The following is a 144179-nucleotide window of genomic DNA, read 5'->3' as shown; positions in this document are numbered from 1 at the left end:
AGATTTTTAACGACGGTTTAAAAATGAACGAGATTTACAATTAGTTTGTTTCATCAGAACAAATATATTTTATTCACTTTCAAAAATCAAGAGAAACTGTACTAAACAGATTTATTAATTTTATTGTGAGACAATGTGTACATTGTTGTGTGCTCTGTACAAACATCTGTAAACCTAATGTAACAAATTTGACGGTTATAATGAATAATAGCTTAGCCTGTAATTCACAAATGGGCTTTTTAAAAATATATATCATAGTTTTGATAGTTACTTCAAAACCTCAAACAAGCATTTTAAAATATATTCGTCCTGTAAAGGACACAATCCAAAAATCCATAAGTGGAAGTCTGTGAGGGCGAGTGCTCATACACTTGGCTGTCCAGTCTAGCCTCTGTGATACACAGTTGGACTTATGCCTGTGAGGGCGAGTGCGCATACACTTGGCTGTCCAGTCTAGCCTCTGTGATACACAGTTGGACTTATGCCTGTGAGGGCTAGTGCTCATGCACTTTGCTTTCCAGTCTAGCCTCTGTGATACACATTTGGACTTATGCCTGTGAGGGCTAGTGCTCATGCACTTTGCTTTCCAGTCTAGCCTCTGTGATACAAAGTTGGACTTATGCCTGTGAGGGCGAGTGCTCATGCACTTTGCTTTCCAGTCTAGCCTCTGTGATACAAAGTTGGACCTATGCCTGTGAGGGCGAGTGCTCATGCACTTGGCTGTCCAGTTTAGCCTCTGTGATACACAGTTTGACTTATGCCTGTGAGGGCGAGTGCTCATACACTTGGCTGTCCAGTCTTGCCTCTGTGATACACAGTTGGACTTATGCCTGTGAGGGCGAGTGCTCATACACTTGGCTGTCCAGTTTAGCCTCTGTGATACACAGTTTGACTTGTGTCTGTGAGGGCGAGTGCTCATGCACTTTGCTGTCCAGTCTATCCACTGAGATACACAGTTAGTTTTATTTCTATGAGGGCGAGTGCTTATACAATTTTCTGTCCAGTCTATCCACTGTGATACACAGTTAGTTTTATTTCTATGAGGGCGAGTGCTTATACAATTTTCTGTCCAGTCTATCCACTGTGATACACAGTTGGACTTATGCCTGTGAGGGCGAGTGCTCATACAATTTGCTGTGCAGTCTAGTCTCTGTGATACACAGTTGGACTTATGTCTGTGAGGGCTAGTGCTTATACAATTTGCTAATATAATGTCACTATCCAGATTAGGTGGAACATTTTTAGCAACACGTGAGCGCAAACATAAATTAATTAAGTGTGATGTGGAGGAGTTAGTTTTCAGATTTTAGTTATTCAAATACTGAATGCATTAATTAAAATATAGTAAGCTCTGGACTTTCACATTGTTCTTTGAATTTAAATGAAGCAGAGAGCTGTCGTATCTTTATTTATCGTATCTATTTCACGACAGGCATTAGTTATACTGATGAGCCAAGGTCGTTCAATAAATAACAAACAAATAGTTAAAAGGCAGTGGCGGGACTGATGGTAGAAGTAACCACTTCTAACAATTGACCGTGAAGTAATATGTTGAAAAGTACATTTTCTAATTAATAATTTTAATTAATATTAAAAAATTAATTAAAATTAATTATTGTTTTCTGGTGGTCTGGCTGGTCTGAGTGGTTTAGAGGATGGGTCTCTAAACTGGCTCAGTAATTTGGATTTAGCTTTGTGACGGGAGATCATAATATATATATATATATATATATATATATATATATATATATATATATTCTGAAACCCTCAGATGTTGCGGTTGGCGAAATACTAAGTAAAGTATTATAATGCTAGACTCTGTTTTCACATGTAAAAACTATATTTTTTATTTTTACAACTGGCCACACTACTGGTTAAAGTGGCCAGTATATTTCTCGCCTTTTTCATGCATGTATTTATGTAATAATTTATGGGAAATAAAATTCATTTATTCATATTTATTCTTTTATTCATATTATTTTTAATTTATGACTCAAGAACTTTGTTCTTACGTACTTTTTAATAATTGTAATTTTTAATTTATTTATTTATAAATAGCTGCCTTGTCTCCCATACGATATATATATATATATATAATTATTAATAGTTTGTTTATTATTTTAAAATAATATAAAACACAAAAGACATGGAAATATTTTACATTCTGTATTAGTTTCATACATATTGTTGTAATATTTTTACATTCCACATATCGCAGACTTATAATATTAAATTAATACATTTTTTAATTTTTTACCAAATAATTAATTTATTTTCATTGTCATTATATTCCAAAAATGAAATTATGAGTTCATGAAAACTGAAATAAGAAATAAAAATTCGGGAATAAAATTTTCTAAATATCTTATAAACACAACATCTATTGTTGTTGTTGTTCGATATCTCGTTGTACTTATGTTTTTTATCGTTTTTATATTTATACTTTTAAAAATAAAATTAATTTTTTTGAAGTTTTCACCTAAATTTGTATTAAAATCTGTTCTTACGTAATTTCTTTTTTAAGTGATTGTAAAGTAAGATCCAATGTAATTGAGTAAGTTTTATAATTATAATCAACAGAAAGCCTCATTTTCTTCAAGGATTAATTTAAACTACGGCTTTGTTAAGACAAGAAAAGATCTGATACATTTATTTTTAATGCCGACAGGACAAAACTAGTAGTGAAATAGAATAGGATTAATATTAAACGTGCTGAAAATCAATTTAGAACCCGATGAGCTATAATGCTGTTATTAAATGATGCAGTGAGTTAATACATTTTACGTTGGATTCACTAATAAATAAATTATTAGTTTGTAAATTTATTCAAACCAGTATTCAAAGCCTTTCTCCATTTTCGTTATAATATATGGTGTCGTATGTTATTCTGCTTTATATACTCTATTTTCTTAGTTCAGATCAGATGTTCATATAACAGTTTGGTTACGTTTCGGTAAAGCTGTCATTCTACTTTGAAACCATGTAGAAAAAATAAACATGTGTGACGCAAAGCGTTAGTTTTTTCCCGTGCAAAACATGCATCCATAGCCCGCTAAAAGAAGTAGTTACTTCAAAAAGGAGTGACAGTAACCTCTCACTTTCCACCCTGCATAACCACTAAACGTAGAAACGCATCAACATCAAAATGGTCGCATAATTCCGCCCCTAGCGGCTTCAGAGCGAACATACGTGGTTGCGTGACGTTCCGTGAGTATTTCCCTCGTGCAAAACATACATCAATAGCTTACCAAAACAATTGTACACATTTAACAAGAAAAGAACTAAATATGGGTTGCTGAAGATGTAAGATGTGAGCCAGGATAAAGAGATTCCTCATACATTTGAGAGCCGAACGTCTTTTTCGATCATTAAAAATATTCGCTAATCCGCAGACAAGATCCATGTAGTCTAGTGATGTGTGCAATTATCGAATACAGTGTTACCTGTATAAAAAAAATTAGGCGCAATGTATAATTTCTATATAAGTATATAGCTCAGATAGCTTTCGAGATATTATGGGACCAGACAAAAAGAAAGCTAGAAAGACAGACAGATATAATTAGAATTTTTCCATCCCCTTGAGTGAAAGGCCCCTTGCGTGGAGTCAGTACTCAGCCAATAAAAACTTAAACATTCCACGCAATATGGACTTCCTGTCATAACATTTTTTTATTGTATTGTATTGTTAAATATCCTTTCTAACATCACATTTAGAATATGAAATGAAAGTTTCAATTCATTAGCACTATTCTTGTTTAAATTTACAATTACATGGACTCATACATGTTCCACACACGAATATGGTATGCTTGTGACGAGGTGTTGTATTACCTTATGACGTCACAAAATAGTCCTAAAAACTTTCAAGTGTATTGGCTATAATACACATAAAAAATATGGCATTATAAGAGCCACTTTGTGCAGTGGTTATTTTGGTGTGTTGTTTAATGGAGAGAATAATGGCATCACAATTGTTAATAGATCAACAGTCATGTTCAGATTACTAATAAATGAACCACTTTGTTTAAAAGCGTGATGAATAAATTGTTGCCACTTCATTAATATCCATAAGCAGAATTTTCGTTTGAAAGCTAAATTGGATTCTGTACATGGAAGATTAATTTTTGTACTATTATTATAAGTTTTTCTTTAATTAAATCTGTATACACGGAAAAGTAAATACTTTTTTTTGGTAACATTTTAGTTTGTGTTCGATAAAAGAATTTTTAGAAAATAACGCAAAATACTTAAATTGATATTTAATATAAACTAACATTATTTTCTCATGGTGGATTCAATACTCATTATTATTTTATTTTTTTTATAATGACAAGTACTTTGTTTCTATGCATTTTAATTAATTTGCTATCATGAACAGAGGTTTCCAGACAAAAGTATACATTATTGTTTATTTATTTTTCATGTAAGAGGAAGAGGTCATGAAAATTCATAAATCTTTAACTTACGCATTTAAAATGTAAAGTAAGTATTTAATTTTCTTACTTTTATGGTTTTTGATGATTGTCAATCTTAACATAAAAAATATAATTTTCTGATAATTGAAAAAGTCTTAATAAAAATAGGTTTTAATACATATATTGCAGCATACAACTTTTTTGTTAAAATATATATAATTCAAATATATTAGGTTTACAAATAGATATAATAAAACGCTTCTCATCATAACAGGCAGTAATTTTACTTTTCACTCTCAACAATTTTCTTTATTTATATTCTTTTCCGATTGTTTATTTTTTTCACAAACATTAGCGTATTTGTGTTTATTTAATAGCTCAGTTTGAGTGTGACAAAGGATATATTTAATTAATTCTCGTATAATGTTAATGATTCACTAGCACCACACGCCACATTCTCGTTTCTCTCAGATTTTTCTCTTCTTTAAACTGTGCAAATTATAGATAATTTATTTGTAGAACATTTTGTCGATATCTATAACTTCTTTAATGTCTTAGACTATTTCAATTGCTTTAATTCATTGCTAAGCTATTTTACACCTACGCCTTACAGTACTAAAGCCATTATGAAACCTTGTTATAAATACTAATGACACCAAAATTTACTTATTTGCCAATGGCGCAGTGTAGTGGGTACGGCGGTTATCGCAAGATAACCAAATCAAGCAACGCCGAGCGTGGCTGCTGCTTGGACAGGTGACCGCTGAGCGATCCTGTCCTTGCAAGCGGCCCGCCTGCACGGCCATTGGTGGTGGTTCGGAAGTCACCTTTAAGCCGTTGGTCCCCAAGTTAAGTGTTAGAGAGGGCTTCTTAGCCCTAACTTCGCCTGGTAAAATAAGACATTCTTTACCTTACTTTATGTTTACTTTTTATTTAACATAAAAAAATGCTCGGCCTGCTTTTGATGCAAGCGAGTCTTATATTTTTTTCGAAACAGTGATATGGAAAATATGTTCATAGCTTAATTAGTTATTTTTAATAGCCTTTGGGAACATTTACAATGAAATGAAATGTTTATTTCCACATACATGCAAACAAAAACAATGATGCTGAAGATGGTGCAGTGAAATGAAAAGTAAACATTTGAAGGATATATAAACGATCAAACTAAATGAATGCATTGTAAAAAATAGCCTGTATATTAAAATAGCTAGATTAAAATTATTTGGTGATAAAGCATTTTTCCAGTTAAAATAAAACTAAATGTCAAGCGAACATTATAATAGTAAGCTTTTAAATTACTCACAAAACAACGTTTTCCAGTTAAAATATGTATTATATTCCAAGACATTATAATATCAATTAGTAATAAATATAATAAATACACATCCAAAATAATTTAAAAAAATACTACATACATGAATACGCTTTACCTATACCATAAAACCCGTCTACAAAAGATAAAAACATGATTACGTCATAGAAAAGGAATGCATATGAACATTAGCAACATTTTACTTAGCTAATATCGTACTAAAACTTCATATAATTTAGCAAATATGATTAATAATCTATTCCTTAAAATATAATTCTTAAATAAAGTATTATTAAAACGTCAACGAAGAATTTAACAAAAGCGGTGGTATAACATGAGTATTTATCTACTCGGCTTCTAGCCAGACCTATTTAGTATGCCAGCATTTTCCAATTAAACTCTTATAAATAGTAGAACGGATGGATAACGTATCCATGTTTTCATTAAGCCAGTACGTAATACGTGCAGTTCCATTTACATCGGAAATGCGCCGCAGTGCCATTCCACATGCTCTGGACTCTATTAACGTTTTTTAATTGCATCATCTAAACATAAAATAAATCAAAAGAGATTTGTGTCACTTATTTAATACCTATTACCTAATATATTCATTATGTAAATAAATGTGACCGTTAATGGATTTAAGATTTTATTATCTAAATAACTCTTGTATCTACACAGCAGTTCTCAGTAGCAATGTTTTTCTATAGTACCTTCCTTTTCATACATTCTTTTTAAATCATATTTAAATATAAAAGAACCAAAAAATCTATAATAAAACTTTTTTGTACTAGAGCACACAATTATCTTCAAACATAAGAGGGTATTTTATGAAGTTAGTTATATTTGTCGCATAAACGTAGTTTATTAGCCCGGGAAAGTGGATATTATTACTGGTAACCAAAGGTCTAAAATTTACAGATCTCTCAAGTAGCTTTATAAATTCATCATTAGAAAGCCATGCCGTCATCAGTCTACTATCATTTAGAATCGTCCATCCATTTCTTCATTTAGATTTCTACAGTAAATCATTTAAATAGAGGGGGTATCCAAATATATACATTTCAGCTTATACCTTCTGGCTTCTATCCTATGGTAGCTTAATAAATAAAATTCAATATTTTTATATAATTGCCTACTCGAATACTAAATGCTTAGGAATATAGTTCCCTCATCCTAGTCCCAGCAAGCAAAATTCTAATATATCAGAGTTTCAGAGTTTTTAATTGTTATAGAGTATTGTAAAGTTGGGTTATTTATTTTTTTAATATGTATACTGTTTGTATCATAATATGAAATTACAATTTTTTTCACTATCCATAACACCTTGTTTGACGAATGATGTAATAATGTATTGCAAATTTTAAAGGAAAGGCAAGAAAGGATTTTCTTAATAACAAATAAAATAATAATAATAATAATAAAAATAATAAATAATAATAATAAAATCACATTTAATCGTACTATTTCACACTTTGGAGCACAACATTATAAAATAAATATGGCTCATACACATTCTTCCTTCCCTCAACTTTTTTCTGTAGCCAGTTACTTTGCTATAAATATTAATTTTAAAATACGTGAACAGAAATGGATGTTAAATCCGTTTATGAATAAAAATTGCTGTGTGGTAAAAAAAAGTAATTGTCCTTTGTCTAAAGAGAACTTTAAATTATTTCTTCGGCATGCAAGCCATTACGTACGGGTCAGTTACAAAATTCGTAGGCAGTAATTTGTATGAGATGTGTGTAGCTAGTGATAAATGACCGTTACAGCTGTGTTGGATACTTGAATCCTAATGGTCTGATTTTACAGAGCAGCAAGGCCGCTGTTAAATTAATACTGTGGTGTTGGTTTCATTTACATGGTAATTACAGATTCCATTTTGCAGCAAGGGGTCGTTTGAAGTAAATGAGTCAAGTAGGAAAAGGTGCATGTTTGAATTCAAAATTTGTAATGAGATGAAATATTACTAGTAACTAAAACTAATTTTGCATTATGAGTATTATTTTTAGAATAATTACTGAATATAGTTTTTTTATCGTTGTAAATTCAGTTTAATAAAAGTTCAGTTTTAATAATTATAAAATTTAATTGTGTGTAATGCTTTTACTACCGACATTAATAATAATTTAATGGAATGGATATAATCGAAAGTGTCTTAAACTTAAACTTGTATTTATGAAATATTACGGTAATTGATGTATATATTTGTACGTATAATATACATGGTGTAATTTTTTTAATGTTTTGAAAAACTTGGAGTCGTGAAAGATGTGTAAAATATTAACTATCAGTCCTCAATATGCCATTTTGATGCCCATTTTTGTCAGTAAAGAACTGTGCTATTTAAAAAACGTCGAATGTTTTTTTAATCTTTTTAATTCGCTATAATTTGTATGATTTCTGTCATATAATTTTCAGCAACAAGCTATTTTAGAAACCTATAATTTTATTGAACTTTAACATCTTCCTTTAAAGGATTATTGCATTGTAAAACGTAAGAAGAAATACTGTTATGTGTTGTATGTTTATGGGCATCTACATTAATCATGTACAAAATGTGGCAATTGTAAAAGATTTGTCTCAACCACTTCATCTTGTTGTTGGACAAATATAAGCCCAGTGTATTCTGACTAACGCGCATCACATAGTCTTACAGAAAGTTTAGTGTACTCTCTTAAATGTAACTAATTTTTTTAGAAAAAACATTTTATTTGATTTAAAAACACTTTTTCCCTATGTTAGCCGAAATATATAAGTTGCCATTGAATCTTCCTGGATATGCCTATGCCCACAAATTTTATAGTATACGATAAAAAAACTACAAAGTTTCATCCTAGAAACCAAAAAAAGTCTTCAATCCATTTTTTAATTTCTATATAAATGTCACGGGGAACCTTTACAAGAAAAAAAAAACACTCCGATCCTTGACAATTTTTACTCTCCCTAGTGGGAAATGACCCCGTATCAAGCTTCTCTTATCATTACTTCTAGTTCATGAGAGACCTAAAATAATAGTTAAGGCTCTATTTTAAAACTACAAGTTATTAGGTGCAAATTGTTTACGTTATTCATAGTACTTCTGGCATTAGATCAGGACATAAGGACAGCTACACATAAAAAAATACCACTATAAAAAATTTGTACATGGAACGGTGGATTACATTGAGTTAATATTACACTACTTTTGAGACCAAGACAGAATTTTTAGTTAACTTAAAGACCAGTGGGGCGTAGACAGAATGGATTTTTGAAATAAGAATAGGTCTATATTCATCCCAGTAACAGCAAGCAGGTCCATGTAAAATTTCAGTAAAATCAGTTGATTAGTTTACGCGTGAAAAGAAAATAAACAAGCAACGGCACTTTCATATTTAGAAAATTATTAATATTAGGATTTTAAATACTTTGCCAAATTAAGCTTTGAATGCCCCTATAAACTTATAACAGTTTACTATCTTATATTCTGTCATGGAGTGATGGGATATGTTACATTTAAACTGTGTAATCAATAACTGTCCAAGAACTTTTGTGACATCAATTCCCCTTCAATTCTATAATAAAAAAATAAGGGATTAAAACTGTTTGAAATTGGCATTGTCCTTATGGGATAAAAAGTTTAGCAGTGTTTCACAGCAGCCGGATTATGTTTACCTGCAATCCCTAGAGGACCAACGTCAGATTATAAGTATTAAAGCACAAGTAAAAAATGTTTATATTGTGGGACGTTTCTATGAAATATACCTGTATTTCAAATAATTAGATATTCCCAATGGTCACGTAATAATTGTTCAACAAAGAAACTAACCGAAACAAAGTTTTCACATGTAAAAAACATTAAAATCGAAAAATTTAAACCCGTTTTAGATGATATCTAATGAATTTTTGACTTAGTACTTGTACTTCAAAGATATTCGATTCTACTCCTACTTTTCTTAGACATTCATTATCTCCAGATATTACATGTTTATAATATAATATGTATTAAAATATAATGCAACACATGTATAATATGTAGAGGCTAGTGACTGAACGGTCTGAAGATGGGAAACAAAAAACTTCCTTGCAGATAAATCATGAGAAATCGTCATCTTCAAAAATTTCTGAGAAAAAGTAAAACGTTTATTTGAATTATTCCTAAATTTTAATAGCAAGTAGATAACAGTAAAATGTATTGAAAATTTTCCACCGGTGTGGCGGAATCTTCTCTTTATTAGAAGCCAGCTATGGCACCGGAAATGTTGATTTTCGCTCCAATGATCGGATCTCAAACATATTTCCGGCCTTATTTATACTCTTAGAGAGATATGAGAGATTTCTCATTTGAAATATATACATGATAGGGATATTAAGGTTTTTTTTATATACGAATTTTACGTCTGTACTCAGACAAAACTTCATACAAACTAAATAAAACAATTCCTATGAGACTAGAATGTTCCAAACATTTTTGCCGGAAGTACAGACACGCTTGTGAGACATGTTAACACTTTCACTGCCGACAAACGTAATTTGACGTCGCGCAAGGAGTTCTATAGACTGCCGACAACGTCATTTGACGGCGCCGACTTTTACAGTAATAAAAACTCATTTAAACGACTATGAAATTCGGCATTGATAGTCATTCGCTAATTCGATGTTTTTGTTTCTTACTCTATGTATTATAATCTATGAAATGTTGTTGGCAGTCATCTGTAACATCGGAAAAAAAAGTGGTTTGTTTACCGCTTCGCGTCGGGCGTCGGCTATTTGTTGTCGTTCTGCTACCGTAGTTCGTCGTCTGCGTCGTTATTGTTTTGCTTGCTATTACGTTTGTTTATGATTGTTTTGTGAGTAAATACAATGAATCGTAACAGTATTGAAGACAATCAAGTTCTAGAAGAGTTACTCAGATGTTCAAGTGACAGTGAAAGTGATGATTTATTCCAAGATGACACAGATAATGATCCCGATTTTACTACTGATGGACTTCTTGGAGATGCAAGTAAGTTTGTTGACATTGTATTTTTTACTCAAATAACAAATATAAGCAAATTAGTAATAAAAACATTTATTCTTGTGTTTTGTAAATAATTGGTTTATTACAGAATTTTACAGTTTATTGTTTATTTTATTTTATTTATTTTTTATTTTTTATTTTTTATTATTCAAGACTTTCCACACTAAAAAAAATATTTCAGCATAAGTAAATTTTAATTGTAAACATGTGTAGCTATAGTGTTAGTAATGACAATTCTAAATACAGAAAAAAATAATAAAAAATATATTATGCTACAGACTAGTACATGGTGATGTTTTTTTGGTCAACTTTTTATTTTTTACAAAAAAACGTTATGTTTTTAAGTTTTCAACCAAGACTTTCTGTTTGAAAATATTTATGCATGAGCATCTGTGTAGAAAGAGGAAGAACTTAGCTTTAAAAAAATGTAAGTCCTATGGTTTTCTTATAATTAGTTAAAAAATTATATATATTTAAAAATCGTTAAAAATGGGCGGCAGTGTAAGAAAGTTGTCAAAATTAGGAGGCGGCAGTGAAAGTGTTAACATGGCGCTCACGTGCACAGTTACTTCCGTTCAGCTGTTCTTCTCTTTGTGTTGTATTGTCAAAGCCAAAACATATTGTTATGTTAGTTCTGAACATTTTAATATCATAGAATATACTACCATTTATACATAAAATTAGACCTTAATATTACAATTATTTAGAACCATATACAACCAGTTTAAAATGTTATAAATGTTCAAATAATTTATTTATAGAACATTATAAAAATCTTGCTTAATACCTAAAAATTAGAGAGAAAACTAAGAAAAAGTTACTAATATTCTTTTTAGTTGTGAGATTATTACTAATTATCGTATACGCTATTAAAAAATCAAACAAAGCATATAAATAAATACAAAAAAAAATATTGTATATAAAACTTAAAATGAATTGATGAGAAATAGCTCATCAGAGGGTGCTACAAACTAAACATCCTGATGGTATAAAATTTTGGGGTGGATAGTTGTAGATATAAATTATCTTTACAATTTTAATTTGTTTTATTTTATAACATTACACATTTAACTACAAATTGAATTTATAAATTTATATTCCTGGTATTATTCTAAATTATTTACTCTTCGTACCTAATTCTAAATTAGTTTTTATTAACATATGATGTATCTTTTGTTTATTATTTTTTGTTAATACGTTTACCTATTTACCTAAATTTCTAGAAAATATCTTGTTTAGACGAAATATTGAGAATTATTATGTTTTATATTTCTGTTTTTATTAAAAAAAAAGAATATATACAGTATATACATTAAAAAAACGAACACTCTAATAATATAATTTTTATTTATGTGAGGCCTTTTGTGCTCAAGGATCACATCATCAGTCCCACTTAACTGAATTAAAATTTGTATTTAAATAAAAACACATGTCATTAAAATACAAGGAGATAATAATTTATCAAAGGAATCCTGTCTATGTTTGCACAAAAATTTAAGTTCATATTTAATTATATCAAATAAAGTCACGATAAGCCTCAAAAACATTAAAAGTATATTATTGAAGTGTTTGTTTTTAAATTTATTAATAATTCCAATAATAAAAGAGCTTCTAGAATGTAAAGCATGTAAATTAAAAACATATTTCAACCACCGATTTTGTCAATACTACTATAATACTGCTCAAAAAATTTTCTGCAAAACAGACTTTTCTTTTAACAAATAAATATTACAGCAAAAATAACGTCAACCGCTGTCATATAACTTTTGTTAGCAGGTTTAATTATTTTCCAAGTTCCACAATGTTCTCAATGTTTTATTTAAACTTCGTAGACATCTGCCATGTTCATTGATAAAACAGTATAGCAGTTGGTTATAAATTATACACTAATATTGTAAAAGAAACCATGAATGGACTGTGTGAACACACATCACTGCTTCATTCCTCCTGTCCAGTTTTCTGTATATCAGAAGTAATTCTTGGTCCCTGACGGTTATCGACCTTTTACAATACACAGTGGTTTCACTGGAACACCTCCTTGTTCTTTTTGTATTTAACCAAAGAAAAAACACAATACATTAGCAAATATAGTTATTTAATTTACGTTTAAAACTATTTATTTTCTCTTCACACTTAATTTTCTTACAGTAAAATGCAGTGCTCCTCGGTAAAATCGAATAATAACTCTTTTTGATGATGGTATATACTGTATGAAATATCAAGAGTTTGTGCCTTAATTTGTTAAAACAAAACATTCTTTCGACGTAAGTGCAAGAAGGCAACTCTTGTGGTTATGCAACAATAAACGGTACTAAACTTTAGGATTTATTTTCAGAAAGTCTGGAGACAGAAGGCGTATTGAACTACGAGGCAGTACCGAAAAAAATGAACTTATTTTTAAAAGCTGTATGTTTTTTTACAAAAGAAAACCTTATTTCCCTCAAACTGCTTCCTATTAAAAAATAATAATTTTTTTTAAAGGTTTCTTTTCCCGATGTTCCTTTTGATTATCAGTCAGAACCAGAGGAACAAACTTGACAGGAACCATTTTCCAGTCTAGTGGATTTAGACATCCATTGCTTCATTTAGATTTTTACAGTAAATAATTTAAATATAAGGTCCTCCAAATATATACATTTTCAGCTTATACCTTCCGGCTTCTGTCCTATGGTAGCTTAATAAATGAATTTAATATTTTTATATAATTGCCTATCTGAATACTAAATGCTTAGGAATTTAGGTCCCTCTCATAGTTCCAGTAAGCATAATGTGAATAAATCAGATTTTTTAATTGTTACAGAGTAGTGTAAAGGTGGATTATTGGTTTTTTTTTTAACATGTATACTGTTTGTATCATAATATGAAATTACAATTTTCTTCCACTATCCACATCACCTGGTTTGACGAATGATGTAATCATTTATTAGAAGTTTTAAAGTAAAGGCAAAAAAGATTTTTATTGGAATAACAAATAAAATATTATAAAAGCACATTTACTCGTACTATTTCACACTTTGGGGCACAACATTTTAAAATAAATATGGCTCATACACATACTTCCTTCCCTCAACGTATTGGCTAGCCAGTACTTTGCTATACATATTAATTTAAAAATACGTGAACAGAAATTGATGTTAAATCCGTTTATGAATAAAAATTGCTGTGTAATAAAAAAGTAATTGTCCTTTGTCTAAATAGAACTTTAAATTATTTCTTTTCTGGAGGTCTGGAGACAGAATTCGTATTGAACTACGAGGGAGTACCCAAAAAAACTTAAATTAGTATTAAAAGCCATATATTTTTTAATTTTTTGCAAAAGAAAACCTTATTTCCTATAAAATGCTACCTATTAAAAATAATACATTTGTTCAAAAAGGTTTCTTTTCCCGATGTTCCTTTTGATTAAAAGTCAGAACCAGAGGATCAAACTTGACAGGAACCATTTTCACTCCCAAATCTTCCATTAAAATTCGCTGAACCGAGGTTAAGAAAACTAACTAATCTCTGACAGTTGATCAATTGTCTTTAGAAGGTCTGTGAGCTATAACTGTCAAATTGTTTTAATATTTTCATCGAACGTAGTTGAAGGACGTCCAGAACGAGGTTTGTCAACAATGGACATATCGTCATTTTTAAATTGAGTAAACCACTCGTACACTTGAGTTTTCACGTAGCGTAATCTGGGAAAACTGTTTTCAACATTAAAACAGTTTCAGAAGCATTTTTACTGAATAGAAAACAAAATGTTACAGCTGCACGTAGTTCACTTAAACTTGTTATCATAAAAAAACGTAACAATAGAAAAATATAAAAATGAAAATATGCTAGAGAAAAATATACAGCACTAGCAAAAACAATCACTGTAGATGAACGGAACAAGCCACATTGACAATACAGGCGGCAAATAACTGGCTATGAGTTGTGTTATACTAGCAAAATCAATCACTGTAGATGAACGGAACAAGCCACATTGACAATACAGGCGGCACTGAACTGGCTATGAGTTGTGTTATACTAGAAAAATCAATCCCTGTAGATGAACGGAACAAGCCACATTGACAATACAGGCAGCACTGAACTGGCTATAAGTTGTGTTATACTAGCAAAATAAATCACTGTAGATGAACGGAACAGGCCACATTGACAATCCAGGCGGCACTGAACTGTCTATGAGTTGTGTTATACTAGCAAAATTAATCACTGTAGATGAACGGAACAGGCCACATTGACAATCCAGGCGGCACTGAACTGGCTATGAGTTATGAACGGAACAGGCCACATTGACAATACAGGCGGCACTGAACTGGCTATGAGTTATGAACGGAACAGGCCACATTGTGAAACCGTACATCGCCGCTCGCACACCACAGCAAAACCATCAGGGGAAGCGCGGCTCAATTGACAATACAGGCAGCACTGAACTGGCTATGAGTTGTGTTATACTAGCAAAATAAATCACTGTAGATGAACGGAACAAGCCACATTGACAATACAGGCAGCACTGAATCAGACGAAGCCACCAGTTGTGAAATCAACTTACAAGCAAGGAGAGTATCTTTGTGCGGTCGGGGACGTGGAATGTTTACGCAGGTTTTAACTCAGTACAACAAATGCAATATTCACAATATTTATTAATGTGGCTTTCTTCGTTATCACATTCGCTGCTGCGTAAAACTAACGATTTTCGGCTTGCCATGGATAAAAGACAGAGCACTATTTTGGTTTTGTTCAATTATTCAAAGGCTTTCGATTCATTTGTCACACCCTGTTGATATGAAAATTACTCATTTAGGTTTTTATGAGAAGGTTAATTATTGGATGAGATCTTATCTTGTTGGTAGACGGCAGTGTATCCGTACTGAGGGTGCCATATCTGATTGGAAAACTGTTTCTTGTAGACTACCACTAGGATCAATACTTGGACCGTTACTATTTGGTTTATGTGTGAACTACATAAGTACTGCACTGACTACTACTAGATTTCACATATAGGCCGACGACTTTGAAGCGAAATGAACCGTTGATGGTATTAATTAAGCTTTGAAAAAGGACAAAACGAAAACTATAATAATACTCACTCTCGACAACTGAAAAAAATTGACTTTAACAATGAACAGAAACATTACAGTAAACGGATCGCTGTTAAAGAACTGTAATAGTATTTGAAATTTAGAACTTATTCTTAACCCTTCGATGGATTGGTCTGACCATATAGCAAGTACTTAAAAAAAATAGGTCTCATAATTAACTAATTGAATAAAAACAATTTTTATCCGTTCCATTTGAAACTTTTACTTTTAAAAGCACTTTATTGTCTATACTTTAACTATTATAACTCAGCAACTAATAACATGACTGCGGTTTTGAGCAACAAACTCGAAACTAATCCAAAATAATTGCATTAGATTTTTGTTTGATTTGAACACAAATTGCCATGTTACCTGCTACTATATTCCAATATCAATATTTAAGATAAATGATTTGATTGTGTCATATTTCATTCTTAAAAGTGGATTTCCACAACATTTTTTATCAGCGATTTCAAATTTATGTATAACAATGGAAGCGCTTGAAATTCCCACGCTGGATCATCTGTGTTGTGGATATCATGCCATAGAATATTAATATTTAATAAATCGTTCATTATTACCGTATGCAGACATGGAATTTCATTTCAGACAGTATTAAAAAGCTGGAAATCCGGGCACGGTTCAATTGAGCTTTGAAACAACAAAGATCGGACGACCGCGACTGCCGAGACCGATGGCGTGGGTGTGGTGGAAAGCGGGCGGAATGAATGAATAAGTGAATGGTTTTGAAAATATTTTCTTTGTAATTTAATATATGTTATTATGCAGAGTAATATTATTTTTAGATTTTTGAAATAATTAAAAATTTATAGACATATTTAAGTTAATACATTTTTCTAATAGAGTTATGGATTTGTTAAGGTAAAATGTAATAAAGGTCCAAGTGGCCATAATTTTGTATCTGCACTCATGTACTACTAAAGAAATTATGACTATGACTACGTATATGCGATTTACTTCATGAGTAATGTAAAATTGACATTACAACAGATTACCAACACTAATCGATAGTTCGTATTGAACACTGTGTTAATAAAACACGATAAACTATACAGCTTCCAAGTTGAAAGATGGGCTATCATTGAAAAATCACGTATATAGGTCATTCGGATTAACTTATATTAGATGGGAAATTATTTCCTTTGGTTATTTGACTGATATTACGAAAATTAATTTAGGAAAACGATAAAGGGAATAATAAAATGTAAAAATCTTTACTACTACTAACTGAAATCGACATCAGACATCATGCACTTCCTTCGCTAACTAACCTAACTCCATTACAAAATAACCTTAATTTATATTTAGTTGGAACACTATATCATTAACCTTTAAATTTTATATTTCCACATTGCAAACTATAATTTATAGCAAATTAATTAAGTGCATAATGATACGTGATAAAGAACAACCCATACTACTAACTAATTCCTGTAAGATTTTTACACATCAAGAAACAAAGAAGACTAAAAGAAAGTATACATCTAGGTGGACCTCTCTCTCAGGTTTATACCAGTGGTGACGCATTTACAAGATCGTGTGTGAAACACACAAAGTTAGAACCTAATGAGGGGACTACAAGCAAGTAAACATCTGAGTGGAACTCTGTCCCAGGTTTATTTCACTGGTGAAGCAATTACAAGATCGTGTTTGAAAACACACAAAGTTAGAACCTAATGAGAGGGCTACAAGCAAATACACATTTGAGTGGAACTCTGTCCCAGGTTTATTGCACTTCGTTGAAAAAAGTTACTCACTAGTTTGTTAAAAAAATATTGTGTGAAAAAGCAGTTTTTCATTTTTTTTTCAAATTATACTTTTCAACCACGCGTATGTTTATGAAGTTTTTTTAATGTTCCCTGAGTTGTATGTTTTTACAATGATAAAAAGGTAAAAAACCTTATTATCCAGCGTTAATTTTTCTTTAAAATTTTAACTTTTACTTTATTACAATACACGCTAGCTTGGCTATCAGATATCAAGATATCCGAAGATTCAATCACAATATTTAACATTAATTACTTTAGCTATATAAAAATGAAAATATGGAGTACTGGATTGTAATTTTTGATATTTTTGTTACTGACTTTTGTACATAGTTAACTTATTATACATGTTTTTAAAAAGAAACACCTGGAGAAACAAATTTCGCTTGGTCCTTTTACCAGTATTCTCCTATCCCAGAAACTGTATTTCCTGAATAGATTAACGATAATGATACATTACCAGTGTGAATCCTGCCATAGTGCGCAGTCAGGTGCTGCAAACGACACGGCAATATAATGCAGGCCCGTATCTCACCATTATTCCTGATATTTATTAGGTCTAATAACTGCTTATCGTTTTAAACAGAAAGAAAGAATAAGGTAAAATGATTGTGATATTTTATGTAGAGCGTTTTAGATGTGTTTATCCCAAAAAAATATTTTCCATTAAAGTAAAGTACTTAATGTTGCAATTACCTTGTTCATATAATTGAGTGTTATGGAGTTTTCCTATGATTAGAATAATTAAGAAAGTGTTATGATGGTATACATTTTAAAACGATTTCGAAACGTACCCACATTAGTAAAAAAAAACTAAAAAATTACATTTCTCTCCGTCTATCTGTTTCCATTGTAAACAAGGTGCGAAGTGATATATAAACTTTGCAAATTGCTCATCATGATGCTTTACTTCTATATAGGTTACATTGAGTTTAAGGACACAGCATGTTGTCACTCCATGCGGCATGACTGATGTTAACAAAAATCTTGACATTGCTTATACCATATTACATGTTACATCTTTATATGATTTATTCATTTTATATCAGATTTTTTTATCTTTGTATTTTCTCGTTGACGTCAGGGTTGCTACAATACCAATGTATGTTTGGTGACGCTGTTCAACCCTAAGGGTGAAGCCTGACTATAACCATGGTATCTGGAAAAATATTTCATCTGCAGACTTGTACATGGACAAAATTTAGTTCCATGATGGTGCATGTATATCCGTGGGAGTTCGCCTATCCCTGGGTAGCCCGACATAATTTCTCTTATAGTATGTAAAAACTTATTTTCTGTTGATTGTATGTTGCTCCGTCTATCCCACAGGATCCTTGCATGTCAAGAATGAAATGGTATAAAAATTTAGACTTTTGCGTTCAACCTCAGCAATGACTGTTCCCTGATAGGTGTTGTGTCGTAGTCCTATCTTCTGTTAAAAGGCAATACCATCTGCGATCGTGGTCATCGTACCGTTAAACATGTATAAATAAATACTATGCTATTCTTCACAGATTTGACATCAACTAAAATTATGTTGCAAGGAAAAGCATTCGAGTTTTGCAAAAAGAAGAATGCTTTGTACAAAGCAGACGAATCTGTTGTCAATATAATTCTGTAAATGCCGTCAATGTCCGGATATCTCTTCTGCTCTTCCATCTTTAACGATGGCAGAAAAATCAGAGCCACAATAAATACGATGTGTTATCATACGTCCTATTTTATTTCTTCCTGACTAAAACATTATCGTTTCTAATGAAGGAGGAGGAGCTCTTCTTATTGGAATATAAATTTTCTATTATTTCACAAAAGAAAACTCACAATTATCCAATAATTAGTGTATTTTTCACGAGGCCTTTCGACATCGAAGATGCCATCATCAGGTGTCTATATGATGATAGCATCTTCGATGTCGAAAGGCCTCGTGAAAAATACACTAATTATTGGATAATTGTGAGTTTTCTTTTGTGAAATAATAGAAAATTATCGTTTCTGTTTCATTATTGTACCCAAATATTGAAGCATTGAACTATATAGCTTTTCCACATTGTCGTATCATAATAAAGTGTTAAAAACATACAACTTGGTAGACCTGTACGTACGATAAAAGTATATGAATATGAGAGTATCTATAACATAACAGCCTGACAAGTGATATAGTCAATCAACCGAAGTGTCTTAAATGACCTGAGAGAAGTATCAGAATGGGACAGGAGCTGGAAGGAAATGGAACAGGAGGAAATGTCCACTTCTACGATAAGGGTTGATAGATATTGAGATCTCTGCTACTCGACACTACCCTTCTCTAATGTATAGCAAGAGAGCTACATTTAGGGTCTTACCTACTGCAATCCTTACATTGAGATGTTAAAATTTGTATGTAACCCTCTGAATATTACTCAGCAATGTGATATGTATGTAGAATAATTCACACAATAACTGAACTACGAGCCTTGAGAAAACTATATCATTAAAACCAATTCTTACTGCTTGTGTTCTACGCAATGTTTACCTATGTTGACTGTTTAAAATGTAACACATTCTCTAATTGTCGGTGATAGTTTCAATATAAAGGATTTATTTATACATTTAGGGTGTCTAATGTTGTCTCATTAGTTGGATGAACAATCAATATTCTATTTATAAGTAGTTTCTTATCTCTAGATTGTTATTATTAATATATACTGTATCCTTATTCAAACCAAAGTGTTATTAAACTTTCAATTACAGTTATGCTTAGCTGTAATTGTTTAAATAGCTGAAATAATTACTATAAAATTGTTGGTTTTATAATTTGAAGGAATTTTTAAATTAATTTTGAATGCGTACACAACGTGTCAAAAAAATATTTAGAAAAAGGTTTTTAAAAGACTTTGTAATACAAATGTTTTTTAAAGAATTATACCTAGGCTGAGAGCCTGCATCATTTGGCTTGTAAGACATATGTATTATTAGTAAAATAAAATTCATAGAATAGATGTACAGATAGTTGCTGGAAAGGAAGTCTCGTATTGCAATTCGAGACAAACATCCTCCGGATGTAAGTAGATACGCACATCCGCCCAGACGCCGATGGTGAACAAACAGGAAATGCTTATTTGTAAAAACCGTGCGACAATGTAAGGGACAGCCATGCTGATATGGAAAATTGTTACTCACCAATTATGATGGAGAGATTTGGCAGAGGCGTGGCCAATGAGCTGGCGGGGGAAGAACATCAAAAACTGAAGAACAAGGAGGAGAGGGGAAAGTGGAGGCCGGGAATTCGAAAAGTGAAGTTCGGGAGTGTTTGTGTTCGTGTGCGGAAAAATATCTCTAGGCGTAATAAGTGTGATGTGAAATAAAATGTAAGTAATTTTAAGAACTTAGTATATTTTAGGGTTCATTAATCATTTTCAATTCCATATCTATTTAAATGTTCACAATTTCGAAAATATAAATTCATGTAAATGTTTAGCTATTTTAAAGAAAGTTTCTCATGTTAGTCCATGAACTCATTATTATTGCAACACTACAAAATTACTAGTAAATGTTATAATGAATTAAATTCAAAATAAATTGTAATGAATAATTTAATATTAAATATGTCTTCAAAGTATTAAGACATTAAGTTTTGTGCTTAATATGTCGATTGACGCAATCAGTTAATCAATTTAATGAAATGTTGTCACAAATAAATGTGTTGGTTCATTTGAGGGTATTTGTACTGCCAATCTAACCTATTATTAAATCCTCTCACAGCAACCCTTGCTCAAAATATGTCACAACCTTAATCTTAAACTAAACCAACCTTACAGGCTGTTGTAACTAACTCAGGTTTAACAAAAGTATAGTAACTATCCTCTACGGTTTAGTTTTTCATTAAATACAATAACTTAGCAATACGTGTAAACAAATAATCTAGAAATTTAAGTACAGAAATGCAACACATAAAGCAACATTATAGAGAAGCTATAATAGCGTTCTCTAAGAAGACTCTAAATTATCGGGTTTTGTAATATTATTGTAGCGTTTTTAAAGCTATATTGATTTATTTTTTTTATTCAAACTTAAATTAAATAAAAATTTTGGGATCGAAATATTGGGACTTAATTTTAGATTAGATTGTGAAATGTCAGGGTAAAATCGAACATGTAATCCTTTGGCAAGTTAGCACTGGTAGTTTTAAATTGTTAGGAAGGCAGGTTGACTGCCTTGAATTGATTAGAACTTGTCTTATTGTGAGTATTGTTCTCCTGGTTTGATACAGCTGGACCAATGAGAGAGCTCCACTTTCAGGGTATAGCACTTTCTTGGGTATTGAGCAACCACACTAAACTAGGGAAACTTGGTAGATGGGTGGAAACAATTTTATCAATTCCTTTCACTGTAAAGCACATTAAGGGGAGTGATAATGTGACTGCAGACTGTTTGTCACGGCTGTTTGATGACAATGATGAGGTTAATGGAGAGGTGTTAAAAGAACTGTCAAATAATTCTGCTGTAAATGTGTGTACAAATAGTGTAGTAAATGTAACTTGTAATGTAAATAACTTCTATCCTTTCTTACCCAAAGATTTAGAATTGGAACAGAATAAGGACAACTTTGTGCAAGAACAGTTAAAAAACATTAGTAGTGATGATGAGCGCAAAGGGTTTTGGGTAGAAAAAAGAATGTTATTTTATACAAATTCGAGATCTAAATCCCCTAAAATAGTTCTCCCCGAATCTATGTTTAAGGCGGTCTTTGATTATTATCATGATAGCCCAAGTGGGGGGCATTTTGGAGTTAATAAAACATTAAGGAAAATTACAGCGGTGTTTTACCATCCTAATCTGAATGAGTTTGTGAAGTCCAATGTAAAAAGGTGTTCTATTTGTCTTAGCAGTAAACCTACTAACTGGAGGGACCGTGGTGAACTACATGTAAACATTTCGACACGTCCACTACAGAAAATCTACATGGATGTATTTGGACCTCTACCTAGATCTTCAAGACAGAATGAATACATCTTAATCATGGGTGGACAACTTCACAAAGTACAATTGGATCGTACCTCTCAAGAAAGTAAATTCAGGTATGGTGTTTGCAAGCTTTAGAGAGTAATATTTTTAAAAACTTTGGTTTGCCGGAAATTATTGTGAGCGACAACGCTACTTACTTCACCAGCGAGGAGTTAAGAGCAAATCTTTTCAAATGGGGTGTGAAATTAATCACTACAATCCCGTACAACCCCCAGGGTAACAAATCTGAAAGATATTTAAGAAACTTAAATTCAATTTTGACTTGCTTGTATAGCGATTGCAAAAGGAACTGGGACTCTGATTTAAGTAAAATTCAACAAGCAGTTAACTCGTGTGTGAATGACAGTACTGGGTATAGCGCATATTCTTTAATGTTTAATTTTAAAACCTAACAATGAGTTGGATTTAAAGTGGAACTTGAAATCAATTTTTGAAAATTTAGTGCCAAAGGAAAAATGTCAAAAATATGCGGAGGCGTTGGAAAATTTAAATAAACAGTTTATTAAAAATTCGAAGTTAAGGCCCTATAATAGAAACCACCGAAAGTTTAAAATTAATGATGAAGTGTTTTGTAAAATACCTGGACACAGAAATAAATTGGATAGGAAATTTGACGGACCATACAAGATTGTGATTATTATCTCAGAGAACAGTTATATAATACAGCACACCAAGGACTTAAAAATTTTGAAAAGAGTGCATTTACAAGATTTGAGACCCGCTTAAGTGAAATTTTATTAGAACACTTGGACAGTTAAGAACAATTGGACAATTTTTTTCTTTCAGCATAAAATAAAAAAAAAAATCCCCATATTAAAATGTCATAATTGAGTAAACCATAGGCCAAGTCAAGGTTTTTTTTGTTTTTCTTTCAGGTATTAAAGGAAAAAGGGGATTTTTATGACATATAAATAAATATTTACATGAAGAGGATAATTTACATGGCCTCAGGACTTTAAAATTAAGAAATGTAGTATTTAATAATAGTGTCTACAACCATTATACTGTCTGATATTAGTATAAAGGCATTATATTATTGATGTACTAACATTCCTTCTTGTGTGTCCAATTTCATGTTGTTATTTGTTTATAGTGAATGAATGAGAGAAAGAAATTCAGGTCAACCCCCCCTCCCCCCTTGTAATCCAATGTAAATAACGTGTTAGTAATTTAAAAAAAGGGTCTTAAATATTTTAATAAAGTTTATGAAGGAAAGAAGGAGCAATCTTTGAGTTGGATAAAAATTAAAATTTTTTGAAAACGAAACGAGACAAGCTCTGAAATTCCGACATAAATGGTGACAAAGGGGACTTATGTCATTGTAAGAGAGAATGTTCTGTTTATATGTGAAATGCTGTGGAGATGAGAAACGGAACAGCACTGACACTCCACTAACACTGGTCACACGCTGCGGACCACGCGCGCGTCCCACCGGCGGTTCCAACAACGGGGATGGTGACCTACACTACACGACGGATCCAAGGGACGATACATACGACCGTGAAGACGAGCACTCACTGACTGAGGGAGCTGCTGTCCATACCTAGACGTCGACAGGAGGAGACCGGAAAGGACAAAATTCCTTGGACTGGAAAAGACTGACCTGTTGTAGATAGTAAAATTAGGGGAATAGGCTTCGCTATCTCGAGTTATTGACCTACATTCCTTTTATAACGGTCAATCTCTATTTGTTTAACTGTTCTGTCTGTTCTAAAAACATTGGTGGGTAACTAAATGATGTACGTTTTAAAAACAATTTTTTTAAATTGCTATAATTGGTGTTAAATTTCTTTTATCAACTTCAGGGCCGTATTTAGAAGTAAAGGAGGGGGAGTAATGTAGCGTTTTTAAAGCTACATTGATTTATTTTTTTTATTAAAACTTAAATTAAATAAAAATTTTGGGATCGAAATATTGGGACTTAATTTTAGATTAGATTGTTGAAATGTCAGGGTAAAATCGAACATGTAATCCTTTGGCAAGTTAGCACTGGTAGTTTTAAATTGTTAGGAAGGCAGGTTGACTGCCTTGAATTGATTACAACTTGTCTTATTGTGAGTATTGTTCTCCTGGTTTGATACAGCTGGACCAATGAGAGAGCTTCACGGATGTCTTGGAAAGGGAAGTATTTAAGCGCCCGCTCATAATTTTCGCCCTTCAAATAGTGTAAAGAGAAGTTGAAATTTTATTTTGTATTTTGAGTGAACTTAGAAGTGAACATTTTTATTTTAATTATTTCCAAGTGGTATTTCATTTTATTTTAAAACTTCATTATTTTATTTTAGAAGAGAGCTCTGATTTTTAGTTTGTTAATTTGATTAATATTTTTATTTCTTGCCAAAGGAATTTTTAAATTTTACTAAAAGGTTTGTCAATTCTTTGTGGAAAATAGAGTGATAAAAATTCTGAAACGTTGAACTTATTAATTTGCCAGTTAAAAATAAATCCATTGTTTTCATTTAGAACTGTGATTTTTATTTTAGACAAACCAGATAATATTTAATAGTTAACAATTTTAGTAATACATTGTACTTAATGTTCACTAGGATCTTTACTAATCAAAAAATATTTTATATCGTCTTGGATGTATTATTGATGATTTATATATTTAATACTCTGGAATATTAAGATCAACAATCCAAGTCGTTACAATTATCTTTGAATATTTTAAATTAATGTAAATTAATACCCGTAAGCCTAAAAAATAAAATGATTAATTTTGTGTTTTTAATAAATTTAGTTAAATTACACTAAACTTTTATCTAAAAGTGTATGAATCACCGTGTTTCATTAGAAATATGTTTGGGTGTTACATAGTTGTAATACATCAATATCTTGGTGTTATCTCTCACAATGCAACTAATGAATGAATAATCTCTCAGAATCACATAGTCACGTACGCTCAGATACGGTACAGTCTCTTACTCTCGTAAATGTCCTCGGAACCCTATTGAGGTACCAACTACGTGACTGTAGAAGTCAATTTCATAAAGTTTCGTTTCTTGTTATTATCTAATACAGTGTAGTTGGTGACTTACAACACACTTAGCTGTTCGTATTCTAAGAAACAAATAGTTTAATTAAGGAATAATACTGAAAGTTTTAATTCATTTAAATAAGGTCTAAGATTACTAATGGTGTTTTGATTTGAAAATATGATTTATACGTACCTAAATAGGAGTATTTCTAAGGTAACTGTTAAAATGTTCTACAAATATTTCAGATATCAGATATTTTAAACAAAATTGATTAAGAATTCCTACATTGTTTAAGACGGGTATTGCTTGTTCAAAGCAACATCTAGGTTTTCAGACATTCCATGCTTGTAAACCTAGCATTAGGTAAGCCTTATTATCTGAGAATTTAGATTTAACCAAATCTGCGTTTATAAGCAAAATTATATTCCATAAAGTAATATTTGTAGGGTATTACTTTTAAATAACTACGTTAGTGGACATTAAAAAAAGTTCTAAAAATATTGCGTATAAATAACTATAAATCAGTGTTGATCAAGATTTTTTTAAAATTATATATTGATTAATTTAAACAAAATATAACATTTTTGGATAATATACCTCATTATGCCTTTTAAAATATAAAGAACGATACCAATTACTGACACTGGGTGTGGAATTTCAAGTGCTAGACTACGTGTAAAATCCTAATGGCCATATTAATATTCCTATGAAAAAATTTTTCATCATACATTAAATAAGAAAAGTTAGATACAACGCAACACCTTACATGTGAGCGATAACTAACCTAGTAATAAGATAAACTTTTATAAAAATAGTTTTTCTTATTTTCATTAACTAAATGTTTTTCAAACTCTATCATAAGTTTTATACATTTTAAATAACTTTGCAATGCGGGAAATAATATTTTTTTTCTTATTTTTCGATGTAACCTAAAGGACGTTTTTACATAGTTTTCGTATTTAAAACAGTTATTTCAAGAATAATAAAGAGAACTTTTTTAATGGAATGGAAACAAAGCAGACAACGAGCAATTAATGAACTACGTGTTTCAAAGCTCAAAATAATTATCAGACTTCACAAGCGCCGGCATACTGGACAGAATCCAAGCACACAATTCATTATATAAAATTATATTTTGAGATTTGGAATTAAAGTCCACTATTTCTTCAAAGTTCTGTATCCCAGGTATTGATATGAGGCTGATTATAACTTCTTTTCATACCACAAATTCAGTCATAGAAATCCACCTAACTGTACAGATTACTTAACCGATGAATTAAATTTATAAGAATAAATGTTGAACTCAAGATTTAATACTAAATAAATTTGATTAAAATGATTTACATTTTTAAATTGATCCTTTGAAAAGATCCAAATTCTGCCTTATGTTACATTTTTTTGTTTGCACGCAAAAAGGTCTTGATAACATTCATATTTAAAGACTATAATTTGAAATTTTATACATAATAAGAAAATTTACTCTCAACTAGAAACAAGACAAATAACAGGAGAGTATACAGTTTGTTTTATTGTTATAAAAACTTATTCAATTTATGGATTAGTTTTATAATTAATGAAATTTGCAACATGATATAATGAAGGTTTAGATTGGAAATCATAAAAAAGAACTCCAGGTATGAGTATTGTGCGTGAAATATGATATTACCATGTTAATTCATGGACATATTATATGTCGTTGAATGACTACCTATTATTATTATTATTGGTACTCCCTTGTTGTATTATAAATTTTACAATCACATAACTTTAAATATTCATTGGTTTATATTATTTTTAAAACAAAATTGCAATAGCTATAAAATAAGTTTATATTGGAAAAATTATATACCATATCTTTGTATTAGCATTATTATTTTAACTATATTTATCCATCTCAGAGTTTTAACTTAATAGAGATAATATGAAGAAGAAGAATAAAATATAGACAGGCTGGAAAAAAATTACTCAATTAGATCATGATTTAAATGGAATAAATTATTGACAACAATTATTCTTTATTAACGATCCATCACTCCCAGTTTTGGATTATATTCTTAGAACCTGAAATTGAAATAGATATTTTAAACTCTTTACTTGGCATTATACTTTGAGTGTGTCACACAGCTGATAACACACACGGTCAGGATGGTGCAACTACTCGCGTATGAATACTTGCTGAGTAAAACGTTTGCTATTGTAATACTAAGTAATAAATATAGTGATTCATCTGTAGTAACGAACATTTTTCGAGGCTGCAATAGTAAATTTAAGAAGATTTAAAGAACGATATCATTAGGGCAGAGAAAGGGTAATAATTTAGTAAAGGTAATAATTCAATGAAGTCTTATCTACTTACAAGAATACAGCAGGGGTGGTGAAAGCTTTCTGTAAGCTGCAAAGAAAATGAATAATATTCCTTATTGTCCTTTTCACAAGGAAATATTTAACAAAAAAATACGGACTCTGAAGACATAACGACAGTGAAAGTTGCACGCACTTCCAATAATCGACTTGTCAAAGTTCCTTTGTAAGCAAAACTGGATGTTCTCTGCTGACAAAAGCCATATTCACTTTTGAGATGTAAAGCAACTGAGTGCACGTTTCATCTCAACATTAACTGTATTAAATTTTAATGTGCAACTTTATCAGTTTTATTTGATAGTTTGTAGAAAAATTACTCCATTGTAAATTAAAATGTTGAAATCTAAAAAAAAATTATAATACATTTTCATGCAAATGAAATATTTTATAGTAAAAACATTATAAGAAAAAGTAAATAAAAATAACTTCAGTAATAACCATAGTTTACATCTCAATGTCGGGTATGAGTAGGAGTTTGCACTTGTTTATACTCTTCGCACTAATTTTCGTCTCATCCTCTTAAGAATCGTAGCAGAATATCAGCCGTGGTTTACGCTCCCTCGATTGCTCTGTTGGAATCTTCCTCTGTACGTAATGAGAGAAAGTAGTTTTAAACCAGAGAACTCCTTTTCTCCGAAACCTTTTCTTCTCTTTGCTGAAAGGAAATACCTTGCTCATTAGTTTATATGTTTATAAACTAACCAAGCAAGGTTTGTTGTCATTTGAGTATCTCCCCTAAAATCAAACAGCCAAAAGAAAATTTTAGGTGAAAAGACAGGTAAACCCCAATCTAGACTATATTTAAAGTGAAATATTGGTTGGAGTAACTTTAAAAACTAACTTTTAAGTTTGGTTGGCTTACAAATTTTAAGTTAGTAAATTAATTATCACTTACATCATGTAGCTCAGATTTAAAATTATTTTTCCTTTGATGTATTTGTAATGACTTGGATTGGAAACAGTATATTTTTCTCACGTTCAATCGATTTTGAGGTACGGGTTTATGTTCTGGGGTCCATTCAGCGTGGTTAAATTTCAATAGAGTATTTATCCTCCAGAAATGGTGTTTGCGAATCATCTCAGGACGTAGGAGACTTGTAAACCTCTTTTCGGTGAATTAAAAATACTTACTCCGGCGGGTCTGGTGGGGTATGCTCTTTTGTTAAGGGCAATCCAAAGCTTTTTTGTAAGCAATTGATACTACCATCAGTATCCGACCAGATCAAGAGAGCTGATATCTGTTGCTGCACATAGTACCAGCGCATTTGATGCAAAAGCTTTCAATGCATTTGCCACTGAATATTAAAAAGTAGCAAAATCTACGTTTAATTAATCAAAAACTAAAGACACTTTCTTGGTAAATTTTTTTATTGTGTAAAAGATTTGTTAGGTTAGATATAGTTTTTAGTATTTTACGTGTAGCCCTAATGTAAAAATGTATTTTGCATTTACGAATAATGATCTTGAATCTTACTTCAAAATTCAAGGTAATGGACTATCTGACTAGGTTTATAAATTATACGTCTACAATAATTTTAATTTGAATGTATTGGATGAACTATATTATAAAATGTTATAATAATTATCATGGTACTAGGTGACACGCACGATTAACTAAAACCCATAGCTAACGTACACAGTTTAACGTATCATATAAATTAATTTAATCTTCAATTAATATAGAAAATATTATTCGGATAAAGTAAGTATATCGTATATTTTAACTCTTTTTAACAGGTCATAGTTTAATAACCAATTTGGTTTAATGACACCGTTACACATTTTTGCATTTGTCCCCTTTAAACAAACCATGATAATGCCTGCAAATAATGCCTGAAAGACGTTTTATGTAAAATTTAAATGACTTTTGATGTGGTTATATGTTTTTCATAACCTTGTAGCAAGTTTAAAGTTTGTGTTATTTGAAGTGGTTAATAGAACTTTGAAGTCAAGGCGGATAAGAAAAAAACTCCCAGACAGTAATGAAATTGTGAAGTAGACTATTTATACTTTTACATATATAATTATAGTTCAGTTTCGTTATGAAATAAATAACCATGTTTAGTTTAACAATATGTACTTCATAGCTTTATATTATAAACTTGCTGCAATAAAAGAACAATTATTTGAAATGTTTAATTATTTTTTAGTTACATAATGAATATAAAAAGAATTTTCCATTTAACAAAAATCATTAAAATATAGTATTGCTATAGTTTCTTTATGTAAAATTTTGGTGTGCCAACTACTAGGCATTTAGGATGACTGTGTGCCACTATACCATCCAGGCAGTTTGTTGTTTAATTTTTACATGTATACACATCCTTTGCACTCCAGTTACATATGTTTAAACATTTCAAGTTGTAACTAGTATTTAAAATATAAGACTACTAAACGCAATTCTCAAAACAAAATCACTATTACTCAGTATGTTATTCGTTTGAAAATGATACCGAATTAACATACATTAAAATGTAAATAGTTTTTAAAATGTGTTTGTATGTCGATGGAAAGAATATATATTACACTTTATAACTTTATAAATTTCCAATTGATATGAAACAATTCCATTGGAAATTTGAATATATAAATAAATTTGATAGTTAAACAAATCTAATTTTAAATTTACATATTTACTTGGAAAAGTTTTTCTAGGGTGTAAATCAAAATCCTGTATTATGGCTTGATATTTTTCAAACTCATTTATCTATCGATTTACAATCTTAACCTATTTTGAGGATTGATTGAAACATTCCTCCACCTCTTTGTAAAGGGGAGTAGATGGAGATTTGATTTAAATTTTCAAACAGCAACCCCTATCTTGTGACATGAAATTTTAAAGGGTCTATTTAATACAAAACACAATGACGTGTATAACACATCTCTACGATGGTCGTAGCTAAAGGTGATGGGCAATTACCCTTACTTGTTAAGGTGTGCATTAAAGACTTGATACGCCTGGATATATTCCAAAACAGATTGAGATATCGACGTACAACCTTCATCATACTTATTAAATTAATTTGTGAATTTTTCGGAGAGTAAAAATATCCCAACTCCTTTTCAAATGGTGTTAGAAAGAGGTAACTTTCAATTTTCAAAATTGCAACCTATATCATGAAATATATCGTCACTTTAAAGGACTTTTCAATAAAAAAAACGATTACACTAAGACAAAACAATCTCTAATCGACGTTTCTAACAAAAAGTTATGGTTTACTATATCGTTTTTAAAAGGGGTTTTACAGTGCATCCACAACAGTGGCTACTAAACGTTTAGGTAAGTATAAATAACATAATATACGTGTCCAATACATCAATAACATGCATTATCGCTCCATTGGGGTCGCATTTTATTTTGTACTAGTCTGTACCAAACAGTAACAGAGACACGAATGTAATACGCCCCAAACACACCCTTAAACACTTTTGGGGTTTAAAAGTTTTTTACATTTGAAAAAATCAGAACAGAATATAATTTTGCAATATTTAATTTATTAGATTGAAACAAAAATTAAATTATTTTTATTAATGTATTATTTATTATGACAGCCTTTTAAATTCCAATGGATGTTTTACCTATATTCCTTAATTAAAACATGCTAAAAAGATTACAAAATCATTGGAAACTAATATAGACGTAATATCTTTATTCAGCTCATATTCGTTATATAAGGCTGCAAACAACTCATTGAAGTGAGCAAGAACTATCTCATTATGCGATCTAACCCTATTATTACTAATGCGTTTTTAGAGTGGTTCTGTGATATTCATGAGAATATAACGACAGGTTGGAGATGACGTTCGGAAAAGCTGCCAAGATACCATCAGTTTCATGGATTAACAGCCGTATATTGATTATACATCATTCAGCACTTAAAACGTTGCTTAAACAGTATTGTCACGATATTAAAGGTATCAGAATATAAGCTGTCTTAGAAGTTTTATATTCTTTTGTAAAATATATTAATATTAAAACACACATATATTTCCATTCCTCCTATACAGTAAGAATAAAAATTATAGTTATTAATATCCAAATAGAACAAATATAGTGTTAATTTCTGAATAGTTAATTAGTTTTACAGTATGCGTAAAAATGTTAAGTAGACATGCAAACTCCCCAAATTATGAAACATATTGAGACCATAGACGTACGTTTTCCTAGTAATAGTGATTATCCTCACAACATTCACAGTACAATGAGAGCGTTTGCGCTAGTCCCACAGTTACAGGGCTGGGTCATTTCAGTCGCTACCCAATTTCCGGACTCGTGAGTACAACAGGACCATATCTATATTACATATGAACCGAGTCAAGTACTAACCTATATTTGGGGGGTGGGGGGGGGGGGGGGTGGGGGGGGGGGGGGGTGGGGGGGGGGGGGGGTGGGGGGGGGGGGGGGTGGGGGGGGGGGGGGGTGGGGGGGGGGGGGAAATGATAATAGTTATGGTAAAAGCAAAACACTTACTAAAACTGCTTTCTGGATTATAAACGCTATGACTCCCAATACAGCGTGCAATTTATCCGTTAGAATCTGCCTTAGCCTCTAAGAAAACCTTCCTGCGAGCTTCGTGTCTATGAAGAGTTTATTTAGCGTATCGTTAATAGTTAATAACTACGAAAAACTTCTTTTAAAATACTAATTAGTTGTTTTTAATAATTTAAAACTAATAGTGAAGTTCCAATTACACGGGCTTAAAACCATCACTCGGATCTAAGGCGTGGATTATTCTAATTTAGATTATTGTCTAAGTTTAAAGACAATTAGTTTGGGGCTCTATTGTTTCAGATGGGTTTTTAGATGGGTTTGTGATAAAATTTTTGTAATAGTTTCGTAGCAGAACATGTCTGGCCGACTCTTCTTAGTCAAAGACCACTATCTTTAATATATCAACTTTTTTATGGTCATAAACTATCCGTGGAGCCAAGAGGGGCCCCGCTATGGTCCATGATTAAAGGGAAGATTTTATACATGAATACCTATGATGGAAATATTTAACGATGGAGTTATTCCAGGATCACAGGATTTAACAAAAAGAATTATATATTTTTCACCTAACATTCGTTCCTGTCAGAGTTCTAGTTTTTAACAACAAAAGAATGTTATAGATATATTAAAGTTCATTACTATCCACTGCGTAAGGGCTCAAGATTTCTTAGTATTATGTTGCGGTCTCCGATTACAAGAAACCGCCACGACAATACGTCTACTAGCATTAGTTCCAGTGTTATGGTTTCAGAAAGTTATTTCTATAAGAACAATTAAACTCAATTCCAATCTTGAATATTCAAAAATCTAGTTTTTGGGCCCACTTCACACCTTTTGCCTTCTCAATCCCTATCTAGGTTAAATGAAACGCCAGTATAGAAAATGATAGAAGATTTGGATTGCCATCCTATCAAAAATAAAACCAGAAATTGTCAAATCCACAAAATTATTACAACACTTATGAAGTGGATTGTGGCGGTAAAAAGGGTCAGAGTGCATTATCTAAACAGTCACCTATCATTATCGTATTGAAGAAACAAAAGAGCGCTTCATTTATATCATGGTTTTCCAATGATTACTTTAACTAAGCAGAAAAAACCTGTGATAAAAAGCGAGGAGGGAAAGGTAGCATGTTCAAACAGTAGCCACATCTACTTAGTTTTATAAAAAATCCTTTCATCCTGTAAAAATAAAAATAAATGTTCTCTTCAAAAATTTTTTCTTTTTTGCTTGTAAACTAAAACCACTTGGAAGTGAAACAACATTATTAAAAAAATTAAGGTAATAAACACAGCTAGAAGGTTTACATCAAAATTATAAAAGGCCTAAATTCTCATTCGGGACTTGGAATCTCTTCTGGGGCTAAGATGTCATCAGAAATTAGAAATCAGTAGGTCTGGAACTTCTAGTGATCTGATGAAATACATATGATTATATTTCTAATCTTTGATTTTTTCAGAGGTACACAATATTAAAAGCTCTGAGACCTTAGACCATTGTATTCTCGGAAAAATATGGGGGACTAAGAGACCTGGATTGCTTATAGACAACCCTAGGTGACGATCTGATCAGCGAGCGGCCTCCTTGATTGTCGTAAGCGGAAGCAGATAACAAGGCGAATTCCAGTTTCCCGGACCCGATTGTCAATGACGAAGCTAAGAAAGGAATAGCTCAAAAGTTATTCTGGGAACCCCTGCATTGCATCGACATCTAGGATACACACCCCATACTAATAAAAAGTAGTGCGTATTTTTGTGTAGAAGACCCGGTTTTGCTCACAAGAGTGCATAGAGAACCGTGTCATTCAAACATCGAGTTAAGTGCAATTTCACTATGCGCCACTTTGAAAGATGTCAATGAGAATTACCATCTTCATCCTATTGAATCTGCAACTAATTTTTGTTAATCTGGGACGGCATATGGTGTCATAAAACGATGCGGGAGGTTCATTTTTGAGCAAACTTCAGTTCTTCGTCCACCGAGCTATATTATTGGGATCCATTCAGACGTATCAGGAACTCCAGATTTCATGAATGATCAAGTCTGCATTAGCATCAGATATCAGATGCTGCTCGTAAGAGGGAAGGTGATCATAGGAGCTAAAATTTAACATTCCACATTTCAGACTTTTAAAAATCCATCAGGTGAGAGCCTTAACTAGTACTATGTGTAGGAAAGTTTACTACTGATGCAATAAGCACCAAAGTCAAGAGCAAAGGAAATTCTCTGAGAACAAGAATAACTTCCTTGTTAACGGAGCCTTTCTTCAACCCACTTAGTTAACTACTTTTACGTGGTAAAATGGGTTCCAAGACTCTTTACTGTCAAGTTTGCCCTCGGGAATTTATCCCGTTTCAGTCCTGAGGTTTTCATATAAAGTTTTTTAATTTAACTTATTAAAGTTTTATTAATTAAGAATCAGTTTTAATCAATATCAATATAAAAATTTATATATTGTTTTGAACATAATTCAGTATTGTAAGAAAATTATCCTTTAAAATTTAAATATGTTAGTTTTTAGTCCTAGTTCCGTTTATTTCAAGCATAATTTTGAAAAAAATCATGTATAACTTACGGAAGATTTACTTCTGTTGATTAAAAATTCAATCAATGATTACGTAATATTATTTAATACATTTTAAGTAAATAATATGTCCGTTATACCCTAACGCTTACAAAACAACCTCCGAAATGGCTTCCATGCATTTCCAGGCCTAATCATACCGGTGTTATAAATTTCATAATTTGTAGTTACTTATTAAATGAAGTTTGTAACTTTAAAAATGCATGATAAAAACTGCCTTCTTTGTTTAAAAAATGCGTTTATTTGTAAAAGTGTTTGTTTAAACCCATCGTTCTTACTGTGTATCACAAATAGTTTTAAATATCCAAAAATTTCCCCATAAACCAAAAAATTATAAAACTGAAAAAAAGAAACATCAGAAATATATACGTGTAAAAAGGTGATGTTTGGTCGTAAAAATTGTTTTTGAGGAAATCTTAGCACAAGCTATTACTCAACATCTATATAGATTTGCACTGAATAAGACATTATAAGGTGATAAAACAAAAAACTTACGGTTAAAAATACGAGATATTGGACATCAAATCAGGTTATAATTACCCTGAATGTGACATGAATTTATTAAAGGGGAGATCTCTAAGAAGAAGGAGGGAGGTACGTATGACACAACCAGGGCTCATAAGAAAGGTGGAAGTAAAAATATAGCAAACACACTGTAGTTACTAAAATGGTATCAATATTAGTTGTTGATAAATAATTTTCTACTAAGAATTCAAATAATTGTGTTATGAAATTCATGACCCCTACTAGTTAATTGTAATGTAATGTACTAGTTAACGCATTTATTTTTTTCAGGAACTAAAATATGAACATTTTCACTTTCGAATGAATCTGTTAATTTTGTTACTACACCTTCAAAGAAAAGATAATTTCCTATAGATGCACGTAAAACAGGTAATTTTGAATGTCATACAAAAGAACTTGGCTCGTAGTAACCGAATGAATTGTATAGAGGTAACTTATTGAAATGTTAATAAAAAATCGAATAGCTTAAAAAGTATGAGACAATGAACAGAGGCTCGTAAGGAGTAAATTTTACGTAAATAATACTTGGCAAATATAAAAAAAGAGGGCTAGATTGGGGAGGGTTTTCATTATGAAAGTGGGTTTGGAGAGTCAATATAAGATTAATACTGTACTTATAGTAATTACGCCATCACCCTTCAATAGAACAGGACAGCACTAGTTTAGTCCACCAAACTGCCTCTGATTGGTATTGAACAATACTGAGAATAATGTTCACCACACCAGTACGACTGAGTAAACAACTCTAAGTACAGAGGAGGAATCGAAACAAGGATAGTCTCCTGTTAACACAGTTTAATGGGTCTCCTCCAACCGAGTAAATGCAATAAATAGGGGTTTTTTTGTGGTACGATAAATTCTAAGTATAAATATAAACGAAAACATTATTTTGTCGCTTATGACTTTACACACACACATATATGTATATAATTATTTTTTACAAGATTATTTTTTCGTAAAAAAACTATTTATGAAATACAGCGTTATTATAGTAGATAGACCAACAAATATATTACTTACATACTAGACATACATCGGATTATGATATAGAAGCTACGCAGTGAATCATGAGAGGATAATGTAAACTATGCACTATACGCTCAGATGTGCGCAAGTAATCATAACCCGTAACTGACCTTTCAGTAAATAGTTTACACTGGCGCACGTTCTGCAGACATACTTTATGTTATGTCCGTACATTCTGTACCAACGGTGCAGTAATCACAAACCGTAACTGACCTAACAGTAAATAGTTTACACTGGCGTACGTTCTGCAGACATAATCTGTGTTGTGTCCGCACATTCTGTACCACGGTGCAGTAATCACAAACCGTAACTGACCTTTCAGTAAATAGTTTACACTGCGCACGTTCTGCAGACATACTTTATGTTATGTCCGTACATTCTGTACCACGGTGCAGTAATCACAAACCGTAACTGACCTTTCAGTAAATAGTTTACACTGCGCACGTTTCTGCAGACATACTTTATGTTATGTCCGTACATTCTGTACCACGGTGCAGTAATCACAAACCGTAACTGACCTTTCAGTAAATAGTTTACACTTGCGCACGTTCTGCAGACATACTTTATGTAATGTCCGTACATTCTGTACCACGGTGCAGTAATCACAAAAAACCGTAAACTGACCTTTCAGTAAAATAGTTTACACTGCGCACGTTCTGCAGACATACTTTATGTTATGTCCGTAACATTCTGTACCACGGTGCAGTAATCACAAACCGTAACTGACCTTTCAGTAAATAGTTTATACTGCGCACGTTCTGCAGACATACTTTATGTTATGTCCGTACATTCTGTACCACGGTGCAGTAATCACAAAACCGTAACTGACCTTACAGTAAATAGTTTACACTGCGCACGTTCTGCAGACATACTTTATGTTATGTTCCGTACATTCTGTACCACGGTGCAGTAATCACAAACCGTAACTGACCTTACAGTTTATAGTTTATATGCGCAAGTTCTGCAGACATACTTTATGTTATGTCCGTACATTCTGTACCACGGTGCAGTAATCACAAAAACCGTAACTGACATTACAGTAAATAGTTTACACTGCGCACGTTCTGCAAACATTACTTTACTTTATGTTATGTCCATACATTCTGTACCACGTTGCAGTAATCGCAACCCGTAACTGACCTTACAGTAAATAGTTTACACTGCGCACGTTCTGCAGACATACTTTATGTTTTATGTCCGTACATTCTGTACCACGGTGCAGTAATCACAAACCGTAACTGTTTACACTGCGCACACGTTCTGCAGACATACTTTATGTTATGTCCGTACATTCTGTACCACGGTGCAGTAATCACAAACCGTAACTGACCTTACAGTAAATAGTTTACACTTGCGCACGTTCTGCAGACATACTTTATGTTATGTCCGTACATTCTGTACCACGGTGGCAGTAATCACAAACCGTAACTGACCTTACAGTTTTATAGTTTTATACTGCGCAAGTTTCTGACAGACATACTTTATGTTGTGTCCGCACATTCTGTACCACGGTGCAGTAATCACAAACCGTAACTGACCTTTCAGTAAATAGTTTACACTGCGCACGTTCTGCAGACATACTTTATGTTATGTCCGTTAACATTCTGTACCACGGGTGCAGTAATCACAAACCGTAACTGACCTTTCAGTAAATAGTTTACACTGCGCACGTTCTGCAGACATACTTTATGTTATGTCCGTACATTCTGTACCACGGTGCAGTAATCACAAAACCGTAACTGACCTTTCAGTAAATAGTTTACACTGCGCACGTTCTGCAGACATACTTTATGTTATGTCCGTACATTCTGTACCACGGTGCAGTAATCACAAACCCGTAACTTGACCTTTCAGTAAATAGTTTACACTGGCGCACGTTTCTGCAGACATTACTTTATGTTTATGTCCGTACATTCTGTACCACACGGTGCAGTAATCACAAAACCGTAACTGACCTTACAGTAAATAGTTTACACTGCGCACGTTCTGCAGACATACTTTATGTTATTGTCCGTACATTCTGTACCACGGTGCAGTAATCACAAACCGTAACTGACCTTACAGTTTATAGTTTATACTGCGCAAGTTCTGCAGACATACTTTATGTTATGTCCGTACATTCTGTACCACGGTGCAGTAATCACCAAACCGTAACTGACATTACAGTAAATAGTTTTACACTGCGCACGTTCTGCAAACATACTTTACTTTATGTTATGTCCATACATTCTGTACCACGTTGCAGTAATCGCAACCCGTAACTGACCTTACAGTAAATAGTTTACACTGCGCACGTTCTGCCAGGACATACTTTATGTTATGTCCGTACATTCTGTACCACGGTGCAGTAATCACAAACCGTAAACTGTTTACCACTGCGCACGTTCTGCAGACATACTTAATGTTATGTCCGTACATTCTGTACCACGGTGCAGTAATCCACAAACCCGTAACTGACCTTACAGTAAATAGTTTACACTGCGCACGTTCTGCAGACATACTTTATGTTATGTCCGTACATTCTGTACCACGGTGCAGGTAATCAACAAACCGTAACTGACCTTACAGTAAATAATTTACACTGCGCACGTTCTGCAGACATACTTTATGTTATGTCCGTACATTCTGTACCACGGTGCAGTAATCACAAAACCGTAACTGACCTTACAGTTTATAGTTTATACTGCGCAAGTTCTGCAGATATACTTTATGTTATGTCCGTACATTCTGTACCACGGTGCAGTAATCACAAACCGTAAACTGACCTTACAGTTTATAGTTTATACTGCGCAAGTTCTGCAGATATACTTTATGTTATGTCCGTTACATTCTGTACCACGGTGCAGTAATCACAAACCGGGCAGTTTGCCGATGATACGACTCTCTTTTTCAATGCAACATCAAGTGAAGTGTTGGAACAACAGGCTTATTGTTGATATCAACAACTGTGTCCAATACTTTCACAGCCTCAATCTTACAACAAACTCTTCAAAAAACCAACGTTTTGAATTTTGCCTTGCGCACCGCAGGCAACCAGTGTGGGCCTGCCATTTTGTTAGATGACTCCACACTGGAAGAAGTCAGCTCTTCAAAATTCCTAGGAATGCACCTTGGTCGCAGGGCTGACTTGGAATGAGCATATTGACTATGTTTGCGCCAAAGTCTGCTCTGGAATTTTGTGTTCTGAGATCGTTTAGCCAAATACTGCCCGAGTCAGGTACTGATTACGGCGTATTATGGACTGATTTACCCCCATCTGTCTTACGGTGTGGTCCTTTGGGGAGCTTGCGCAAACACACAGTTTCAAAGAGTATTCAGACTTCAAAAAAAAGCAATTCGAATAATCGCCAAAATCAAATTTAGAGGAGTCGTTGCAGGGAAGCTTTCAAGAAATTGCAGCTGTTGACTCTGCCGTGCCGTGCCTCTACATTTTGGAAACAACATTTTTTTGTGTGAGTAAATGTGCCTTAACCAGAGGCCGAGACATACACATGTATGAGACACGTGGGAGTGCTAACTACCGAAACTGGGAGACACAGAACGGTGGTTTATGAGCGCCTGCCCTCGCAGGCGGGTGTTCATTTCCTCAACAGGACTGCCCAATTCAATTAAAGATGCCCCAACGCCTAAGGCGTTAAAGACTCGCCTTAAACGCCTATTGGCTGTCACAAGCATTCTATAATGCAGGTGAGTTTTTGGCAATTCGACTGGGAGGACCGCCCAATTAGAAGACTGACTCCGCTGTACTAAGTGGGTAGCATTGGCGATGGATGAAAGAGGGCGTATAACTGCAAAATTGTATGTGTGAGTGTGTATTGTTGTATGAAATGTTAGAAATTTTAAAAAACCCCATGACGTTTGCCATACAATGTAAATATATTGTTCTTCGCAATAAAAAAGATTTGATTTTGATTTGACCTTACAGTAAATAGTTTACACTGCGCACGTTCTGCAGACATACTTTATGTTATGTCCGTAGACATTCTGTTACCACGGTGCAGTAATCACAAACCGTAACTGACCTTACAGTAAATAGTTTTAAAACTGCGTACGTTCTGCAGACATTACTTTATGTTATGTCCGTACATTACTGTACCACGGTTGCAGTAATCAGAAAACCGTAATCTGACCTTACAGTAAATTGTTTAAAACTGCGTACGTTCTGCAGACATACTTTATGTTGTGTCCGTACATTCTGTACCACGGTGCAGAAAATCATAACCCTGTAACCCACCTTACACTACATAGTTTATACTGCTTACGTTCTAAAGACATAATCTGTGTTTGTGTCCGCACATTCTATACCACGGTACAGTTAATTATTATAAATCGTAACTGACCTTACCTTACATAGTTTATTTAGCGTACGTTCTGCAGACGTACTGAATTGTGTCCGTACATTTTGTACCACTGTACAGTGATTATAAATCGTAACTGACCTTACCTTACATAGTTTCATGCTGCGTACGTTCTGGCAGGACGTACTGAATTGTGTCCGTACATTTTGTACCACGGTACAGTTATTATTAAATCGTAACTGACCTTACCTTACATAGTTCATTGCTGTGTACGTTCTGCAGACATACTCTGAGTTGTGTCCGCACATTCTATACCACGGTACAGTAATAATTATAAATCGTAACTGACCTTACCTTACATAGTTTATTCTGCGTACGTTCTGCAGACGTACTGAATTGTTGTCCGTACATTTTGTACCACGGTACAGTGATTATAAATCGTTAACTGACCTTACCTTACATTAGTTTATGCTGCGTACGTTCTGCAGACATACTGAGTTGTTGTCCGTACATTTTTTACCACGGTGCAGTTAACCATAACCAGTAACCGACCTTACATTACATAGTTTATTACTACTGCGCTTGTTCTGTTTGTCCATTTTGTATAACAGTTCATTTTCGAAAGATTCGTTATGTAATAAAATTTCTAATCATCTAGTTCTTTTTAATTTCCACTTTTAATATTTTCTTCCATTTTATTATTGACAAGTCCTTTGCTAAGTAGTAAACATATCTTGACACAATAAATGTATACAATGTAAGCCTATCAATGTACATGTTTATACTTCAACCTGTACGTAAGGCCTAATCAATTACAGTATACATGCTGTGTAAATCATTGAAACTGCCATTATTAATATGATTCCTGATAAATAAATACAGTATTCTTAGGAATAAGGTTATTACCACCCCTTTATCATGTTTCAAAGAAAGGAGGCGTCTTTAAACTGAAAGTTTGATCTACTTTAACATTTTATACCAAACCATTGAATTAATTTTCAAGTTGATTATTGAAGTTTAATACATTATAAACTGACTTTATAACGCAAAAGTGTGGGACGAAATGTCGGTGGATTAAATCTTTAACTTCGGCGTTTCTTGATGAATAAAACATATCTAGGGCTTTGAAAGAGTTGAAATGTTATTTTCCGCTCTATGAATAACATGTTTGATTCATAAGGCGTGTTTTCATTGAAAGTAAAAACATAGTGTAACATTTTATTGAATTCTCTTTCAGTTAGAAACAAGTGTTATGTAGTCTCAAAGTTGGAACACAATGTATCGTTTATTTTTATTGTACCACGAATTAAGATTTTTTTAAATTGCTACAACAACGATTTTTGCATTAGGCGATAAACGTACGGCTTGTTATCCAACAGCCACTCGAGGAGTCTTTCTGCTACGTTCAGGTAAAATTCAGAAACTACTGTATGCAAAAGTTTCGTGATTTATTCTACCCGTTTATATGAGGAGCATCCGTTTGATGTTCCATCAAAAATATATATTTGCTCGGGATCAAAATGAGCTTCTTAAAGGCTAAGTACATAGATTGGAACAACACTTGAAGGTTCGGTATATAAATTATTATTAATATGATTTTATATCAATATTATTGTTATATTTAAAATGTATTTTGTATTTATGATACAGTATGCCTCCTAACTTCACATGATAATATAAAAAAATATTTCGTTCATGCATTACTTATCATTCTGCAGCCTCCCATTTAAAAGCAGCTCTAAAAGCATCCAATATTTGTATTTAAGAAGAATATCTCCTTGGTTCATTGTGATGTCCTTGTATTCCTGGAATGAACGAAATCAATAGAGCTACCAATGTCCATATAAGGAGCATTTGTGTTTGAGTGGCTGGCTTTGCCCTAATACTATGCAAAGCGGCTTTGATAACTTAGTCTCAAAGTCTCAAGCGTTCTTTCTGGATGTCCTCTCTTAATTCATTCCATTAAATATTACTTCTTGAGAGTGATGCCTGAATTCTGCCTTGATGGGCTGCACCCTTCCGTGGTATCAAGTTAAATTTATGTAACTAAGGTTTATTCTCCTTCTGTGATTGTGGCATCTGAAACTATAATTTTGCAGAAGCATGCTCAGCACAAATCCGTCGTAGCTTCAATTAAATCGCTAAAGCTATCCGTCGTGCCCAAGATAGCATTTTACCCTTCATGATAAAGAACCGATAAGAAAGTTAGGAACATAATCTCGATTTCTTTTTCACGAGACCCATAAGTGTTCATAATCAGTAAAATACTCAATCATCTTCCAGCCTTAAATCCTGCGGAGAGAGGTTTCCAGTTGCAAGAACGATAGCAAGGATAATTAGGGAGAAATCCTACCTCACCTCATTAACACCAAGAGTGTCTTTAATGTTAATAACTACCAATACTACAGTTGCGACCATTTTCAGAATGAGGAAATCCATTTAATCCGCTGCCTATTATCGTAACTTTATCGCAATAAAATTTAAATGTTTATTCCCAAAGTAAAGAAACCCCTAGACATCATCCATCAGACTCTTAAAATACGCGTATGGGTAGGTATACAGAATCCTTGAACTACTAATCAAGTACTGCATAATATTTCCTCCAATTTACATTTAAAAATACACATCCAATTTTTGTTGTCTGGATAAACCTCTGTGGTCTACAGTGATTACAGTAAAGATAAAATAAATAAAGATGAAATAATTATAAAGGTAAAGAAATGGGCACGTATGGTGCGTTTACGTGTAAAAACGTTTAAAAAAACATTCTAAATGCACTCTAATTATACTGAGGCCAAAGTTTCTTCGGCACTGTAAGGGTTAAAATGGTAATTAAATTACAGAAAATATCATTGTGTTGTCAGATTAAAATAATAACAGTCTCCTTCAATTAGTAACATGTTTGCTGCAATACATTTCTTATGGGAGTGTTACATCTTTAGAGGCCAGTGGGATGGGTCTCTCATGTCAGAAAAAACATTTCTCTTATTGCAACTCAATGGTAATCGTATGTAAAACGTATTTAGATCTTCCTCCTGAACAAAAATTATGGGTTTTGGGGGTTGCAAATCCAATTAGTTTTGTTTTTACATAAGTGGTAAATGTAAATTCATATATCAAAACCAGGTAGTATCTGAAGTGTACGGTGAGAGATCTTATAGTAACGAACTATTTCTACTAACACAGTAAAACTATTTAAATAGTTAAATTTGTAGACTGCCTCTCGTAAAGCGGAAAACAAAGACAGGGAGATGTTGGAACAAGACATTCTTCAGTTTAAACTAACCAAACATAGCCATGTAAATGTAAATGATGACTTGAAAATTAAACCCAGAGTTTGAATAAACGGCTTGAGATCAAAGCTGAGCTAAAATTGTTTTCGGCGTTGACATTTCGGCAACCGTTGGAAGTATCTTTGTACGGCTTCCAGCGTCTGTATATACATTTATGTGTCCAATATCTCATGTCTCTCTGGTTATCGAAACTTATGTTGGATTTGGTTGAGGAAAATGTATTCAGTAATACTGTAAAATTATATTTTATTCATGCTTTTAAATTATTATAATGAGGAGGAAAAAATATATAAAGGAGGACAAAAAATAATTCTGCGTTAAAAACTTTGTAGTGTACTTATTGCTCAAACAAAAACTCATTCTCACTTTTACATTTTATAAACCTATGCACTTTGATAATTATATTAATATCAATTATTTATAAAACGCTTTTGAAACTAACATTGATATAGTATGATTAATATTTCCATACTTGACGAATTATATTTATTAATGGTTTGCAATAATAATACCAAGTATATATGAATGGTTGCAATAATAATACCAGGCCAGTTTGTTGAATTTTTAAACATATGATTTTAACGCACCTTATATTTTAGAGACATTTTATAACGGAAAGGTGGTTAGTAAGATATTATGCCACAAAATTTCCTCTTATATAAAATATGCATCTTAAATAAATAAAAAAACATTTACTTATTTTAGATAATTGTTCAATTTCCATGGTTACTAAATTTAAATAAAGGTTATAAGTTAAGATATAACGTTTTAATTTCTCCTGCTCATTTCTCCTTATAAGTTGTATAGCTTAATAAAAGTTTTAACTAATTAATAATTGTAATGGTCAGTACATTTTTTATCAAAGTTGTTTTCCGTTTACTAAGTTTCCGCTCCTAATATGTTGGTAAATTCTAGGAAATAACTTAAACGTAAGAATCCATCTGCCCGAGGAGCATCAACTTCCGACTGTTTCATTACTAGGTAGAGAAAACACCGATGTAGAACCGTAATCTTGGCAGCCCTAACGATGTCCAGGCGCGTCACACAACTAACCTCAAAATGTCGAGAATTTGGGGTAAAAAGAACTAGTTTGTAGGTCTAGTTCACTACAGAGAACGACTGTGTAAGGGTTGAAGGGTTGGGCTGCTCTGTCGCTAAAGACCTAAACATGACTGAGACAGTTCTTGCTATCCCTCCTTATGACAATAGGTAGTCACCGCCAATCATACAAATGTGAAGATCCCACTGCTCCGGATGCAGCTCAAATATCCTTTTATGAGTCAAATGAGAGGTTTCTTAATTCTATTGTTCTAAATAAGCAAAACAAAACTGATCGGATTGTATAGATCATAAAATTATCCATAATTAACCAATGAATCAATACATAATATAAATAAAAGTCGATTTTTGTGTTGTACATCGATATTTTCCTCAAACAAGATATGTATACGGTTTTCACTGTCGGCTTCGATATGACCTAAGGCAAGTTCTTAGGTATGATACACAGATATTTTGATCATGAAAAGTAGAGAAAGTTTGTATAATGTGAACATTGATATTTCCACACTTTAAGCTCCCATCTACTGAGATTTACTGTCCCCTGTCTGGTTCCTGAATTTGGGATTTCTCACGCCCCTAGAGCTCTCAGGCTTCAGGGGTATCAGACTACTGTCAGGTCCCTGCCTCTAACACGTCTCGGCCGCTGACACATTTCGGTTTCTGGGAGCTCCAACCTGTAAAAATTAGTGATCTCTTGTACGTTCTGTTCTTAGGCAGTTTCTAGGATTTAGGAGCTCTCAGCCTCCAGGTTCTACCAACCTCTGGAAAGCATAGGCCACTAGCACCTGCCAACCTAGAATGTCTGACCTGAATGTCTCTAGGGACTCCCAGCCCCTAGCAAACCACAGCCTTCGTAAGCTCCCAGACTAGTGTAGACCCCTGTCTCTACCATACCCTAACGTCTAGCACCTGTCAGCCTCTATGAACTGTCCAGGACCTTCTGACCGTCGGCAACCTCAGGCTTCAGGACCTCTTACACCTCTCGGCCTTTTAGGGCTCTCAACCTCTAGGAACTATCTATGGTCTAGAACTCCCCAGCATTTTGCAGCTCACGGGCTCTTATAGGCCCTCTTCTAGGAGTTAAGCCTCTTCTTGGAATCAAGCCTCTTCTAATATATACCAGTTTCTGGCTGCACCTGGTCTCTAGAAGCTCTTGCTCTCTAGAACCTGCCTCTGACAGATCCTGGTCTTCGACTGCTTCCAGACGTGTAAAGCTCTGGTCTGCTGTCTTTCGACGTATATAAATTCTGTATCATAATAAATTTCATAGGGTGTACATGCCAGTTGTGATTGAAATATATCACAGTGCATGTAGAATTCAATTTTGTACCATTTCTCTGTCTCTTTGACAAGTAGGGCACCTAAAATGCACGCTTGGTTGATATTCGTCTCATTGGACGAAAATATGGTTAAAATCGATTCAACCACAATGAATTCAGAGGAATTTTTCATATAATACACATCTTTTTAGGGCTCCTTCCACTTCTCAGAAGGTACTTGAAACCATCCTTTGTTGACATTTAAAACATAAAACGTCCGTGCCAATTTTAGATAATTAGCTCTAAAGTATGTTGTAAGCTATTTTTGTATATTATTTGTTTATAGAACATTTAAGTCAATTTTGGCTAAAACCCATCCTGCCACAATGTTTTCACAATTTATAATTATCTTATTGTGGAATTGATATTGGTGCTTATAGCCTTTGCCTCAGGGCGTCAAAGGCTCTGATAAATCATTCTTGGTTACGATGTATCGCATAGAACGTTCGTGCGAATTATGGTTACATCAAACCACAAGGCGTTTATAGAGCTTTCGTGATTTGTTACAAAAGAACATTTATGCAATATTTGTTTAAATCTGTCCATTTAAAAGGCATCTGGTGTAATTATTTTATAAAATGGTTTTAAACTTAGAACTCCTTATTAAATTGAAATTTTGATCAAACCAAGCTAAACTCAATGAGTCTATAATATAAGTTATGGGAAATCTTTTTATACACTACTTTATATAAAAAGATAAAATCCTGAAACTCCGCTCCCCTAGGTCGATTTTCCTTAACAATAAACTTAACCTTGAAACTCACTTGTAGAATGCTCATAAAAATGTCATACAGATCGTGACGATAGCTTTCTAGAGCATATTTACATATTGCGATAAGTAGGTTAGAAATGTACCTAAAATATATGTTGGTGTTATATTTCCATCCAAACATCTACTTTTTCTTGCGCAGGCAACTGTTCATATTTATTTCAACAATTTACTAAAAGTATTATATTTCTGTTTTAAGCAAATCTCTTCACTACACTGCAATTGTTTTCGTATTGGAAATGGTTGCAAAGCATAAAAAGGCACTTGAATTTTAAAACTTGCATTAAAACTATATGAATCAGAATGTGAGATACAGAATGAAAAATTCAAATATGTCCAACATTCAGCCACAGTGAAATAAAATACCGCTCGTCAATTTCCATGGTAACAGATACCACTCACTGGTATATTACTGGTAGCCGTTTCCTGTTACCTATTGATGTACCTCAATATACTCCCAGCACTGTACACGTGGCACTGTACAACAGGAATACCGAATTCCAAATTTTATTTGCAATTATCACTACTCTTCACATTATTATTGGTGGTTTGTGTTCTGATTCTTCTTCTGCTTCAGTAAAAGTTAAAAATTTAAGATTGACCGACAGTTTATAGTACCAAGACATTATCTTGTTCCTAGTAACTCTCGCAACATTGTAGTTGACAAGATATTATACAAATCAACCAGTATTTATGTAAATTGAAAAGGTCACCACTTAATGGTGATGAATTACTACACATATTAATTCTGGCTAACATAAGAATTGTGATACTGCACGGTTAGACATTAAAAATATTGAATTTGTAACAATATTAACAATGGTTAAGTTTTAAAACTCTGCCGGCATGTAATGCAATGATTACAGCCATTATAAACTAAAATCTATTCATTAAATTCCGTTACAAGAGCAGGGTTTCTCTGGTTTAAAGTACTGATTGAAATAATGCAGCCTAGGTGAAGTAAATAGAATTGTAGGGCTCGTATTTTGTTTGGGCAATCAAACATCGTATAAAAATGTAAACAAGATTGTTATGAATATTTAATCTGTATGAGGCCTTTATGTGCCTCTTTCTATAGTCAAAAGTGTTGTTATTGTGAGATATGACACTACATAAATAATGATAAAACATGTGAATTATCCCAGACATGTCCGAAACCATAACTAACAAGCGCATGATTCAGGTGTAATACCTGTCAGTTATGGTAGGCCTAAGGTGATTGTTGGAACATTCTCCTAATCTTATTCCTTATACACATTATGTAGGTGTGGTGGAAAGGGTTGATTCAAATGAATTTTACGTTTAGCACCAGTTCCCCTTATTAGTTTGAGAATGAACATCTAAGTAGTTAAACATAATTCTTTTTATTAATCACGATTGATAAAAGTTCATTCGTGGTTAAATATTTACCATAATAGATAAGAAGCACTGGCGTGATATGAACTCCCTTGTTTGTTAGACTGTGGAATAAGAACAGCTGATGAATTTATATAGATAAAAAGTTATTTAATTTTATGAACACATTGTTTTATTTAGAATTAATGAAACCATGTTTACAAGTACCCGGTCTTGCATCACTTTCTGTGCCATTTCCTTAAAAATTATTGTTTTTGTAAGACTGAAATAAATTTTTAATCTTCGTTTAAGGCTTAGTATTGACGATAGGTGGCTTGAAAGAATAGTAGGGTTTTGAGCATTAGCCATCGTTATATTTTAAGAAGATATAACAGTACAGTTCAATTTCTGAAAGGTACCTTCTTCTTCAGGCGTCTATATATTATATATTATATTATATCTATATAGATATACGAATGGTTAAATATACATAAAACGGCTATCACGTGTGAGATGAACTCTGTGTTTAAACTTAGCTTTGATGGAAATGTTTGATTCAATACGAATGTTAACTTCAGCTCCATTTCACCTTATACATATTACAGCGTCTGGAATATGACCCTGGCACAGACTTGATCCTTGGATTATGGACTAAAGGTATCCTAAAACGTCGGCATCAAAAAAGCTCAAATAAACTCTCCGTATCGTTTCGACATCAGAGGCACCTAGATGGACAAATAAGCGGAAGAGGAAACAAAATCTAGACTATATCTTATTTTAGTATTGGTGTCTCTAATGTCGAAACGACGCAAATCGTTTGGAGCTTCTTCGTTACCGAATGTTTTGGATTTCTTCAGATGAACATTCATAATCAAGGAGTCAAGTATGTGGCAGCATCAGATTTCAGACGCTCCACTAAGCGGAAGGTGAAATGTTTCTGAACTTAATATTGGTATCGGTAGTTTAAATTTGGAAAGAAAATTTAGCCAGTCAAGATAAGCGGGTATATACTTCGTAATTTGACGTAAGCTATTTCGGTTGTCAAACGTATACTCCAATGAGTAAATAGCTAAGGATTTTATCCTTTTAATGCAAATTTAACCTTATGCTCTATGTTTTTGATTCCTGAAAATGAGGATAGATGTCAATCCTCGGAACGAAAGGAGGAAAACTATAATATTTATATTTTCACTTGGTATAATGAAACCAGAAAGAATTAGGAACTTGAGGAATTAGGAACGCGAAGATTGGAAAAGCTTATATCGCTGAAACCTCATTTACTTACACGGATTTGTGGATAGTCTGGAATATTTTCTTGCTTCGTTACACATCCGTATACACATAAACACTTTTTATAGTTATAGGTTTGGGAAATTTGAACTTTTATCTGTCCTTTCATCATCCAACCCTTCAAATTCTACTGTATTCATTATTGATCATAATCTTATTTCAGTTTATTTAATCACATAACCCACTAAAATACTAATTCTCATCATAGTATAATAATTTAATATTCTGTAATAAATGTTGAACCATATTTTATTTAATTTTAATTGTTTTATCAAGTTTAAATTTATATCCTTAATCAACTGAATATCACTAGATTAGTTTTTATTTAATCCCACCGGGCAATTACTTTTAATTATAATTAAAAAAGAATTTGTAATGAATTATTATTCCCAATTTCGCAATTAATTCTCTGTTCACCACCATGCAGTATAATAGTGCAATGTTAACAAGTTATCTGGTGGCAATATCCAACTGTTAACTGTTTCCTGTTACATTGTAGGATTTAATTGGAAACTGTTTCCTGTTTCATCTTCAACAAGACACTCTCGTAAGAGCCCTGAAGGAAGTCAGAGTTAATATAGCTTTATTGCATATTTTCACAAATTAAATTTGGCTATAAATCAGGGAAATCTTCCCCCCAAAGAATATACCACGTTCGGACACTTTAGAATATCAACTCAAGTACAAGATGTTGGAATTGTATAAATTCGATAGTGATGGGACTTAATATAATTTGATATAATACATGCTTAAAATTTTAAATGCACCCCAATAATTGTCTAATATCTCTGAATACTCCAACAAAACCAAATGTTTATTTCACTTAATCTACTTAAGATATACAAGTATGGAAATAAACCTTAATTTTTACTTCTGTTCAAACATAGAGAAAATTACATTGTAATAGATCACCCACAATATGGCATATTCATATTGAGCAAACTTAAAATAACCTGAAATAATTAATTTGCATGTTTGATTACTTTTTAGCTGTTTTAATGTCTTCTCTTAAACTAATCACCCAATTGATCTATTGTAAATTATTATTCGAACTGATACCTGTTGTTGATATTACCTGTTTAAGTAATTTTTAATTTGGTTACAAGAATTTTAATTATTCATAATTATTTATTTCTTGAACTCGAAACATAATATGCATCGGATAGGGATAGAAACGGCAAGTGCGTTCTTGGATGTATCTTAGTGAATCCGTAAGTACCAATCACATAGTGCACGGATAGTATCCATGATAAATAGGAACTGTATCGCAAGATATAGGAGGAAGTCGTGAGTGATTTCCAATCAGCTGATTGTGTAGTAATGTAAACTTTGTGTTTAGCTCTTCTCTTGCTCTGTGTGTATTTTCATAACGCTTTCTAAGTACTGTAAATGGCTGAAGTTATTATATAAAAAATGTCTAACAAAATACCTTTATATCGCATAATTTTCATCGTAAAGATCAATTGAAAATGTACAATATATATCAATACAAAATATAAGATTGTGAATGTATCTAATAACGTAATTTAAATGTACTAAGAGGCATATCCAGAAAGTGGTTGTACTAGGTCTTTCACAGCCTTAAGAATTTTGTTTCAACACGTTGGCTACACTGCCGTATAGCCTGCTCGCAACGAGAGCGGTTCGAGGTCAAGTACGTTAAGAACTGGCGATGCGAAAATAAGTTCTTGAAAAATATCATCGATGTCCTGTCGAGTACAAAACACACGGCGGAATCCGTTATCTCGTTTGAAAGGAAATACTCCGGTTTAGTTTTTCAAAAACGCGTTCACATTCGTTAATTGGAGGTTTCCACCCTCATATACCAATAATAAATATTCCTTTCTCAACGAAAATATATCTAAAACCAATACAAAAATGTCTGTATGTATTTTATATTTACAAAGTTACGCTAGACCTTATTTCAGGTGTAATAAGCGTCACCGAATTTGAATGCAAAGATTTCAAGCCTGTAGCTCATTTCAATTTTTTGTACGTTCTTCAGACAGTGAGACAGTCGAAGAGTAAAGAAATTTTGTACAGTCCTCAATCAGACAGACGATAAATTTGTAAGTCTACTGAGTGATAGGTTTCAATGACGCTCAGCCAAATCACATGAATAGCCATACATTATCAACACACTCATTCTTGTCTATGTAGAAAAGAAAGATAAAATTAAGTGATATGCTAAAGTTTACGTCCATTGATCGATTCAATCTTTTAAACTTGCATAGCAGTTAGACAATATATGAATTTTTCCACAAACCCTCAGTGTTCAACATCTTGATATTGCACTGAATTATCATAGGACGCTCGTGGACACACACACACACACACACACACACACACACACACACACACACACACACACACACACACACACACACACACACACACACACACACACACACACACGCTTTATGTTGTCTATATACATATAAACCAATACAAGGAGTATTTGAGGACCGCTCGATGGGGTACACGTTGCTATGCATTTCATTGTTGCGTTTATATGGTTTGTCAGTCTTGAGGGTTTGTTAAAACTGACCCCACAGTTAAATAAATACCTCAGACTATCGTGTACCCCGTCGAGCGCATAATAGCCTAATTTTTAAGGTTAATTATTTTTCTTTGTACCCCTTGGGATACATGTGTAAAAATTGAAAAAAAAAACTTAATACAATAATATTTTCGTGCCAAAATTGCCAAGCTTACATACTTTTCTCGTTATTCTTAGATGTTTGACGTAAAAAACCGATTTCGTTTTTTGTGATTATTATTGAAAATTTCGACGGTAAATAAAAAATTCCGGAAAAACGCTGACGTCGTAAACGTGTTAAAATTATATTTGTAACATTTAAGCGTGTATAATATTTTGTACTACAATACGTATAGTCTAAGGAGACATTAGATTAGTACTGTAAAGTGTATCGTTGAAGTCATTAATCCATTCACGGATAAAGGTAACAGCACTGCTACCTGGTACATAATGAAACTGTGACTACTTACATAAACAGCCCTATCTGTCACAGGTAACTAACAGCTATTGTGTGACTGCAAGCCCTTGTCTCTCTGGACACATGAGGTACTCCTGTGATGGATGGGCTGTGTTTCATTTAGCACACAAAAATGGCAGAAATGTTACCTATAATTAAATCATCCTTAAGATATTGATCGACGCTCTCTATCGGAATAATATATATATATATATAATATAATATAACAAATTAGACTTCTTAGTTTAAATTTCCTTTAATATTTCGGCTTTGCCGTTTTCAAAACAGGCACATCAGTTAATATTAAAATCAAAAGTACCCTTTGGTCTGAATAAAAGATGAAATGATCAATTGTTTTTGTTATTATAATTTTTTCTAAATTATTTTTCTAAATTCTTTCTCTGTTCATGATATTTCTCTTTGGTGTTAATCACATGTTCAAAAATTCCTATTTATTTATTTATGCAAATGTTTATTTATTTACTTGTGTAAATTTTGTTGCTGTGTTATTTTTGTTTTATACTTTTTATTATACCTTTTATTATACCTTTTTGAAAACGGCAAAGCCGAAATATTAAAGGAAATTTAAACTAAGAAGTCTAATTTGTTATAATAGAGCAATTCTGCATTATACAACCGAAGTGAATATATATATATAATATATATATATATAATTAATATATATATATATATATAATTAATATATATATATATATATATATATATATAATAATTAATATATATATATATATATATATATATATATAATTAATATATATATATATATAATTAATATATATATATATAATTAATATATATATATAAATATATATATATTATTAATATATATAAAATATTATTAACGGATATATATAACGGATAAAATGAGCGTCCCTCATTTCGTAATATAAAAATTGTAATATTTAATGTATTGTGTTGTATGATAAATGGAATCTGACTAAATAATTTGATTCTGGACATTTCATGGTAATTAAGAAAGGCGGGGTAACAAGTTCATGTTGTCTGACACGGAACTACTAGCCACTTTCTCCTGTTCTGATCATGTCACTGATAACCTGATATTACTTAGCTGATTGCTTCTGTACTTTATATCTGGATATGTTAGACACTGAGCCAGATGGTTACGAGTTTTTGTTTGTCTGACTCACCGATAATATAGCCTGACACGGAACTATTAACCACGTTATCTTGTCCTGATCATGTCACTGATAACCTGATATCAGATAGCAGATTGTTTCTGTACTTTAGATCTGGATATGTTAGTCAGTGAGCCAGGCGAATACGAGTTTTTGTTTGTCTGACTCACCGATAATATAGCCTGACACGGAACTATTAACCACTTTATCTTGTCCTGATCATGTCACTGATAACCTGATATCAGATAGCAGATTGTTTCTGTACTTTAGATCTGGATATGTTAGTCAGTGAGCCAAGTGAATACGAGTTTTTGTTTGTCTGACTCACCGACAATATAGCCTGACACGGAACTATTAACCACGTTATCTTGTTCTGATCATTTCACTGATAACCTGATATCAGATAGCAGATTGTTTCTGTACTTTAGATCTGGATATGTTAGTCAGTGAGCCAAGTGAATATGAGTTTTTGTTTGTCTGACTCACCGAAAATATAGCCTGACACGGAACTATTAACCACGTTATCTTGTTCTGATCATTTCACTGATAACCTGATATCAGATAGCAGTGTTTCTGTACTTTAGATCTGGATATGTTAGTCAGTGAGCCAAGTGAATATGAGTTTTTGTTTGTCTGACTCACCGACAATATAGCCTGACACGGAACTATTAACCACTTTATCTTGTTCTGATAAGGTTAATGATAAGCGGGCATCACTTAGCTGATTGCTTCTGTACTTTAGATCTGGATATGTTATTCAGTGAGCCAGGTGAATACGAGTTGTTGCTATCTGATTTACCGACAATATAGCCTGACGCGAAATTATGAGATACTTTTTCTTATTCTGATCTTGTTCAGGTACTGATAAGCGGACATAGCTTAGCTGATTGCTTTTGCATTTTGAAAACATCCAGTGTATTGGGTATATTTTTTGTAATAATCCCATTGTTGAGTTGAAAGAAAGTCTGCCAGACTTTTAATAGTGCAACATAACAAGTAAGTACTGAAGTAAACGTATATTTTTATATTCTATGACATATGAAGCAGTTATTATGAGCCAAAGGGAGACGATAATGTTAAAGGTAATGGCTCGGAGTAATTTAATGTTCTCATTTCACGTATTACGTTCTGCAGTAGAACGTAGAACATGTTGGTGGAGTCTTAAGATGTGAACACTTTTAGCAGTTTTTTAGGAACCAAAAAGAAATGGTAATTTAAAGGGTAAGGACTCGGAATAATTTAATTGGCTCATTTAACGTAATGCGTTCTGCAGTATAACGTAAAACATGTTGGTGAAGTATGATGATGCGAACATCTGAAGCAGTTTGTTATGAGCCAAAGGGAGACGGCGATGTTAAAGGTAATGGCTCGAGGTAATTTAACGGGCTCATTTCACGTAATGCGTTCTGCAGTAGAACGTAGAACATGTTGGTGCTGTATAAATATGGGAAACTTATTAAAGAATAAAAGTATGTGATTATATAAAATATTATGAAGTAGCCATGGTGCAGTCCTAACTATAACTTTTTTGTTGTACAACCATGTTGTAGTGTACAGCTTTCAAATTCAAGATTTTAAACTGAACTAACATATTCAGTTACGAGTCAGATGATCACTCAACCCACCGAGTGCACAGAACTTCCAGGAAGGAATCACCTCCTAGCTTGAGGTTGAGGCTTCAATTCGAAGTAACCAACCTTTTCGACAAACTGGCAGATTTTAAGGCAATAATGGCAAATCTAGAAAAAGTATAGGGGTTTTTAACATTGGCAACATACCTAAAAGTTTTCCAAAGGCAAATGTTTGTATAGTTTTTCAAAATAATTTTTAAGTATGATGTGCTTTTGATAGGGGTTGAACTTAATTTATTTATCGATTATTTTTTGGCAATTTTGAAACTATGTTAGACTTTTAAAAGAATATTAATTATGATTAAACAATATTATTCAATAAAAACACATTGGAAATCTGTTTAAATGTGGAAACGAGTTCTTGATATATTTATTTGTACTACTTTTCAATTCACTATCATTTAAAAAATACCAATTATTGTAAAACCTACAATGCTAAAACAACTTTTAGAACTTGCATAGTTTTTTAATAATCCTGAATCTGGCTTTAGTTTCATGCATTGCAAAAATATGTGTTTTGAAGGGCTAAAATGCAAAATTTAACTATTTTAAATTATTAAAATTATTATATCAAATACTGGTTTAAAATTTAAATATGAATCTATAGATGGTCTTGAATTATTTTAACTACAGTTACATTTAATTTAAAAAAAATCCCGCCTTGTTTACAAGATAAATGAAATAGCCACTGGAAGTTCCTTAGTATAATAAGTGAGAATATTCCTTTATGAGTCCTGTAATAATACATTCTTATGTTCTTATAAGAAAAATTATATTTATTGGGTTAACCGTCTTTAAAAAAACGTTCAGATCATTAATCTGAGAACGTTACGTATGACTTTTAAATAATAGTAATCGATTAAAAATTTCCCTATGTAGCATTCGCTTTGAAATAATCAGTTAAGGAAAATTTTCATAATTAGATACACAGACAAGCCGTCACCTGCAGCGCTTCCGAGAACTGCGTAAATATTAGCGTTGAGATGAAGCGCTTATAATTACGTGAAGATCTGCAAACTTTCTTTGTTTACTATGGCAGAATATGAATCGAAGGAAATTTTGTTAAAGATAATTAGTTTAAACTGAGTTCCAGCTGGCCAGTTGATTATTTTTACAATTATTAAAGAAATTGTAGTGGGAACAGAGAACAAAACTAATTAAAAACTGCACTGTAACTTTCTAAATTTAAAGAATTGATCTTGCACGTTATTGTTGTGAGTATTATACTTACAAAACATCCTAGCAAAATTTAATTGTCAAACCAATATCTAATTATTTTGCAAACCACACAACTCAAAATGTCTCTTATTGAGTATCAATAACTCCGCAGGTTACCATCTCTTTGTATTAATGTGTATCAAATTTGTGTTTGCCTCAAGATTCAACCGTGTCAGACATTAGCATTGTGCCACAGTTACGCTTTAAGTGTCTAATATACGTTTTGAAACGGGTTTGAGTTGTAATAAATTATAATAGTTACGATAAAGCAAGCACTACTGAACAGCTTCTGGATTTAAACGCCAACTTTCAGTACAGGTTTATTATCCGTTAGACAAATTGATCTGCCTTAGCCTCTAATAAAACTTCTACGAGCTCTGACTATAAGAGTTTATGTAGCGTATCGTAATAGTTAATAACACGAGAACTTTCTCTTAAATACTAATCACTTGCTTTTAATAATTAAAACTAATAGTGAAGTTTCAATACACGGGCTTAACCATCCTCGCTAAGGCGTGATTATTCTATTTATTATTGCCTAAGTTTAAAGATATTTAGTTTGGCATTGTTTCAGATGGGTTTTAGATGGGTTTGTGATAAATTTGTAATAGTTGTCAAGTTTCGTAGCAGAACATGTCTGGCCGTCTCTTCTTAGTCTTCTTAATTATCACTATTTTATGGTCATCATCTATTCGTGGAGCCAAGAGGTTTGGTGCGGTTAAAGGGAATTATTTTTATAAAAAATTATTTTATAAAAAACTTATGATGAAATATTTTACGATGAGTTTTCAGGATTCAGGATCCAGGATTAAGAAAAGACTTATTATTTTCACTTACATTCGTTCCTGTCAGTGTGCTAGTTTGTAACAACAAAGTGTTATAATATATTAAGTTATTACTATCCACTGCGAAGGCTCAGATTTCTTAGTGTGTGGCGGTCTCCGATACAAGAAACCGGCACGACAATACGTCTACTAGCATTAGTTCCAGTGAACGTGGTTATGGTTCAGAAGTTATTTCTAAAGAACAATTAAACTCAATCCAATCTTGATATTCAAAATTAGTTTTGGGCCACCTTCACACCTTTGCTTCTCAATCTATCTAGGATAAATGAACGCCAGTATAGAAAAGATAGAAGATTTGGATTGCATCCTATCAAAAATAAAACCAGAAATTGTCAAAACCAAATTATACACACTTTTGAAGTGGATTGTGGCATAAAAGGTCAGAGTGCAATATCAGACACTATCATTATCGTATTGAAGAACAAAAGAGCGCTCCAGGGCTATCAGGTTTTCCAGTGTTACTTAACTAAGCAAAAACCTGTGATAAAAGCGAGGACGGAAAGATAGCATGTTAACTTAGCGCCACTTAGTTTTATAAAAATCCTTTCATCCTGTAAAGATAAAAATTAATGTTCTCTTCAAAATTCTTTGCTCGTAACTAAACCTTGGAGTGAACACATTATAATGTGTTATGTTTGGGAAATAAACACACCTAGAGGTACTCAAATTTGTAGAGGCCAAAATGCTCATAGACTTGGAACTCTCTGGGGCTAAGAGTCATCAGGAATTAGAAATCAGAAGGTTGGAACTTTTAGAGATCTGATGAAATCATATGATTATATTGTAATCTGACATTTTTAGAGGGACATAACATTAAAAGCTCTGAGACCTTAGACCTTGTATTGAAAACATATGGGAGTAGAGACTGGATGCTTACAGAACCCTGGTGACCGATCTGATCAGCGGCCTCCTTGATTGTCTAAGCGGAGCAATAACAAGGCGATTCCAGTTCCCGGACCGATAGTCAATGACGAAGCAAGAAGATGCTCAAAAGGAACCCCTGCATTGCTTCGACATCAGATACACCCATACTAAAAAAAGTAGTGCTATGTTTTTGTGTAGAAGACCCGGTTGCTCCAGCGTGCATAAGAACCGTGTCATTCAACATCGTAGTGCATTTCACTGCGCACTTGAAGATGCAATGAGATTACCTCTTCACCTATATTGCACTAATTTTTGTAATCTGGGCGGCTATGGTGTCAAAACGATGCGGGAGGTTCATTTTGAGCAACTTCGTTCTTCGTCACCGACTATTTTGGGATCCATTCAGACGATCAAGACTCCAGATTTCAGATGTCAAGTCTGCATTAGCATCAGATATCAGATGCTGCACGTAAGAGGAAGGTGATCTAGAGCTAAATTTAACATTCACATTTCAACTTTAATCCATCAGGTGAGAGCCTAACTAGTACTATGTGTAGAAGTACTACTGATGCAATAAGCACCAAGTCTAGAGCAAAGGAAATTCCTGAGAAAAGATTAACTTCATTGTTTACAGCCCCTCTTCACTTCAGTCCACTTAGTTTACTACTTTACGTGATAAATGGTCCAGACTCTTTACTGTCAAGTTTGCCCTTGGATTTATCCCGTTCAGTCTGAGTTCCGTATTAAGTTATTTAATTAACTTATTAAAGTTTTATTATTAAGAATCAATTTTAACAATATCAATATAAAAATTTAATATTGTTTTGACATAAGTCAGTAATTAAGAAATTATCCTTTAAAATTAAAGATATTTTTTTGTCTAGTCTAAGTTTACTTAAGCAAATTTGGACAAAATATGTAAGTAGGAAGATTTATTCTATTGATTTAAATTCATCAATGATACGTATGTATTATTTAAAACATAAGTATAATTTAAGTAAAAATAGTTCTATACTAAGCTACAAAAAACCTCCGAAATGGTTCAATTGATTTCCAGGCTAATCATACTGGTGTTTTAAATTTCATAATCTGTATACTTATTAAATCAAGTATGTAACTTTACAATGCATAATAAACTGTCTTCTTTGTTTAAAACTGCCTTCTTTGTTTAAAACTGCGTTGTTTGTAAATGTGTTTGTTTAACCATCGTTCTTACTGTGTATCACAAATAGTTTTAAATATCCAAAAATTTCCCATAAAAAAATTATAAACTGAAAAAAGAAACATCAGAAATATATACGTGTAAAAAGGTGATGTTTGGTCGTAAAAATTATTTTGAGGAAATTTTAGCAGAAGCTATTACTCAACATCTATATAGATTTGCACTGAATAAGACATAAAAGGTGATAAAACAAACTTACGGTTAAAAATACGAGATATTGGACATCAAATCAGGTTATAATTACCCTGAATGTGACATGAAATTATTAAAGGGGGAATCTCTAAGTAGAAGGAGGGAGGTACGTATGACACAACCAGGGCTCATAAGAAAGGTGGAAGCAAAAATATAGCAAAAACACTGTAGTTACTAAAATGGTATCAATATTAGTTGTTGATAAATAATTTTCTACTAAGAATTCAAATAATTGTGTTATAAAATTCATGACCCCTACTAGTTAATTGTAATGTAATGTACTAGTTAACGCATTTATTTTTTTCAGGAACTAAAATATGAATATTTTCACTTTCGATGAATCTGTTAATTTTGTTACTACACCTTCAAAGAAAAGATAATTTCCTATAGATGCACGTAAAACAGGTAATTTTGAATGTCATACAAAAGAACTTGGCTCGTGGTAACCGAATGATTTGTATAGAGGTAACTTATTACAATGTTAATATAAAACGAATAGGCTAAAAGGTATGAGACAATTAAGAGAGGCTCGAAAGGAGTAAATTTACGTAAATAAAACTTGCAAATATAAAAAAGAGGGCTATATTTGGGAGGGTTACATGATGAAAGTGGGTTCGGAGAGTCAATATGAGGAATACTGTACTTACAGTAATTATGACTTTACTCTTCAATAGGATAGGACAGCACTAGTTTAGTCCACCAAAGTGCCTCTGATTGGTATTGAACAATACTGAGAATAATGTTCACCACACCAGTACGACTGAGTAAACAACACTAAGTACAGAGGAGGAATCGAAACAAGGATAGTCTCCTGTAAACACAGTTTAATGGGTCTCCTCCAACCGAGTAAATGCAATAAATAAGGGTTTTTGTGGTACGATAAATTCTAAGTAAATATAAACGAAAACATTATTTTGTCGCTTATGACTTTACACACACACACATATATATATATATTTATATAATTATTTTTTACAAGATTATTTTTTCGTAAAAACTATTTATGAAATACAGCGTATTATAGTAGACAGACCAACAAATATATTACATACTAGACATACATCGGATTATGATATAGAAGCTACGCAGTGAATCATGAAAGGATAATGTAACTATGCACTATACGCTCAGATGTGCGCAGTAATCATAACCCGTAACTGACCTTACACTACATAGTTTATACTGCGTACGTTCTGCAGACTTACTCTGAGTTGTGTCCGTACATTCTATACCACGGTGCAGTAATCATAATTCAAAACTGACCTTACATTACATAGTTTATACTGTGTACGTTCTGCAGACATACTCTGAGTTGTGTCCGTACATTCTATACCACGGTGCAGTAATTATAATTCAAAACTGACCTTACATTACATAGTTTATACTGTGTACGTTTTGCAGACATACTCTAGGTTGTGTCCGTACATTCTATACCACGGTGCAGTAATTATAATTCAAAACCGACCTTACATTACATAGTTTATACTGTGTACGTTCTGCAGACATACTCTGAGTTGTGTCCATACATTATGTACCACGGTGAAGTAATCATAACCCGTAACTGACCTTACAGTAAATAGTTTACACTGCGTACGTTCTGCAGACATACATTATGTTATGTCAGTACATTCTGTACTACGGTGCAGTAATCACAAACCGTAACTGACCTAACAGTAAATAGTTTACACTGCGTACGTTCTGCAGCCATACTTTTGCAGTAATCAGAAACCATAACTGACCTAACAGTAAATAGTTTAAACTGCGTACGTTCTGCAGACATACATTATGTTTTGTCCGTACATTCTGTACCACGGTGCAGTAATCAGAAACCGTAACTGACCTTACAGTAAATAGTTTAAACTGCGTACGTTCTGCAGACATACTTTATGTTGTGTCCGTACATTCTGTACCACGGTGCAGTAATCAGAAACCGTAACTGACCTTACAGTAAATAGTTTAAACTGCGTACGTTCTGCAGACATACTTTATGTTGTGTCCGTACATTCTGTACCACGGTGCAGTAATCAGAAACCGTAACTGACCTTACAGTAAATAGTTTATACTGCGTACGTTCTACAGACATACTCTGTGTAGTGTCCGTACATTCTATACCACGGTACAGTAATAATTATAAATCGTAACTGACCTTACCTTACAAAGAAGAAAGAAATTTATTTCTCAAACAACACTTTACATACATACATACATTTAATAAGTATATCGTGAGAAAGAATTAATCCTCCAAGGCTTAGCCTGATTGGAGGCATTATTGCAATCCTAAATATCACCATTCATATGGCAACTAAATTATATAAACAGAAATAAAGTAATTATACTTAAATCTATAATACACAATCAAATATATAATAAATACTACTCTTCCAAACTACTACAATTTATAATACGAACACTTACAAAATCATTAGAAAAAACAACTTAAATAGTTATTGAGAGAATTTATTATTTAATAACTATAATACTTATCATAACTAAAATAATTATAATACACGGCAATATACAGTAAGTAAAGCAAAGTACAGTGGAGTAAAGTAGGAGGGAAAACTAAAACAACTAATTACAAATATAAAACAATAAATCTTCAATATTCTGAATTGTAAACAACCATAGTCTTAATTTTTTAAGAAAAACATTTATATTACTTAAACCTTTTATGTTGTTTGGTAATTTGTTAAATAATGTAGGTGCTAAAAAATTAAACGATTTTGTAAAATACGTGTTTGTTGGCTTCGGTACGAACACATTTTTATTACTACGCAGTCTGTTAATATACTCATAATTTTCCCTACAGTTTCTACTTCTTAAGAAAAAAATTTTGAGTACCTTATATACATAAATATATCTTAAAGGAAGAACTTTTAAGGAACAAAAAATTGGGAAAGAATGTTCAAATCGATTACTTTTAGTTATTATTCTCATAAACTTTTTCTGTGCTGTAATTATAGGTTTTAAGTTTGAGACATATGTACCTCCCCAACACACTATTCCGTATTCTAACCTACTATGAACTAATGAAAGATATAATGTTCTTAATAAACTATCACTACACATACTTCGAATATAATAGAAGAGTCTTGTTGTATTATTTATTTTTTGTTTGAGGTGTGTTATGTGATCTTTCCAATTTAACTTTTCATCTAATATAATTCCTAAATATTTCACGCTACGTGCTTCCTTTAGTTCACAGCAACCATCGTTGCAAAAACCACCACTCATTATACAAGTAATGCATTTCAAAACAATTTTATTTTCCTGTTTATTATTCTTTTTAATAGAGAAATTGATAAATTGAGTTTTTTCAGGGCTCAATGCCATATTGTTTTTACAAAACCACCATTGAATCGAAAGCAAATCCCTGTTCATCTTAATAGCTACTTCGTTCCAAGACTCTTCGGAATAAGACAAAGCAGTATCATCAGCGAAAGAAGTGATACTAGCATTTAATTTAGCATTGCACAAGTCATTAATGTATATTAAAAATAACGTAGCCCCTAAAACCGACCCCTGCGGCACACCGTGTTTGATTTCCCCCATTCCACTTACTACTCCGTTAACTTTAACACATTGCATCCTCCTCTGTAAATAACTTCTAAACCAGTTGTGTACTATTCCTCTAACCCCACAATTATGTAACTTTTCTAGCAAAACTCTATGATTCACAGTGTCGAAAGCTTTTGTTATGTCTAAAAATAGGCCACTAACTTTTCTCCCATCGTTTACACCTTTAGACAACCTGTCCATAAATTCTATTAGTGCCGCTTCTGTATTTATACCACTTCTAAACCCAAATTGGTTCCGACTAAGTATGTTATTTTTTTCCAAAAAAATCAACTAATTTCTGTTTCATAATCCTTTCAACAATTTTAGCAAAGGAAGATAGTAAAGATATTGGTCTATAATTATTGCAAGCATCCCTTGAACCCTTCTTAAAAATCGGAATTACCATAGCGTTTTTAAGCCTTTCAGGAAAAACCCCTGTCTCAAAGCTTAGATTTATAATGTACAGAAGTACATTCTTAATTTCCTTAAAATGAATCTTAATCACTGTCGAATTTACTCCATCAAGACCTGGTGTAGTTCCATTTTTCAAATAGTTTACTGCTCTTTCTAGATCATTATCTAATACAGGAGATAGAAACATCGATTTTGATAACGGTTGGGTAGTAAAGCTGTCTTTACAATCTATCAGCTCAAGATCAACCGTTTTATAAGTTTTTTGTTTATTTATTAATTTTTCAGAAATGTACAAGAAATATGTATTAAATGCTTCAGCTACAGCTAAAGGTTCAACTATGCTTATATTGTCTTCTTTTAAATAAATCAAACCATTTACTTTGGTTTGTTGACCACTTACCTCTTTTAAAACCTTCCAAGTTTTCTTAGAATTTCCCTTATATTTTTTAAATAAATTACTGTAATAACTATCTTTTTGATTCCTTATGTCTATCTTTAACTTGTTTCTAAATGTTTTAAAATACGTTAATAATTCCATATTGTCGGGATTTTTTTTAATTGCTTTTAATAAACTGTTACGCTTTTTAATTAGTTTACACGTTTCATCTGTAATCCATGGCTTAAGTTTAGGAAATTTACATTTTTTATGCACAACCTTCTCGCTTTTTCTTAATAAGTTACAAAATTTATCGTGGAACAAATCAAAAGCGTGAGATGCATTCTTTTCCTTAAAAACGAAATCCCAATTTACATTATTTAGCTTATCACTGAAATATTCGTGATTGATACTGATAAAGGGCACTGGCTCCGTAACCTTGATATTGCTAAGTGTGTCTTCCCCCTCCCGCACCAACAGTACAGCTGATAAACAATGGTCAGTCAGCCCGCTATCAATTACCAGTGCTTGTACTCCTATTTTGTCTCTGTTCCGAATTCGAACTAATACATGATCAATGCAAGTTTGTGATTTCTGTGTTATTCGTGTTGGTTCATTTATCATGGACTGTAAGCCATTTAAAGCTAAGGTAAGCTTATAGTTATCTATTAGTTCCCTATCCTCCAAAAGATTCAAGTTCATATCCCCAGCAATCAATAGGTTGTCACAGTTCTTGACCTCTGGGTTCAATAATAATTCTGACAATTCATTTATAAACAATTCACCAGACGAGTGATGTAGCCTATATACCGCTAATAGATTGAAATTGTAACCAAATTCTTTAAATGAAATTTGTAGTACATCGGCCGATACAAAATTGCATGGAATTTGTGATACTTTAGTAACGTTTTCATTAATATAAATAGCAACTCCTCCGGCCCTATAGTTTTCATTTGTATTAAAAAATGATGAGTACTTAGGTATAGAATAATAGGAAGTTTCAGAATTATTTATCCATATTTCTGATAGGATTATTATATTTGGTAATTTATTCAGCACAGCAAGCTCAGCTAAAAACATATCAAAATTTTCTCTCATGCTTCTAATATTTTGGTGGCATATTAAGAAGCCAGTTAAAGTATTTAAAAAACTAGTTGTTTGTAAGTTTATAGTTTCTTTCATAATAGGTTATTGATAAAAGGAAAGCAATTTTCAGAAGATTGAAGACATGACTACCCAAGTACCACCACTTTCACAGGTAAAATAAAGCTTTATAACAATTATCAGGCCTACATCTAATACAAATTTATAAACACAAACCAAAACAATAAATTAAATAGTCCTTCACTATATTTAAAATATGTAGTGTAATCAACATACCTAAAGGTTGTCAAGGTCAGCCTGGCACCTTATCACAGAAACGGGTCCCTTTTCATCTTTTCGCAGAAAGATTTTACCTCCTCGCACCCACACAAAATGGTAATTGTTCTTTTTCTTATAGTCCCTGGTCATACCGAGCAGTCTTCTTCTGGTTGGAGTAAGAGACTCATTGACATAAATTGGTTCGTCACTTGTTAAACCTATGTGCCGAGTTGAAAAGTCCTTCTTTGCTCTTCTTTTGGCCATCATATTTTCCGCATCAAACCTCCTAACAAATTTTATAATGATTCCAGGTGGCTTTGAATCACTGGATCGTTTTGCTAGAGTGTGGCATGCATCAACCATGGTATCAGTTACTTCCATACCAAGAGCCTTTCCCACTTCCTTCACTGTGTCTAGCACATTGCCTACCACAGGTACACCTTGAAGCTCCACACAGTTACGCCTAGAATACTGCTCCATGTCTTCAACCTTCTGCTCTAAGTTGAAAACTTTATCTTTGAGCTGTTTATTTTCTGCTGTGAGAGCATCAATCCTATCGAGGTACTCTATAATTTTCACCGTGTTCTCTTTCAGGGCAGAGGTATTTTCATCAATCTTGCTATTCATCAATTCATAGGATGTATTGAATTCAGTAACATTTGTCTTATGATCACATTTTAGTTCATTTATTGCTTTCATTAAATCCTCTAAAGTTAGTTTACCCTCTGTAGCTTGTGACTCTAATCTTAGGCTACTGCGCCGCTTTTTGCTGCAGGGATCACACCGCCACATCATACTTTCATTATTTAGGAACTCAATGTCAGCCTTGCTCATCTTCACACAAGTACCGTGGAAACTAACATTGCAATCAGAGCAGGTTACCTTAAGTTGCCTTTGAGTAAAACCACTATTACATACTCCACAGGTTGCCATTTTGTAGGTTAGGTTTGCAAACGTAACTTCCAACAGGAGTATTACTAACTCAACAATATTGCTTATTACTTTAATACTTACTGATAGGATCTCAATATTGTATTTTACTACACACAACACATTTAATTAGTGATATAATAACACTTGAACATTAAGTTTGGAAGAGCGATATAACTACGTGTATGCTTGTCAGCCACTGCCATCTATCTACATGTATGAATACATAGTTTATTCTGCGTACGTTCTGCAGACGTACTGAATTGTGTCCGTACATTTTGTACCACGGTACAGTGATTATAAATCGTAACTGACCTTACCTTACATAGTTTTTTGCTGCGTACGTTCTGCAGACATACTGAGTTGTGTCCGTACATTTTTTACCACGGTGCAGTAACCATAACCAGTAACTGACCTTACATTACATAGTTTATACTGCGCTTGTTCTGTTTGTCCATTTTGTATAACAGTTCCTTTTCGAAAGATTCGTTATGTAATAAAATTTCTAATCTCTTTCTTTTTAATTTCCACTTTTAATATTTTCTTCCATTTTATTATTGACAAGTCCTTTGCTAAGTAGTAAACGTATCTTGACACAATAATGTATACAATGTAAGCCTATCAATGTACATTTTTATACTTCAACCTGTACGTAAGGCCTAATCAATTACAGTATACATGCTGTGTAAATCATTGAAACTGCCATTATTAATATGATTCCTGATAAATAAATACAGTATTCTTAGGAATAAGGTTATTACCCCCTTTATCATGTTTCAAAGAAAGGAGGCGTCTTGAAACTGAAAGTTTGATGTACTTTAACATTTTTATACCAAACCATTGAATTAATTTTCAAGTTGATTATTGAAGTTTAATACATTTTATAAACTGTCTTTATAACGCAAAAGTTGGGACGAAATGTCGGTGGATTAAATCTTTAACTTCGGCGTTTCTTGGTGAATAAAACATATCTAGGGCTTTGAAAGCGTAGGAAATGTTATTTCCGCTCTATGAATAACATGTTTGATTCATAAGGCGTGTTTTCATTGAAAGTTAAACATAGTGTAACATTTTATTGAATTCTCTTTCAGTTACAAACAAGTGTTATGTAGTCTCAAAGTTGGAACACAATGTATCGTGTATCTTTATTGTATCACGAATTAAGATTTTTTTTCAATTGCTACAACAACGATTTTTACATTAGGCGATAAACGTACGGCTTTTTATCCAACAGCCACTCGAGGAGTCTTTCTGCTACGTCCAGGTAAAATTCAGAAACTACTGTATGCAAAAGTTTCGTGATTTATTCTACCCGTTTATATGAGAGCATCCGTTTGATGCTCCATCAAAAATATATATTTGCTCGGGATCAAAATGAGCTTCTTAAAGGCTAAGTACATAGATTGGAACAACACTTGAAGGTTCGGTATATAAATTATTATTAATATGATTTAAAATAAATATTATTGTTATATTTAAAAAGTATTTTGTATTTATGATACAGTATGCCTCCTAACTTCACATGATAATATAACAAAATATTTCGTTCATGCATTACTTATCATTCTGCGGCCTCCCATTTAAAAGCAGCTCTGAAAGCATCAAATATTTGTATTTAAGAATATCTCCTTGGTTCATTGTGATGTCCTTGTATTCCTGGAATGAACGAAATCAATAGAGCTACAATGTTCATATAAGGAGCATTTGTGTTTGAGTGGCTGGCTGTGCACCACTATTCAAAGCGGCTTTGTAACTTAGTCTCCAGCGTTCTTTCTTGATATCCTCTCTTAATTCATTCCATTTAATATACTTCCTGAGAGTGACGCCTCAATTCTGCCTTGGTGTGCTGCACACTTCCGTGGTGTCAAGGTAAATTTATGTAACTACGGTTTATTCTCCTTCTGTGATTGTGGCATCTGAACTATAATTTTGCAGAAGCATGCTCAGCACAAATCCGTCGTAGCTTCAATTAAATCAATAAAGCTATCCGTCGTGCCCAAGATAGCATTTTACCCTTCACGATAAAGAACGATAAGAAAGTTAGGAGCGTAGTCTCGATTTATTTTCACGAGACCATAAGTGTTCATAATCAGTAAAATACTCCATCATCTTCCAGCCTTTGATCTTCCGAGACAGGTTTCCAGTTGCAAGAACGATAGGCAGGATAATTTGGGTGAAATCCTACCTCAGCTTAACACCAAGAGTGTCGTTAATGTTAATAACTACCAATACTACAATTGCGACCATTTTCAGAATGAGAAATCCCTTTTAATCCGCTGCCTATTATCGTAACTTTATCGCAATAAAATTTAAATGTTTATTCCCAAAGTACAGAAACCCCTAGACATCAAACATCAGACTCTTAAAATACGCGTATGGGTAGGTATACAAAATCCTTGAACTACTAATCAAGTACTGCATAATATTTCCTCCAATTTACATTTAAAAATACACATCCAATTTGTGTTGTCTGGATAAACTCTGTGGTCTACAGTGATTACAGTAAAGATAAAAATAAATAAAGATGAAATAATTATAAAGGTAATGAAATGGGCACGTATGGTGCTACGTAAAAACGTTAAAACGTAAAAAATGTTTCTTTATGTCCTTTTTCAAAAAAATAAAAATAAATTTATAATTGGAAAAAAAACAAAAAATTCGTAATCACTCTAATTATACTGAGGCCAAAGTTTCTTCGGCACTGTAAGGGTTAAAATGGTAATTAAATTACAGAAAATATCAATGTGTTGTCAGATTAAAATTATAACAGTCTCCTTTAATTAGTAACATGTTTGCTGCAATACATTTCTTATGGGAGTGTTACATCTTTAGAGGCCAGTGGGATGGGTCTCTCATGTCAGAAAACATTTCTCTTATTGCAACTCAATGGTAATCGTATGTAAAACGTATTTAGATCTTCCTCCTGAACAAAAATTATGGGTTTTGGGGGTGCAAATCCAATTAGTTTTGTTTTTACATAAGTGGTAAATGTAAATTCATATATCAAAACCAGGTAGTATCTGAAGTGTACGGTGAGAGATCTTATAGTAACGAACTATTTCTCCTAACACAGTAAAACTATTTAAATAGTTTAATTTGTAGACTGCCTCTCGTAAAGCGGAAAACAAAGACAGGGAGATGTTGGAACAAGACATTCCTCAGTTTAAACTAACCAAACATAGCCATGTAAATGTAAATGATGACTTGAAAATTAAACCCAGAGTTTGAATAAACGGCTTGAGATCAAAGCTGAGCTAAAATTGCTTTCGGCGTTGACATTTCGGCAACCGTTGGAAGTATCTTTGTACGGCTTCCAGCGTCTGTATATACATTTATGTGTCCAATATCTCATGTCTCTCTGGTTATCGAAACTTATGTCGGATTTGGTTAAGGAAAATGTATTCAGTAAAACTGTAAAATAAAATTACATTTTATTCATGCTTTTAAATATTTAAAAATTATTATAATGAGGAGGAAAAATATGACAAAAAATAATTCTGGGTTAAAACTTTGTAGTGTACTCATTGCTCAAACAAAACTCATTTTCACTTTTACATTTTATAAACCTATGCACTTTGATAATTCTATTAATATCAATTATTTATAAAACGCTTTTGAAACTAACATTACTATAGTATGATTAATATTTCCATACTGGACGAATTATATTTATAAATCAGGAGATTAAAAATATACATACATACCAAGTATATATGAATGGTTGCAATTATAATACCAGATCAGATTGTTGAATTTTTAAACATATGATTTTAACGCACCTTATATTTTAGAGACATTTTATAACGGAAAGGTGGTTAGTAAGATATTATGCCACAAAATATCCTCTTATATAAAATATGCATCTTAAATAAATAAAAAAACATTTACTTATTTTAGGTAATTGTTCAATTTCTATGGTTACTAAATTTATAATAAATAAAGGTTATAAGTTAAGATATAACGTTTTAATTTCTCCTGCTCATTTCTCTTTATAAGTTGTATAGCTTAATAAAATTTTTAACTAATTAATAAATGTAATGGTCAGTACATTTTTTATCAAAGTTGTTTTCCGTTTACTAAGTTTCCGCTCCTAATATGTTGGTAAATTCTAGGAAATAACTTAAACGTAAGAATCCATCTGCCCGAGGAGCATTAACTTCCGACTGTTTCATACTTGGTAGAGAAAACACCGATGTAGCACTGTAATCTTGGCAGCCCTAACGATGTCCAGGCGCGTCACACAACTAACCTCAAAATGTCGAGAAATTGGGGTAAAAAGGACTAGTTGGTAGGTCTAGTTCACAACGGAGGACGACTGTAAGGGTTGAAGGGTTGGGCTGCTTTGTTGCTAAAGACCTAAACATGACTGAGACAGTGCTTGTTATCTCTCCTTATGACAATAGGTAGTCCTTACCGCCAACCATACAAATGTGAAGATCCTACTGCTCCGGATGCAGCGCACATGTCCTTTTATGAGTCAAATGAGGGTTTCTTGATTCTGTTGTTCTAAATAACCAAAACAAAAACTGATCGGATTGTATAGATCATACTGTACAATTATCCAATGAATCAAAACATAATAAAAAATTAAAGTCGATTTTTGTGTTATAAATCGATATTTTCCTCAAAAAGATTCGTATACTGTTTTCACTGTCGGCTTCGATATGAATTAGGGTAGGTTCTTAGGTATGATACACAGATATTTTAAGCATAAAAAGTAGAGAAAGTTTGTATAATGCGAACATTGATATTTCTGAGTGTTTCTATTGTAATACTGACTAAAACTTACGACTAGTAAAACAATTTACTATGCAATTGTATATTTTAAAAAAGTCTAAAAAAATGTCCGTGGTGGCGTTTACGTTCTCCAAACATTAAACCACAATAACTATGTTTCTCTTTTACAGTTTACATTTTTATTAGCATTTCCAAAGCTATTTAGATCAATAAAATGTCCGTAACAAGACATTAAGATACGTAAAGATTAGGCCAAATTCCTCTTTAGGCAAATAATTTCGATAAATATGTTTGTAACTACATATAACGTTTCAAAGCCCGTGTTTTGGTTCGCGCGACTTATGACCAAAGGTCGGCACATGTGTTATCATTGATCGAGCGTGTGTAATACCACACTTTATTGCGAAGTTTAATATTAAATCTAAGATAGTAATCTTCAAAGTTAAGTAAAACCGATTAGTAGAGTTATTACATTAGTATACCTTTAGATCCTCACATTTGATGTTATTGGTATTTTATTAATGTAACATAGCAAAGAAAAACATTTAGTTTTCAGCAACTTAATTATTGACCAGGGTTTGATTTTAGTAGGTATAGTAATTATTGTGATGATAAAAATTTTAATACTACGTAATTTTGATTGCAAAGGTAACATGACCCAAAATATGTTATTGAAGGTATATGTGTCGTATTAGTTTTTCGTTTGTAAAATCTGAATGTAAAGGGTTTGGTTTGATTTAAAGAGTTTTCCTACTAGATAAATAAAAATTTTAGGTTTTTCAAAGAATACATACCTACTAGTACATACCTTCTAAGAAGACAAAATAATTTATATAAGGTTATGGAAAAATTTCAGGTAAAAATGTGGCTACTAACTGAACTTTATTAGATTTTGAAGATAAAATACGTGTATCTTTATGACATAAGTCCCAATACTGAAACATGAAAAATATATCTTAAACAATTTATGCTTATTGTTATACGTATATGCCTTAGATGCTTTATTTGAGTAAAAATAACCTGTAAAAGTTTTTTTTCTGAGTGTCAAGTTACGTAATGATATCATACAGGAATCGGCTATGACGTACCTGGTATTTAATAGGAAATAATTTGTAAAGCCGAGTGTAACTGCTAGTATTAAATATATTAAAGTACAAAACTTCAGGCCATCCAATTGGATAACTAATACAGAGAGCCATCTGAGGTAGTTGTAAGTTGTTTCATTTGCTTATTGTGGTACGGTAGAATGAAGTTCAAAGTAACACAATTCAACAAAGTATTATGCACTTCTTACAGACGGTATTGACAGAAATTTGTTTTTTATACTGATTATTTGGTTTTATCACAAAAAATTGCTTAGTATCAAATCCTATTATATAATACTAGCTAGGCCTGCTAAACAAGTAGTTAATAACATGACTTTCAAAAAAATTATAAAATGTTGTAAATGGTTGTGTGGTGAAGACTAAGCTGACGTTTGTCAGGCAAAAACTATGGCCAATGCGAGAAATTAATTGAAGCAATTTTCATGTCTCGATTAATTTTTAAAACTTTCTGTTGTTTACTTTTCATAACTAAATTGAACATAAATATTACTCATTTTGGCTTTGTTATAAATTTCAAAAGTGAAAAGTGATAATTAAATGGCATTTCCTTATTTCTGTAAAGATTTTAGATGAAATATATGCTGTCAGCAACATTAAACAAATGTTTTATTGACATATACATATTTTTGTAACGAAATATGAGATTTATTTAACAACTTTACAAGGAAATTGCGAACTGTCAACTCTTCTAGTTCTTGTAACAGTTTTAACCAAAACGCATAATATAGGTATATACCATCGAGATATTGAGCGAGAGTTCAAGAGCAACAATATTGCCTGAAATCCAACTTTGTGATATTCCCCTTGGACGTTGGGTTGTTTGAATTTTATGACCTCCCCTGGGGAAATACGTTCTAGATTGTTGAGCTCTTCCCGCGACGATTCAGTCAGGCTAATCGATTGAACTTATATTTTATCCGTCTAAACTTAAATGAAACACTTTAAAAGTTGGTAAATATATCCTTATTACTTTAAATTACACACGGTTTTCAGTTGTTGTGGATTGTTCCTTCGAAAATGAATACCTAAGATTGTTGTCTTGTTCTACTCGTACTACTTATTTTGTGTACTTACAATAAAGTGTACAAAAACCGAATCCAAAGTATTTTTAAACTTTTTATCTTACAGGCAGTTTGTGACCCACTTCAACTCAGGAATACAAAAATATTTTCCCGTGGATACAGGTTCTTACAATTATTTTTATCCCTTACTTATGTCTTTCTTTTTCTCTGCTAAATATACTAAAATTTTTTAAGCTAAATTAAGGAATTACCATATTGAAACATATTAAACTGGAATTTACTGTGTTACTGAACACAACATGCTTTATTAAGGCTGCTTCCAGAGGTTAAGGTTTATTTCTGAGAACCAGCGAGTCATAAGGTCTTCAGGAAGTTCTGAATCGAATTGAGGCATTCCTTCACTTCTGCTAATAATACAACAAAAGCAATTCTCGTTCCTATATTTATTATTATTTGCACTGTTAGTGACGTATACGTTAAAAACACTTAGGAGGAGCAGGATAAATAAGATACCTCTGTACCAAAATACAATATAATCTGTTGGGTGTACTATGACTTCATCTGCGGGTGGGTAATCGAAGTTTGAGTGACAGTCTTACCTCACACATTGAATAAAAACAGACTGCCTGATCTGCCTTCCCTTGAAGCTCTGGTAGCTAGATTATTTCACATACTTAATAGATAGAAAATAGCATTTTCGTACTGCAGAACAAATAATTATTTTAATTAGACAAAACTGCTTAAGAAATATATTTATGAGATGACTGTTCCTGCACGAAAAGAACACGATGACCAGTTTTCATATTGTGTAGAGTAAACAGGCCTGTATCGATACTTTACCATCTTCGAGACTAGAATTTCACTCGATAGAGCTACTCTACTTACTACACCAATACATAATCTGAGTAAAGTAAGTGTTGGTTACTACTTAGGAATGTCGTCTTATTATTATTTTGCAAGATGACTTGATGGGAAATATGATAATTTAAAAGTGAAGGAAAATCTGTTTGGGCATAAAGTGAGGACTGTTTAGAGGATTTAGATCCAGACCATATGAATCACACGACAATAACAAAACAAAGAACTGTGGTAGCTGCGAGATCACATAGTCCAAATATTATCTAGTGTTAACATGCCCTTTGTGCCCTTACATGATACACGAGGTCATTTAGGTACATGACCAAGAATATATTTCTTGTCAAATGTTTTAATCTTGGGCATTTTTTCATATATTGGTAAACTTATTTAGACGTGTCCAATAATTAGGGTGAGCGGCATACAATTACCAAGTGATCAATTTTCTTTTGACAGTGAAAGAGTCTGAGTAGAATATCACAGCAATTTCTCACTCATTGCTTTCCTCGCGTTTTGTTTTTTTTATATTTTCCTGGCCATGTAAAATTGTTCGACGCCCCATCTCTCATAGTGAATTGTAACCAGAGATTTCTCGTAACAACTTTTAGATTTTTCATCTAATGTAATTATAGGTGTCTTTGGTCGCATACCTTCAATTTTGGTCAAGGTTCTCATACCCAATATAAGTAGGACAGATTTTATTGATATAAAATACAATATTTAAAAGGTTTTACAGAATATAATTAACTGTATTATACGTAATCTTAAACTTCCAACTTGTTACAAAATTACTTTGAGTGAATTTTAAAATTTAATATTAAATATTTGTATATTTTGTGTGTTACTCACTGAGAAGCTGTCACATTAAACGCTCTAGAGAACTGGGCAAATATTGGCGTAAGGAGAGGAAGCGCTCCTAGTTACTGGGAGATCGGCAAACCTTACTTTTACTTCTTATCCGGAGTATGTGTCCGGTTTGTTTTAATAATTTACAGTTTTTGTTATGGAGATAGAGTTACTGCATAATATTATCAGTCTAATAAAATTATTTTTATTCAGGATTTGTCACTGTTGTAGAATATTTTATTGATATGAAAAACGCCTTACGAACAAGGATTTCATTGCAGTGTTTCTTTTAGTTATTATTGTACCAATTACATTTTTTTATGATTTGTACCTAAGTGTTTCTCTCTAAAAATATATTCTAACAATATAAAATGTATGTATTTAAGCCACTAATATCTCTGATCCAAGAATAGAAAATTCAATAGTTAGTTAGCGGTTCTCAAATATTTCATGTATTGATATTGGCTAATCCACGCTTCACGTTTGTTCCAGAATGTATAATGATATATTGTACTGTTATCTAATAATAAGTCGAACTTTAGTTATGAATTAGATGTAAAAATATTTAAAAAAGGTTATCCTGTTTAACTACCATTGTATAACCAATGCCATCTTGTGAACTTTTGCATATCACGGTTAGTGACTCTTTACAGACATTTGGGACAGTAATATACTTAATATATACTTCCGTTATACTAAATAAATATTAACCTTTGTAGTTAGGTATTACTTAATAACTCACTAGTGACAATAACATTTCATATTGTTATATTTATCCAAGCATTCATAACAGTTTAATCAGAGCAAATGCTGATAAAACACGAGAATGTCTGAGACGTGATGGGAATCTAAAATCTCGTACAAACCTCCATATTGTGGTCTCAACGATCCATCACTCTCACAATATGAGACTGTAACAGTCCCAGATGTCAGACTGTTACCTGTAATATCCTTGCGTTATGGATAAAACGGTAATGTTAGTACTATTACGATGCCTATATTAGCGTAGAGTGCTATTACTATCTTTAAAAATATAATAAGATTCAATATAAAAAGAAACACAAAAAAATTTAGTTTTTTTAAATTAAATAAGAGTAAAATAGCTACTAATGTGTAATGCAGTGTTTCAAAAGAATGGATATTTTTATTTAAATACATTATATCAATAAAGAACTTAATCACATGAGTTGTCTCTGACTTAAAAGGTAATATTATTTAGGTATATTTTATAATAGTAAATACCAATGTGTGCCGTATTGGTGGCCGGGCACACATTCAAACGATATTCGTCCTCTTCCTATGTTCTGGTTAGTATGTGTAGAGTGACATTTACCACACATGCGAGTATACGATTTAAATTAGATTTTTCTCTGTGTATACGAAGTCATGAAAATAGAACAAGAAAAAAGGCATATGTGGTCCGTTTGATGGTTAAGTAGAAGATCCCTTCCCTTTCAATCCACCTGCTGCCGAATAGAGTATAAACTTTTTCTAGCACACTAATGTGAGTTGGTGCTCCGTCTTCTCTTCTCAGCATCTAGGATTTAAGTTAAATAAAATTGTATTATTTGTGAGACAGTAATTATGTCATAAACTAAATGTATTGCACATTATTTTGATACTAAATTATGGAAAAATAATAATTTTGGACTATTTCAGAGAGTAAAAGTTTTGTAGAATGGAAGAACCACATCACTGGTGTTTGATTGCTAAAACACATCGAGCTGTTTACGTAAGGCGTAAAATCTGCTGTTAACTCTTTCAAACGAGTAACGTAATTTCCGTTCAGTCCGGATTACTCTTTGTTGTAGTGTGTTTTATGGCTACCGGATATTGACTTTCATATATATTCCCTTGCAATTCCGTTCAGTTATAGAATGGCAGTATATTCTTAGATTATTATATATAGCTTTAAAATATGATTTATAGTGGTTTTGTAATATTTTTTATGATTCCTAAATAATATTAATAGTGATCAAAGACAAACAATTTTGAATGGAACCTTTGTTTTAGGAGTACATTTTCTCTTGATTGTTAATTAAGTGAAACCTTCTTTATGTCTACAATTTGCGACAACGTTGGTATCAAGCTACTGAATTAACGGTAAAAAAATTGTTTTACTACTTAAATACTATTCTCACAAAATGTAAATTATTTCTTTTAGTTAATTACTTATGTCTAAGTAAAGAAGAATAAGTGTATGTTTACAGAACATCTCGTCGGGAAGAATGGTATTCATATTGCTCAGTAAGATACTCGCGACCCTGTGGAAGATTGACATTTTTAGGTTTCTTTGAAGTAAATCAGATTAATTTCAGTCACGTTAAATTCGTTTATATAAATATATTTGTATTATTTGATTAAAACAATTTATATAAAAGGTATATTTTCTTTCCCTTCAATACTTCTTTCTGTTCGTTATTTGTATGTATTAATATCTTCCCCACCTGACGAAGAGGATAAATTACAATCCTCGATACGTTGTGTTACACCTTTTATAACCATAACGATAGCAAATGTCCAAAATAGTGTTGACCTTTCAAACAATCCATCGCTAATAACAAAATTTAAACAAATGGATTATTATACGTACAAGAATACGCGTTTTAAAAACAGGTATCTGCATATATGCAGAAAGTGTTCTAGTAATTCAAATTAAACTAGAAACTAAAGAATTAAGATGGTTGCTTATTTGTATTATGTAAACTCTATAAATTAGAGCCCTGGAGCTAAGTGAAGCTTCATAACAGTGTTACATTGATTTTAAAACAGTCTGTCAACTTTCAGCTCCCTTTATTTTACAAAATGTATGGCCTAAATCGAATTACACTAATTAAGTTACATTCGTTTAGGCGCAAGGCTAAACACATTTTGCTATATTTGTTAAAGTTATTAGTGTAAGGAAATCTTGGATTATATTTTAGTAGCAGCATTTCGTAAAATAATTCAAGGTTTGTTTTAAATTTTAAAAAGTTGTTATTATTGATTTTAATTCATCACAATGATTTATTACATTTGAGAATAGTAAGTTTTGCATTTTAAACCCATTCAAAAATTTTAATGTGTTTCGTTCAGTTTAATATACCATTCTTATTTATAAAATTCAAGATATTACATAAATTATGTTTAATTATATATTTCATACGATAAATTAATTTTTTTATATTGTGGTTCTGAATTTTGACCGCATGATTAAATTTTTGTTAAATATATGTTACAAAAATATGTGTTAAATTGTTTTTTTTTACATATAAATATTTATTTGCATGTAAAAAACCCCAATTTATAAACCTCAAAATAAGTTATGGAAAAACATTCATACTGGATTCCTAACTTAAGACGAAATCGAAATTGGCTAACGAAATATTTACCGCATTTAGGAAAAAAATAATACGATAAGCACATGCAAAGAGTGCGCGTGAAGAATTTTTGACTCATTAGTAAATAAAAAATAACAATAGAAAACTATAAGGAAAGGCTTCGTAATATTTCTATGAGGATCTTATGGAATGTACGATCATAATATAGTACGAGATCTCGCAGTCTCGAGATGTAAACGAGAAGATATTTGTCTTTTCGTTCCATCCATCTATAAGATTCCTTTTCTTTTATTGAGCTTTTTCCCGACATATTCATACGACTTCCATTGTAGCCTCTATTACTCTAACATAAATATATATTACTAATTAATTACTTCGTATTTCATTACAGTAAAAAACATGGTCCACCAAAGAGAAATAAATACAGTCCACGAAGTAATTGCTAATGTTCAGTGTGTATAAATCTATGAATTTATTACTTGTTTTTTCTCGAGAGTTTTAATTAAATGGAACTGTAGTAAATGTAATCCATAAAGAGAAAATTAATGTCTATGCTTGTACACCGCAGAGTACAGTAAACAAGGATTTAATCAGTTATATAGTTAATTAAAGTTGTGTGTGCACATCCACTATATTTATTCTATCTATTGCCAACATTTTAAGCGTAGTCATTGTCACATTGATTGGATTTGTATTTACGACAACTTTCCAAATATTGCTACACAAATCAAGATTTATCGATATAATGTATCTTTTGTTCTTAAAAGGGCGAGACGGATTTTCATGTGAAAATATGAATTTTGGTTATTACTAAAATATTAACACGATGCATTCGATTTTGGGATTTGAAAAACCTATATATGTTTAATAAGTTTCCTTTTATATATCATCCCTGGACTAAAAATAGTAGACGCAATCTCTTTAATCTCACTATGCAATATTAAAGGCATTTTACATATGGAGTTTAGATGGGCAGGTTTTAATAAAGCCAAAATAAAAGTGGCGGAATATAAAAATGTGAAATGTGCAATATATATAACAGAGTTAAAGCTTTTGGGAGCGACGTATTTTCTATTATTTTAATAATTATAAATTATGTTTTTTAATTAAATACAATTTTTATGAATGCCATGTATTTGAGTATATTTGAATAAATAATAATAAAAAATAGTCACTCTCTAAATCTTTAAGGCTTTCTTATCTGCAGCCATTTTCTTTTAGGACTTTGGATAAGTGCCTGAATTTACTTTATAGAATGCCTGCAATGTCATGAAGATTAATAATTACAATTTTCTGGTTTTCATTTTTCACTAAAGTTATCTTAAAATTCTATAAATAACCAAAATAACCTATAAATAATTCAAATCTAAATTCAAAATACCTATTTCTAAACTTGTATACATTGTAAAAAATTGTTCAGAAGGCTTTAAACACAATGCTCTCTGAGTGCACACGGACCTCTGTCGCAACTTAAGCTCCAAAACCTTCTAGTTTTACTACACACAGGCTGTGGCGATCAACCATGAATGTAGCCTATTCGATGTATTATAATCATAACACTTATTTAGATGTATTCAGCCTTGAGGAAATTGTATATACCTGGAAGGTTTTGTCTTTACCATATAACAGCAGTCAATAACATAGCTAGCTAACAGCTAGTTTCAGAGAACGTAAATTGTTATGAAATGCAAGCATAAAAAAATTTATTAGATATATACTATCATGAATGTCTTTCCAGATCTCTCGAAAGGTCTCTCAGAATCTCTCTGTTTATATTTCTTCCATAGATTTGTAATGCCAATTTCATAATTACTGATACACTAAGACTTTTAGATTTCTGTCTAAATATGTAAAAGAAACATCAATATATGAAAAAGTAATGATACTTTTAGTAAAATGTTTAAAGCTTTTTCCTAAATAATCCATAAATGTTCAAGGTTTAGTAAAATGAAAATCTTCGACTATAGCTTCACAATGCCCTTTATTCCCTAGCATTAAATTATTTATAATTTTGCTTTGAAATTTATGTTTAAAATATACTTTTATTTACGTAATTTTTGTGCTGTGTTCATGGCGTCATACTGTATTATATCGCCATTGCTATCCTAATGTTGAGGTAGAGTTAAGAATGCATCATTGGCTTCAAGAGCGCCTGTTTTTGCGTATTTGGATAAAGTTCGAAGTGCCATTTGTGAATTATGTATTTATTTCTTTGGAAATAATTTGATTCATAATGATCGGTATTATTTGACTAGTTATGGAATGTCTATGAAAAGTCAAGGATAGATAGAATACGTGTATCAAGTAGAGATATCTAATAAATGTTAATGTACATGGAGCACGAATATGTTGATTCCGTCTTATGGCCAGCGGTATCCTTAATTAATATTTCATCAATGAAATGATTTCATTATGTTATTGTTTGTGAAATTCAGAATTACACCATTTAGCTATTTCGAGTAGTTGTGTAAATTAAGATTTTTACCAAGGGGCTCAATTTCCAGTCGTCAGACCTGGCTGGCCAAAAGAAAATTTTCAACTAGTCATTTATGTATATAGGATGTCTTTCCCATATTTTAGATCCTTTATTAATTAAAAATTAGTATAAAATATTTCCATATATGAATATTTTTACTAGGATATTAAGTAATGTATATGATTGAAACCTACATAACGCATTAATGAACCTACAAGAGACTACTTAGTGTATGGACGCTATACGCCTTTTTTCAGTTACACAAATTAGTGCTTTAATAAAACCACTGTTACTTGTGGTTAATGTTTTCTTTCGTACCCGCAATAAAAATAGCATGGTTGTTATTAAAATAATTGTTCTAAGAAATGTTTTGAATATTTGAAAGATTCTTCAAACTATTTGTAATGGTTGACATTTTTATCTGACTGAAGCACATGATATTATTTTACTTTAACGTCCTTCTCCTGTACTTTTATTTTTCATCCAGCCAATTTTATCTTACAACTGAGATGTTTTCATAGATCTGATAGTATTCTCAAGGAACTGATTTTCATTACATTAATAACTGTAACAGTTCAAGTAGAGTATAGGAATTTTCTGGAGGTAGCAATGTTCCTCGTATGACCTTTCTGCTAACTTGTGGAAATCGTTCTTGTATTCACTTATTTAAGTGAATATTACTAAGTAATACATTGACACATTGATTAAGTGATAAAAATTAAAATAAATTTATTACTAAGATCATAATCAAATTAATAAAAACCTTTTAATGTCAGCTGACTTGTAATACTAGTTAGTGGACACTCTTCTATAAAACGTAGTTGTCATAAAGTTAATAAAATAAAATAATTGAAAAATTGTTGTTCTATGAAAAACAGTCCCAATAATATATTAATAAGTTTCAATTATAAACTATAAACACAAATTTAATGTACACGTGACCATGAGATAATATCTAACCACGTGTATTATGTAGGGATTGCCTTAAAAAGATTACACGCTCAGGTGCGCAGTATTCCTGATCTGTAACGGTCCTTTGTTACATGGACGAGTTCCTTACTTTAGTGTACACTACAGTTTTGTAATGACATTTCTCGTATATTTGCTAAAGTGCTGAATTTTCGTGTAAATACTGACACTGAGTTTTATTTGCCATTGTGACAGTAATTTACATTCTTACTCATAGTATGTGACTCTCAAAATGTTATTTATCGCATTGAAATAGTTTCCTTATATGGTTAAAAGATGTATTGATCCATTATTTAGTCGACAAGCTGGTTTCTCTAAAGTAAAATTTTACTCTTTAGCCGTCTTTAAAATGATCTTGAGATGCATATCAATAACTGTCACGTACACATTCAATAACAATGGTTTAGGTGTGATATTTTGTAGATAAACGTTTTAGCTTCCTGATTTCAGTAGTGTTGCATTTCAAATTTTGATGGGACTTGATTACTTCGAAGGTGCTACACTCATTGCAATACAAAATCTTTTTGATACATTCTAGTTATTAGTAAACGTGTAGATAAGATGAAAGTATCGTATATCATGAAAATATAAAAAGGGTACAGTAGATTCCTTCTTCACGAGCTTTATAGCAGCTTAATTTGAATATTTTGCTGAATAAATCACTGAAAGTTAATGCTAAATAGTTTTACAAAACACTAGTGAGTGATTAAATTTAATAAAAAATGTTTTACAGATGTATAAATGCAAAAAGTTCTGATTTAAGAAGTAAACGTATTTTTAAATATTCAAAATGTTGGAAACTTAAAATGAGTTTAGAAGAAAAGGTAAATAAGATGAAATGTACGGCATGTCTACTGTACAGTTTTAGTTATACTAAAGCGTTGAACAATTTTGGTTTTATATTTATGTGTGCCATGTCTGCGAAAAGAAAGAGAGAATTTGTGGGAATTAATTTATGTTTGTTAAGAATGTCCGATTAAGTACGTTTTGGAGATGACGTCATTAAGATGCTTTCAGCATAATGCAGAAGAATCGAACGAGTTCCACAGTGTGAAATGTTTCTTCTATTGCCAATATATAACACATGATTCAAGACATCGAACAATATCAGTAAGTATGCTGTTGGTGTCGTAGGTAACTGGTATTTTAAGCCAGGCCCTATCAGTTGTAATACTGTTGATGAGAAACTTGGTATGTAAAAGTCAGAACCTTTGTATGTTTAGGACATCCAGTGTAGGACCTTGTCCAGTTAACAGAACAGAGGGCCAGATATGCAATTTCTCTTATGACCTGAGACCTTGAAGTATTAAAACAATATCATTATCGAATTAGGTAACTGATAAGGCCCTTCTGAAATTCATTATTATCATTATTTCTCGTCCTACGCGAGAAACAACCCCGGAATACACTCCCTCCATTCGTCAGAACATCTCTCTGTTTGTTCATGACACTATCGGATCCTGATCAATAAACTTTACTGATTAAAAAGCTAAGTCGTCCATATTACGTCATCCGATTGACCTATTTCGTATAGTTTACAAGTTTAGTGTTTTCGAATGAACGTTAATTTATGAATTACGCCAACTTAAATACAACTTGTGTTTGAAAATTTTAGGCTTCTACTGAATCATAAAATTTTGTCAGTGAAAATTACGAGTACATTTGATTGTATGTCTTCAAAATAATAAATACATATATTCTTTTACAAGTTCGATATTTAGCAATCTGCGTGTGATTGTTTTTGTAGTTTTAATTTTCAAAATTGCGTAAGTAGTTATGTTAAATTGAGCAATTAATTGATGTAGATTTTTAGATAATTACAATGAAATATGTATATTTGGTTCATAAGACACTTTTATTTGAGTATTAATATAGACTTCAAATAAAATACTCCATACCAGTGGCTAAAGAAATTTTAGAAATTCTTAATTTTTTAGCCGTATCTATCTTAATAGTTATTTTAATAAGTTTAATAAAAAAACTTAAACCAGTGTTTTAGCACAATAAAGATCTTTGATAAGTGTATATTTTTCAAAAACTAACTAAGCAATAATATTATGTTTTTAATTGATAAATTATCATACACTCATTCATTTCTAACAATTTAAAAATATTTATAATGAAACATACCCTTTGATTTTATTCCCTATTATTTTAGATTTAAAAAGGTTCTTATTAGAATATTCCCTTATAATATATTTGAATATAAATAAAGTTAAATAAAATTATATTAAGAATGGTAAGGTTCAAGCTCCTCATTAAAATCTATTTGTAGATTCTGTACGAGACTATTCAATACCTATGTAGGTACAATATTTCTCTGAATGGAAGACGTGAGCGGTGAAGTTACTTTTTGTACCTTCCAATTAACTTCTTTCATCTTATGGACCTCATCTCTGGGGTAACAATGACTTAATGTGTTTCATATATTATGTAAATGTATCTCTTTATGAAAAAATGTTTGGGAAATATTTTGAACGCAATTTAAAGGTACATCTTATAATGCTGCTAGAGAGAGTTTCAAAGTAATATTTAAGAAATTATAATATTTAGTGATTATTTTCCTAATGAAATTTATTTCATTATACTAGTGATAGAATAAATTTATTTTGATATTTTTTAAGTTGTAACAGCATTGAATTTGTGTGCTTAGATATTTCAATATTATTAATTTTATCAAATAATGTATTTGTAAACTTTTTATGTGAGGTTTTACAAAAATGTGGCTCCATATTTAATTTTTTTTAATGGATATAGATAAAGAGATTTAGTATCTATTTATAGCTTTCTACTCAATTATTTAATGTGAAATATAATTTTATTATTTTGAATCTCAGAGTTCCCATGCAGGATTGTAACATAACAGAACTGATAGGTGGAAGGCTGCGTTTAGAGATAGGCTACATAATTTTAACTCTAAAGGATCTTCGTATCAAAAATACCAACAGGTTAAACTATTAACATCCGGTTGTTGGGATGTACATCATGTCCGAACTCTACAATAAAGATGCACTTACTAACTTTGCATTTTGAACATACTCACAAGTATATGAAGACTTTAATAAGTTAACTTTATCTACCACATAAAATAAATACGTTATACTGATGGTACAGAACATGTTCCGTCTACTTACCGTCTGAGAACGTGCAATTCATGTGTAGAAAGTTCATACTGCGTATACTGTAACGCTTCTTTAATAATTGTTCCCTTTTCTCGCACAACAATTACTTATCTAATTTATATGGTCCAGTTTAATAAACATTATTTTCCAAATATGCCCAAAAGAAAACATCAAGTTGTAGTGTTATAAGGCGATCATGGGGCCATACTATAGCTGCCCTTCGACCAAGCCATCTTTGTCGGAATGTTTAGTTTAAATATCTACTGTCCTACTTGTATACTTTAGTAATAATAGATATAATGCTTCGAATGCAAAGTATTCCAAATACTTTACAGTGTACATTGTATAGCAATCATGAATACATTTCTCATCGAAGCATTCACACAGTTTCGGAATTAAAATGGTACAAAGACTCATTCAAACAGTAACACTGACTTCATATCTAGTACATTCAAATGTCCCAGCAGCTTATCATGAACTCATTAACAGAGCAAAACGAATTGGACGACACAATGAGTTTGATATCAATTTGAAATTGGTTATCAGAAATATGTATACTTTCAGGGAATTTAATGATTAGTCTCAAATGAACTTGTAATAGGCATTAAGGCGGCGTCAGTCTATGTTGGTGAGTTCTAAATTTGCCCCTGCCTCTAGTTTAATATAATCAGAGTGTATCCTAATCTGCAGTACACGATCACCTTAAGGATATTGAGGCTAAGTCAGCAATTCCAACTCCTTAAAGCCTCTTACACGATTCTCTATAATTCTTTTTCCAATTATTCTAACAGAGCTTTTTTGAGTCTCAATAATCGCTCCATTATGAGGTGACTCTAGCAAAATATGTATTATATATTTAAAATTTAAGTAATCTGTTTTGGTCTGATATATTTTCACTATAATTTTGAAGCAAGTGAAAATAAATAATATAGTTCGAATTTCCATAATCATTGAAAGGCTTTGTTTTCTAATCCTTCTAAAAATTCTGTTGTTAAAAAATATTGTTTTATATTTATCTGTAAATTTAGAGCTAAAAATACCTCATAAGCAAAAACTACTGAGCTTAAAAACGTGGACTATTTATTACACTTGTTTGTAATGAATTAAAAAAATCCATTTTGCTATCGTAACTTGATTGCATTTTGTAAGGCTTTAAGTAGTGTAATTTGAAGACCTTACTCAGCGAACCACTGTAATACACTTCATGCTTTTGAGCTACTTAACGTGTTCTTGGGATTTATATGAATTTTGTACAAAATTTTGCTAAAGAATGTTTGTCATGAGTTGGACGTTTAGTCTTCCACTTTTTTAATGGTCACTTATCATAGTCTATCGATTTAATATGTTACCATATTGACAATATTATGACAGTTCCCTCACTTTACAATATGATCTGGTACAGTCACCACAGCCGCGTATTATTAACAATGCACGCTCCATTCAATTATTCAAGTATTACAAAGAGAATGAACAAATTATACACTCCAGGTGACTACTTCCTTACAGTTCTCTAGTCTAGTATTGTAATAATGAAATTGAGTACTGGAATGAAATGATCAGCTATTATGAACAATGAACTTGAAAACCCAATTAGCTTTTGTAAATATTTAATTTACCAGTAGTTAATGTTTCCTGTAGGCATCGCTTTAGTATAGAGACGAGGGACTTGGCGCTCTCGTTCACTGTTTTTTTTTTTCAGTAATAACGCAGTAAAGTTTAAAAATACGTAAATGTCACACATTGAAACAAATATAATTATAATGTATATAATTATAAACCTTTTAACACTTTTTAAAAACTTTTTATTTTCATACTATGTACATTTCGAAGTCTGGGAATTTATCTTCAGGTACTAAGGTTTCTTCATACTAACACCTTAGTACCTGAAGATGATTTCCCAGAATTCTAAATTTACATAGTATGACAATAAAACGTTTTTAAAAAGTTTTAAGAGGTGTATAATTATATACATTTATAAAACACTTTTCGAGGCTATATCTCTAATATAGAATTATAATTTTTTGTTCTGAGTTATGTTAATTTTGTGATTGTAAGGTGTTGTTTTAAGGGCTCGAAAAGCGGGCTAAGTCGAATTTTGTGATTATAAAAGTTAAGATGGCTATTTTTTTACAACTTTATTTCATATAATTATAAAATTACATTCTGAATACTTGTACACTTGTATGTTGTATCAAAGTTTGGTTTTAATCGGAACCCAAATGTCCAAGGTATGAAGTTTTAAAGTTGAATTTTGGTTATTTTAATTCATGTTATCGTTTGTCTAATAGTTAGTAATACACACACACACACACACACACACACACACACACACACACACACACACACACACACACACACACACACACACACACACACACACACACACACACACACACACACACACACACACACACACACACACACACACACACACACACACACACACACACACTCACACACACACACACACACACACACACACACACACACACACACACACACACACACACACACACACACACACACATATATATATATATATATATATATATATATATATATATATATATATATATATATATATACTTTTGGACCAGAATGTAGAACCTCTTACCTCATCACTATCGTCTGCCTCGCTTTCTTCACTTGATTCTGGAGGCAACAGTCCCAGGTCAGGTATGTCAGCTAGAATCCTCTTCGACCGACGCATCTTAAAAAAACACAAGTGAATTACTCCATGCTCAATATCACTAATTTAGTAAATAATGAGATAAACAAATAAATATGGAAATATGTTTTCTATTGGGTTCATTTTCCTTTATGGCCTGTTGTTGCAAAAAAAGAACAAACCAATATTCCGTTATGGCCTGTTGTTGCAAAAAAAGAACAACCCTATTTTAGGTTATAAAAACTACCTTAATCAGGTGGAAAACATTAATAAACTAGACTAATCTGTAGCTTATGAACTAATAACACTGACAGTATTTATTTTAAATCTGTGACTTACCTTTTTTGAGAACAAAAACCAATTAAAATCCAGTAACCGGCTTATTTCTGAAAACTGTGTCACCAACTAACAAAATGGCTTATAAACAGCTTCAACTCAGCAGTTCTGCCACTACATTATCACAAAATTTCCCACCGGTTTGTTGTGAAACTGTAACAACAGTCCACAGACCAATAAAAATAGTTTTCATGGAGGAAAAAAATTAAATTCGGTTTGTGGCAAAATCGCAACACCCGCCCATAAGAGGTTAAATAGTTTATGTAGGTAAAGAAAAATTCCAGAATAAATTTAAATTTCATATCGGTCGAAATTTGTATCTCCAATAGTAGAGACAAACAAAATGTTACTTCTTTTACTTTGATTATTAGAGTGCCGAGAATTTGGCTATAAAGTTTAGTTTGTGGAACGGAAATAACATTGCACTCTTCTCCACTCTTTATCACCCCAGCCCACGAGATGTTTTATTCATCCCAACATCTTCGCTGAGGCAAAGTTGAATAATCTTTCTATTATTGCTCTGGGCCTCTCTTTATTGCATTATTGATGATGCACATATTAAAGTTGATTTTTCTTACATTATATATTATTGGCTTTAATTATATAATAATAGTTTAGTTCAACCTGATTACTACTTTTAAGAATGTTATGTAAATCTTTTGAACGGATAGAATGATTAAGTTTTTTAGTTTTACGTACGACTGTAATTTTTTACATATTTGAGCTCACCAGGCTGCTTATAAAAACGAGCAGAAATAAAGAAACAAGTCTAATAAATACGGGTACCAGAACTATGTGACTTGATACATTTCATTACAGTTATATAGGATCAGGTCTGTATGAATCTGTCATCGACGTCTATGTGTTAGCGAAATTAAAGTTATATTGCAGACTGCAGCTGATGTGTTACAGTAGTACAACCAAGTCGTGACAATCTCACTCGTTTACGCTGTTTGGACTGTGGAGTTTGTGTGTTTGCCTGTGACCTATATTTAAGGGAATTATTCTATAATTCTACAGAATAGTTGTACTATAATGTAGCATCACCCCATGAAGCTTCTAGTGCCCAGCGAGAATATCATCGACTGCCACTACGGTGAGGTGACCAGCCTCCTGTGATTGTAATTGGGGGAAACCGCATCTCCAGATCTAATCCCTCCCCACTGCACCTGCAGGATTGGACACACTTAACTGAATTAACCAATATACATTATCACCTTTGATCCCAGCTTCATACAACGTCTTTACTAAAACATTCCTAAAACATTTAATAACTTTAATTTTATATAATATATATTATTAAATCCACAGTTATTTATAAATACAACTTCCTTGTCGGTCGAATGTACCGAAGACTGATATACCAACTCATGATGTCTTAGATCGGTGCATTACATATCTCCTAAAATAATTTTTTTCCTACACCATTTTAATTTTTATGTACTATAATAAAAGTTACATTTTTATTGATTTTCAAACTTCAGCCACATATGGAATATACTTTTTTCCGATTAAGCCGGAAGGAATATGTTTGATCTTTTGAGTCAGGTGAGGTACGTCATCATTCACGTTGTGGTAACTAGTTACATTAATAAAATGTAGATACTTCTCTACTGTAAATAACGTATTATGCAGTCAAGTGTAGTCAATATTGACATTTGAGCGTCGAAAAGTATCTCTTTCCTCTAATGCTAGTGGATTAACAATTACTTTCAAACCCTTTGCGTCAATTCTAAACGTGACCACCGCCCAGCTTACTTCATTACTGAATGAAAATTATACAAACCAAAATCCGCTTTAAGTATTTGTATTAAAATAGCTTTAATTATACTGATTATATAGTGAGATACTTCAATTAAATTAAATAAAATACTGTAGTATCGTTATTATTGCAGATAACGTCTAATTATTTTCCATGTATCCCAGTTAGGAACTATTTAATCCCTGATTTTATGTTATCATTCTAATTCCATAAACAATTAAAATTAAAATTGAATAAATGCACACAAGTTTATGTGTCTAGTTTTATAGACACAAATAAAGTTCCTTGTATTTAATAAATTAACACGTAAGGTAATCATGCTTCTAGAGATAATTTCTTGTAGTAAAAATTACTTTGTTGTCGAAAAAATTCAATAAAAATTCAATTCTGTGATAGTCTCAGAATCTTTAGGAAGTCTGCACATTTAAAACGTATGCCAATGAAATTCAGGTTAAACTAAAATATGCCATAGAGTTGCCCAAAGAGTGGTCTAAGACGTTGGACTTTGAGTCTGAGTTAGAGATAGCGCAGGTTCGAATCCTGTCTGTGACCGTTGCACTTTTTATCAGTACCATTGACCTTGTACTGTATCGACTCTCCCCCTTATTCTGTTTGATAAGACCCTCGCACAGGCCAGTGGCCCATGAGGACGGACGGAATAAGGCATAAAAGGAGATCGGCTTCTCCTTAAAAAAAATTCACGTTGGCAATGTTCAATGAAAGAATAACGCAATCTTTGACTCTGTAAATGAGAACTGTATGTACAAAATTCTTTCTCTGGCTTGCAATCGTCTTGTCTTGTGAGACAACGGACCTAGTACAATAGGTATTCCTGTGAGACATATTTATCTCTAATGTTAAAAACACAACTGGAGGGTTAAAATTCTTTTTAATCCCGCACACATTTTAATCTTTTGGATGTGAAAAATAACTTTTTAACGTTCATATATTTGTTTTATACATAATTCAACTGGAAATATTAGTTTTTGGCACCAGGATATTAATACTCAATAATAAACAATAAATATAATAATCCGAGTAAAAGTACGAATTGATGATACTGCACTTCATATTTATCATTAGTGGCTTCAAACGAAACTGAAATAAGTTATAATTACAATTTTAGTTGTTTTCATAAAGAAAGTGTAATTTACTGCCGATAAGGAGACCAACATTTTGATTTTGACCTACTATAAAATGAATATTTGACTATATTACAAAACATATAAATTATGTATTAGTACAAAAATTCTATGGGCTGTAGATAATTTAGTTTTAGAGTTAATTGCAAATTTTAAATGTTTAATATAATGGTATTTTAAACCTATGAAAGTCAGGTTTATCTTATCTATAAAACATTGCAGATATAAAAATTAAAATTGGCTTACGAATCTTCGAATAGTTACTAACATGTACACATATCTTTCTATAGACAAATTCTGTGTTTGATAACTACTTGGAGAGTAGAATCATGCTTCATAGATAGTCCGGAAGTCAATCACTACCATCGTATACGATACAGGAAACACGACACTGGATACAAATTGTTACTGTGGTTAACCATGAAATCTCTTCACCAAAAGCTTAATTAAACAAATCATTTTATTATTGTCGTTCTGCTCGATCTTGATTCTAATTTATTTTTTTAAAGATGCTAGGTAATAAATGTAGATTAAGAATGGCATTAAACAGAATTTCCAAACCTACATTGTGTTTAGTTCCTAAAACATTGGTCTTTAAACTTAAATTCCAGTTATTCTGAAATGGCTAAGAAGATTATAATATCTTCCAATGACCATTACTTATTTTTAGAAGTATTTATTATGTCATCTCAGAAAATTGAACAGTGAATTTATGTTAATGCGGAATTGCAGCAAACCGGAAGAGTTTAGAAGCAAGTTCACTTAAGACCAGAGGAATTACAAAGTATTATAAATCTCGAGTTTCATGCATTTGAAGTACTCCAGAGCAAAATATTAGTTTTATTAAATCTTGACTTATAAAACCAATAACATTTATTTATATTTTCTAAGTATAATTTTGAGGTTAATATTATTATCGGACACATACCGAACTACTTTCTTTGTATTTGTCTGTACGAATGCTGACTTTAGTCCCTATGTTTGTTCCTCATCCATGGACACATGGATATACATGATGTAGTTAATTTTGTAGTTTATTAAACACTTATACTCTAACTGATATAAAAACGCTCACAGGTATTAATATAACACTACTTCATATTTGTATAAAATTGAGCACATGTCATGTAATAGGCTTCAAGTTTATTAAAAAAATTTATATACGAGTAGTTCAATTCACTATCAAAATATCCAGCGAACAGATGTTACAGGTATATATACAGATATAGAGTTAATAATTTGTCGGAATTCTTAGTCGAAATCACTCTGGGTCACTGACGATCAGCTAAACCACATGTTGAGACATGCACCATCATGTACAAGAGCAATGGAATATCAAAGGTCTTAACAAATTTGTTTATTCTGCGATATTATTGTCGGAATCATAGTTACCTATAAGACCAAAGATTATAGGTCTTATAGGTAATTTAACTTTAATTTTATATTTGATCCCAAAAAAAAGTTCTTCCTAAGACTAAAGAGGACTCTACTTACCTAGTTTTAATTCTCTAGCACATTTGTTATAAAAAGCCATCAGACGAACAGACAAATAGACAGTCTACCTCACTGGCAGACACACGATTTTCAGAAGGCTCTGTCTGATCCTTAACACATATTTAAGCATTATTTCAAATCAAAACTCAATTTATTGTCGAGATATTTCTTTGTGTTACGATTTCTTTAACGCTCTGCAAAATCACATGGATCAACATGCGTCACCATAAAGCTAGATCTTTTAAAAGTAGAAATGAAGTTATAGAAAAAGTTAAAAATCCAAATCTTATACAGTTTTCAGGATGTTCTGCGGAAACTGACAAACAAATAGACAAAAAAGATCTCTTAATAATGAAATATACTAAATTTCAAATCCACAGCTAAATTTTTTGTATAGATATCCCTCGGAATTTAGGCTTAACGATCAGCAAATATCTATAAAAGGACTTAGACCACCATCGAACTCGATATTCCACAAATAGGAATGAAGTTAAATGTAATATTTCAAGTCTAGACCAAATAAGTTCTCCTAGATTTATTCTGTTAAGTCTCTAAGATATCGGGAAACACAGAAAAACTGAAGAATAAATTTATCAGCCACCTTTGAGTGAGTGATATTGCTAATGCTCAGCAGTTCCAAGAGATACGCATTAAGTTTTTGTAAAGTGTTTTAAAAATTATACAGCTTTATTAAAATTGTATTTAGGCTAATATTGTATTTTAATCAATTATAAAACTCTTTTTCCCTTAAGACCAAAATTTGCCTTCTAACTATGATAAAATAAGGATAGAAAGCTGACTATTAAACGTGATATTTTCTCGCCATTTCATCTATTACGTAGCTTCTGGCTTAGGAGGGATTCTCGTTTTGACCTATTCACGTAACTTTTTACATAATCATAAATTAAATACAAACTCCTTACAATTATTAGGAAAAATAGTTTTTTGTTTTATTAACGGTTTAGAAATGTATTGTTGTTTTTTAATCATATAGAAATTTTAATTATTATTTATTTTATCATAAACTAGGATTTATGATATTAGTGACTTGTCTGTAATAGTATATTTGGAGCAACTGTCCCCTAGTCTATACATTGTATGTACTGTGTCCATCAAGTTTATCCCTTGTGGTAATGTACTCTCACAACTCACACAGTTTGTAGACAAAACTGTGCGACAACTGAGCCTGGTTACATTTGTTTACAGACAAATTAGTTTGTAACACGTTTCACCTGTTACACAACCGTTAGGTGACATAACTGTTATTCAGTGGATTGAAGTTATTGCACCTCTCATCAGTCAACATGGTCATATATCAAGCTTAACTAACAACATAAATCAAGCTTCGTCTCTGTATAAATTCCTAAACATTAGTTTTTGTATAAAATTATCCAAAAACGAAGCATTCGTTTGTTATTTTTGTAAATTAAGGTATTTTAACATTTTTATTGTTAACGTTTTTACAGGTAATAACAATCGCTATTAGAAAAAGATTCTTAATTTCCCTCAAGATGTACTATATCAATAGCATCAGTAAAAAAAAGTGTTGGTGCCAGACTATTTCAGAGTGAGAGTGAATCAGTTCTTTAAACCTGCCAAATAAGATACAGAAGCTAGGGCTAAATATAATTGTCTACCACGCGTTAGGAGCCGTCTATAATGAGGTTGAAACGACCTTGAAGTTAACCCACGGTAGAAATGCCAAAAAAACTTTTTGTCAAAATGCTAAATGTAATTTTTGGCACTAGAACTGCTGCGTTTATCTCATTTTTAAGATATTTTTAAGAAGAATTGAATAGAATGTTAGTAATGTCTTATAATGCATATACTTTTTTAATATTTAAGTGATAAATTGTAAAAAATAGAGATTTATTTTCTGAATCACATAAATAATTATAATTCTTCTGATACTCTGTAAGCGATAGCCTCTAGGAACTTACAGCAAATGTAACTTTTCCGTTTTTAGAAGAATACGGGCTCTGTAATATCCTAGTATCCAGGCGTTTAGGCCTCTGACCGGATCCAGAATTATGAAACGTACTAGAAACTAGAATCTTATCAGCTCAAGAAGCTTAATCGCCAGAGATTGTAAACACTTTTCCTCATTCTTAATTTTACGAAGTAACTTAAACATTGCACCTGTAGAAATGTAATAGAACAGCCAATAGTACATCAATTTATTCTCGCAACGACTTTATTCCCAATTTCATTCCTAAATAATTGTTAAAAAATAGATGGAAGGCATTGTTTTTAAAGTAAAAAATAAAACTCTATGCTTATTAATATACAAATATAAATTCTTCCTAAAGTAAATGATTTTCGAAAAATTTTATGGTCATATTTCAAACTAAGAGCACTGGTAATTCAAATAAAATTAAGTGATGCATAAAGGTAAATCAAACCCAAACACGTACAAGAGTTGTGATTTAATAATTTTAAGACGCCAGAGCATTGATACTGTTAAAAATAAGGGCTTAAACAGATATACTAAAAACGTTTTCCTCCAATATTTGTAACGACGACAATTATTAAGATATCGATGTCTTATAAATTTTTAAACAACACAATTTTGGAATATTCCTCGTTGTAATCATTTAATTACTAGAGTGCCTCTAATGAGTTGTACTGTACTTGCTAAGCTTGTTTTATGAAAGGACGACTGATGTATCAGAGGGAAAAAGTACAGGCTTGTGGCGTCTTGTAATCAGCTTCAAATAAAATCAGAATCTCTAATTTCAGGGATGAATTCCAATTTCTTTGTCAAATTCATGGTGACCAATAGTTTGTTATACCGCAAAGATGCAATTTTGGTACTCGTATAATCAGACTCATATCTCCAAGAATTATTCAAATATTTTTAAATTAGAAAGTGTTATGCCTATATAAAGCTAAAATGGTTTTTAACATGAACACAAGACATTGGTTTTTTTATAAATATTTCATCAAATGTAATACTTCAATTTAGGTATTGTCTGATTGTTTATTACACTTTATGCCAGAAGTCTTGACAGTTCAGTCATGTACATAATGCTTGAAATTATCTCAAAATCTCCATAAGTATATCCAATATACAGTCACTGGGAACGAACTAAACTCAATATTTCTACCAGCTGTGCACTTCTTGTGGACTGGGTGAGAGGCATTTACGAATACCTGTTAAACTATATATTCTAAAACTGTGTGCGTTCTTGACTGTACATTTCAGCATATGTCTGCTTTTATTACCTGTCAGTGCCTCTTTTAAACAGTTTTTTTTTAAATCTTATATCGTATTAATTTTACCAGTATAGAGTGTATTTATTTTAACTCCAACGGCCATGGCTTTTCACGCAATTTTAAATTGAATAAAATAGGTTATAGGCCGGTTATAGGGATACTGAAGTATGAGAAAGAAATTATTTTTATGAGCACCAATGAAATACTCAATTACCGGAACATCCTATAATACTTATATGAATAGCTTTAAACATTTTCCATAGAAATTTAAATATTTCAGGCCATAGGTTCATTTTAGTAGTGTTAGTGTAAGCACATAATGTAATATATTGAAACCCTATAATAATTTTCAGTTGGAGGTATATACATTTTTACAGTATTATTTCACTGTTCATTGCTAACCTCTTCAAAAGCTTAACAAAATTAGCAGTAGTTCTTACTTCAGGTGTACCTTTTTAATTGGGATTAATTATACCTCAAACAACATATTATAAACAATAATAATGCTATTCATTACAAGAGATGCACGAATCATGCTGCGTAATGTGTTCCTTATTATTGCCAACTTCACCTAACGAAATGGCCATAGATTAACATTAGTTAAATTACCTTTTTCTTTTCCCATATTATACTACTATTAATGTCTATAAAAACGGAATTGAAATTTTTAAGAATTTCATAAAATTTAAAATTTTTAATTTCTTTGGCTAAATTTTAGTATACGTGTCAAGAGACATTCTTCGGAAATACTATAAACGAAATATTAGTAATTAATATTTTATACGAGCTTAAAAATACATAATACAGGCTACGGGTAAATATCAAAGCGCCAAACATAGCGCTCGTATTAATACCTTAAAAAGCTTGTTTTACATCAGCTTGTAACAGCCCATAATATTAGCAGCGTGTCATTATACTGTACACACTTTTTTTTCTTTTTCTAGTAATTTAGCATGGTTTAAAACCTTAATAGTTTCCGCAAATTTTATGTTGCACTATATTAAAAGTGTCTTTTAAATTCTGTCCTTGGTACTGGATTTAAATATATTTTATAAAATATTTTGCTGTAAATATTATAAACAAATCTCGTGCTTCAAGAGATAATTTTATATTTTAAAAAAGGTTAACATTAAAATATGTTTCCTCGAAGGTCCTTTATTAAAATTTATCACATTTAATGATTTTACAATGAATGGTTATGAATACATTTTCATTTATACTACGTGTCCCTCGTGAATTCTTTTGGCCTCTATACCGACAGTAGATTACAGTCTCTTTGTTCAAAACGGGGTAGTAAGAAAAGTGTGTTATGGGAATTAGAGTGCGGCAATATAGAGAATTAAAAGAGAATAAAAAGTGACAAGTGTTTCATACAACAGATTGCTTCATGGAAGCAAGATTTTCTTAAATATGTCTTAGATAAATGCTACAAGGTTTATATTGCTATAATTTATAAGCAAATCTTAAATTGAGAATTTGAGGCAGTCATTTTTTTCTCTTAGGACAAGGAGCTTAGATTGCATATAGTCCTTTAAGGACCTTTCTCTAGCACTAAAAGCAACGTTTAAAAAATTTCAAAGCGTCTTTACATCTGGAGATTCTTGAAACTCAATAACGATTATGTCTAATTTTAATAAAACCAATATAACCTTGATAGTACACAGTTTTAGGTATTCATTTTATTTACTTAATACTTCTAAGTTACAAATGATTTATTAAGTTAACTTGCTCTTTATTCATATTACCTCGTAATAAAATTTAAATCGATTAAATTGTCTTTGTATAATGTGATATTAAATCTCTCAAAGGACAATACTATTAAAACATCTCTTGCATTCACATTCCAAAGAATCGGTAGTAGAAAGATTCCATCACGGAAATTGTTCCATTTAGATGAGTTCTCGATAAAAGTTACTGGAGCTCTCTTCCTTCCCAAGTCGATGTCAAATTTTGTCTCAATGTACTTTCACTGCCATTCAGATTCGTTTGATGTAGTGATTATATTTCTTAATCTTTAAAAACAATTATTATATGACGATAGTATTACTGTATATAAAAGTAACGAGTCAATCCACTAGGAGTCATAATCAAAATTAATTCAAAGTAAGATAGTTTTAGAAAATTCAAAATTAAAATCATGTGTTTCGTTACCGACTAATGGCGGCAAGAAAAGTGACGTACTGTCTTTTTTGTTACACAAGCAGTCGCGTTTATCCTTGAAAATACATCAGGTAATTAAATGTAATAGTTTTGTTGTAATTATATGAATGATATTATATTTAAATTTGTAAATTATATTAATTTTTTTAATATTATTACGTTAATTTCCAAGATTGAAAACAAGCAAAAACATATTGTTCTGTGAAGTATATATTACGTTATTATGTCCGACACTTTGTTTTTAGTCTTTTGACAGTTTTTTTCAGTCGGTTGGATAGTCATGAATATCGACGATTCAAATTATTCGATAATAATAATCCGATTGTTTTGGTGGTCGCGTATTGTACTGCAGACCATTAAACATACTAATGTATAACTGCTCACATAATATATTGGATGAATTAATAAACAGAAATTATATAAAAAATGTAAATTATTTTAAGTATTTTCAAACTTAGTCACTACGCAACGTTCATTATAGATATAGATGTTTCTTATTACATTAACATATTTAAATGAAATACAATGACATCTTGTAAACAGCAACCAGTACGGTATTTTTAAAAGATACTTATTTACAGGACAGGGTTAAACTTTAACTAATTAAAATTAAAAAATCGGAATAATGTAATTAGTTTGCATATATTAGTATAATAATATACAACAAATAACATACATATATTAGTATAAGTAATAACCTACTCAATTATAAGTTAGTTGCAAACTTTCTCCACTGCAGCTCGTGCCTTCAAATTGCTTCCAAGAAAGGAATAAATCTGTAATAGTTTGTAATAACACAGTTTAGTTACTTTACAGCAACCAGTAACTAATATATTTGTATATATAAACTTAATAGAACACTACTTAATAACAAGTTAGCAAGTAACTCTGTGTCAACTCGTGACAGCTGGTAAAGTTAGTTTACTAGATAAGTGTTTGTTTACTAGACAGGAACTAAACTTTGTACCTTTGTTATAACGAGTTAATTATAAGTGATCCTGCGTATGTGATTACCATATTTACGTAAAATACCATCATTTAGGACAGTGACAAATTATTTAATTACTTTTCTTATAGGTCATTTCGGGTTAGAAAAAAAAACCTTTCTCTTCCATATCACAAGGCAATAGAACGCCACACCACATGTATGTAGAAGGCTTCGGTGAGCTTGCATGAAATAAGTTCAAATCTATATATCTCATTTTACTTTAGATCTCTTTCGGATAGATGGATAAACGTACGATCATACAGAAAAGAAAAGTGTCATTCTCTCATCAGACAAAAGATAAATTGTGTTAGCCTTCAGAGGGATAGGCATCACTGACGCTCAGCCTAAATCCAATGATGGACATGCACCAGCACTGTACTCATTCTTGTCTATGAAGAATTGAGCTTTCATGCAAATAACTATGTACAAGCAAAATAATCTCTTCAAACAATACTGAGTGAAACGCCATCTTGCAATAATTTTATATGTTAATTTGTAACGTAAAAATGTACTTTATAAAGTACTTTTTGTAAAAAACATCGGTAAACTGCAATAAACATTAATAATAGCTTTTAAAACTTACAGTTTTCAGTTACCCAATATATACCTGTAGTAACTGAACAGTAAAGTACACATTCATTTGGGTGTATTACAATGGGTAAACTAGTAAAATGTGTATAATTTATCTTCAGCAAGGAACAAACATCAAATATAAAGTAATATACTACATTTGGCACTCACTTGTCCATTCATATAACAAATCAACGCTTAATAATGAAAATATGAACGTATGTATTAATTTGGACAGAGCAGGAAACAGCTTCTAATGAGGGCGTGAGGCCGGCTGAGATATTAGTTCTAAAGAGATCTTGACAGTCGAGATCCAATGTGAACGATTATAATGCTAACTGTGGTCGTAATGGCGTTGTACAATTCGTGTACGCTAATCTGTTTGTCCTCAGGTATACTCGTACAGTTTCTGATTATCCACGTACAAATGTATTTCTTTGACATTTAACATTTGGAATATGCATATTTACGTATAGTTATAGATTTTTATGAGTAATAGATCTATAACTGTTATTATTTATTTTATTATTCATTTAATTCTCATTTCAAATAATAGTCAAGTTTTTACCTGACCCTGACCAACTATTCTGCTAAGCAATATTAAATTCTTGTTAAGTACAAGTTCGGACATCTCACAGAGACCATTGTTGAGAATTAGGTAATTCCTAAACTTGGCATTTACAATTGGTAGTAAGTTTGTTATTGTTTACCAACAGTGACACCTTTGCATCATTGATTATTGTACTGAAGGAATATATTAATATTGTACATTGTTGAAAGTAATGAATTTTCTTTTTTACGTATATTTTTTGAGAATGTTCAAGATCTAAATATTGAGATCTTTTTCTGTCCCTTTATAACTAACCTGAGTAGGATTTTACTACGTGTTAAACGTACATCCCTGAACAACAATCAGTTTTAAATTATATTCTGGTTATAAGATTCTAACCATAACAAAGCTGGCAGTTTTGACAGACGAATGTACAAGAATAAATATAATTTAAGTTTAATATTTACCTAAAATGATCATTCTTTTGGTTTATAAAATTTTCTTATGCCTACACAAGTATAATGATCAATTATACAAAATGTAAGTAATATTCTTTACACTTTAGGTTACAAAAATAAAAAAAAGAATTATTATTGATTTTTTCAGAAAAGACAACAATAAAATAATGAACTAAAAGGTTTACCCACAAAATTAGCACGTTCGAAAAGGGGTTAACTTTAAGTGTTACACATTTTTGTATAGTTATCATTTGTAAAGTGTAGAAAAAACTGTAAAACGTAGAAAATTCTATACTACATTATTTTACCTGCTACTGTAAACATGATATATTAAATTTGATGTACGCAATATTTTAAATTCCACAGTTTTCCCCTACACTTTAAAATGAAAGAGATAAAGATATAAAAAGTTCCTTTACTTTGCCATTTAACTGAGGGTTACTTTGTTATCCAACATGATTATAGCAAATTGAAGTAGTAATGTATTTAGAATTCACGATGCCGAGTGTACAAAATGTAACGGACCGGGCCACAAACACCGTATAAAACACTATTAAAAGTTAGAGTAAAGCTGTCCCCAAACTTGGGTATCGTGACACAATCCCATCTGAGGGTTCTGAAGTTGAAGAGTTACCTTTGTAACTGATTGTAGTCAATGGAACTGATTGTATCTTGGTCGTGCGCCAAACGCTACGTAAATTATCAGCTCTCTTGCAAAATTTCAATGTTGTGTACTATACCTGAAAGATACAACTGTGTGTTATATAGTAATACTAGAATTTTTAGATTTGAATAATTATAATAATAGTAAAGAAATCCTAAAAATCCTGAAATATGTAAAAAAAGGGAAAGAATAGTTAAATAATGTTACAAAGTTGTGACAATATAATTATTTATGAATAAGGACAGTTGCTTATTCATCACAAGCAATGGTATTATGTAGCACTACACATGATCTACATAATAGATTCAAATATCATACTTAAATGTTACATTTGTTGACATGCCTAATGCCTCACGCTTGTGCATCACAAAAAGAAAGTTTTTAAAAGCATTAATTGTTTAAGGTTTTCTATTGATAATGAATATTGAGAGGATGACTTCTGAATTTGTTATCGTTATATGTTACAACAGCACAACATTGTGTTTAAAGGTTTGGCATCCATCCTCTTCTTCAGGTATCAAAAAAATATCCATGAAATTTGAAACCAAAACAAACACACACAAAATTAAAAGTAAAATGCATATGATAGACACTAACACAAAGAGACACACATACACACAGCCTAGTTTTTGACTGATGAAAGGCTGGGATAAAAATAAATGTAGGAACAGAGCGATCGTTAAGGAGCAGACACAAGCTGGCTTATATTTTTGTTTTCTTTCTGTTAGTATTGAATTTTCCTAAGTCTTTTCGAGAAGTCTCTTGGTGCATGTAGCATGCTTTGTGTTGTGCGTATGATTGGTGAGTTTTTATGTGTATGCGGTATTAGGCTGATCTAACGTGTGTTAAGTGTTACATGAAACTGAGTTATTGGGGGTTGATCTGGGTCCGAATGCTTCGTTAAATGTTTGAAATATGAGGTAGAAAAGTTGATCTAAGCCGAATTATTGGTATGACTATTGAATTATTTGCTCGGTAAGATGTAGAAACTAATGTACTAAAGTTATCATACAATTTCACTGCCATTTTATCCAGAAATTTAGGGCAATATATGGACAAAATGACTACCTGGAACAGGGAGAGGGTATCTTGTAAATAGTGCTTTGACTTCGTGTGTATAGTACGGAACTCGAAGTACCAATGCCCTAGGTCTTCAATCAAGTAGAACTGGTTTGGAAGCAAGGCAGGTTCAACAGTTCTTGGCCACGTCTACTGTGGAAAGCATTACACCGCAGAGTGTGAATACTCTGTGATCGGAGAACCTTATGATAAAATGTAATGGATTGACCCTTACTAACCAGTGAAATGTTATCTAAACGGCACCAAGACCAGACTAAAACGTGATTTAGATATTCTTGGAAACTGACGGAATTCTGGTGGCCGAGCGATCTAAGACGTTGGGCTTTAAGTCTGAGTGAGAAAAGGGGAGGTTCGAATCCTGTCTGTGCCCCTCGCACTTTTTATCAGTACCATCGACCTTGTACTGTACCGACTCTCTCCCTTATTATGTTTGATAGTATCCTCTCAAAGGCCAGTGGCCCATCAGGACGGGGCAGTGACGTTTAAAAGGGATCGGCCTCTCTTAAACAATATAATATTTTTAAAATATACGAAGGGAACTTTTTAATATAAACAATTATCCATTTCGTCGTCCCTATATCCTTCATGTATAAATTTAACATTGCAGGGGCGAAGTAAGAGTTTTAAGGAATACTAAAATGTTTACTGCGTTTTGAAACTGGGTAACATGAAAATTGCACCAATGAAATCGTTTTTTTTTTCAATTTAGCCTTAGTTTCAATAATAGATGACTGATATTAATATATCAGATATCTACTTATGTAGATGGTTCCCAAAACTAAATCCATACATCCAATTGTATGTATGGTATCAAAAATCAAGTACATCTTTCGTGTAGAATAACTGGGAAAAAGAAGTGGATGTGTAATCGTGTAATGAGATTATGATTTCAATGGATGACAATGAGTAATGGTGCTTTATAGTTTACACGATGGTGTGAATAGCAATAATACAGTGTTGTAATACAGCTTATGATTACTGTAGTGTACCTAATCCTATAGGTAGATAATCGTCTGTTATATGTAAGTCATGCTCATGGCTACTGCCTCATGGTTGCTTGTACTGCCGAGGAATATATTATATTTTATAAAACAAAGTCATTTATTCCTGAGAACCAAGCTGTTTAATTCTCATGTGTTAATCTCTCATCAGGTATTTGAACATTTTTATCTTCAAAACTTATCAATATTTATACTTATGTAAGAACTAAATACAACTTACATATATAATCAAATACATGTTGTACATCTAATATCATTACAATAAAATTGCAGTAAATGTGGGTTGACATGAAGCTAAATATTGTAATGACTCATGAACAGTAATTAATCCCGCAGGAACGAACCTACATTCTACCAGAAGTTATCTCATTGAATAAAAATGTAATAAAATGTGGGGTTTGTTTTAATAAATTTAAGGAGTTTACAAATAAACTTTGCTGCAACATCCTTTAACTCATCCTTACCAATTTTATTGATGTGCATCAAAGATTTGTATACGACTGCTCATGCATATTTAGAACTGACCCGTCACTTTCAAACTGTTGAATTTAGGAAACATAATATTTTACAAAAATTTATAAGCAAAAGGGTAGAATATTATATCGCCATGTAAAAAAGGGTCTGTTTTTCTTAGCCTGCTAGTTTTGAGTTTAATATTTTTACAAGCCAACTTTTTTGTCTTAAATGTTTTTCTCTTTCCACTAGACCATAACATTTGCTTAATAACTTAAAAGGTCACCTTTTAGAGATTACTGATGGATTTTATTTTCAAAGTGAAAAAACATATTATAGAGACATAAAAATATACAAAACTACAGTTACTTAAATTAAGCTATTTATGAGATATGAAGGTTTATGGGTATTATAACAGAAGCGTAATAGCATATAGTGTTAGATAGCTTATTTCCAAATATTAAATAATATCCAAAAATAGTTTCCCACATTTTTGTCTATATTATTATGAATTATCCATATCCAATAATCCAAGAATCAGTGTTTAAAATTTAATCTCTATATAAATAACTAGGTAACTTATGATAACCAATGAAAAGGTGTTTTTTTTTCAGTGATGATGGTATTGAAAATAAAAATTTTGTATTTAGTTCATTGTACATGAAGTGTGTAACATCATACTGTAACTCTGCATTGGTTTATTATAAATATCTAATTTGTTTTATACTTTTGATAATTTTTTTTTTTTTTAGTTCAATTTTGGGAATTGGCAACCAAAGTAGCCTAAAATAAACTACTGGTTGGCTGATTGGTTGGTTCGCCAAATTAATATATGAACTCTCAACTAATTTCCAATTCAAATTATGGTTTTTGGCATTTTGGACTCTTCTGTTAGCCCTTATTTCACGTTCACTTTAAATTATTTTATCCTTACGTTTAATAATTTTTTGTGTGAAGACTGCGTATATCCTACTGCAAAATATATTTTACACTGTACTTACTCAGCGTTTTTGAATGTTGTTTTCCATTTTTGGTTTAAAAAAAAATATTTAGCTAAGAGTAATTTGTGTTTTTAAAACGTGGTTCCAATATTGTATTTTCTAAATTTTTCTTGTAATTTTCTCCTATAATCCCCGCACATAAGGAATTGACATAATCGCAAATTTATCACTATTCTAATTAAATGAGTAAAATTACTCTTCTTGTTCCTTTGTAATTCTTGATTACAGATACGTAATAAATATCGTTAATAAGCAAGTGTAAACACATTTTTCCTTAGGTATTCAACTGTGAAAGAGATATGATTGCATGCTTAAAAACTTAGTGTTACTTATTGTTTTGTATTAAAATTTGGCATTAAAATGTCCGGAAAAAAATCTTGTTTTCTTCAAAACCTTCATCGTAAAAAAACTAACTACAAAACAATTAAAGTTAAATGATTTAATTATATTACGTTTCGACCACATCCAGTCACATTTGGTATTAGTAAGCAGTTGCAATCAATTGTGTTAATAACTGAGGATACGCACACGATTGTTATCAGCTGACACTTCAATTAACGACTCAATCTATAATGCAATTTGTACCTGCATTTTGTAACATTAACAACTCAATATTCAGATATTCTCTGTAAACTATTAGACCATCTGTATTTTAGGATCCCAAGGTAGAAGAATGGCAGGGTAGGAATTAATTTTGAAAATACTTTTAAATTTTTATAAATCACACAGTTTGTGCATACTTGATATAAAAGTAAATATTGTATATTACAACTTCACAGATCCTAAAAAAGAAAGATAAGAACCACTTATTTGTAATAAATTTAAGCTAAATAGATGTGAAAAATGTTAAAAGGCAACAAAATTTTTAACAAAATAAAGTAATGAATATTCTTAAATCATATTTTTTAGTTTGAAGAGTTAAAAATATAACCATAAGCTATTATATGCTGAAGCTTATGTAATAGTTTTGTTTCTAGTCCTTCAATAAGACAAAGAGTTGAAAGTCATCAGCTTCTAAAATACGGCCGGTCCCGCATAACTAGTATTTGAATTTTCCTATTTCTTTATCATATACGGTTACACCATTTTGAAATGAGACAATATGTGTAGCGCAAAACTAGTATGTAAAGATACATGTACCGAGTACTAGCCAAGATAACAAACGTATTCATAAATAGCAACAGCAGAAGAACTAGCCAACAAATAAACAGCATATAGATATGATATAATCCTAATAACTACGAAGTGATAACAAAAATAAATACTTAAAATTATATTACAATAACAGAAATACATAATAATACTTCTGCATTGACTAAAACATTTCTTTTACTTTTAGTATGCCTTATTCATGTTCATCAGCGATAATTATTGACCCATGCTTATTGGCAGTTTGGAACAAATGACGTATTGTCGTAACCTCTTTGTTCTGTAATTAATCAACACCGTACCCACTTTCAATCAATTAACAATCCTAATCAAGGACCGTCGAGTCATTTAACACTACATGATCGATTATACCTGAATTTACCTCCTGTTCTCACAACGAAATCATTCAACGATATAAACGCGAAGGTACAAGAGACACTGAAGGGATCTTCAGGTCTATAAAAGATACAACAATGATTAAATGGACAAAGTTGTGCTTAATAACAAGACCAAAAAATGAAGGTCGTCTAATTAATTAATTGCACTCGCTACGCTCAAAAAATATTTTTCGGTCAAAACTTTCAAACTCACAGTATTAGCATGTTAACCGTATAATATTTTCTAATTTTATAAAAAAATGATTAAAGACATAGAAAAAGTTAAAGACCCTTAGGGGATATGGAAGCGTTGCTATGTCTGTATACTATGTTTTTTATGAAATGAATGTTGTAATTATTAAATCATTTTAATTAATGGTTCAATATATTTAAACATATTTTTAGGCATAAAATAGTTTATAAACTCTCCTTATAAAGTTTTTAAAAATGTGTAACGCTCTGCGCTGTTTGGTTGTTAAGCTTTTCACTAGTAAAACTGATTACTGCTGTAAAATTAATTTAAAAATCATGTGACCCCTCATTATGAACGTTTCATATTTTATAATTTCTTTATAAATTAAAATATTATGTTGAAAGAAAGCACTACAAACGAGAACGTAAGCGAAAATGAATAGTGATTAAGAGCAAGTTGCTTCTAATGGTTCTTAATTTGTGTTCAATATAGAACAGTGTAAAAATTTTAAACCATCTTTATCCTTTAGTTTTGCTAGAACACTAATCTTGAATACTCATCAGAATATGTTGTTGTTTTTTTTCAGAAGTTTCATATATTTTAAATACTAGGAGTGGTATTTGAAAAGACTGATATCTGACCTCATTTAAAATAAAGGAAATTAGAATGCGTAAAAACCGAGCTTTTTAATGATCGATTGTTCAAACACAGTAAGCTGTACAAATGTTCAGAAACGTGATCTGATTACTGAGATAACAGGTCACAGCTGGATACGGTTGTTTAAGAAAATCGAAAATATGTGAGAAGTCTCACACATTCTTGGCACGCATTGACACTGATGGATGGTTTCATAAGACTTCGAAACCATCTTACACATACTGATTAGGTATACGCTGTTTTTTCCTGTAGCTTATTTTTTCCAAAGAACATCATGGTTCAAACCTAACAGTAGTTACAGAGTTTAGTACGATTTCTATTCCATTCTCATGTATAATTAAGTTCATTCATGGATTTCAGAATTTTATTGCTACAACTATGGTAAAACTTAACTTCAGATGCTTTAAAATATATGTTATACTGGAGTGCTTTATAATTATCCACTAATTAAAAATATATGGTTAGTTTCTCAGTAACTGCAGTATAACATATATATGATTATTATCTGCGTGCTAATTTTACCATAATATATAATTACGATACGTGCATTTAATGCATATTACCTTTTTGCTAACATCCAATTAGGAACAAAATCCCAATTAGGAAAAAATATATATATATATATATCTTTCAAAAAGATGTGTAGTCGCACCAATTACAAGGAGGTAAAATTGGGATGTTATCAAAGAGGTATAATACTAGAAAAGATCATTCTTTTTCTCAGATATTTCCTCACCTTGATACATTAAAATCCGACGATCAAACATATAAATTGTAATTATATCATACAGGACAACCTGATAAGGAGAATGAAAATGCCTCTTTAAAGGTCACTATATGGTTGACGCTATTTAAGTGTCACACGGTGGTAGTTGGTCTTAAAAAACGCTTTGTCAAACTAAAAAATATTATTTAATATTAAAAACCATCGTTACTTTGGTTTAACCCTTTTGATAGCCTCCACTAAGACTAACGTGGCTGGAAATCCAGTTTAACTCTTAGGTTAGGTTAAACTGTTCTTTTCATATCAAAGAAAGCCCAGTTGTTTGCTTGTATAATGAAAATTGGCTATCAGTTTCTGGACTGTCCGTTTATATATGAATCATTAAAATAAGTGGTCGACTTAGTCTGTTATTGTACTAGCCCTTTGTTTAAAGTTTGCTTTGGACGATGGAAGGATTATGAAGAAACCGTAACTTTTTGTACATTTTTCATCTTTTTAGTGATACGAAACATTATTAACTACGCTTTGAAATCTGCAATCTGATCTCTTCCTCAGGCGATTAACTTACCTAACCCATAGTTACAATTTATGTTATAATAAGCAAATCATATCAGAGTGGTGAGAGTCAAGAATCACGACCACCATGTTCTGTGTGAACTTGACTAACTCTAAAACACTAATTATTAAAACTGAAATACAGAATACAGGTCACACAATTGGTTTCCATTTCCCGACCTAACACCTACGGCAATCGTAAAATTTCGAAACGTGGATTAACTGATTTTTTGTTTTACTAAACAATGGTAAATGTACGGAAAAATCCTGTTTTCCTTCATTGAAATTGTCTTGTTCATTACTTATACGTTATTAATTTATGGATTGTGGTTTCACTACAAGTTCAATTAAAATTTCTCTGATTAGTTTTAAATATATACTTAGTAGTACCTAAACACCCAAATTGAATTTGTGTTAAACGCCATTAAGCTTTACCAAGCGTTATTTCTTACGATAAGTAACATATGGAACGATAGTCTGCCACCCTAGTAATGTTGACAGTATGTGTTTGACTGTAGCGGTGACATGATGCATCGTAAACGAGCGAAGTCAGCAAACAGCTATGGGAATGGTAGATGAAGGATTCTCTGGTTTCCAATTATGGCATCAGTAATGGTGCAACCAATATTGACTCTCTCGACATTCCTGTGTGTTGGTGATCTGTGAGACTCGATTGGTATAAGTTGGTAATACCAATTGCTTCACTGACTTTCAGCCTTCTAAATAAATTAACTTTTATATTATCATCACACATTTATGGCGAGTAACTTAAATAAAAGTAATAAAGAATGAAGTATTTCTGAGTTGAATGGAGTAAGTTTAGTTTATCACTAAGGATATGCATTTCATTTCCTAAAAGCACTTCAATATTTAATCGATGTAAACTTTTAAAAAGCAATCTTTAAGTAAATATTATATATTTAAGGAATTTAAAAATCCACTTAATTATAGCAGGACAGTTATCAAGCAGTAATCGGTGCATTTCCTACAAAGAACCCTGCTAAAATTCTATCTTGTATCATCAATGCGACGCTACTTCGAAATAAATAATATAACACCTATGCTCAAATAGATACGATGACCTATTTCTATTCTGTATGACAAGACATTGTCCACATTCAGGTTCTCAGTAAATAGCCAACAATGCAAAACACTGAATAAACGTCAGCTCTCAATGTGGGCCATTTCCATTACCTTATTTCTTGTTTATTTTCAACCAAGATGCAAAATTAACGATAGTCGAGTATAAAATATTAGGATTTTATAAAAGGATTGATTTAGTATTTTATTAAAAAACTAAATAATCTATACGTTTTTCATATAATATCAGTATATATGTATGTTATGGGTTTTAAAATGGTATTCAGAACGATTGAAGACCTTTATAACATTTTAAACACCCTATTGAAAGAGAAGAGGACTTAGATCGGAGTCCTATACACAATGATTAACAGCTATGCTTATAATTATTAATCCTTCAAACTCAAAATTTGTTTTCTTGTTTTGCTTAGACTTTCTGTATAATATAGGCGTATAATTCTAAAGCTGTTATGATTATAAGGAGCACATTATTATAAAAAGTCATAAACGCTGTATAACATTGAGTTATTTATATTTATAAAAACGGAGTACATATAAAAAACTAACACAAATTAATAAATACATTTTAATAGTATTTATAATATGGTATACAGGGTGATTCATGAAGTTCTCCCCCCACTTCTACAGCACATTGTACTAGTAAAAGTAATGAAAAAATGTTTATATAAACATAGGTCCGAAAACGCTTCGTTAGCGAGTTACAGCTAGCGAAAGATTTCGCCTAAATTCCTGGGTAAAGAGTAAAATAAAGCCATACTTGAACTTTTGGAAAGGTTAATTAAGTAAGAAATATCGTGGATTCTTATGTATTTTTTACCTGATAAAGCTAATAAAATAGGTTTCAGAACTGTACCTCTAGTAGTTTTTGAGGGATTCAGGGTTAAATGCAAAACATTGGGGCACAAAACAATGTTTTTTTTTAAGTTTGATGTACAATAACTTTGTTAAATTGGTAATAAATACATAAAATCACCAAATATTAATTGTAGAGAATTTAATTCTGAGAAAAATTGATATAATCAAAGTCTAAAATAAAACATAAATAAGTACCAAAAAATCGATTTTATTCAGTATAATACATTACTAGCTGGTAAAGAAATACCGTACGGTATTTAGTTAAAATAAAACAAAAAACAAATTGTTTGTTCCTTAATGATGAGATAAATTGAGAAAATAAGATTAAATGTTAAATAAATTTGTTTGTAAATAAAAATATCATGTTTTATTACGTTGTATTTTTTTTAATAAAAATTTACATCAAATGTTCAAAAATAAATGAAGCAAACATTTTCCCATTATTGTTTACTAATCATCGAAATGCAGTTTTTTGTTTTATTAATTTCTAAGTTGGTAACGCATGAATAACAGCTGATCAACAATGGTATTTCTGTACTGTTACGTTAGAAACTGTGGTATTAGTGGTGTTTTGCAAGCTACAGCAGAAGATCGGGGTTCTGTGAATCGTGTTATTAAATGCAATTTTTCTGTGAGTTATAATTCGATTGTTTATTCAGCGAAAAAATGTCTTACTTATTTACATCAGAGGAATACGCTGATATGGTTTTTATTTTGGGTTACTGTAATGGTAATGCTAGAGCTGCTGTAGAAGAATATGAACTACGTTACCCTAATAGGAGAGATTCCAGATACCAAAACAAATTTCAGGAACTTTTCGTACTCTTCGGGAAACAGGATCACTACCAAGTACTAGAACCAATTATGAACGAGCTGTCCAACTTGATGATGATATTGTTATTAATGCTGTTCATCGCAGTCCAGGTGTAAGTACATGACGTATTTCTAGGCGGATAGGAGTTTCGCAGTCAACGGTGTGGAGGTCACTTAATCTAAACAAATTTTATCCGTTTCATAAACAAAAGGTTCAACATCTACAGCTAGGGGATGGTCCGCTTTGCTTGGAGTTTTGCAACTTTTTTGAATATTAATAATCAACTCTACAAGCGTATTTTGTTTAGCGGATGAGGCACAATTCACTCGGGATGGTGTCAATAACTTGCACAATGAACACTCATGTGGCAGAAGAAAATCCACATGAGGTAGTGGAACAGAACTTTCAACACCGATTTAGCGTCAATGTCTGGTGTGGCCTTTTGCACAATCGGCTGATTGGACCTTTCATATTACCTGGACGCCTAAATGCTGAGTTCTATTTGCATTTCCTTCAAGAAGAGTTGCCGCAGCTGTTAGAGAATGTTCCTTTACATCTCAGACAAAATTTGTACTTCCAGCATGACGGGAGCACCTCCCCACTTTTCACGTGCCGTTTCTCTGCTTACTTAAATCATCAATTTCCTGGATACTGGATTGGTTGTGGAGGGCCTCACCCTTGGCCACCAAGATCACCAGATCTATCTCCATTGGATTATTGCATCTGGGGATGGATGAAAGACATTGTATACAAGACAAAAGTGAATTCTCGTGATGAATTAATTGCCCGTATTATGGATTCGGCTGTGCAGATACAGGGAAGTCCTGAAAAATTAAGAAACGCAACAAAAGCAATACACAAAACGTGCTGCAAAATGTATTGATAATGATGGCCTCATTTTCGAACATCTATTATAAAAAGGTGCGTACGGTTGGCCCAACCTGATCAATTTTGCTTAAAACTAGTAATGTATTATACTGAATAAAATCGTTAAGGATATCTCATCATTAAGGAAGAAAACAATTTGTTTTTGTTTTTATTTTAACTAAATACCGTACGGTATTTCTTTACAGCTAGTAATGTATTATACTGAATAAAATCGATTTTTTGGTACTTATTTATGTTTTATTTTAGACTGATTATATCAATTTTCTCAAAATTAAATTCTCTACAATTAATTTTTGTTGATTTTATGTATTTATTACCAATTTAACAAAGTTATTGTACATCAAACTTAAAAAAACATTGTTTCGTGCCCCAATTTTTTGCATTTAACCCTGAATCCCTCAAAAAATACTAAAGGTACAGTTCTGAAACCTATTTTATTAGCTTTATCAGGTAAAAATACATAAGAATCCACTATATTTCTTACTTAATTAACCTTTCCAAAAGTTCAGTATGGCTTTATTTTACTCTTTACCCAGGAATTCAGGCGAAATCTTTCGCTAGCTGTAACTCGCTAACGAAGCGTTTTCGGACCTATGTTTATATAACATTTTTTCATTATTTTTACTAGTACAATGTGCTGTAGAAGTGGGGGGGAGAACTTCATGAATCACCCTGTATAATGATCCCCCATAATATACACAAGACGTTATGTTATCGAACATTCCATGTATACGAATTCTCCTCATATGATGGTTTATGTGGAAACAAAACATAAATAAAATAGTTGTACTTTTCGTTAAATGAAAACAAAAATTAACTATGGCAAGACTACAAAACGCGTTATATCCGTTCCATTCTGTTCCATTTCCACTCGGTTAGCTTTTTACATTCCACGCCAGATTATTTCCTCATTTCCTACCTCTCTAACCATCCACTGTTTGGCTTAACATTTCCTGTTCATAGCAAAACATTAAAATTCTACGGCAATTTGTATTTAAAATAATAAAAAATTAAATATGTTACAGTATAATTACTAATCCTTACTTAATTCTGGAAATATTGTTGTTTTAGTGGTGTACAAATGTATACTAAAGGACGGAGAGTTTGTTAAATTAAAATAATATTAATATTACATTTGTAATTGGATTATTGTTAGAATTTCCAAGGTTTCAATTTAGGTCATACTATATAAGTATAATTACCAACTCATGTACTAAGTAAGATCTCTTAATTAGAGTTGAGCACATTTATGTTTTTCACCAGATTAATTGTACAGTAAGTAGAAATTTAGTTATAAGGAATTTATCTTTGCGATTACTGCTTTTTTTAATATTCCGTATAATAATATAACCCTATAAAAATAATAGTACTCGTATTATAACTATGGTTTTTAAATAGCTTCTAATTTGCGTACATTGTAGTGAGTATTGCTGTAAATTAGCTGTAGTTAAAATCATTCTATAGCTATTGAAAACTAATTTATTTAGTTGATCATAACATATGTATTGTAATTTCATGCAGAACTAATGTAAAAATGTCTCTTATTACTACTAAAAGTTAGCGGTAGCTGCTAGAAGGGCCTATCTCAAAAAACATGTTTGCGAGGGAAAAACTGGCATTTACCTGTTTACTATTGGATGAAAGCCCTTTATTTTGATACTTTATTCACTTATTATATTTTTTATTTTACAAACCGCTTTCTCTTTTATATTTCCCAGTGTAACTGAGTTTAATTACTTTTATTAACCCTACTACTAGCAGTAATAAAACCCTTTACATCGGCATGCTGTTTTGTTAGTGTTACATAACGGTACAAAAAGTTTAAATAAAAAAATTTAATTTTCTTACCTAATATTATGGGCCTTTCTAGTTCAGACAAAATAAAACAAAGCAATAATTTACATCAACATAATTACTTTATTAACATGGTACACCTAAATACATTTTAATTGTTAAAAAATAGTGTTGAGAAATAGCGTAATAAATACTGTTCATTTGTAGTTTTTCCTTTGTCTATTTAACTAATCGGAAGGAATTTTTCTGCATTCTTCTCAACAATAATTCCATAAAAACCCTCGGTTTTCTCACTTACTGCAGACATAAGGGAAAGAACATCATTACTTTACTTTTCTTATTTGTATGGGAAGTGCATACGTTGAAGCTCACGGCTCTGCGGAGAAAAGTGCGCATGTGCTTGAAACTGGCTCATAAAATCCTGTAGAAAATGTTTTACAGCATGATATAAGTTCCAGATGGATATAATTAATCACTGAATATTTTTGGATTACTATACTTAGGTGTAGTTTCTTGTAGGAATTCTTTTCATTTCAATTGATTTTGGATTACGTAAAAAAAAGGGAGCAAGTGCTTTTGTCCCAGTTTACGAATATGATGCATCGTGAACCAGTATGAACGGAGATGGTTTATGGCGAGAAAGAAACTATTCTAGCTAGAAGGTAGTCTTTGGGATTTTCAATTATTTATCTGCTTCGAGCTGTTTTTTTACCAATCAAAGTTCCTATTCGCCATTGATGAAAGTGGTCCCTAACTGGAAATATTCTGTTTAACCTTACATTATATTTCTTTGACAATCCATGAACAAAACTGTGTCATTGTGGCATATTTTTATCTGGCCGCCACACGCGTCCGACACAGCACAATCTTTATATTTTGAAGTTTGTGAAACCTTTACAAAAACAATCAAAAAACAAATGACGCCAAACAGAGTTAGCCACCCTTTTTTGACTCACCTTCAATAAACGTATAGAAATAGGAAGTATCGTCATTGGTGAAACATGAACATTAAAATAAATACAGCCATAAAAGCCTTTTATTAAAAATTGAGGAACAGTGATAATTTAACTTGGGTAAGGCAAGGTTCTGGGGAGTTAGTCGAACTCAAAACTCAGACTCATTAGATTGTATGCACTGTTTGATCCAATCTGTTTTATTTGTTTAAACCTTTCAGCTCTTCTTTTATGAAAACATTATAGTCATTACGGCGAAGGCTCGTTTTGGTTGATTTTTCAAGCCTTTTTCTGACATTGAGTGCAATAGTCACACACATCCGTTTTTGGACGTTTTAGAGCTAAGTTTGTCCTTCTAAAAAAATTTAAAATGGTATTTTTATTTCATTTTTTTTGGCCAGAGCTTGCCCAGTTTTCTCCATGTAATACTTGAAAACAACTTGTTAAATGCTATGATTGTGATAGTTTGGGTCTTCAAAATACAGCCTATTTGACTTTAGTATAATGACTAGGCCTATGTGGAATTTTCTTTAAAATGTTCAGTAGCAAGTTGCCCAACACAGTTTCCCGAGGCATTTCTTAGTATGTTTTCTCTTCTCTCTTCAAAGGACTCCCCTGCCCATAACTTAGCCTGGTTATTTAATCCTTTTTTGTGATACTTGAAATATTGACAAAAATAAGAATTTCGACATACCTGTAACTGTTTCCATTAAAATTAAGGTGATACTTCAAACAGCAGATCGATCAATTTTCTTATCTCACATTTTTAACCAACACACTCAGCTTTTCTTATCTGTATTGTCATGCAACTACTATGTATGGAATTTGAACACTGTTACCCAAAGGATTCCGTAAAATTGGTTAAAAACGTTAAGTTGTTCATCAAATGAGAACTTTTTGTAGCACTATCCTTTTGCACAAGATTTAACGGTATTATTAACTTTAGGGGCGGAACATCTTTTCCCGAAGTGGAGTATAAACCTAGGCCTGACTGCCGCTTTTGTTTCCTCCGAACATTACGGCCCACTGTTCAGTGCCTAACTACTATTCTCTTTACACCTTTTTGAGTTAGACTTCAAAAGAAGTTCACCACCTCATTCTTCAGTATCTACACCAATATAATAGAAACCTCAAATATACTTGTAAGCTACACATCACAATACAAAACAACAAGAGGTGGTCTTGTGGTTGTCGTGATGTTTGAGCGTCGCCTGTTGTTTGGGTGGATTGTGACGAGGTGTGTGTTTGGTGGAGTGGTGTTGTTCGGGTCTTTGAGTGAGGTTTGGTTGAGGTTTTTTTTGCTCGGAGTTCTCTCGGGAGTGTTCTTGGTTTCGGTTGTACATTGTTTGGTGTGTTTGTGTGAGTCTGCGTTTTCTGATTGTGTGTGGTGTTCAGTCGTGTTTTGGGTGTTGTCGTTAGAGTGTGTATTGTCCGAGTGAGTGTTTTTGCTGCTTGGTTGTTGTGTCGAGGTTGTTTGGGTGTGTTTAGAGTCGCATGTGTGCTTGGGTGCGTTCTATGTGGCATTTGCTCTGTGGTGTAGGTTTTGCGGGGTAGAGAGCCCCTTCTTGGTGGCCGGAGGTTAGTGGTCCTGGGTGCGAGGTTTCGTCGTCTGAGACGTTGGTGTGTGGGTGCTGGGTAGTTCGGTGGGTTATTTTTGCTTATGGTTCCGAGGTTGTATTTTCTTCGATTGTAGGGCATCTCTTGTGGTTGTGAGGTATTTGGTTGAGGTTTGTGTTGTTGCCAGTTCGTTGTTATGTCTGATGGATGCTTTTGTTGTTGAGTGGTTGTTTCGTGGTCTGGAGGTTTGGGGTGAGGTGTTGTGTCTGGTTGAGGTCTTCGCGTTGTTGTTGTCGGGTTGTTCTGTGTTTGAGTGGTCCGAGTGCGTGTTGTTGTTTGCAATTGGGCTTGGTTCTCTTTGATGTTCGTTTGTGTTGTTGAGTGTGTGTGACTCTCGTAGGTGTTCGGTGTGTCCGGGTTCGTGTGGGTGGTGTTGGCTCGTGTTTTTTTGTTTCTTGATATCGATGTGCTGTGTGAAGTTTGTTTGAGGTGTGCGTCCGTTCGTTGTGTTGAGTTACGAGTTGTTGTAAGAGGTTTCTGATAGGTGTGAGTTAGAGTGGAGTCATGGTCAATGTTCTTTGTGTGATGTGGAGGTTGGTGTGTGATTTCGAGATTGGGTGAGAGGTGCCGTTGTGGTTCCTGGGGTTTTCGAGGTTATGTTTGATTTGTGAGGTTGATGCTACTACTTTTGGTGGGCTAGTTAGTTGGAGGTTACTGGTTGGTTTGGTCATGTGTTTGCTGTTTTAGAGTGTGCGGTTATTCGTTTTTGGGTTTTGTTGGTAGTGCATTGGGTTGATTTGTTGAGGTTTTGCTTGTTCCGGTTGTTTTGTTGAGTGGTTGAGGTTATATTGTACAGCAGAAAACACAAACCACACAGCCAGCTGATGCCACCATTTTTCTATGCTAGAAGCGGCCTATCTCGACACATAGGAAGTTTAAATGGTTTATCTTGACAAAAAAGAGGATATTTGAATGAGTGAGATGGGAGGATATACTTAAAAATATGGAGACAAAAATTATAAGCGATTCCGCACAAAGGGCCATCTCGAGATAGGCCCTTCTAGCAGCCTACGCCTCTGCGGGTAACCCTATAAAATATAGTACTGTATTATAAACTATGGTTTTTTTTAAATAGCTTCTAATTTGCGTACATTGTAGTGAGTATTGCTGTAAATTAGCTGTAGTTAAAATCATTCTATAGCTAATTGAAACTAATTTATTTAGTTGATCATAACATATGTATTGTAATTTCATGCACGACTAATGTAAAAATGTCCTTATTACTACTAAAAGTTAGTCTATACTCTTAAAGCTTTAAAAATACAGTTTTTTTGTTGTAATCGAATCTAAATATGCAATATCAGGAAACTTTTCACCGAATTAATAGGAGTACATTAAGCGTTTCACAGCCTAGACACTTTGACTTTTGCCTGACTTTCAAATAATTTAGTTTCACCTAATGATTTAAAAACGAATGGTAAACTTATACAGTAAAGTATGCAGTTTTGGATTTTCTAGTCAACAACTAAATGTTAAACCATCAAACCAAAAGATCAAGAATAATGCGTATACTGTATTTCTTAAAGACATCAATCTTTGTAGAAGTCTTATCGTTATCTGATAAAATGAAAGATACAGCAAAACGTGTGAGGAATCCATGGCATCATAACTTCCACTTGTCTTTCACACCTTGTTTCCGACCATCCATCATTCTCTTGCCACCTTTACTGTCTGCTTCTAACATATTCGCAATCAAGTAACAACAAGAACTTTAATCTAAAATATACACACAATCAAAGTAAAGAAATACTAACGATATAACCTCATCGTTAATTATCATTGATATACTTCATATTTTTAATTCATTATTTTATAAAAATATGACCTTTATAAATTTAATGTAAAAAGATTAATTTAAATGATGTCAAATACGATAAGTAGACATTTTCTAATCATTCATATTGCAATGTGTGATCTTTTAATGAAGCTAATGGTTATTGAGACGAAACAGCCTGAGTAGTGAGTTTATTTAAAACGAATCTATGTCACTTGTAGGAGGTAGAGTTTTGGGACCATTAGACATTAAATTGTACCGTTTTTATAGTACATATATTGAATTTATGTGGAGCTAATACTTTATAAATTAAAACAACTTTTCGGAAGTACTTGATTTATTCCGAAATTTAAGTTCACCAAAAAGTTAACAAAGTTTACAAACTTTTGATTCAATTTTCTTCAAAATGTCACTCAATCGAACAAATCTAATTAAGAGTCTGATCAAAAGGTATTAAAATTAAAATTAAACTAAAAATGTATACTTCTCCAAAAATGGTTTAAATTAACAAAACAAAATAAAAAGTTCTCTTCTCAAAATACTCAAAATTAATATAACACAAAACTTCATATTTACTTTATGACCAAAATTTAATTCACAATACTTAAAAAAATTGAATTAAATTTTCAGACTCTGAAAGATGGGAAACTTTAGAAATTTTAATTACAGTATTATAAAAATAAAAGATATTAACTATACGCTGGTACGGGACTTACTACTTTGAAGATTACGGAGGCAGAACGGAAAATAAAACGCACTAAAGAAAATTAAATACTTGAAATAGAATTTACACGCGATAAATAATTACTCTAAATCCCAACTATAGGGTTAGAGAACTTCAGCTTCTTAACTGGACCGGTACACCTTCTCGTGGAAACTCCAAGACTCGACTAATCCCCTCTCTCTCTGCAGCGAACCGGGTCGGAACGTATCACCGTAGCTCGATCAGCTGATTGACCGGTCTAACTGAACAAACAATGTCCACGCACCGCGTCCAGTTAACAAGAGCCTACTTCCTACCGCGATTCAGCATAAATAAATTAGAACTATGGTACAAAATATTAACAAATTATTAATACAATCATTAAAAGGTAACTTTATGTGTAAGTTCACAGTACACAACTAAAATGTCACAAAATATTTGTTATGTCACATTAGCTTTTCAGCTACAAACTCTCATCTGAGTTAATCTGAAGTAATGTAATAGACCCTTCCTTGTAACAAAAGGATGGAAACGAGTATGATTTGTCCCTTAATTTTTAAGGAAACTCTCAAAAGTGTGTAAATATATATTTCATTTTCAAAAGACGAATCCAATTGCTTTATATATTGTACAACTTAACAACTTAAAAAGTACGTCTCGTGAGCTAAGTTAACGTTGGATGCTCGTTAAATAAAAACGACATATCATACCTGTTTAAAAGATTAAAATTGAACGATATTAATCACGATAGAAAAGATTTTTTTTTAATTTTCTAACGATTTTTACAAGAATTTCACATCTTACACATCTTTGAGTATAAGTAAGATGTGAAATTCTTGTAAAAATCGTTATAAAAGTAAAACAAATATTTTCTATCGTGATTAATACCGAATATATATTCAACCGTGATCATGTAACACAATGGCTAAGTCATTTATTTCATTAATTTTAATTCACCACGTATAAAACCAAAGAAGGTGTAATATAAATGTATCCACATTTACCTTTAAATACATAGCCAGTAATGGTTTAAAGCAGTTCACCATAGTATAGTAATGTGTAACTGTGCTTTGTTATTACCTTCATTAACGCTTAAGCACATCTCGCGTTTAAGCGTTCTAGAAAAATACCGAGCCTTGAAAACGTTAAATGGAATGTACAAGCTAGAAGTCGTTTGTAACATTACAAACAAGTTACCTGTGTAAGCGTTTAAAATCTTTTTTATATTTATAATTTTTAATACTATTTTTTATTAAACTACGCTCTATAAAAATAAGAAAAGTAATACCTATTTACCACTGTGTTTGCCACATGATGCTTTATAAAGTAAAGCAATTTTATATCAATTTAATATATATAAATTTTTAATAGTAATTTTCGTGGCTTAAAATTTAGTATTTAGCTTTTTGCATATCATTTGTGTTTTCCAGAAATTGACCAAAAAAATGTTTCTTTGATTACTAATATTGTCGTATAAATGGGGACAGTAAATGTAGAAATGCTTCAAATTCAATTTACAAATGGACATATTGTCATAATTAGGGAAGCCTGAGAAATATATTTCTCCCAATAAAATAAATGTTTTACATACATGTTACCAATACATACTGAAAAAACATATAATTACTGTAGTCTACTAGCTTATTAGTTATTTTAATTACTTTTTGTATATTTGTGGAACTATGGTAAGTACTTGATGTTTTTCATTTAGCCAAGCGTAACACTGGTGAGGGTAAAGAAACTTTCATTTCTGTCTGTTTATCTATCGGTATTTCCACACGATCTCTCGAAAAACGATGTAACGTATGAACTTCAAACTGTCCATCAAGCTTCATTTCTATATGATGAGCACGGAGGTCGATGATGGTGCATGTCACCACATGTGATTTGGCTTAGAGCCAGCGAGTGTATTTTAATTGGTCTTGGAAACCATGGTGGCAGCGAGAAATAAGCAGGATAAATAAATTAGTAAAAAAACTCAGTACATACACATACAGATTTTAACATGTGTCATATAGCCTAACTATTACAAAACATGTACAACGTCATTTTATGTTGAATTGGTGCGCAGATATTTATAATTTGCATACTGATATAAAATCCAAGTTAGTGAAGTAAAACTTTAATGTATCACTTGGCAAAATATATAGTGAAATATTCCAACTATAGAATTGAAATTCTTAATAAAACTTAATTTCTACGTAGACAAGAATGAGTTTGAAGGTGTTATACGTCTAAGTATGGAATGTAGCTGATAGTCATTGAAGCCTATATAGTAAGCTAACACTATTTCTTTTTTTGTTTGCCGGGCGTGTTAAACTTTCTTTTCCGTACGATTTTCTATCTACTATCTCTTATTAATGAATCGGGCTATAGACTTAAAATATGAAATTGAACCTCAGTGAACAAAGTTACGCAAAATTTAGAGTGGTGTACTTCTACCACAACTATGTACTCCTAATTGATATCCTTTAAAGCATCAGTTTGGTACTTTATCCTTATGCTCCTCCATAAGCCACTTTTCTTTGCGAGGATCGTATCAAACAGAATAAATATGAGAGTCAATGAAGTACAAGGTAAACAGTACTGATAAATAGTACAACGGCCAAAGGCAGGTTTTTAATCTGCGCTAAATAAAATAAATAAGGATATCCGTTCCTTAATTTATTTTACAACAAATCTTCTTGGGAAGAGCTAAAATATAATACACTTCATCGAACTTGATCTATGCACTGTTGCAGGTAATTTAATCATACCCAATTAAAAGAAAACGAACCAGGTAACCATAATATATTGTTATACTAGTTTAAAAGGTTTATACTACCACGAAAGTAAACTATTGACTTGGTGCTTGAGTAGTGAAGAACTGTTAGAAGTATAGTAAACACATCATAATTGCCAGAATGATACAAATGATGATAACATCATTAGGTTACTGGGAAACGTAGATAGCACTCTATAATTTATATCCACTGATAATGGGAATAGAGTAACTTCCAGATACACTATAAAATGGTATTTGGAAGTGAATTTTGCTATAAGATACAAAAGCAATATTAATTAGAACTAATGATATATTTGTAAAAATATTGCGTACAACGACTTCTACAATACGATATTAGGTTAATGACAATAATATTTTTTTATTGTAGTTTTTAATGTTCAGAATATTATTTCTCATGATAGTTTGGATTACGTTTCATGTAATGTAGATAAATAGTAACAACAATATACTCGTAAGCCTTCGAGAAATGAAATAGGTCTTTTACGCAAATTGGTTATAAAGCAAAGTTTATCTTAATACTTCAACTGTTTTTTTTTTTTTCACAGCAATATTATCACCTGCATTACGTCTTGTATTTCCAAAGTCTATTTCTTTGTAACTGTTCATGTTTCCGATTTTTCTCGTTTTCACTTTGACTGATTTCCCTTTCATTTATTTACTTTTATAATGAAATTGCTCATTAATATGTAGCGTGTTTATGTATCTTAATTCACCAAATATTTATTTTCACTCTGTACTCTTGAAAAACTTAGAACTACTTTGGTTCATATCACAAAACTAATGGCAGAGTGAAATAATATTTTTTAATTGTTCAGTGAAATATATACTTCTAATATTCGTGTAGTAAAAGTTAAATTTGTATAAATACAGTAGATTTGTATAACACAATATGAGTAAACCTTTTAACACTTTTTTTACCTTTTATTTTTCTTACAATGTACACTTCGAAATCTGTGATTTCATCTTCAGGTAATAATAGTTAAATAAAAGTTTAAAAAAAGTGTTAAAAGATTTATTCATATTGTGTTATACATATTTATAAAACACTTTTCAAGGCTACATCTCTAACATTAGATTTATTAAAACACAACAACTGTGTCATATGGTTATTAAATTTAATAACAATGATGGAGTGTTATTTAGTAACAATATGGAGAAGCAAACATATTTATAAGTAAACATAGTTTCTTACTGTGTTGCATATGTATTGTAGTGCATCAAATGCAATTCCTAACTAGTTGTAAAACGTTACGCACTTATAACCAATACAATTATGTATAATGGAATCGTGCGAAAAAAATACAAAATATTAATTTTGTGCATAATTATTGCATCTTAATTGAGATTCATTAAGTCATAACATCAGTTCATTTAACCAATATTGAAAATAAAAATTATCAGTATAATAATAGTAAATAAATGAGTGTAATATTAAAAGTTTTCTCTATTCAAAAATATATGTTACAATAATACTTTACACGTTTATGACCTTCGGTTTCTGTATCTGTTTTGTCTAAGAAATATAAAAAAAACTGTTTTTAATTACAATATAAAACTTTTACGACTTTGACAGCTTATATCTTCACTAAAAGTATCAGAAGAGTTAGACAATGTGATAGTTATACCTATATTTTACTAAGACAGTACTATAGACGCAAAATATCACTTGTCATTAAAAAACAGTAAGACGTTACAAATTATTTCAGTGTGTTAATATACTATCAAAATATTGAGGCTTGACTCTCTTAACTTCTTATATAAGCATAACTCAAAAATTAAACTATATGCCTGGATAAAATTACTATACGGACAATTAGGCCAGCAGTATTTCAATAAGAAACTACTACAATAAGTGACACAACCTGTGACTTCTCTTCTTTCGTTTTCTTGCCATCTAATAAGAAGTTATGCCATTGATGAATTATGATTTTACTTTAGACGGTCCTCAATATTGCGACATAACGACACGTTTCGTCAACACTTTGACATCTTTAGGTATCCAGTCATTAGCGTTTTTTTCGATTAACACGTTCACGACGACGTGTACGCCATCGGATACACGCGATATTTCACAGCTGCCGTCGTGTACCCGGTTGGGTACACACCGGGTTTTTGTAAAATGCCTCGTACGCCTGATGGGGTACATGTTGCTATGCATTTCATTATTGTGTTTTAATTGTTTGCTTGTCTTCGTGGTTTGTTATGTTTGATCTCGCGCTTAAATAAATACATCAAACTATCGTGTACACCGTCTGGCGCAAAATCGCTTATATTTTTAAGCTAGATTGATTTTTCTAGATACCCCTTGCGGTACACTTAGTAATGAAATAATTGTTTTGTGCAAAATTGCGAAGCCTTAAAATCTTTCTTGTTATACTTAGACGTTTGACGACGTAAAAAAAATCGATTACGGTTTTTTGCCATCATTATTAAAAAAATTGAGGGCAAATAGAAGGGTCCAAAAAAACAATGACGTCATGACTGTGTTGATACAAAATTATCAGTGCAGCATACAATAAATTTTAAATGATTAATTAAAAAATTCAAAAACAGAAATTGTTAAAACGCGGTGTCCACGTGATCGCGCGCGCTGGACAAACAGGTTGCATTATTCAACTGTTGATATTCAAGAAAAGGAAGGAGGAATAAGATGGATGTCCCAAAAAAAACAGATGCCCTCTACTTTTTTTTATAAAATTACTGGTATGTAAATATAAAACACTCCTTGAAAAAACAGCAAACTTTGCTCACTTAATGGCATTGTGGTAACGCCCAAGTTATACTTATTGGCAAGTTAGTCTTACCAATTATTATACTTATGGACCATAGTTTTGAAAAAGTTTATTGTTAAATAAATACTACTGAAACTGATTTGTACCGAAATAAATTGTCTTTACGTTATAAATATATCCTATTCATTACTATTACTTGTTTACGTTTTGAATATGTGATTCATGAAAACTGGACTCAAATTAAGACCATAAATAAGTAGATGAATCATTATTGAATTTCGAAAATGCATATTTTTAGATTAAGGAGGAAAATATAAATACAGGTAATACAAAAATTAGTAACACATGTAATGTTCTATATATAAGTTTATCATTCTTTTTAGTTGAAAGACTGTTAAACGATAGTTCCCAAAAGTCTTTATAAACTCAATCAAAACAACTCCCTCCTACAACACAATCATTCACGGTCCAATCACAATTACAGATGTCGAGTTATCCACGTCCGGATCTCCACCTAACAGCTTTTAGTCAGGCAACGTCACCAACGGGGTAAGTTTTCTTCGAATAATAAATGTTGATACAGAAAACCCGAAACAGTGATAGATAGCTTTAATACTCTACTGAGACCAAATGCAATGATTTACTTCTTAAACATGTTGTGCACATTGAAAACTTTAGCGATATATTTAAAAAATACAATAGTAAATTAAAACAGAATTCATAAAAAAAAGTTGCCAAAGAATAATTGTTTAAGTTATAAATCGATAATACTTTTTTATTTATTTATTGAAAATTAAATAAGCGAGTGTTTTAATTGCAATGGGTTTTGTGCAACTTTGTATATGGAAAGACAGTGAGTGAGTATCATACCACTATTCCAAAAAAAAAAAAAAAAAAAACATTTCACCACTTAAAAACGAGCTGTTATTTTAATACTTAATTTGTTGCTTTTTTAATATTAATGTGAAGTGTGTAGCCTATGAGTTTTCATAGCACCAAAACAAAAAATTCCCTAACTAGCTAACATTACCCCAGCTAATTGTCCCAGTTATCTTTCAAACAACTTTCATTTTATGTCTGAAATAAGTGAACGAAGTACAAGGGGGGGGGGTACATCCTTATTATCTATACAAATTCATCGAACAACTACCTTTAGTAAGTCGTTTACAGTTTCTGCCTGCCGATTGTGGAATGTCTTACCTATAAACATCAGAGCCATTGATAAGCGCGCTCGCTTTGGGGCGGAGGTCAGGGCCTTGATGCTGGGGGCTCAGGGGGTATAGCGGTTGGCGGCTTTGGAATGTGTTACTTAGGGCAACTGAATGCAAGTTGAATAAATGCATGCGTATATGTCTTAGTATAGTTTTGTAAATATTTATAAAGTTACATTAATTATAGAGGTTGTTTTTTATTATTTTAAAGCTAAGATTCTTTTAATGTATAAGGTAAATAAATAGATTTATTTTTAGTTATACATGTATATGTATGTTAGTTTAATTTTTTACGAGGTTAAGTGGTAGAGAGGACTTTATAGTCCTAACTTCGCCTCTAATAAAGACATTTTTTCATTTCATTACCAAACTAAAATTAATCACCCAGTAAATGTTTTAAATACTAAAGATTACATCAGTATTTAGGCAGTTCTCGGAAACGCAACAGGTGACAGCTTTTCTGCTTCTACGTACACGAGTTTTTGTTGTTGACATGTTTACTTTTAGTAATGCTCCTGGAATAAAAAATGTGCTTAGGTTTCAATAAATAAATAGTCTATTATTAAGTACGTTTGTTTGGTTGTGAGATGTATATAATTGTTTGATGATAGCGATGATAGGTTAGTCGGTAGGATAAGTACCGTTGTTCCGACAGAGATTAGTATTTCCCAGTAAGTAAAAGGTTACTTATTTACTTGATATTGACAATATTCCAGTTAAATACAATATGTGATATTCCATAATTATCAATTTCGACATTGTTCGGCCTATTAACTACATTGTAATGTATGTAGTGTAGTTTTAAAAAAGGTATGTTTTCTTTGAACACAATCAAATATTTGGAGTTGAGAACAAAACTTTGTTATACTACATATTTTACACTACGTGGTATTTTAAATAAAAATATTTTTAAGATCTTTACAAAGCTATCCCTCCAATTTTTAATATACTTTCTTGTTTGCATTGAAAAGTACATTAATGTTTCATAATCAGGCGGGTATCTCCTTTACTGAAATACGTAGAGGGATTTGTTTTTTCTTTCAACTAAAAAGATTTATTTTCCTAAAATTATGTTTATTTCTATCTAAATTCCTTAGACCTTTCAAGTAAACATATTATACACAGAATCAGATAAATATATATAGGCAGAATCACGGGAAAATAAATTATATGAAATCTTTACCGGTTTTATAAAAATATTTATAATTTATTATAATATAGATGTAATGGAATATGTTTGTAACTTAATACTTGATACAATTTATGTATTTTAATCAATGTCTAATAAAAGCAATATACTGCAGGATTTTTTCCTCTTATAGGAGAGTTATTGACTTTTATTTCAAGATCTATTTTTTTGTTTATTTAAAAATTTTAATGTTTTTTTCATATTAATGAATGAATTGTTCTTATATTTGTAATTTTATTACAAACTGTGCAATATGGTAAAATTAGCTTTGAAATTTCAAATAAACTAATTATGTTTATGTCGTATACTTTTTTTACGTAAAGTTATATCCGTTGTGTGCGTTTTTCACAAAATGTTTAATTCATTAATGAAAAACTATCTGTCATGTTAGTATTTTTATACACGTATGTAATATTTAAGGTATTTAGGTAGTTGTATTATGATAGTAATGTGTATTTTTATATTTCTTTTTTATACATATTATGTATGTAGTAAGTAATATTTATGTGGTTTGCGAATGTAAAAAACGTATTTTTTCCTTTTTATAATGACCATTATAATTATATAGTAGAAATAAGATGTTAGCTTATATTTTCATTGGAAAATTACTATATGCATTTTCACAAAAATCGTCAGAATAACGATATAATCCGTTTATAAACACATGTAACTATATAGATGCTGTAGGCTAGTAATCAATGCCATTTTGATACCACTCCAGCTTACAGTACACATTCATAACTACTAGAACTGTTTGTCCTGAAAATGTACATAAAATATTTAATTTCAATATATTGACAATTCCGTATCTTACACAAGAACCATTATTTGAGTTAAGTGGATTATACTTCTCACAAAGTTAGTACAGCTGAAGTGGTAATGCAATTAGGAATATTGCACGTGTAATAAAGAAATGAAGCTGAAGAATCAGGATGGAATGTTAATTTACCTGGCTTTTAGTTAATAAGCTAACAAGCTCAATTCCCCCTACGTAACAGATTAATTAGTTATTTATAATTTATATACTTTTTAAAAATTGTAAGTATAAAGTTCCTTTGTTGTTTAAAAATTTTTACTGTTTCATATATTTGATGTTTAGAAAAATGCGATTAAAATATGTATATCTTACTTATATATTTCATAAATAGTTTATCCATTTATTAGCGTATGGTTATCAAATAGCTATTGTATAGACAAGGGAGAATACAGTAACTATGAAATGTCTTATCCTTAGAGTTGTAATGAAATATGCCTATCATAACTAAATATAATTAATTCAAATATTTTTGAATTCTCACTGCCTAATTTTTAAGCACTCGTTTAATATTGAAGGACTGTGGATTCACAAGACTTGCTTGTAGAATATATTGCAATTCAGTGGATTACCGATGACATCGCCTGACTCAAGGCGGTAGTAGCGCTCCTTCCCCTGTTCTGATTAGGTCACCGATAAGCCAACATCACTTAGCTGATTGCCTCTTAGGATTTCACGAATAATAAGTGGATACTTTATTAGTCGACGGAACTTATATTTCCTGTTATTCGTTCAGAGAACTTTTAATAGTAGAGATAATTAAGTTTTGTTCTTTAATCCTGCAAGCATTAATGCTTTAAAATATTTACTAAGAAGCTTATTTTATACGATAAAAGAAGAATGAAATTATAATAGTTTTATTGTAAAGTACGAATTGTAGGAAGGAAAGGTATGAATACAGATTAATTTGAAGATTACAGGAACTATACAATTGGTTTTTATTTATAATGTGTAGCCAGGGAACTTCATAATTTCAAAAAGTGCCCATTTTCAATTAGATAATTTGTTTCATCGCCTAAAACTGCTTGAAAATGTTTAATTGAAATATCATTATTTACATTTCAACCATAACTTTTTTCCTTCTACCTATCTTAGTGTAATTAGTGTTATATTTACTTTAATATAAAACTGCAAAAAATTATTTTGTAAAAGGTAGTAAATATTAATTTTAAAACATAATTTAGAAGTTTTAACTTTTAATTTGCTCTTATTTTTATAGTTAATAAGAATGAATATTTAAAAGAGTTTATTCTGAATCTGTATGTAACAGTTTTGTAATGTTAAGAGGTATTATAATATTAATGGCTAATTATATATTATTACGGTGTTCATATATCATATTAGTTATGTAAAACGTCTAAAATGAAGTCGCTTAAGATTACAACTACATTCTATATATTTTATAATATAGAATAGTAAGATGCATAAACCTGTTTTGTCTTAAATATTCTCATGTTATTTACTTTCGTGTCATCATAACACTTGTCAAGTAAAATTTTTTCCACATAATACACAAGAGGTCATATCCGTGGTGTTAATTTTATATTATAATAATCATTAACAATATCAACAACCTCGGCACTCGTCTTATACCTTCTTAAATATGTCTTCACAAGACCTTTCAATTATATTACTATCTTACCAATTTTATTTTCAAAATAGTTAAATGTTGTCTCCATGTTGTAATTATTCCATATTTCCTGATAAAAATACTAAAATATATTAATAAAATCACGTACTAATAATACATTCTTGTTATTTTTGGCACGTTCTTCTATTATCGGAGTATATTTTTTTTAATTACAAACTATCTCTATTTATTTATATAGTTTTTGAAGTACATGCAGAAATTTGTTCAAGTACGTCCTCTTGCGTAGTATAAATTTTGTGACAAATTGTAAAGATCTTGAAAAGCATAGTTTACATGCAGATAGGTTAAAGTGGTATATTATGAGACACAGTTAGTCAAGATAACCATTTTATTCATGAGAAGTAGAGTAGAGTAGTAGTAGAAGTAGAAAAGACTGTATGAAGTTTTTTTTTAATTTTTTTATAAAAGTGTCGTCACTGCCATTTTATGTGAGGCCGCGTGCTGAGGTATCGTTTGTACCAGCATGTAAGTAGGCAATAATATACATCAGCCACTCCCTTAGCGTGGATATCACCCTAGGCTCGTTTACTGTTAGTGCGTGAAGGTTAAATGGATACATAAAGTCAATTTATGTTTCATTTATTCATTCTCATTTCTCAGATAGACTTTTCTTATCCACCTCCTTTCTTATGACACTTTTGTGCACATTGATGGTCCATGTCTTTTTCTCTTCAAATTGTGTAACAACTTCTTGTACCCATATGTAGAAATGGCATAATATGATACACGATATTATATAAATACATTGTTTTCCCCAGTTACTAGCTATAAAATAAAATAAAATATACACAACATACCGGATGGTGCGTATATCTTCTTGAAAAAGTAAAATTTTTCGTTACCTTTCACATTTTTTTTTGTTTTTTTTTTTTTGTTCTTTCAGAATATTAGTACAGGTAAAAGTATTCATTTTATCAAACAATTAATCTATTCCTACCTTTTCAAACATATACTACAAGTTATGTGAATATTATTCCAAATGTATTAATTACTCCGTTATATTTACGGTTATTTTTATTATTGATTATAACAATCATTTTAATTTTATGTACTTAAAATATGCTAAAACTATGGAAATATTCAAGTTGTATCTTTTGAGTGTCGTAGCTAACGAAGATAATCAATAGACCATGGTTTCCATAAGAGTGCGCGTCAATTTTAAGAAAGTAAAATATAAGATTTTCGGTTGTTAACTTTTTATGTTTATATTCAGAGGCATTTAATTCAAACATTTGTTCAATGTGTATATACATCAGTATACAGGGTGAGTTAAATGTATGGATACACTCTGTTTAGTTTTTGATGGATAAATATGGAAGGATGGAATTAATTTTTAATTGATTTCAATGAGCTGTCGTTTTGTACTGGGTTGATATAGAAACTCTCATTTTGGGGAAATAAGAGTGACTAAAACGTCTATTTTTACACTTCTAGAAAGGTGTCCCGAATTTCATTCCTCCATCTTTATCCTTTAAAAAACTAAACGGAGTGTACTAGTATCCATACTTTTTAACTCACAATTAATATCCCTTGTTAATTTAATTTACTTATTGGTAAAACATAGAGATAATGAGAAAAAGTGACCAAATGCGTCTTATGTTTCGGAATAGTTTTCTACTGTCAATGATGATTACATTGCACACACATAACAAAACGAATTTTGTAGCAGTGATTGGTCATAAACACCCAAGGGCATGTACAATTCTCTTTACCATAATATGTCTCAAAAATATTTTATACCAATAAGAGTGCCATACATAACAGTATTGTATAGAGTTATATTTTTTTAATCCGTATAAAATACATTTTTGACCTATTAGAATTAATTCTAGTCTTAAAAAGTGTCAGCGAAAAATATGTATAACAATTTAATATAAAAGTCATACTCGTGTTTTCAAAGCACAATTTCCTTGTCTATATATAGGACAAGGATAACTCTCACAAGTGACAGAGGGAGAGACGCAAAGCGGTCTGCTACAATTAGTAGATTGGATATCAGTCACCTACGCCTACATAACACAGCACTACAGGTATAGCGTCACAACCTTCCTCTTTGTAATACATCTCTGTAGACAATACAATACAACATGGCTTTCAAAGGACATCGCATCCGTTTTCACTCGTAAGGTACACGATACTGATTAGTTATATAAATACTGATAAAATTCCTACTCTGGGCTGAGGAAATAGTATCACATAGCGAGTTTAGATTGGGAAGCAAAAACATGTACTTTATGTACCAGGTTTAAAGATATTGATTCCAATGATAAACGAATACTGAGAGTACAAACAAAGTAGGTATTAATTTCATTTTAGGGAACTAAACCAATCGTTAATATTGTTTGTAATCTGGCTAGTTGTTTTTCCTTAGTTAGCCAGTGGATTTTCACTCTACCCATTTATCTGAAGTGGAATATAAGCGCAGAAGTGGACACTATTTAATTGTAATGAGCTTCTAAATCCAATCTATTTAAAGCGTGTATATACCCATAAATTAGGCCCGAAGGTTGTTTTGAAAAAATTTCACTTTTAAGAAGAAGAATGACTTTGAAGTAAATCATTAATTTGATATCATTCACCGGCATTCAGAGGGACCGTAATCTGCACATGCCATTCAGCATAACAGATATCAATCTGAAATTGAGTAAAGCAAAAAGTAATTTTCCATTTATAACTTTATATAAAAGTAATAAATATATAGAAAATGTAATCGAACATCGGCCAGTTTTCAAACCTAGGCAACCAGATGGTTTGAATAAAACATAAATATGTATTCCTTTTTAATTTTTTATTATTATTGTTTCTCAACCTTGAACACTGAAATACCTAATTTCAAAAAAAAATATCACATGATTCCATCGTAATAAAGTAAAGTAAAGAATGTCTTGTTTTACCAGGCGAAGTAAGGGCTAAGAAGCCCTCTCTAACACTTAACCTGGGGACCAACGGCTTAAAGGTGACTTCCGAACCACCACCAATGGCCGGGCAGGCGGGCTGCTTGCAAGGACAGGATCGCTCAGCGCTCACCCATTCAAGCAGCAGCCACGCTCGACGATGCTTCATCCGGTTATCTTGCGATATGGGACGGATGAAATTACTTTGAAAATCTAAGTATTGAAATATTAGTAATACGAGGTCCAATCAAAAAAGTATCCTACCTTTTGGTGCAACGTAAAACTGAAGTTACCTGAAAAAAATCTGGCGTTAATTTTCTTCAAAATAAGTACCCTGAGAAGCTACACAACGATTCCAGCGACGTTTTTACTTCTGGAAGCAGTTTTGAAATCACTTTCCGGCATCGCCATGAGATCAGCCGTCGTTTTTTTTCATAATTCCTTCTCGACTTTCAAATATGGTGCCTTTCAATGGTTTTTTGAGGTGGGGGAAGAGCCAAAAATCGCATGGAGCCATATCTGGAGAGTACGGAGGCTGAGGAACTTGCGGAGTGCCGTGTTTCGCCAAAAAAGTTTGAGCTGGGAAGAATGAGCTGGCGCATTGTCGTGGTGTAGCCGCCAATTTTGAGATGCCCACAAGTCAGGTCTTTTGCGGCGAATCGCATGTCGGAGACGACGCTGGACACTTAAATAGTACTGTGCATCCACAGTTTGACCCTCAGGGGCATATTCATGGTGCACAACTCCACGGTGGTCGAAAAAAACAGTAAGCATCACTTTGACATTGCTTCGAACTTGCCTTGCTTTTTTTGGCCGAGGATCCTGGGGAGACTGCCATTGTGATGACTGAAATTTGGTCTCAGGGTCATATCCATAGACCCAACTTTCGTCTCCAGTTATTATCGATGTCAAAAAGTCCGCATCATCCTCACAACATTGCAGCATGTCCTCGGCAACATCCAATCGCCGTTGCTTCTGCTCGTCTGTCAGCAATTTTGGCACAAATTTTGCGGCTACCCGGCGCAATCCCAAGTCATCCGTTAAAATTGCTTCAGCTGATCCGAAACTGACATCTAACTCAGTACTTACTTCCTCCACAGTCATTCGACGATTTTCACAGATCAAAACTTTTGCTTTCTCGATGATTTCCGGAGTTCGACTTGTTTTTGGTCGGCCCAAACGCGCGTCACTTTCTGCCGAGGTTCGACCACTTTTGAAGCGGTTATACCACTCTTTAATCTGCGTAACACTCATTGCCTCATTTTCGAATGCTAGCTGAATTTTCCGAATGGTCTCACTTTGTTTTTCTCCGAGTTTCACGCAAAATTTAATGCAATAACGTTGTTCCACTTTTTCCGTCATCTTCACAGTTAGAGAAAACCGATACGCGCACTTGACTTATCAGTACATATTGACCCGTCTCCGGCGAACCAGTCGGGGGATCAAGATAAGACTTTGTACCTTTCCTTATCATAGTAGGAACTATTGTCGCAACAAATCTTATCTCATTATTGGCAGCAGAAGCCGCGATACACGACGAGGTCGGATACTTTTTGATTGGACCTCGTATTGATTGATTTCGGTTATTAATTTTCAATATCAATATTATTTTTATTTCAATAAAAATATGTACTGTTTTGAATGCAACCTCGCCACACAATTATACATAGGTCTGCAAATTGTTCTGCTCGGAATAAATAGCTAACACCAATTTGTCTTCAGAAATACAATTAATTCGCACGAGGCATTTAAAAGTGCAAACCCTGAAATAAGAATTAGATACTCGTAACTTTTCTTAACCTATGATACTCTTGCCCATAAACATTGAACATAGGTACTTGATACATGATACGAATAATTGAATTTTAAAATGTAATATGACCATACTGTATTAAATCATAAGTGCTTTCACTAAAAAAGCTAAGAACCCGACTTTGGAATTTGGAGTTTCTGCACATTAATCTAAAACAGGTAGTGTGTGATATCGTGGAAGCTATTCAATGAAATAAACGGAATTTAGCATAGAAAATGCTTGCGAAGCCTTGTGTATAAGCTAGTTAACCCTATAAACCGAGAGAAGTAATACAATTGGGTGCTAACCGGAGTGCTAAGTTTTTAAACTTGACTGTACAAAAACCAAATTGGAGCGAGGCCATGCAGTGTCCTAAAGTGAAGAGGATTATAGAAAAATATCGACAAAGAAAGTTCTGTTTTTATTTAATTCTTAATATTAAAATTTTATAAAATAATGATGATTTTTAGAGTTAAAGTATAATTTTTGAAGTTTCTTACTATATATTTGGAAGACAAAATACCGTATAATATATTTTTTAAATTAAATTTTGATCTCATTATTATCAACAATCTTCTTTCTTCAATAAGTCACATATTTAAAGCCACAAGTCGCAACACTTTTCTTGTCGACAAACTGATGACATCATTGAACTAAATAAACTATCTAGTAACAACAATGTAAGAAAAATAATTATTCTTCCTAAGTACACTTAAATAAAATATAGGCTAAATATATTTAGTATATATATTAATAGCCACAGTTTATTTCTCAAGAAGAAATTTCTCATGTACTATACTTATGATTACAGAAATGCCATTACATTTTTTGAATCACATAAAAAATGGTTTGAAATCTGTTATTTTAACACTCTTGTGTACAGAAATATATTTTTTCGTAAGCAAAAACCAGGTAATACACGATAGTATTGGACGATGTATTATGGCATCAAGTGGGAGAGGGTAGAGAAGTAGGGACTGATGTCCAATCTACTAATTGTAACAGACTGCTTTGTTTCTCTCTCCTCACTCACAACTACGTACTCTGAGGTATCCTTGTCTACATAGACAATGCAAGTGAAACTGTCAACGTTAGTATTGTGGTATCAGGTGCGAGAGGGTAGAGGGGTAGGGACTGATGTCCAATCTACTAATTGTAACAGACTGCTTTGTTTCTCTCTCCTCACTCACAACTACGTACTCTGAGGTATCCTTGTCTACATAGACAATGCAAGTGAAACTGTCAACGTTAGTATTGTGGTATCAGGTGCGAGAGGGTAGAGGGGTAGGGACTGATGTCCAATCTACTAATTGTAACAGACTGCTTTGCTTCTCTCTCCTCACTCACAACTACGTACTCTGAGGTATCCTTGTCTACATAGACAATGCAAGTGAAACTGGTCAACGTTAGTATTGTGGTATCAGGTGCGTGAGGGTAGAGGGGTAGGGACTGATGTCCAATCTACTAATTGTAACAGACTGCTTTGCTTCTCTCTCCTCACTCACAACTACGTACTCTGAGGTATCCTTGTCTACATAGACAATGCAAGTGAAACTGTCAACGTTAGTATTGTGGTATCAGGTGCGAGAGGGTAGAGAGGTAGGGACTGATGTCCAATCTACTAATTGTAACAGACTGCTTTGCTTCTCTCTCCTCACTCACAACTACGTACTCTGAGGTATCCTTGTCTACATAGACAATGCAAGTGAAACTGTCAACGTTAGTATTGTGGTATCAGGTGCGAGAGGGTAGAGGGGTAGGGACTGATGTCCAATCTACTAATTGTAACAGACTGCTTTGCTTCTCTCTCCTCACTCACAACTACGTACTCTGAGGTGTCCTTGTCTACATAGACAATGCAAGTGAAACTGTCAACGTTAGTATTGTGGTATCAGGTGCGAGAGGGTAGAGAAATAGGGACTGATGTCCAATCTAATAATTGTAACAGACTGCTTTGCTTCTCTCTCCTCACTCACAACTACGTACTCTGAGGTGTCCTTGTCTACATAGACAATGCAAGTGAAACTGTCAACGTTAGTATTGTGGTATCAGGTGCGAGAGGGTAGAGGGGTAGGGACTGATGTCCAATCTACTAATTGTAACAGACTGCTTTGCTTCTCTCTCCTCACTCACAACTACGTACTCTGAGGTGTCCTTGTCTACATAGACAATGCAAGTGAAACTGTCAACGTTAGTATTGTGGTATCAGGTGCGAGAGGGTAGAGAGGTAGGGACTGATGTCCAATCTACTAATTGTAACAGACTGCTTTGCTTCTCTCTCCTCACTCACAACTACGTACTCTGAGGTGTCCTTGTCTACATAGACAATGCAAGTGAAACTGTCAACGTTAGTATTGTGGTATCAGGTGCGAGAGGGTAGAGAGGTAGGGACTGATGTCCAATCTACTAATTGTAACAGACTGCTTTGCTTCTCTCTCCTCACTCACAACTACGTACTCTGAGGTATCCTTGTCTACATAGACAATGCAAGTGAAACTGTCAACGTTAGTATTGTGGTATCAGGTGCGAGAGGGTAGAGAGGTAGGGACTGATGTCCAATCTACTAATTGTAACAGACTGCTTTGCTTCTCTCTCCTCACTCACAACTACGTACTCTGAGGTATCCTTGTCTACATAGACAATGCAAGTGAAACTGTCAACGTAAGTATTGTGGTATCAGGTGCGAGAGGGTAGAGAGGTAGGGACTGATGTCCAATCTACTAATTGTAACTACTGCTTAGCTTCTCTCCTCACTCACAGCGATGTATTCTGAGGTATCCTGTTCCATATGGAAAGTGCAAGTGAAACAGTCATATATTATCATAGTTCTTTCTATATAGTTTTGTAAGTATTCATTTCAACATGACATTTGAATGGTAAAAAATATGTTAGAGAAGTAAAATTATTCCTTGATCGCTTATGTTCAATTAATTTGTACTGTTAACTATAACTGTTTGTTAAATCATACTATTTAAGTAATTTCTTATTCACGTAAAGTTTGAAGCAAAAGAATTAAAAAACATTATATTAATTCACATTTTTGTTACTATAAGATTATAATTTTTAAGAGTAACTTTTTTAGTTTTATTTCATAAGTTTCACTCTCTTAAAAACTACGGGTAATACATAAAACGCCTTTATATATAAACAGTTGAGTACATGTTATACATATATGTATGTTTGGGTGCCTTGTAAGCTACCTTATGTCCCTTATGTTCTTGGATTGATGGATAGTAGTAATATAAAGTTTGTTATTCATTGCAACTTTAACATTATTCTGTATATAAAGAAACTATTGCGTGTAATATTGCATAATTTATTGTACAACAAACAAATGTTAGACAAGAAAGAGAGTAAAGCAGTATAAGAAAGGATGGACGCGCTGTACCATTTGACCCAAGGGGGCCAGATGTTCCGCTCTCCACCGGAATGCATAATTATGTAGCTGCTCGAACTGGAAATGGCCTCTAAGCTTATTCAGTTTGTGTTTGAAGAATTCGTAAGATATTATTTTAGTTCTCATGGCTGCTACTATAAAACTATTTGTTAAAGATTTACAGTTTTTGTTTTATTAAATACAAATATTTCTCTCTGTAAAGTTATGGAAAACTAGCAGTCTTCCGCCGCTTCGCAAGCAATTTTTCGCTGAAATATTTGACATTATATTCACGAATTCTTCATCTACGACATTCTAAACACTCCTGAGATAATTGATAGCTACTCAAGTCTATTCCAATATTCTTAACCATTTTAGATTTAAATTTAAAGAACAGTGAATTTCCCTCCAAAATTGAATGATAAATTATTGAATTAATCTTACGATTGAACTATTTTAGTCTAGTGCGGTGCCAATACGAAAACAATATTTGTTAATTATATTATGCAAAATGCGATTATTTGCAGTTTAGGAATGGAAGTAAGCTTATCTTAGGATATTCAGCTTTAAATTATAAGTAGAATTGCAAGTGGCTCTTATTTTTAGGCTCTGCGTGTTGGCAAATACTTGACATTGTTATTTTAAAACATTTAGCGCTATAATTAGTACATTATTTCAATAGAACAATCCAGCTAAGGTTCATATAGCAGAGTTGTAGCCGACTGCCTCAAAGGGAGTCTTCGGAGCCAAATTCTGACCATCTTATGTTTTAGGACATCTTATAACGTAGATGAGTACTTACCTAATCGATGATATCTAAATTAGTATGAAAAATAATTGGTAATCCTATAAAAGTTACTCACTTGTTCGGTGATGGTAAGATTTGGAAAACACATTTCCTGTTTGGAAATACTCAATTATCATTCACTCCATTATAATTTTAATTTTGCTAAACATCAATTAGTGATAATGAATACAAATCCCAGAAAAGTATAAGATAAGTGTTATGAACATGTATGCTGTTAACTGCACAAAGAACTGAACGAATTGACTTTCTAAGAGGGAATGCAGACTGGTGTCAGTGTGAAGGACTCGTTATATCGCTTGACTGAGTACAAGATCGCTGGAAACCGCTTCGGGATATCACTGCTTTGTCCTTTCATCCGTTTATTGCGCTTTAGAATCCGATATCGACACTGAGACATTACAAGGGGGGAAGTGCTCTCAACAATTCCGTGTACATTCATTTTAATATAGGTTAGCTTACAGATCCTCTACACTACTCTATTGTTAATAGTGCTCAATGTAATTGAAAATGCTTCCATTAAACTTTAGATGTTTATTGATTTTATTGTAAATTTGATAAAGATAAATGTTAATTAGATAATTTAGAATGTACATTTATTTATTAAGCATAAAATAAAATCCAAATCAGTGCCCTAAAATCGTGCAAAAATTCGAGAAGATTACTAAACATTTAACCTAATATATGTTTTTATAAGAATGTTGTTCTTTAAAATTTATAAAACTTACTGTATTTTGAATTTAATTGACTTTTATATATCGTGTTAATAAACATATTTAACATATTGTCTTAAACAATATATGTATGTGTTCCTTCTGAAGCACTCACTTGATGAATTTTTATTGTTTTGTTCTATAACTAATTATTGTTTTTCCTTAATATATTACCGTAAATCTTAGAATAATTCTCACCTGGAGAAAATAAAAGGTTAAATTTTCTACCCAAATATATAGTTTTAAAATCACATATTTACAGTTATACGTGAATTCCATAGCACGACAAAGTTAAAAATTATTTGCACCTCTCAATTTAAAAAGTGTCAACCAAATACAAGATTCTGGTTTCAAGATGGCTAACGCTGTCACCATATAGTCTAAATTAGCGATCCCACCAACACACACGCAACAGCAGACGCTGTAATGATTGCAACGCTTCAGTTTTATAGGCATTTATTCAGAAATTTTGTTCAACCTGTATTTTATAAATGTTTCTTCTTGAACCCGGAATTTAACTTAGACGATTACTACCGTTCCATGTGTTTCAAACTCAATATACTCTGTTTTAGTACAGGTATAGGATAATTTTTATATTTTGGTCATTATATTGCTTGTTATCATTATACCCATAGCAGAATTGTTATTTATTATTAGATATTAATGATTTATTGCTGATATTATTATATTTCCATCCCATCAAACATTCCTTAATGTATCAAAGATTTTTTTTTTTAATTTCGTGCTTATGGTGCACTGAACTATTTAATAATTTTACGTTTTAATGATATGGTTTTTACATTTCCTATGACGCAGATTTTTAACGACGGTTTAAAAACGAACGAGATTTACAATTAGTTTGTTTCATCCGAACAAATATATTTTATTCACTTTCAAAATCAAGAGAAACTTTACTGAACAGATTCCTTAATTTTATTGTGAGACAATGTGTACATTGTTGTGTGCTCTGTACAAACATCTGTAAACCTACTGTAACAAATTTGACGGTTATAATGAATAATAGCTTAGCCTGTAATTCACAAATGGACTTTTAAAAAATATATATCATAGTTTAGATAGTTACTTCAAAACCTCAAACAAGCATTTTAAAATATATTCGTCCTGTAAAGGACACGATCCAAAAATCCGTAAGTGATCATGACAATCAATTTAGGTTTAGGAATGTATCTATAGCTATAGTCATCACTTTATGGTAGATTAAATATTGATATAATCCGACAACAAATTGTTCGCTATCTTAAACTTCAAAGTGCAGTGAAGGAGTAGTTTAGAAGTACAGTATTAATGTTTGGGCATTGTAGGAAGCCAATAATACAAGGTTCATGCCAGGGTAAAATAAACTATATTGGGCTGTGAAGTAGCAGCACGGTTTATACTTTGTTTTTTTTTTTTTAGTTTCTCTAGATAATGTTTCTGGTAGAAGAAGCCCAGATCCAGAAAAACAAGAGGTCTCTCTTGTTCTTGGAACAGATATTGACTTTCGCATCTTTATCATCTCAATAGTAAATTTTGATAACAAGTTTGAAAACCCTGATACCAGAAGGATGGCGGTAACAAACTCGGTACTGAACCATAACTCTCAATGCTGCTTCCCCGGATAAGGATAATATACTGGCTGCACGTGACAACTTGTCTCTTATCCTCGGTAACTGATTTAGTTTGAAATTGTTTAAGAAAAAGTCTACAGTAATTTCCCACATATGTTGGAAATAAAAATAAAGAAATATTACCTGTTGATACTATTTCCGGTTTAAATATTTTTCCGTTTAAAATCGTATTAAGTAACTTACTTAAAATGATTAATACAAATTTACAACCTAAGATCTTCATAGTAAATAACGGTCTCTTCCGATCTTAATAATTTATTATTTAATTATTTATGTTATTCAATTTCTAAACCTACGAAACTTTCTGCTAACTAAATATCTCCTTATAACACTGGAAATAAAATATATAACAAAATTTAATATTCATGAAATATTAATTCTCTATATATAAAAGGTAGCCCTAATTCACTCTCCCACTCATCACTAATTGTCCAACTTTCCCATATTACAGAAATGTGAATGCATACTTGCACATGCACATGCACATGCAAAAACTAAACATGAATCGTAACGATCAAAAGGTCATAGTGCTTGAAGAGTAATCCGTATAAGAAATAAACGTTTTTTTCATTTAGCAACAAATATTCTACTTTATTTGAAATTATGAGTCTTCTGAATTGAAGCAAAGGATAAATTTCGCGGAATTTCTAATCTGCAAATTATTTGGATGCGATTACAAATTATCATCATGCTAAAGCGATCGTATTTGGTGTTTCAAACATTAACATGATTTCGAAAAAAAGCGTTTTAACACTCAAGGATTCTAACTGTTATTTGCACTATTTCTGCTACACTATATTCGTATAATTTAAAACATACTGAAGCTATTTTCACTACGTGACCAGCATTAATATATTCAAAATTTTAATCCGTAATATTATAATAATATGAGAAATTTAAATGTGAATTTATTAGTACATTTCAACTAAAAATTAGGTAGTACAAATTTTAATAAATAAATGCAGAAAAGTCTCACAAGTATATATATATGTATATATATATATATATATACTGAATATATATATATATATATATATATGTTTTACTGAATATATATATATATATATATATATATATATATATATATATATATATATTCAGTAAAACACTTGCTCCACCGGGATTCTAACCCAATTCTCTCATTTGCCGGGTGATTACGCTAATTATATAGTATTTATTTATCCATATGTTTTTAAAATTATTTCCGTTAGTATCAATATTCCAAATATTCTCTGGAGTTATCTTAGTTAAATTAAGGTGATAATATAACGTATCAGTGTTTTGCGTAAAAAATAATAAAACCCAGGTTTATTAAAATAAATCACTTTCCATGCCAAGTACACTCGTGTTTGCAGTAATAACTTGCGGTTTTCTTTTTCGTTGTTTGTGCCAGGTTATTTTGTTCATAGTAAAATCCGTGAGTTCTGCATACCTCCGAAATTAAACCATATTACTTGTACGGATTCGTTTTTTTAAATACGAAGTGCTAAAATTCAATGCTAGCGTCCCTATATACTGAACTTTATAATATTGCGGAGAGGCTATTTTTTTTTTATTTTACCACTTTAAATGAAATTATTTTAGCATTTTTTATCATAAGCTTTTAAAATGTTTTATATTAATTTCACATAGCACTTTTACATTCAAAATATGACCAGAATGTTGGCAACCTTTACTATATTTTAATACTTGTAAAATATTAGTACCTAATTTGAATGGTTTTCAAGTCAATTGGCACAAAAGCTTAAACCAACCTCAATTTCACTGGTTGTGTAAAAATTATTTTTCCAATCATGTTCCATCGATGCCTTTAACCAGATGTAGGTCTTGTAATTTAATCGGGAGATATCACCAATAAAACTCATCAGTATTTGGTGTATTTTATGGAACACTGTGAGCAATTAATGGTAACCACGATTTGTTGTCCAATCACTACTTCATTTTCTATTGGTAAAAACTACCAATTTATCGTGATTCAGGCAATATCGAAAATTCCATATCCTGCAATTTTTCTTTGATTCAATGTTTGCGTTTGATTCGAAGTATGGTTCTATCTTCTCGATGGTTTATTATGTCTTCCAGTTTAACCTTCGTTGGTTACAGCAAACACCAACGTGTCACATAAATATGGGCAACCTTATGGATTTATAGAAGCGGCACATCTCTAACCGCAAATATCGAGATTCTGGGGTGCAAGGGCAATTTGACAGGTCTAGTCTACTACGGGAAATGGCTGTTGGAATTGATGGGGCTCCATAAGTAATAAGGGCTATTGCTAGTCTAGACATAAGAGTGTGCCACCCACTGCCTGCTTTGAAGGTCCTTTTAGAACTAATTACAATATCTCACCTTATTTTTTAAGAGGATAAAATGGTAATCGACATAGTTCTGGTGATTTAAGACTAATTTTACTCACGGAACTCTCTAAACCACAAAGATATAAATGCATAGGAGCCGTAAAATTTCCATTTATTGCTGGCATTCTAAAGGATCCTAATATAATAAAAAAATATATTTATTCTCATTCGAAATTAGGTGTAGGGTATATAAGAAACATAATTTTCCTAAAAGAGACATGAGAAGAAGAGTAAGAACACTTTCTTCTAGGGTGTATGAAGAAACTTGATTATCCTTATCTTATCCCTCCCCTCATTACTCACTTTATCTTTGATGGAAAATATGAAACGAAACATTAAGAAACAAATGAATTACAGAGAAGCCGTCGCAATGCCATGGCATCAAGCTGGTTTAGATTTGTCAAAAATTATTACAAGCTAAAAATGGCATACACTAGCTGATTATTATGCTTTATTATCCACCATAAGGCAAATAAAATGGACAATATAACTATTTTGAACACAGTTACTTTTATAACATAAACCTTTAAATCTCATCCAGGGTTATAATACTCCGATCATGAAGGGTTGTTGCATAAATTAGCCACACTTCTTTCATGATTTAAGATAAGACAATAGCTGTAAATGAGCAAATATATGTAAATTTAAAGATGCTGCCAAAACAGTCTATTTCAGAAACCACGTGCAAATAAAATCAACAGACACAGAGATAAAAATCAATTTTACTGATGCATTTATAAACTTAAATAAAATTTAAAATAGTAAATTTTTATTTAAAATTATAGCAGTCTAACAAAAATATTTGTTTTTTTCCAAATTGGAAATAAAAAAGGAAACGCAAACATCAGTAATCACTAAGCTGCTTATTCCACTTAAACCTCTTACCAGAAGTATTACAGAATTAAGTGGCTCTATTCATTATTTAAGTGGTGATTTAGGATCTTGAATAACCAGCCACGATTTACATGATTTCTTGACCTCTTTCTTAATACAACCCATGAACAAGATGTTTTACAACGGTTAAATATTTAAATGGATAATATTTTACGGTCATTTGCCTTTTCTTTATGTAAGAACAATATATGTACTCCTACGTTTCGAAGATTAAAATTTACCTCTTCCTCAAATATCTAAAATTTTGAAAAACTGTTTTTTATTTCATATTTTAACCATTCTTTTACATTAGTAGCCAAAACGGTATATGAACAGGATATCTGCTAATCGTTTGTATGAAACTTCAATAAATTTACGTTTAAACAATTCTCTTCGCGATGTATTTTTCCGGTCTCATATCACTTTATAGAATATCAAACTGAGATTCAGTTAAAAGAAGAGATCTTCGTAAATCCTTTTTTAAATCATTGTATAAGACTTTAAAATACTCGTAAGATAATTA

The 144179-nt window shown here is 31.9% G+C and overlaps 2 protein-coding genes across 2 annotated transcripts; both read right to left on the bottom strand.

The window, feature by feature from the left end:
- Window positions 1–65774: 65774 nt before the first annotated feature.
- On the bottom strand, window positions 65775–66590 carry LOC124358107. Its single transcript, XM_046810401.1, has one exon. It carries the CDS (start codon window positions 66588–66590, stop codon window positions 65775–65777), a length of 816 nt encoding a protein of 271 aa, XP_046666357.1.
- A 22631-nt stretch (window positions 66591–89221) lies between these two features.
- LOC124358106 (protein let-653-like) lies at window positions 89222–118043 on the bottom strand. Its single transcript, XM_046810399.1, has 3 exons — window positions 117987–118043; window positions 115914–116938; window positions 89222–89312 (listed from the first exon to the last, which is right to left on the bottom strand). Exons 1-3 carry the CDS (start codon window positions 118041–118043, stop codon window positions 89222–89224), a joined length of 1173 nt encoding a protein of 390 aa, XP_046666355.1.
- Window positions 118044–144179: the final 26136 nt, after the last annotated feature.

This window comes from Homalodisca vitripennis, chromosome 3, assembly GCF_021130785.1.
Source record: "Homalodisca vitripennis isolate AUS2020 chromosome 3, UT_GWSS_2.1, whole genome shotgun sequence".
NCBI lineage: Eukaryota > Metazoa > Arthropoda > Insecta > Hemiptera > Cicadellidae > Homalodisca > Homalodisca vitripennis.
Note: the sequence above shows the minus strand (reverse complement) of the source record. Positions and strands in the feature narration are given on the sequence as shown.

Bases quoted from the DNA above. Each gene is read 5' to 3' on its own strand.
- LOC124358107 (XM_046810401.1), bottom strand. From the start codon at position 66,590: ATGAGCAAGGCTGACATTGAGTTCCTAAATAATGAAAGTATGATGTGG.
- LOC124358106 (XM_046810399.1), bottom strand. From the start codon at position 118,043: ATGTTAGAAGCAGACAGTAAAGGTGGCAAGAGAATGATGGATGGTCGG. The intron at 116,939-117,986 runs GTGAAAGACAAG...CGAAAACCCCAG, and splicing joins TGGATGGTCGGAAACAAGGT to GAACCACAACGGCACCTCTC. The intron at 89,313-115,913 runs GTTGTTTTGTAT...CCAATCCTGCAG, and splicing joins CAACCACAAGACCACCTCTT to GTGCAGTGGGGAGGGATTAG.